This window comes from Oncorhynchus nerka, linkage group LG27, assembly GCF_034236695.1.
Source record: "Oncorhynchus nerka isolate Pitt River linkage group LG27, Oner_Uvic_2.0, whole genome shotgun sequence".
In the NCBI taxonomy this organism is placed as follows: domain Eukaryota; kingdom Metazoa; phylum Chordata; class Actinopteri; order Salmoniformes; family Salmonidae; genus Oncorhynchus; species Oncorhynchus nerka.
Genome location: NC_088422.1, coordinates 23,339,611 through 23,483,789, shown reverse-complemented (window position 1 = coordinate 23,483,789; position 144,179 = coordinate 23,339,611). Strand labels below are relative to the sequence as shown.

General features: G+C 43.3%; 2 protein-coding genes across 2 annotated transcripts; one reads left to right on the top strand and one right to left on the bottom strand.

The window, feature by feature from the left end:
- Nucleotides 1-59,507: 59,507 nt before the first annotated feature.
- Nucleotides 59,508-108,785, top strand: LOC115111384 (3',5'-cyclic-AMP phosphodiesterase 4D-like). The gene is made up of 14 exons (XM_029637382.2): nucleotides 59,508-60,330; nucleotides 81,486-81,677; nucleotides 84,851-84,887; nucleotides 85,076-85,152; nucleotides 85,713-85,762; nucleotides 91,893-92,005; nucleotides 101,040-101,133; nucleotides 101,266-101,444; nucleotides 101,655-101,753; nucleotides 101,866-102,030; nucleotides 102,215-102,314; nucleotides 102,724-102,878; nucleotides 103,103-103,408; nucleotides 103,582-108,785. The coding sequence occupies exons 1-14, from the start codon at nucleotides 60,266-60,268 to the stop codon at nucleotides 104,059-104,061; spliced, it is 2,112 nt and encodes a 703-aa protein (XP_029493242.2). The 5' UTR covers nucleotides 59,508-60,265; the 3' UTR covers nucleotides 104,062-108,785.
- A 7,975-nt stretch (nucleotides 108,786-116,760) lies between these two features.
- LOC115110995 (leucine zipper putative tumor suppressor 1-like) lies at nucleotides 116,761-139,174 on the bottom strand. Its single transcript, XM_029636878.2, has 5 exons — nucleotides 138,702-139,174; nucleotides 126,858-127,330; nucleotides 121,073-121,909; nucleotides 120,648-120,842; nucleotides 116,761-120,428 (listed from the first exon to the last, which is right to left on the bottom strand). The coding sequence occupies exons 2-5, from the start codon at nucleotides 127,206-127,208 to the stop codon at nucleotides 119,931-119,933; spliced, it is 1,881 nt and encodes a 626-aa protein (XP_029492738.2). The 5' UTR covers nucleotides 127,209-127,330; nucleotides 138,702-139,174; the 3' UTR covers nucleotides 116,761-119,930.
- Between the last annotated feature and the right edge of the window lie 5,005 nt (nucleotides 139,175-144,179).

Here is a 144,179-nt window from a genome sequence, read left to right as displayed (position 1 = left end):
TGTGAGTGCATCTGCACGCAGTGAGGCGAATACTTTTTGAGGATGGCCTGGTGTCAAGAAGGGCAGCAAAGAAGCCACTTCTCTCCAGGAAAAACATCAGGGACAGACTGATATTCTGCAAAAGGTTTAAAAGAAACTTGTCCAGAGAAGACAAGGTGAGCGCTACCATCAGTCCTGTGTCATGCCAACAGTAAAGCATCCTGAGACCATTCATGTGTGGGGTTGCTTCTCAGCCAAGGGAGTGGGCTCACTCACAATTTTGCCTAAGAACACAGCCATGAATTAAGAATGGTACCAACACATCCTCCGAGAGCAACTTCTCCCAGCCATCCAGGAACAGTTTGGTGATGAACAATGCCTTTTTCAGCATGATGGAGCACCTTACCATAAGGCAAAAGTGATAACTAAGTGGCTCGGGGAACAAAACATCGATATTTTGGGTCTATGGGCAGGAAACTCCCCAGACCTTAATCCCATTGAGAACTTGTAGTCAGTCCTCAAGAGGCGAATGGACAAACAAAAACCCACAAATTCTGACAAACTCCAAGCATTGATTATGCAAGAATGGGCTGCCATCAGTCAGGATGTGGATCAGAAGTTAATTGACAGCATGGCAGGGCGGATTGCAGAGGTCTTGAAAGAGAAGGGTCAACACTGCAAATATTGACTCTTTGCATCAACTTCATGTAATTGTCAATAAAAGCCTGATAGTTATGAAATGCTTGTAGTTATACTTCAGTATTCCATAGTAACATCTGATCAAAATATCTAAAGACACTGAAGCAGCAAACTTTGTGAAAATTAATATTTGTGTCTTTCTCAACTTTTGGCCACGATTGTATATAACATTAGGAACACCTTCCTAATATTGAGTTGCACCCCCTCTTCCCCATCTCGCTATGATTTTTAGTGCAGCTATGTTTACCCACGGTGACCTTTCCCGTCTCTCCAATCTCCTTTCTCTTTTCTACCCCCTTCCCCCTGGGGTGGCAGGGTAGCCTAGTGGGGCGGCAGGGTAGCCTAGGGAAGCCTAGTGGTTGGAGCGTTGGACTAGTAACTGGAAGGTTGCAAGTTCAAATCCCAGAGCTGACAAGGTACAAATCTGTCGTTCTGTCCCTGAACAGGCAGTTAACCCACTGTTCCTAGGCCGTCATTGAAAATAAGAATTTGTTCTTAACTGACTTGCTTAGTTAAATAAAGGTAAAAAATAAATAAATAAATACACACACCGCCATCCTTCTCTCTGTCTCTCTCTGCCTCTCTCGGTCTCTCTCCCCCTCCCTCTCTCTCTCTCTTTGTCTTGGTACCCACCACTGTGGCCTTTCCCTATCTCCCCTGTCTGTCTGTAGTGTGGCAGGCTGCAGGATTGCTTGTGACAGCTTACCAGTGTTCAGGAGGATCAGCCCGAACACTGGGACCATCGTTATGAAACAAAACCACAGACAGACAGAGACACAGAGATGCTAGATGAGATAGGGTCTCTTTGGATGATGGCATGTGTGTGTGTGTTAGTAATGTACAGGTCAGCTGCTTGTTCACCCGCACCCGCACACAACTGCTAATAACCCATCCGTAACCATCCGACTATATGTGATAAAGTGAAAATCTGAGGTCCGCACCCAACCCTAACCTGCAAATATAGAAAAAAAGGCTGTACAGTCAGAGATGGCAGAATGATTTTGAAGGTAGGCTTGTGTTGATTTGATTTGATTTGATGTTTCTGCCTATAATTTCCAACATTTTGTTAGGCTATTTGTTGGTCAACTTGTCAAATCAAATCGTATTTGTCACATACACATGGTTAGCAGATGTTTAATGGGAGTGTAGCGATATGCTTGTGCTTCTAGATCCGACCATGCGGTAATATCTAACAAATAATTGAACCTAACAATTTCACAACAACTACCTTATACACACAAGTGTAAAGGAATGAATAAGAATTTTTACATAAAATATATGAATGAGTGATGGCCGAACGGCATAGGCAAGATGCAGTAGATGGTATAGAGTACAGTATATACATATGAGATGAGTAATGTAGGGTGTGTAAACATTATATTAAGTGGCATTGTTTAAAGTGGCTAGTGATACATTTTTACACCAATTTCCATCAATTTCCATGATTAAAGTGGCTGGAGTTGATTGAGTCAGTATGTTGTCAGCAGCCACTCAATGTTAGTGGTGGCTGTTTAACAGTCTGATGGCCTTGAGATAGAAGCTGTTTTGCAGTCTCTCGTCCCTGGTTTGATGCACATGTGCTGACCTCGCCTTCTGGATGATAGCGGGGTGAACAGGCAGTGGCTCGGGTGGTTGTTGTCCTTGATGATCCTTTTGGCCTTCCTGTGACACCGGGTGGTGTAGGTGTCCTGGAGGGCAGGTAGTTTAGATACATGCATTCTTCTTCATTACTTGTTGCACTAGAATTAAAATAAGGCCTGAGGAGGTGTGGTATATGGCCAATATACCATGGCTAAGGGCTGTTCTTACGCACGATGCAACGCGGAGTGCCTCACAATCATCATACACACTATAACACATCCGCTATCATCCTGCTATCACTGCTATCATCCTCTTTTGTCACTTCACCAAATCTTTCCTAAACATCAGGTTACTGTTCTGACCCTCCTATTTTTTTCTGCCCTCCATTTCGCAGCTTTTCTCTTATTGAATTAAACTATGACGTGGCTTTTTGCCTCAATGGATCGACGTTAACATATTCTGCTCAAGTTCCCAAAAGCATTTGGCAATTGGCGTGTATTTGGTGAGTGTACAGTTAGACCCTAAAACATGGGCCAGATAAAAAACAATGAAAGAAAAACCTCAATGTAGCCTATAGATATGAATTGCACAAGAATTATACATGTATGTATTTTTTACGTATTTAAATGTTTTATCCCGCCCGCCATTCATCCACAAAATATTTCATGACCCTAAACCTACCCGCCCTGCAGATATAACCGCTGGGATTGCGGGTTATGAGTCAACCTGCCCATCACTAGCGTGCGTTGATAAAAAGAAGATTACAGTATACACAGTAAACTATGTATTATTTCACCCTAGTCAAAGGAAAGGAATTCCTCTACTTGGTTACCACCCAAATGAACCCCATACCTTCTCCTCTCCACCCTTCCACTCCTTCCTCTCTCACTGACGGGTGGTTGATAGAGAGGGTTTGTGGAGGGCAAGCGGCGTTTTGACTCCTGGCAGGAGTTGAGAGACTGCTGACGTGTGTGTTGGGCAGGATGTGTGTAAGAGGCAGGACTGAATCCTGTTTTTCAGACCGCAGCAATTGGCTCAGAGCCAGGATGATAGTTTTAATGCTCACACACACACACCCACTCACATACTCAGAATGGGCTAACGCTGACCTCAACCCAGCATCACACACACACACACACACACACACACACACACACACACACACACACACACACACACACACACACACACACAATGCAAGCGCACACTTGCAAACACATTTTCACACACACACACACATCTGCATTGTACAACATACACTGAGTATACCAAACATTAGGAAAACCTTCCTAATATTGAGTTGCACCCTTTTTACCCTCAGAACAGTCTCAATTCGTCAGGGCATGGACTCAAGTTGTCGAAAATGTCCCACAGCGATGCTGGCCCATGTTGACTCCAATGCTTCACACAGTTGTGTCAAGTTGGCTGGATGTCCTTTGGATGGTGGACAGTTCTTGATATACACGGGAAACTGTTGAGCGTGGAAAACCCAGCAACATTGCAGTTCTTGACACACAGTTCTTGACTGTACCTGGCACCTACTACCATACCTCGTTCAAAGGCACTTAAATATTTTGTCTTGCCCATTCACCCTCTGAATGGAACACACACACAATCCACGTCTCAATTGTCTCAAGGCTTAAAAATGATTCTTCAACCTGTCTCCTCCCCTTTCATTTACACTGATTTAAGTGACATCAATAAGGGATCGTAGCTTTCACCTGGATTCACCTGGTCAGTCTGTCATGGAAAAAGCAGGTGTTCCTAGTGTTTTGTACACTCAGTGTATGTTACATGTTCATTGATGAACACACTGTCTTGTTTCACTATTATTGTGTCCTGTTTTGACTTCAGATAATTGTAATACCTAAACTATGTAAGAACATTTTCATCAGCGTTTGAGATTAGTGGTGGTATTGTAATGAGTATAGATACAGAGTTGGATAACTGTCAGGAGAGCTCTACATTTCAGAGGGTAAATGTTCATCTCTGCCCCATGGCAGAATGAGTAGAGTTGCATGAAATGTATTATAAAACAGCAAAATCTTCTCTCTGCCCCATGGCAGAATGAGTAGAGTTGTATGAAATGTATTATAAAACAGCAGAATCTTCTCTTTGCCCCATGGCAAAATGTATTGAATTTTTCCAAACTTGTTCTAAAACTGCAACAATAAAACGCCAACAAAATGTTAGAGACGACTCTGATTGCATGTGTCGGTATGGATGTGGATACGCAGACCCACGCATCACTGCGGCACTTCATGATGAGTTCTTTGAGTTTTTTGTGGCCCCCACTCCCATCAAAGTTGCCCATCCCCAACCTAGACACATACAGACACAGAAACATGCGCCAGCATTAGTTCTGCAGTCGGAAAGGTCATGGTTCAATGATGTGTTGGCACAGTGAGAGAAAGAGAGAGTGTAGGGAAGAGGAAGGAGAGAAAGAGAGAGATAAGGGAAGAGGAGGGAGAGAAAGTGGGGGAGGGACAGAGAGAGTGGGAAACCATAGTGAGAGAGAGAAAATAAATGATAGAAAAGAACCAACACAGAGAAGCCCCAGACTGGATAGAGATGGAGAAGGAAGGAGCTAGAGAAAGATAGTGGTGTTGATTGAGGGACAGAGAAAGAGGGAGAAGAGGGAGGCAGAATGAGAGAGTTTTTGTTTTAGCGTTAATGGTAATATGTACATTTGGGAAATGACAGATGTCACCACCACACTAGCCTATCTCTGAGAAGAAATCTGTGTGTGTGTTTATGTGCGTGCATGCGGTATGCATGTGTGTTTGGTTTTTACCTCACTGCAGTGCCACAAGTTGACAAGCTTCACACTCACACACACACACACTCACACACATGCACACGCACACTTGCACACACATTTTCCTACACACTCACAAACACAGATGTCTGCAGTCTGCATTGTACAGACATCTGTGAATGCAGGTCAGCAAAACCAAGCCTTAGAGGACTGGGAAGCTTCTCTCCTCCCTCCCTCCCTCCTCTCCTCCCCTCCCCTCCTCTCCTCTCATCTCCTCCTCTCCTCCTCTTCCCACTGAATGAAGGCTGAGCTGTGTGCACTAAGAGGATCAATAGGTTTAGCTCACTGTACACAGAAGGAGCAGTCACACACCTAACAGGGTCAGGACATCCCTCAGACTGACTAGGAAGGAAGGAAGGAAGGAAGGAAGGGAGGGAGGGAGGGAGGGAGCTTGAGAGGGAGGGAGAGCAGGGATGAGAGGGAGAGCAGGGATGAGAGCGCGGCGCTTCACACATTTTTTTACCCCTTATTCCTTCTTCCCCGGGAGCTAATGGGGACAGGCAGAATCTAGAGAGGAAGAGATAGACATGGAGAGAGGAAGATAGAGATAGGAGAGAGGAAGAGAGAGATAGGAGAGAGGAAGAGAGAGATAGGAGAGAGGAAGAGAGAGATAGAAATAGGAGAGAGGAAGATAGACATAGAGATATAGGGAGAGACAGAGAGAGAGTAACATGCTCTGTCACGCCAGTGTTGACTGCTCCTGCTCCAACCGTCTTCCCTGGCTTTCAGGAAAAGGAATGGTTTCCGGATAGATGAATTCCTGAGCCCGTTCACCATGAGGATGTGGGACAGCGATTTCCAGGTCCTCGCTGGAAGAATCCCTCGGAGAAAAGAGCAGCCGCCTGAGAAACTAGTAGCTGATCCTGTGTGGACTCCTGGGTCACAGCTCTGAGGACTCTCATTTACACCGCTGAAGGCTTGCATGCACCAAACTGCATTTGTTTATCCAAGCTTGGGTGGCCTTGCAGTATGTAGCCTTTTCATATCCCATCTACTGACTACATGATGACTTGTTCACGTGGTGGCACATCACTGGAATGAGTATTATTAATATGGTGTAGAGCACTGTAAGGGGCATGCAGACATGATGTTGTTTTGGAAGTGGTTGCAGCACGTGGAGGGCAGTGTGTGTAGATCGTGTTAAAGGTTAGAGGAAAGATTCAGTACACAGTTTCCAAGAAGCCTGGACTCTGCCACAGGGTGCGGGAAAGGACTATGATGCACTTCAGCAATTTCCCTTTCAGGAGACACTCATGGATATGGTGAGTGTGTGTGTATGTGTGTTTCTGTTTGTGTGCTTGTGTGTGTTCATGATGGCAGCAACAGTAGTGGATGTGAGTTCAGCAGCTCTCTTCCATCTAAACTTAAGCCCCCGTCAACATTTGTTTTTGTGCATGTTCTCCTGTGTCCTGTGTTTTCCTACTGTTCTGTACTGTATTTATGTTCCAGGGCAGTTAGTACTCCCGACAGGCAGCCCAGTTCAGCCCAAACCCTTCTCTGGGAGATTTATTGTTCATTGGGCCACATATTTCCTGCCGTTTTCTCCCACAATAAATGCTTGAGTTGATCCATAAATAAGTCTAAATCAGACATAAACTGCAGCAGCAGCCAGCCGTAAAGCTTTCAGAGCTTGTATTTATCCCAGAACAGAAGACAGGACAGTGGAGGCTCATAGAGCCTGCTAGCCGTGGCTCCATGCTTTAGATTCCTCCTCTGCACTTTTCATCAGCCATTTAAATAGACACTCCTTTTGGGGATGTGGCTTTCTCAAAGCCATGAAATGATGTACTGCTGTGCACTGTTTCCTTGCTGCTTCCCATCTTCAAATGGTCTGTTATTAGAGTCATATAACAGTGACTCAATATTTGGACCATAATAGTCTCTGTCAGGTTATTGACCCATACCTCAACCCATACCTCCTGCTTCCTGCTTCCTTCCTGACCAGCATTAACATGCAGCAGGTACAGTACAGTATAAGACAGACAGACAGACTTTTGCCTATGGTTGCTTGCGGTACTTGAAGTGAGCAATGACAGAAGTGTCTGGAGCGTGAGCTCAAATGTCACGCTGTCTATAGAACATACTGTGCAGATTCATCTAAATGATTTTGGTGCTCTACATGTGTTCAGCCAAACATTGTCTCAGGTCAGGAACTCCATATAAGACAATATAATAACTATGTAACACATTTTCTGTTTCAGAGGTTTTAGCATTGGCTATTGAGTTTCTCTTGGTCAGGTCACATGGTCGGGAGCTCTTGTCCCAACCCATTGTTTACTCTAATCAGTATTAGATTAAAGGCGTTGGAGGGATGCCAGACCAGAGGCTGTGGCTGAATAGGGGAACAGCAGACAGACAGACAGACAGACAGACAGACAGACAGACAGACAGACAGACAGACAGACAGACAGACAGACAGACAGACAGACAGACAGACAGACAGACAGACAGACAGACAGACAGACAGACAGACAGACAGACAGACAGACAGACAGACAGACAGACAGACAGACAGACAGACAGACAGACAGACAGACAGACAGACAGACAGACAGACAGACAGACAGACAGACAGACAGACAGAGGAATGTTCCTAGCTAATCCAATGGCAGCTACGTAAACAGAAAACACGAGATATCCTCTCTCTCACCCACCCTCCTCAATCGCTCTCTCTTTGTTTCTCCCCCCCCCCCCCCCCCTCTCTCTCTAACACACACACACACACACGCTTAGAATTGCTGCTGGTTATTTAAGTGATGATGCTCTCGAAGCCAGTGTTTGGAGTATATATTGGCACGGGTGTTGTTATGCCCTCCACACACCGGCTTTGAGGGCATTATAATTTTTATTCAACAGGTTACCAACATATTCAAGTAATGATTGATACATTTTCATTAAAAACGTTCTTTTGATTAATTTATTCATACTATTTCATCCTTCCACGAAATATAGTCCCGACACAAATCTAGGGTTGCTACCCAAGCTGGGGGTTGTTCTTTCTATTGGTTTGGTTGCCAGAGACGCAACCTAGTCGTTAAGTCTTTTTGTTCTGTATCTATAGACACGACCCAGTCGTTTGTTCTAGATGTCCCATTGCCAATACTGGCTGGCAATGTTCTTATCGCTTGCTTGCTAGCTAGCCAACTATGGCTAACTTGCAGTCACGTCAAACGTCAAAAATTATAACAACAGTAGCTGCATTTGCATTTGTTTAAGCTATTTTCTAGAGACATTTATTTGGATACATCCATTACAATGCGCTAATGAGGTGCGATTTCGCCTGGCTCAGAAAATGTGCTCTCTTATCAGGACACTGTTCAGAGGAGCTAGCCAACAACACAGCTAACACAATCACTTCAAACACTGAAGCTGTAAAGACGGCAAACTCAATGTTTTGTTCGTTTCGTTTGACCTTTTTTCAATTGAAATTTCTTTGTATATATCCATAAAAATGATGCCAACTGAATAACGCTGCCTGCCTGTCTGTCTGTCTGTCTGTCTCGTCCCGACTACCGACCCCGACACATTCATTACTATGGGACAGCTGGAGATCTAATTTTAATATTGAAACAATGCTGCGCATGTCTGAGAGACAGACTGCAAGGTTTATACAAATATCTGCTGTTGAAAACGAAATGTTAGTCTAAAATAAATGTGAGATAATGTCTAGATGCTTTTTATAGTGGAGATCAAGTTTATAAATTGTTTGGCTGGGCTGATGAGACGGTGGATTGTGCTGTCAGATGGAACAGAGTACGTAGGCATTTTAACATCATAGATTTAGTGGAATAGACACTGGCTGGAATGTGCTTTTAACCAATCAGCATTCAGGATTAGACCCACCTGTTGTTTACTCTTTGTTATTGCTAGATAAAGTCACATTTATTCAAACTTGACATGGATTACATCTGTCATACTGAAACGTGACATCACAGTGCTACTAAGATGGTGCGGAGGGGTTGGCTGCAGTTTTATGGGTTCTTAAAGTGCTACTAAGATGGTGAGGAGGGGTTGGCTGCAGTTTTATGGGTTCTTAACCAACAGTGCTATTTTGTATGCTTTTTTGCCATTTTTGTAACTTATTTTGTACATAATGTTGCTGCTACCATCTCTTATGACCGAAAAGAGCTTCTGGAAATCAGAACAGTGATTACTGACCTTGAACTGGACGAAGAATTTCTCTTTAATGAGTCGGAGAAAAAGATGGAAGAGGTATTGTGGAAAGAGATCGGGGTGCCTTGTGAGGATCCGACAACGAGTGGCTAATCTGCCTTTGCCATCCGTACTATTGGCCTATGTACAATCGCTGGATAATCAATTGGAAAAACTAAAAGCACGTATATCCTGCCAACGGGACATTAAAACTGTAATATCTTATGTTTCCCCGAGTCGTGGCTGAACGACAACATGAATAACATACAGCTGGCGTTTTATACACTGTTTTGGCAGGATAGAACAGCGGCATTTGGTAAGACAAAGGGTGGCGGTCCATGTTAATTTGTACACAACAGCTGGTGCACGATATCTAAGGAAGTCTCGAGGTTTTGCTCGCCTGAGGTAGAGTATCTCATGATAAGCTGTAGACCACATTATCTAACTAGAGAGTTTTCATTTGTATTTTTCGTTGCTGTCTACATACCACCACAGCTCTATGCTGGCACTAAAACCTCACTCAATGAGCTGTATAACGTGATAAGCAAACAGGAAAACGCTCATCCAGAGGTGGCGCCCCCATTCTCATCGACGGGGCTGTCGTGGAGCAGGTTGAGAGCTTCAAGTTCCTTGGTGTCCACATCACCAACAAACTAACATGGTCCAAGCACACCAAGATAGTTGTGAAGAGGGCACGACAAAACCTATTCCCCCTCAGGAGTCTGAAAAGATTTGGCATGGGTCCTCAGGTCCTCAAAAGGTTTTACAGCTGCACCATCGAGAGCATCCTGACTGGTTGCATCACTGCCTGGTATGGCAACTGCTTATCCTCCGACCGCAAGGCACTACAGAGGGTAGTGCGTACGGCCCAGTACATCACTGGGGCCAAGCTTCCTGCCATCCAGGACCTCTATACCAGGCAGTGCCAGAGGAAGGCCCTAAAAATTGTCAAAGACTCCAGCCACCCTAGTCATAGACTGTTCTCTCTGCTACCGCACAGGAAGAGGTACCGGTCTAGGTCCAAGAGGCTTCTACCCCCAAGCCATAAAACCACTGAACATCTAATCAAATGGCTACCCAGACTATTTGCATTGCCCCCCCATCTTTTATGCTGCTGCTACTTTTCTGTTTATTATCTATACATAGCCACTTTAATAACTCTGCCTACATGTACATATTACCTCAAATACCGACTAACTCTGTATCGGTATCCCTTGTATATAGCCTCGCTAGTGTTATTTTACTGCTGCTCTTACATTTTTTGTTACTTTTATTTCTTGTTTTTTTAGGTATTTTTCTTAAAACTGCATGGTAGGTTAAGGGCTTGTAAGTAAACATTTCACTGTAAGGTGTACACTTGTTGTATTCGTTGCATGTGACAAATACAATTTGATTTGATTTTGATTTACTGAGACAGTCTTGCAGCTCATCTGGTATTTACCATGAAATGCTCTATTTTGTGCGGGTAACTTTGTAGGAGTTTTACATTGTGTTGATTGCTGTGTTGCGGATGCTTAAAGGCCCAGTGCGCTATGTAGGGAATAGGTAACCATTTGGGACATAGACTATGTAGGGGAGTTATGTAAGGATGCTTAAAGGCCCAGTGCGCTATGTAGGGAATAGGTAACCATTTGGGACATAGACTATGTAGGGGAGTTATGTAAGGATGCTTAAGCCTTTAACTGAGGAAGTAAGTGATGCTCAGTAGTTATTATAGATTGAATGGCTTAGCTTCAGCAGGCTGCTATTAATGTATGGTAATAATGTATTATATTAATGGTCATAATTGATTAGATAATCTGGATGGGTAATCATTCCTTAGAATTCCAGGATAAAAGTATATGTTAAGTATAGTATAAATATGTATAGTACAGACTTCCAGTTTAGTATACTTGTGTTTTTGTTTTTCAATCATGTGTTTTCCCTTTTATGGGTAGTCTCAGTGGTTTGGTGGGATATAGCAGTCAGATGAAGTGACAATGTTCATAAAACAACATGTCCACGTTGTCAAGGTTGTCTGAACACAGGCTTTCTCTTGTTTCCGTTAAAGATGAGCTGTCTGAACCCATTTTGGCAGTGTGTCTGTTTGCTGCAGAGGGACCTAGCCCTGTTTCAGTCCCCATAAACAGGAATGCGCCATCCATCCCCTACAGTGTGTGTGTGTGTGTGTGTGTGTGTGTGTGTGTGTGTGTGTGTGCGTGCGTGCGTGCGTGCGTGCGTGCGTGCGTGCGTGCGTGTGTGTGTGTGCGTGTACAGAGGAGCTTTTAGATGGATGTACATTATTTATCACTATAGTCTTAATAATGGACAAGCCTTTACTCTGTCGGACTGCCAGATGGTGTGATTCATCACTCTGGAGAACGCATTTCCACTGCTCCAGAGTCCAATGGTGGTGAGCTTTACACCACTCCAGCCGGTGCTTGGCATTGCGCATGGTGATCTTAGGCTTGTGTGTGGCTGCTCGGCCATGGAAACCCATTTCATGAAGCTTCCTACTAAGTTCTTGTGCTGACGTTGCTTCCAGAGGCAGTTTGGAACTCGGTATTGACTGTTGCAACCGAGGACAGACCATTTTTACACTCTACGTGCTTCAGCACTCGGCTGTCCTGTTCTGTGAGCTTGTGTGGCCTACCACTTCGCGTTTCCTAGACATTTCCACTTCACAATAACAGCACTTACAGTTGACCGGGGAAGCTCTAGCTGAGCAGAAATTTGACGAACTGACTTGTTGGAAAGGTGGCATCCTATGAAGGTGCCACATTGAAAGTCACTAAGCTGTTCAGTAAGGCCATTCTACTGCCAATGTTTGTCTATGGAGATTGCATGGCTGTGTGCTCAATTTTATACACCAGTCAGCAACAGGTGTGGCTGAAATAACTGAATCCACTACTTTGAAGGGGTGTCCACATACTTTTATATATAGTTTATCATTTCAAATATCTTATTCAGAGTACATGTTGAGCTCTGAACTCAAGCCTTTATTGTTTGCAGAGTGTGTTGGGCTGGGAAATTGTGCTGAGCGTTACAATAGAGTATGTATCTATTTGGTAGCCCCATGTCCTCATTGATATAGTAGGACATTAGGAACCCTAGCAGATGCCGGACTAAATTTACCACTTACCTCCATGACAACAAAGCCTCACCTGGGGAGAGAGAGGCTGAGTGGCTGTTACACAAACCCATTTTGACTTGGATTTAGCACTCAGCAAGCATGCATGCACACACAAACACACACATACGTAGGAGCGCAGGAGAGTGAACCATGTCCTCTGATTCTTCCTCTACTCCTCAGACCTGTAGACAGGAAGTGATGTCTTTGTCAACAAAGGAAGCTGGGTTTAGAGCGATAGTTTGGCAGTTAGATAGTCGAGACTTTACAGCTTTTATTGAAGGGATTAATGAGTGTCTTAGTTTAGTGTTAGGTTGGCAGACTCACTTTTAGTTGGTCACAAACACATTGGTCACCACAGTGATTTGCAGGGTTGGATCTCAGAGTGCTAGTGACTGTTCTTGTCTGCCTCTTGTCGGTTTTCAATATTATTACATGAATACTTACAGAAACAGCAGTCGTTTCAGGAACAGAGTTCATGTGGGAGGAATAACATACTGTAGCTGGCACTGACAATTTGACTTAATCTATAGGCCTATACATTTTGTGTTGCCTGACGCTATGAATCCGCTATTTGTCTGTCATTTTGTCAGTCCTTACCTTATCTTTCCAGTGGATTTCATATTTTCACTTGGCTGCATTATAAAAATATTTGACCCCCTAACTCAAAATAACGTTTTCATCCTGCATCAATATTTTTCATTTAATGTTATATTACCATGTTTGTGTGGTTGGTACTGAGCACTTTAATAATGACAGTAAAATAAACACCTGATGTCAATTTCTATTTTCAGAAATAAGGCTAAATGTAACAACAACTGCAGAGCGTCTAAAGTAATCATATACAGTGAACCCAATGACCTGTGGTGTGCTGAGGGAGGAGAGAAGAGAATAATTGTGAGGTCTATATTTAGATAGTATGGTAGCAGTTGAGAAGGAGCTCTTTGCTCAAGAGCTGTTGGTGCTATGCCTCAATAATCAAGTCATGTGGTGAAACTGGGAAAATTAGATGCTCTCTTTCTCTCCTAGACCTCCCTTTCTCTCCTAGACCTCTCTTTCTCTCCTAGACCTTTCTTTCTCTCCTAGACCTCTCTTTCTCTCCTAGGCCTATATTTCTCTCCTAGACCTCTCTTTCTCTCCTAGACCTCTCTTTCTCTCCTAAGCCTATCTTTCTCTCCTAGACCTCTCTTTCTCTCCTAGACCTATCTTTCTATCCTAGACCTCTCTTTCTCTCCTAGACCTCTCTTTCTCCTCTAGACCTCTCTTTCTCTCATAGACCTCTCTTTCTCTCATAGACCTCTCTTTCTCCTCTAGAACTATCTTTCTCTCCTAAATCTCTCTTTCTCCTCTAGACCTCTCTTTCTCTCCTAGACCTCTCTTTCTCTCCTAGACCTCTCTTTCTCCTCTAGAGCTCTCTTTCTATCCTAGACCTCTCTTTCTCCTCTAGAGCTCTCTTTCTCTCCTAGACCTATTTCTCCTCTAGAGCTCTCTTTCTCTCCTAGACCTCTCTTTCTCCTCTAGACCTCTCTTTCTCTCCAAGACCTCTCTTTCTCTCCTAGACCTATCTTTCTCCTCTAGAGCTCTCTTTCTCCCCTAGACCTCTCTTTCTCCTCTAGAGCTCTCTTTCTCTTCTAGGCCTATCTTTCTCTCCTAGGCCTATCTTTCTCTCCTAGGCCTATCTTTCTCTCCTAGACCTCTCTTTCTCTCCTAGACCTCTCTTTCTCTCCTAGGCCTATATTTCTCTCCTAGACCTCTCTTTCTCTCCTAGACCTCTCTTTCTCTCCTAGACCTCTCTTTCTCCTCTAGAGCTCTCTTTCTATCCTAGACCTCTCTTTCTCCTCTAGAGCTCTCTTTCTCTCCTAGACCTATTTCTCCTCTAGAGCTCTCTTTCTCTCCTAGACCTATTTCTCCTCTAGAGCTCTCTTTCTCTCCTAGACCTCTCTTTCTCCTCTATATCTCTCTTTCTCTCATAGACCTCTCTTTCTCCTCTAGACCTCTCTTTCTCTCCAAGACCTCTCTTTCTCTCCTAGACCTCTCTTTCTCCTCTAGAGCTCTCTTTCTCCCCTAGACCTCTCTTTCTCCTCTAGAGCTCTCTTTCTCTTCTAGGCCTATCTTTCTCTCCTAGGCCTATCTTTCTCTCCTAGGCCTATCTTTCTCTCCTAGACCTCTCTTTCTCTCCTAGACCTCTCTTTCTCTCCTAGGCCTATATTTCTCTCCTAGACCTCTCTTTCTCTCCTAGACCTCTCTTTCTCTCCTAGACCTCTCTTTCTCCTCTAGAGCTCTCTTTCTATCCTAGACCTCTCTTTCTCCTCTAGAGCTCTCTTTCTCTCCTAGACCTATTTCTCCTCTAGAGCTCTCTTTCTCTCCTAGACCTATTTCTCCTCTAGAGCTCTCTTTCTCTCCTAGACCTCTCTTTCTCCTCTATATCTCTCTTTCTCTCATAGACCTCTCTTTCTCCTCTAGACCTCTCTTTCTCTCCAAGACCTCTCTTTCTCTCCTAGACCTCTCTTTCTCCTCTAGAGCTCTCTTTCTCCCCTAGACCTCTCTTTCTCCTCTAGAGCTCTCTTTCTCTTCTAGGCCTATCTTTCTCTCCTAGGCCTATCTTTCTCTCCTATACCTATCTTTCTCTCCTAGACCTATCTTTCTTTCCTAGAGCTCTTTTTTTCCTCATTTAAGTTTTGTACAGGATCAAATAGTGTAAACTCAAACTTAGATTACTTTGCCTGACTCAGTTACTTTACGCACGACCGAGGTGGAGGTTTAGAAAATTGGCTTTTGGGGAACTCTGAGCGCTGCCAGAATCACAGCCTTTTGGAGGCAAAGCCATTTCTCAGTGAAACCATAGGACCAGCAGAGATGAGAGAAACAGAGAAGAGAGCGAGACAAATTTGTGTGTGTGTGTGTGTTAGTGTGTGTGTTAAATGCTGCATCTTCGCTCTCCCGCAGCATCAATCTTTGTCTTCCTGTCGTGCTACTTGTGACGCACAGATCTTTATTAAGGTGGGCTCTATACTGGGGGGTCAGTCTGCTGCAGAGCTCTGTGGGGGGTGTATAGACACAGCTTGTTGGAGAAATGTGTGTGTGTGTGTGTGTGTGTGTGTGTGTGTGTGTGTGTGTGTGTGTGTGTGTGTGTGTGTGTGTGTGTGTGTGTGTGTGTGTGTGTGTGTGTGTGTGTGTGTGTGTGTGTGTGTGGTGTGTGTGTGTGTGTGTGCGTGCACCTGCCTGCCTGCATGCGTGTAGTTATGTTCCATGGAAAATGACAGCTGTTGACTTCGTCTGGATAGGAAGAGCCTACAGACTGTATATTTATTTTTAATTTTTCTATTATATTGGTCACTTTTGGCAATTTCTACACAATAAAGGAATTTCTTTGTTACTTCTATTTAGTTGGTATTTCCTAATTCACAGCTTGGTTTGGCTCTTTTGGTAGAGCAGTGTTTCTCAATGGGGATTGAGTGAGTCAGTCAGTCAAAACTGGCCTTAGTCTTCTTACCAGGTGTGAGGCTCCCCTCTCTCTCTCCCACACACACACACACACACACACACACACACACACACACACACACACACACCCACACACACCTTTTTCTTTCACCCTTATATCACTAAGTCTCACACTCAGATACTCACATGCACACATGCATGCACACACCCAGGCATTCAGCTCAGGTCAAGCAAGGTGCAGTGAGTCATGGCTGGAGATAATGTTCCCGTTATTCACGATAAGCAGCACAACCAAGATCCAATTACACATCCAGCACCACAGGTGTGTGTGTGTGTGTGTGTGTGTGTGTGTGTGTGTGTGTGTGTGTGTGTGTGTGTATGTGTGTGTGTGTGTATACGTGTGTGTGTGTGTGTGTGTGTGTATACGTGTGTGTGTGTATACGTGTGTGTGTGTGTGTGTGTATACGTGTGTGTGTATATGTGTGTGTATATGTCTGTGTATACGTGTGTGTGTGTGTATACGTGTGTGTGTGTGTGTGTATACGTGTGTGTATACATATGTGTGTGTGTATACGTGTGTGTATACGTGTGTGTATACGTGTGTGTGTGTGTATACGTGTGTGTGTGTGTGTGTGTGTGTGTGTATACGTCTGTGTATACGTCTGTGTATACGTGTGTGTGTGTGTGTGTGTGTGTGTGTGTGTGTGTGTGTGTGTGTGTGTGTGTGTGTGTGTGTATGTGTACGTGTGTCTGTGTATACGTGTGTGTTTACGTGTGTGTGAGACAGTGAGCGTTAATGAACCATTGTTCTGGACAGAATGTGTGCTTGGCAGGACCAGTTTCTTCAACTAACCATGCATCACTTTGTCTGGGATCTGTTGTCAGTTTCAATGCTCAGTATATTGTCCATACAGGGGACATCTTTACAAAGACACCATAGACCCCATGCCGTGTTTGACTGTCATTTTCAGAACAATTGTTTTGTGTACCTTCTAAATAGCTGTGAAAGACCAGTTGAAAAACAAGATTGAAAGGTGTTTTTATTTGAATCATTTTTTCAAAGCAAGTCTCTGTGCTTACTACTAAGATGTGCAGCGCCAAACTTACACAGAGAGCCTCTGCATTGTCCCAAAACTCACATTCATTTAATTCCATCTGCTCTGGTTCCCCTGCATCCCCAATTTAAGCTGTAAGATAGAACATTTAATCTTCTGTATCGCTTTGGAACATTCAGAACACGACAGTCAGATCAATTAAAATGCGACCCCGGCATCAAACCTGTCAGAGGGGAGAAAGGATGGCCGCAGGTGGTTCATGACTAATCTCACCATAAATCAGATCTATCTTCTATCTCTGTTTCTGAACGATTGAACCTCTCAGAGCAGGGGCACAGCAGGCTGGCAGCATGTCATCTAACAGCATGGAGGGACTAGAGATGCACAACTCCAAATGCAAATATGACCACAAATAGCGATGAAGCAGGCCTAGTTCTTCCTTTAGCCAGCCTTACAGTAGAGCTGCAACGGCCTAGTTGTTAGGGAAATGTTAATATCATTAGTGAGTTTGAGGTCAGAGAGCTGGTGCTGTGTCCATGCCTACATCACCATGTCTACATCACCATGCCTACGTCACCATGCCTACGTCACCATGCCTACGTCACCATGCCTACGTCACCATGCCTACATCATATGCCTATGTCACCATGCCTATGTCACCATGCCTATGTCAACATTTCTACATCACCATGCCTACATTACATGCCTACATCACATGCCTACATCAACATTTCTACATCACCATGCCTACGTCACCATGCCTACATCACATGCCTACGTCACCATGACTACGTCATCATGCCTACATCACCATGCCTACATCACATGCCTACGTCAACATGCCTACATCACATGCCTACGTCAACATTTCTATATCACCATGCCTACGTCCCCATGCCTACATCACCATGCCTACGTCAACATGCCTACATCACCATGTCTACATCACCATGCCTACGTCAACATGCCTACGTCACCATGCCTACATCACATGCCTACGTCAACATGCCTACGTCACCATGCCTACATCACATGCCTACGTCACCATGCCTAAATCACATGCCTACGTCACATGCCTACGTCACCATGCCTACATCACATGCCTACGTCACCATGCCTACATCACATGCCTACGTCAACATGCCTACGTCACCATGCCTACATCACATGCCTACGTCACCATGCCTACGTCAACATGCCTACATCACGTGCCTACGTCACCATGCCTACGTCACCATGCCTACATCACATGCCTACGTCACCATGCCTACATCACATGCCTACGTCACCATGCCTACGTCACCATGCCTACGTCACCATGCCTACATCACATGCCTACGTCACATGCCTACGTAACCATGGCTACATCACATGCCTACTTCACCAGGTTTTAGTCCCTGTCCTTCAGGGGTAGGATGCTTATTTATTTGTCATTTAGGTCATTTGGGAACAGAAGTGAACTTTCAGCTGATCTGTTAATTACTGACGTCTGTATTGTCATATTGTTTCTATCCATTGCCCTGAGCGTGACATCACTGTGCTAATCACATAAGGCTACACTTGCAGAAACTCTGGAGGATGAAAATATTTATGAAAACAGCAACATTAAAGGCCTTATTGCTTATGACAACAAAAAGGTGATTCTGGTCAGTATGATGACAACAATGGACAGAGTAGCTTACTTTGCATGTGGGGATTTCCCCTCATGCACACAATATAGTCTAGACCAGACATTCCCATATTACAGCACCAGAGGGCTAATACCATATTGATAATCCAGGAGGGGGAACCAACAAGGGCAATATAAGGAACTTGTTGGAATCCAAATGAAGGAGCCTAGTGCTTACATTTGTGTGTACCAAATAATTTCAGGGGTGAAGATAGGATCCTGCTGGAAAATGAGAGGAACTTACAGACCCCAATACCTGGTGGTCAAACTCAGAAAATAGACTCAAAGTTATTTTGCCATTACAGCAGCCTAATAGTCTTCTGCTATGTGCTATGTTTTGGTGGTGGTCCCAGTGTAAAAAGTGGAGGAACTAAGTTGACATATAGAGTGTACTACTTTTGACCAGGGCCCATGGTCAAATATTGTGCACTATATAGGGAATACGGTGCCATTTGGGACACAGGCATGTTTTGTTGGACCTGTGCCTTCTGGCCAATCCATAAGCATATGGGTGTGTGACACAGAATTAGGAATTAGAACATGGGTGTGACATCACAACGTCTATTATAAGGTGCTCAACTACTGATGAAAATAGGAGCTCTGAGGATGATGACGATGTTGGTGTGTTTATGACAACGACAGAGTTAATGACGGACTATGGGTAGGCCGTCATTATAAATAAGAATTTGTTCTTAACTGACTTGTCTAGTTAAAAAAAAGGTTCAATAAAAAAACATTTCAAAAAATAAAATGATCATTACCATGGTGTCGTTGTATTATTATGGTCGTCATGGTGACCCATGTTCTGTTTGGAGAACAGCTTAACCTGGCTTATCTCCAGATTCCTTCGGGATCTCCGGGAATCCTTGATTGGTGGCACACCTTCACACACGCATGCATGCGCACACACACGCACGAGTGCACACACACACACATACTTTTTTTGCGCCTATATGTCCTCACTCACTCACTCTCCTACCTCCCAAACACACACACTGACACCACGTCATAATGATGTCATCAAGGTTTTAACGAGGGATTACTCTGACATCACTGGGATGGGTGCCAGACTAAACCTATTAGCATAAGCGTGTGTGTGTATGCGTGTGTGTTTGTGGGTGTTTTCCCAGAGATGAGAAAAAAAGAGCATGTCAGTTTGATTGAATGATTGATGATTTGATTATTCATGATATTTAGCAGGTCTGTCATTAGTCTGTCATTACTGTTGTGTCATCCATCTTGAGACTTTCCATGCCATTAGCTGTGATATGTCAGAATGGTGTTGAGTTGATATTGGAGTTGACCTGTAAACAGCTTAATGATGGTCCATGTGCTTCAGCCAGAGACACAAAGACCAGAGAGACAATGATATAGTGATGCTGTTAGCCTCCATACCATGTACTGTTTAGTGGAGCTGTTAGCCTCCATACCATGTACTGTTTAGTGAAGCTGTTAGCCTCCATACCATGTACTGTTTAATGGAGCTGTTAGCCTCCATACCATGTACTGTTTAGTGAAGCTGTTAGCCTCCATACCATGTACTGTTTAGTGAAGTTGTTAGCCTCCATACCATATACTGTTTAGTGAAGCTGTTAGCCTCCATATCATGCACTGATTAATGAAGCTGTTAGTCTTCATATAATGCACTGATTAATGAAGCTGTTAGCCTCCATATCATGCACTGATTAATGAAGCTATTAGCCTCCATACCATGCACTGATTAATGAAGCTGTTAGCCTTCATATCATGCACTGATTAATGAAGCGGTTAGCCTCCATATCATGCACTGATTAATGAAGCTATTAGCCTCCATACCATGTACTGTTTAGTGAAGCTGTTAACCTCCATACCATGTACTGTTAAGTGAACCTGTTAGCCTCCATACCATGCACTGATTAATGAAGCTATTAGCCTCCATATCATGCACTGTTTAGTGAAGCTGTTAGCCTCCATACCATGTACTGTTTAGTGAAACTGTTAGTCTCCATACCATGCACTGTTTAGTGAAGCTGTTAGCCTCCATATCATGTACTGATTAATGAAGCTGTTAGCCTCCATACCATGTACTGTTTAGTGAAGCTGTTAGCCTCCATACCATGTACTGTTTAGTGAAGCTGTTAGCCTCCATACCATGTACTGTTTAGTGAAGCTGTTAGCCTCCATACCATGTACTGATTAATGAAGCTGTTAGCCTCCATACCATGTACTGATTAATGAAGCTGTTAGCCTCCATATCATGTTCTGATTAAGGAAGCTGTTAGCCTCCATATCATGTACTGATTAATGAAGCTGTTAGCCTCCATACCATGTACTGTTTAGTGAAGCTGTTAGCTTCCATACCATGTACTGTTTAGTGAAGCTGTTAGCCTCCATACCATGTACTGATTAATGAAGCTATTAGCCTCCATACCATGTACTGATTAATGAAGCTGTTAGCCTCCATATCATGTACTGATTAAGGAAGCTGTTAGCCTCCATATCATGTACTGATTAATGAAGCTGTTAGCCTCCATACCATGCACTGTTTAATGAAGCTGTTAGCCTCCATACCATGCACTGTTTAGTGAAGCTGTTAGCCTCCAAACAATGCACTGATTAATGAAGCTGTTAGCCTCCATACCATGCACTGTTTAATGAAGCTGTTAGCCTCCATATCATGTACTGTTTATTGAAGCTATTAGCCTCCATATCATGCACTGATTAATGAAGCTGTTAGCCTCCATACCATGCACTGATTAATGAAGCTATTAGCCTCCATACCATGTACTGTTTAAGGAAGCTGTTAGCCTCCATACCATGTACTGTTTAGTGAAGCTGTTAGCCTCCATACAATGCACTGATTAATGAAGCTGTTAGCCTCCATACCATACACTGTTTAATGAAGCTGTTAGCCTCCATACCATGCACTGTTTAATGAAGCTGTTAGCCTTCATATCATGTACTGTTAAGTGAAGCTGTTATCCTCCATACCATGCACTGATTAATGAAGCTATTAGCCTCCATATCATGCACTGATTAATGAAGCTGTTTAGTGAAGCTGTTAGCCTCCATACCATGTACTGTTTAGTGAAACTGTTAACCGCCATACCATGCACTGTTTAGTGAAGCTGTTAGCCTCCATACCATGTACTGATTAGTGAAGCTGTTAGCCTCCATACCATGTACTGTTTAGTGAAGCTGTTAGCCTCCATACCATGTACTGTTTAGTGAAGCTGTTAGCCTCCATACCATGTACTGTTTAATGGAGCTGTTAGCCTCCATACCATGTACTGTTTAGTGAAGCTGTTAGCCTCCATACCATGTACTGTTTAGTGAAGTTGTTAGCCTCCATACCATATACTGTTTAGTGAAGCTGTTAGCCTCCATATCATGCACTGATTAATGAAGCTGTTAGTCTTCATATAATGCACTGATTAGTGAAGCTGTTAGCCTCCATATCATGCACTGTTTAGTTAAGCTGTTGGCCTCCATAACATGTACTGTTTAGTGAAGCTGTTAGCCTCCATACCATGTACTGTTTAGTGAAGGTGTTAGCCTCCATACCATGCACTGTTTAGTGAAACTGTTAACCGCCATACCATGCACTGTTTAGTGAAGCTGTTAGCCTCCATACCATGTACTGTTTAGTGAAGCTGTTAACCGCCATACCATGCACTGTTTAGTGAAGCTGTTAGCCTCCATATCATGCACTGTTTAGTGAAGATGTTAGCCTCCATACCATGTACTGTTTAGTGAAGCTGTTAGCCTCCATACCATGTACTGATTAATGAAGCTGTTAGCCTCCATACCATGCACTGTTTAATGAAGCTGTTAGCCTCCATACCATTCACTGATTAAAGAAGCTGTTAGCCTCCATACCATGTACTGTTTAGTGAAGCTGTTAGCCTCCACACCATGCACTGATTAGTGAAGCTGTTAGCCTCCATACCATGCACTGTTTAGTGAAGCTGTTAGCCTCCATACCATGCACTGATTAGTTAAGCTGTTAGCCTCCATACCATGCACTGTTTAGTGAAACTGTTAACCGCCATACCATGCACTGTTTAGTGAAGCTGTTAGCCTCCATACCATGTACTGTTTAGTGAAGCTGTTAGCCTCCATACCATGCACTGTTTAGTGAAACTGTTAACCACCATACCATGCACTGTTTAGTGAAGCTGTTAGCCTCCATACCATGTACTGTTTAGTGAAGCTGTTAACCGCCATACCATGCACTGTTTAGTGAAGCTGTTAGCCTCCATATCATGCACTGTTTAGTGAAGCTGTTAGCCTCCATACCATGTACTGATTAATGAAGCTGTTAGCCTCCATATCATGTACTGATTAAGGAAGCTGTTAGCCTCCATATTATGTACTGATTAATGAAGCTGTTAGCCTCCATACCATGCACTGTTTAAGGAAGCTGTTAGCCTCCATACCATTCACTGATTAAAGAAGCTGTTAGCCTCCATACCATGTACTGTTTAGTGAAGCTGTTAGCCTCCACACCATGCACTGATTAGTGAAGCTGTTAGCCTCCATACCATGCACTGTTTAGTGAAGCTGTTAGCCTCCATACCATGCACTGATTAGTGAAGCTGTTAGCCTCCATACCATGCACTGATTAGTGAAGCTGTTAGCCTCCATATCATGCACTGTTTAGTTAAGCTGTTGGCCTCCATAACATGTACTGTTTAGTTAAGCTGTTGGCCTCCATAACATGTACTGTTTAGTGAAGCTGTTAGCCTCCATATCATGCACTGATTAGTGAAGCTGTTAGCCTCCATACCATGTACTGTTTAGTGAAGCTGTTAGCCTCCATACCATGTACTGTTTAGTGAAGTTGTTAGCCTCCATACCATATACTGTTTAGTGAAGCTGTGTGCCTCCATATCATGCACTGATTAATGAAGCTGTTAGTCTTCATATAATGCACTGATTAGTGAAGCTGTTAGCCTCCATATCATGCACTGTTTAGTTAAGCTGTTGGCCTCCATAACATGTACCTGTTAGCCTCCATACCATGTACTGTTTAGTGAAGGTGTTAGCCTCCATACCATGCACTGTTTAGTGAAACTGTTAACCTCCATACCATGCACTGTTTAGTGAAGCTGTTAGCCTCCATACCATGTACTGTTTAGTGAAGCTGTTAACCGCCATACCATGCACTGTTTAGTGAAGCTGTTAGCCTCCATATCATGCACTGTTTAGTGAAGCTGTTAGCCTCCATACCATGTACTGATTAATGAAGCTGTTAGCCTCCATATCATGTACTGATTAAGATTAATGAAGCTGTTAGCCTCCATATTATGTACTGATTAATGAAGCTGTTAGCCTCCATACCATGCACTGTTTAAGGAAGCTGTTAGCCTCCATACCATTCACTGATTAAAGAAGCTGTTAGCCTCCATACCATGTACTGTTTAGTGAAGCTGTTAGCCTCCACACCATGCACTGATTAGTGAAGCTGTTAGCCTCCATACCATGCACTGTTTAGTGAAGCTGTTAGCCTCCATACCATGCACTGATTAGTGAAGCTGTTAGCCTCCATACCATGCACTGATTAGTGAAGCTGTTAGCCTCCATATCATGCACTGTTTAGTTAAGCTGTTGGCCTCCATAACATGTACTGTTTAGTTAAGCTGTTGGCCTCCATAACATGTACTGTTTAGTGAAGCTGTTAGCCTCCATATCATGCACTGATTAGTGAAGCTGTTAGCCTCCATACCATGTACTGTTTAGTGAAGTTGTTAGCCTCCATACAATGCACTGATTAATGAAGCTGTTAGCCTCCATACCATGCACTGTTTAATGAAGCTGTTAGCCTCCATACCATGCACTGTTTAGTGAAGCTGTTAGCCTCCATACCATGTACTGTTTAATGAAGCTGTTAGCCTCCATACCATGCACTGATTAGTGAAGCTGTTAGCCTCCATACCATGTACTGTTTAGTGAAGCTGTTAGCCTCCATACAATGCACTGATTAATGAAGCTGTTTGCCTCCATACCATGTACTGATTAGTGAAGCTGTTAGCCTCCATATCATGCACTGTTTAGTTAAGCTGTTGGCCTCCATAACATGTACTGTTTAGTTAAGCTGTTGGCCTCCATAACATGTACTGATTAGTGAAGCTGTTAGCCTCCATACCATGCACTGATTAGTGAAGCTGTTAGCCTCCATATCATGCACTGTTTAGTTAAGCTGTTGGCCTCCATAACATGTACTGTTTAGTGAAGCTGTTAGCCTCCATATCATGCACTGATTAGTGAAGCTGTTAGCCTCCATACCATGTACTGTTTAGTGAAGTTGTTAGCCTCCATACAATGCACTGATTAATGAAGCTGTTAGCCTCCATACCATGCACTGTTTAATGAAGCTGTTAGCCTCCATACCATGCACTGTTTAGTGAAGCTGTTAGCCTCCATACCATGTACTGTTTAATGAAGCTGTTAGCCTCCATACCATGCACTGATTAGTGAAGCTGTTAGCCTCCATACCATGTACTGTTTAGTGAAGCTGTTAGCCTCCATACAATGCACTGATTAATGAAGCTGTTTGCCTCCATACCATGTACTGTTTAGTGAAGCTGTTAGCCTCCATACCATGCACTGATTAATGAAGCTGTTAGCCTCCATACCATGTACGGTTTAGTGAAGATGTTAGCCTCCATACCATGTACTGTTTAGTGAAGCTGTTAGCCTCCATACCATGTACTGTTTAGTGAAGCTGTTAGCCTCCATACCATGTACTGATTAATGAAGCTGTTAGCCTCCATACCATGTACTGATTAATGAAGCTGTTAGCCTCCATACCATGTAGTGATTAGTGAAGCTGTTAGCCTCCATACCATGTACTGTTTAATGAAGCTATTAGCCTCCATACCATGCACTGGTTAATGAAGCTGTTAGCCTCCATACCATGCACTGTTTAGTGAAGCTGTTAGCCTCCATATCATGTACTGATTAATGAACCTGTTAGCCTCCATATCATGTACTGATTAATGAAGCTGTTAGCCTCCATACCATGTACTGATTAATGAAGCTGTTAGCCTCCATACCATGTACTGATTAATGAAGCTGTTAGCCTCCATACCATGTAGTGATTAGTGAAGCTGTTAGCCTCCATACCATGTACTGATTAATGAAGCTATTAGCCTCCATACCATGCACTGTTTAATGAAGCTGTTAGCCTCCATACCATGTACTGTTTAGTGAAGCTGTTAGCCTCCATATCATGTACTGATTAATGAACCTGTTAGCCTCCATATCATGTACTGTTTAGTGAAGCTGTTAGCCTCCATACCATGTAGTGATTAATGAAGCTGTTAGCCTCCATACCATGTACTGATTAATGAAGCTGTTAGCCTCCACACCATGCACTGATTAGTGAAGCTGTTAGCCTCCATACCATGCACTGTTTCGTGAAGCTGTTAGCCTCCATACCATGCACTGTTTAGTGAAGCTGTTAGCCTCCATACCATGTACTGTTTAGTGAAACTGTTAACCGCCATACCATGCACTGTTTAGTGAAGCTGTTAGCCTCCATACCATGTACTGATTAGTGAAGCTGTTAGCCTCCATACCATGTACTGTTTAGTGAAGCTGTTAGCCTCCATACCATGCAATGTTTAGTGAAACTGTTAACCGCCATACCATGCACTGTTTAGTGAAGCTGTTAGCCTCCATACCATGTACTGATTAGTGAAGCTGTTAGCCTCCATACCATGTACTGTTTAGTGAAGTTGTTAGCCTCCATACAATGCACTGATTAATGAAGCTGTTAGCCTCCATACCATGCACTGTTTAGTTAAGCTGTTGGCCTCCATAACATGTACTGTTTAGTGAAGCTGTTAGCCTCCATATCATGCACTGATTAGTGAAGCTGTTAGCCTCCATACCATGTACTGTTTAGTGAAGTTGTTAGCCTCCATACAATGCACTGATTAATGAAGCTGTTAGCCTCCATACCATGCACTGTTTAATGAAGCTGTTAGCCTCCATACCATGCACTGTTTAGTGAAGCTGTTAGCCTCCATACCATGTACTGATTAGTGAAGCTGTTAGCCTCCATACCATGTACTGTTTAGTGAAGCTGTTAGCCTCCATACCATGCACTGTTTAGTGAAACTGTTAACCGCCATACCATGCACTGTTTAGTGAAGCTGTTAGCCTCCATACCATGTACTGATTAGTGAAGCTGTTAGCCTCCATACCATGTACTGTTTAGTGAAGCTGTTAGCCTCCATACCATGCACTGTTTAGTGAAACTGTTAACCGCCATACCATGCACTGTTTAGTGAAGCTGTTAGCCTCCATACCATGTACTGTTTAGTGAAGCTGTTAGCCTCCATACCATGCACTGATTAGTGAAGCTGTTAGCCTCCATACCATGCACTGATTAGTGAAGCTGTTAGCCTCCATATCATGCACTGTTTAGTTAAGCTGTTGGCCTCCATAACATGTACTGTTTAGTGAAGCTGTTAGCCTCCATATCATGCACTGATTAGTGAAGCTGTTAGCCTCCATACCATGTACTGTTTAGTGAAGTTGTTAGCCTCCATACAATGCACTGATTAATGAAGCTGTTAGCCTCCATACCATGCACTGTTTAATGAAGCTGTTAGCCTCCATACCATGCACTGTTTAGTGAAGCTGTTAGCCTCCATACCATGTACTGTTTAATGAAGCTGTTAGCCTCCATACCATGCACTGATTAGTGAAGCTGTTAGCCTCCATACCATGTACTGTTTAGTGAAGCTGTTAGCCTCCATACAATGCACTGATTAATGAAGCTGTTTGCCTCCATACCATGTACTGTTTCGTGAGGCTGTTAGCCTCCATACCATGCACTGATTAATGAAGCTGTTAGCCTCCATACCATGTACGGTTTAGTGAAGATGTTAGCCTCCATACCATGTACTGTTTAGTGAAGCTGTTAGCCTCCATACCATGTACTGTTTAGTGAAGCTGTTAGCCTCCATACCATGTACTGATTAATGAAGCTGTTAGCCTCCATACCATGTACTGATTAATGAAACTGTTAGCCTCCATACCATGTAGTGATTAGTGAAGCTGTTAGCCTCCATACCATGTACTGTTTAATGAAGCTATTAGCCTCCATACCATGCACTGGTTAATGAAGCTGTTAGCCTCCATACCATGCACTGTTTAGTGAAGCTGTTAGCCTCCATATCATGTACTGATTAATGAACCTGTTAGCCTCCATACCATGTAGTGATTAATGAAGCTGTTAGCCTCCATACCATGTACTGATTAATGAAGCTGTTAGCCTCCATACCATGTACTGATTAATGAAGCTGTTAGCCTCCATACCATGTACTGATTAATGAAGTTGTTAGCCTCCATATCATGTACTGATTAATGAACCTGTTAGCCTCCATATCATGTACTGTTTAGTGAAGATGTTAGCCTCCATACCATGTAGTGATTAATGAAGCTGTTAGCCTCCATACCATGTACTGATTAATGAAGCTGTTAGCCTCCACACCATGCACTGATTAGTGAAGCTGTTAGCCTCCATACCATGCACTGTTTCGTGAAGCTGTTAGCCTCCATACCATGCAGTGTTTAGTGAAGCTGTTAGCCTCCATACCATGCACTGTTTAGTGAAGCTGTTAGCCTCCATACCATGTACTGTTTAGTGAAACTGTTAACCGCCATACCATGCACTGTTTAGTGAAGCTGTTAGCCTCCATACCATGTACTGTTTAGTGAAGCTGTTAGCCTCCATACCATGCACTGTTTAGTGAAGCTGTTAGCCTCCATACCATGTACTGTTTAGTGAAGCTGTTAGCCTCCATACCATATACTGTTTAGTGAAGCTGTTAGCCTCCATACCATGTACTGTTTAGTGAAGCTGTTAGCCTCCATACCATGTACTGTTTAGTGAAGCTGTTAGCCTCCATACCATGTACTGATTAGTGAAGCTATTAGCCTCCATACCATGTACTGTTTAGTGAAGCTGTTAGCCTCCATACCATGTACTGTTTAGTGAAGCTATTAGCCTCCATACCATGTACTGTTTAGTGAAGCTGTTAGCCTCCATACCATGTACTGATTAGTGAAGCTGTTAGCCTCCATACCATGCACTGTTTAGTGAAGCTGTTAGCCTCCATACCATGCACTGATTAGTTAAGCTGTTAGCCTCCATACCTTGCACTGATTAATGAAGCTGTTAGCCTCCATACCATGTACTGTTTAGTGAAGCTGTTAGCCTCCATACCATGTATTGTTTAGTGAAGCTATTAGCCTCCATACCATGTACTGTTTAGTGAAGCTGTTAGCCTCCATACCATGTACTGTTTAGTGAAGCTATTAGCCTCCATACCATGTACTGTTTAGTGAAACTGTTAACCGCCATACCATGCACTGTTTAGTGAAGCTGTTAGCCTCCATACCATGTACTGTTTAGTGAAGCTGTTAGCCTCCATACCATGTACTGATTAGTGAAGCTATTAGCCTCCATACCATGTACTGTTTAGTGAAGCTGTTAGCCTCCATACCATGTACTGTTTAGTGAAGCTATTAGCCTCCATACCATGTACTGTTTAGTGAAGCTGTTAGCCTCCATACCATGTACTGATTAGTGAAGCTGTTAGCCTCCATACCATGTACTGTTTAATGAAGCTGTTAGCCTCCATACCATGCACTGTTTAGTGAAGCTGTTAGCCTCCATACCATGCACTGATTAGTTAAGCTGTTAGCCTCCATACCTTGCACTGATTAATGAAGCTGTTAGCCTCCATACCATGTACTGTTTAGTGAAGCTGTTAGCCTCCATACCATGTATTGTTTAGTGAAGCTATTAGCCTCCATACCATGTACTGTTTAGTGAAGCTGTTAGCCTCCATACCATGCACTGTTTAGTGAAGCTGTTAGCCTCCATACCATGTACTGTTTAGTGAAGCTGTTAGCCTCCACACCATGCACTGATTAGTGAAGCTGTTAGCCTCCATACCATGCACTGTTTAGTGAAGCTGTTAGCCTCCATACCATGCACTGATTAGTGAAGCTGTTAGCCTCCATATCATGCACTGTTTAGTTAAGCTGTTGGCCTCCATAACATGTACTGTTTAGTGAAGCTGTTAGCGTCCATATCATGCACTGATTAGTGAAGCTGTTAGCCTCCATACCATGTACTGTTTAGTGAAGATGTTAGCCTCCATACAATGCACTGATTAATGAAGCTGTTAGCCTCCATACCATGCACTGTTTAATGAAGCTGTTAGCCTCCATACCATGCACTGTTTAGTGAAGCTGTTAGCCTCCATACCATGTACTGTTTAATGAAGCTGTTAGCCTCCATACCATGCACTGATTAGTGAAGCTGTTAGCCTCCATACCATGTACTGTTTAGTGAAGCTGTTAGCCTCCATACAATGCACTGATTAATGAAGCTGTTTGCCTCCATACCATGTACTGTTTAGTGAGGCTGTTAGCCTCCATACCATGCACTGATTAATGAAGCTGTTAGCCTCCATACCATGTACGGTTTAGTGAAGATGTTAGCCTCCATACCATGTACTGTTTAGTGAAGCTGTTAGCCTCCATACCATGTACTGTTTAGTGAAGCTGTTAGCCTCCATACCATGTACTGATTAATGAAGCTGTTAGCCTCCATACCATGTACTGATTAATGAAACTGTTAGCCTCCATACCATGTAGTGATTAGTGAAGCTGTTAGCTTCCATACCATGTACTGTTTAATGAAGCTATTAGCCTCCATACCATGCACTGGTTAATGAAGCTGTTAGCCTCCATACCATGCACTGTTTAGTGAAGCTGTTAGCCTCCATATCATGTACTGATTAATGAACCTGTTAGCCTCCATATCATGTACTGATTATTGAAGCTGTTAGCCTCCATACCATGTACTGATTAATGAAGCTGTTAGCCTCCATACCATGTACTGATTAATGAAGCTGTTAGCCTCCATATCATGTACTGATTAATGAACCTGTTAGCCTCCATATCATGTACTGTTTAGTGAAGCTGTTAGCCTCCATACCATGTAGTGATTAATGAAGCTGTTAGCCTCCATACCATGTACTGATTAATGAAGCTGTTAGCCTCCACACCATGCACTGATTAGTGAAGCTGTTAGCCTCCATACCATGCACTGTTTCGTGAAGCTGTTAGCCTCCATACCATGCACTGTTTAGTGAAGCTGTTAGCCTCCATACCATGCACTGTTTAGTGAAGCTGTTAGCCTCCATACCATGTACTGTTTAGTGAAACTGTTAACCGCCATACCATGCACTGTTTAGTGAAGCTGTTAGCCTCCATACCATGTACTGTTTAGTGAAGCTGTTAGCCTCCATACCATGCACTGTTTAGTGAAGCTGTTAGCCTCCATACCATGTACTGTTTAGTGAAGCTGTTAGCCTCCATACCATATACTGTTTAGTGAAGCTGTTAGCCTCCATACCATGTACTGTTTAATGAAGCTCTTAGCCTCCATACCATGTACTGTTTAGTGAAGCTGTTAGCCTCCATACCATGTACTGATTAGTGAAGCTATTAGCCTCCATACCATGTACTGTTTAGTGAAGCTGTTAGCCTCCATACCATGTACTGTTTAGTGAAGCTATTAGCCTCCATACCATGTACTGTTTAGTGAAACTGTTAACCGCCATACCATGCACTGTTTAGTGAAGCTGTTAGCCTCCATACCATGTACTGTTTAGTGAAGCTGTTAGCCTCCATACCATGCACTGTTTAGTGAAGCTGTTAGCCTCCATACCATGTACTGTTTAGTGAAGCTGTTAGCCTCCATACCATATACTGTTTAGTGAAGCTGTTAGCCTCCATACCATGTACTGTTTAGTGAAGCTGTTAGCCTCCATACCATGTACTGTTTAGTGAAGCTGTTAGCCTCCATACCATGTACTGATTAGTGAAGCTATTAGCCTCCATACCATGTACTGTTTAGTGAAGCTGTTAGCCTCCATACCATGTACTGTTTAGTGAAGCTATTAGCCTCCATACCATGTACTGTTTAGTGAAGCTGTTAGCCTCCATACCATGTACTGATTAGTGAAGCTGTTAGCCTCCATACCATGTACTGTTTAATGAAGCTGTTAGCCTCCATACCATGCACTGTTTAGTGAAGCTGTTAGCCTCCATACCATGCACTGTTTAGTGAAGCTGTTAGCCTCCATACCATGCACTGTTTAGTGAAGCTGTTAGCCTCCATACCATGTACTGTTTAATGAAGCTGTTAGCCTCCATACCATGTACGGTTTAGTGAAGATGTTAGCCTCCATACCATGTACTGTTTAGTGAAGCTGTTAGCCTCCATACCATGTACTGTTTAGTGAAGCTGTTAGCCTCCATACCATGTACTGATTAATGAAGCTGTTAGCCTCCATACCATGTACTGATTAATGAAGCTGTTAGCCTCCATACCATGTATTGATTAGTGAAGCTGTTAGCCTCCATACCATGTACTGTTTAATGAAGCTATTAGCCTCCATACCATGCACTGGTTAATGAAGCTGTTAGCCTCCATACCATGTAGTGATTAAGTGAAGCTGTTAGCCTCCATATCATGTACTGATTAATGAACCTGTTAGCCTCCATATCATGTACTGTTTAGTTAAGCTGTTAGCCTCCATACCATGTAGTGATTAATGAAGCTGTTAGCCTCCATACCATGTACTGATTAATGAAGCTGTTAGCCTCCACACCATGCACTGATTAGTGAAGCTGTTAGCCTCCATACCATGCACTGTTTCGTGAAGCTGTTAGCCTCCATACCATGCACTGTTTAGTGAAGCTGTTAGCCTCCATACCATGCTCTGTTTAGTGAAGCTGTTAGCCTCCATACCATGTACTGTTTAGTGAAACTGTTAACCGCCATACCATGCACTGTTTAGTGAAGCTGTTAGCCTCCATACCATGTACTGTTTAGTGAAGCTGTTAGCCTCCATACCATGCACTGTTTAGTGAAGCTGTTAGCCTCCATACCATGTACTGTTTAGTGAAGCTGTTAGCCTCCATACCATGTACTGTTTAGGGAAGCTGTTACCCTCCATACCATGTACTGTTTAGTGAAGCTGTTAGCCTCCATACCATGCACTGATTAATGAAGCTGTTAGCCTCCATACCATGTACTGTTTAGTGAAGCTGTTAGCCTCCATACCATGTACTGTTTAGTGAAGCTGTTAGCCTCCATACCATGTACTGTTTAGTGAAGCTGTTAGCCTCCATACCATATACTGTTTAGTGAGGCTGTTATCCTCCATACCATGTACTGGTTAATTTGATTTTTTAACCTTAATTTAACCAGGCAATTCAGTTAATAACAAATTCTTATTTACAGTGACAGCCTAGTAACAGTGGGTTAACTGCCTTGTTCAGGGGCAGAACGACACATGTTTACCTTGTCAGCTCGGGGATTCGATCTTGCAACCTTTCGGTTACTGGCCCAGGGCTCTAACCACTAGGTTACCTGCATGGTATGGAGCTGTTAGCCTCCATACCTTGTAAGTTGAGGTAAAGCTAGTTTAAATACTGTCCTTAAAATAATTTAGAAAACAACAAGGTGTGTTCAGTGAGCAGCCTACACTCTCTGAGGTAGAGCAAGGTGTGTTCAGTGGGCAGCCTACACTCTGAGGTACAGCAAGGTGTGTTCAGTGGGCAGCCTACACTCTCTGAGGTACAGCAAGGTGTGTTCAGTGGGCAGCTTACACTCTTAGGTACAGCAAGGTGTGTTCAGTGGGCAGCCTACACTCTCTGAGGTAGAGCAAGGTGTGTTCAGTGGGCAGCTTACACTCTGAGGTACAGCAAGGTGTGTTCAGTGGGCAGCCTACACTCTCTGAGGTACAACAAGGTGTGTTCAGTGGGCAGCCTACACTCTCTGGGGTACAACACGGTGTGTTCAGTGGGCAGCCTACACTCTCTGAGGTACAACACGGTGTGTTCAGTGGGCAGCCTACACTCTCTGAGGTACAGCAAGGTGTGTTCAGTGGGCAGCCTACACTCTCTGAGGTACAACACGGTGTGTTCAGTGGGCAGCCTACACTCTCTGATGTACAACACGGTGTGTTCAGTGGGCAGCCTACACTCTCTGGGGTACAACACGGTGTGTTCAGTGGGCAGCCTACACTCTGAGGTACAGCAAGGTGTGTTCAGTGGGCAGCCTACACTCTCTGAGGTACAGCAAGGTGTGTTCAGTGGGCAGCTTACACTCTGAGGTACAGCAAGGTGTGTTCAGTGGGCAGCCTACACTCTCTGAGGTAGAGCAAGGTGTGTTCAGTGGGCAGCTTACACTCTGAGGTACAGCAAGGTGTGTTCAGTGGGCAGCCTACACTCTCTGAGGTACAACAAGGTGTGTTCAGTGGGCAGCCTACACTCTCTGAGGTACAACAAGGTGTGTTCAGTGGGCAGCCTACACTCTCTGTGGTACAACAAGGTGTGTTCAGTGGGCAGCCTACACTCTGAGAAATCAGTGACATTAAGGGATCAGTAAGGTACCAGCGGGAGAAGAGAAAAGCAGCAGTGGCATTGGTAGCCTACCGATTACCAAATCCCAGTGCCACAGAAAATAAAGCTTTTTAAAGTGATGTAACATGGAGAAAAGGTCAGTTTTCTACACACAACATCCCTGTTGGGATCTTCAGGCCTGTGTGAACACAGAGCATAGAGAACACCTGGGCTCAAATCAGTCCAATAGTTTCCCCTATGCAAAGGCATGCATTCAGGCATGATCAATGACACACACACACACACACACACACACACACACACACACACACACACACACACACACACACACACACACACACACACACACACACACACACACACACACACACACACACAAGGAGCCGTATCCCCTGGTGTGTTACGCTTGTCCCGTTATCTGAAGTGTGGGGAAACTTTTTGACTTGTGAGCCTCTCTGCTTTGTGAACCAGCTCCTCACTGAGACCTCCAACTTAATGGCAGGTAGAATAGTCATGAACAGTCCACGGCTGTTGTGACCCTTCAAGTGATGGTGCTTTTCACACATTGTTCTCTTCATGAGACTTGTTTAACTTAAGGTACAGCTTCAGAAAATAGTGATTTTGTCCATTTATATCAGATTATATCAATAGATTTATATCAATCATCATGTCTTGTAGATATAGACTTATTGAATGTTATGAATTGTTCCATGAGGCCTACATGAATAGCTATGTTCCATTCTCATTCATTCTGATCTTGTACATTCCTTATATGGCATGTCATCTTCTGTAGCTCTCCACAATAATGCTCTTTGGGTAAGCTCGGTGGTTGTACCCATTCATTTTCCCATTAAATTAGTGATTATTAAACCTGCGGCTGTCTCCTAGCAACTGAGGCCTGATTGGTTATCAGGACCTACATGCCCTTCTGAATTCTGTCGTTCTGCAACCATGGAAACCAGTTTACAAACATGAATCTGGGAGGAGAACTTAAAGATAAAGAGGACCTGAAAGAACCTGATCACCGCCACAATGCAAAGGGTACACCGACACAGACAATGGCCCACCGCACTAGAGTGGATTTGTAGTCCAGTACTTTAGGTTCTCTCAAAAATGTTTTGACCTATGGGAGTTTTTAGTCACTTGGAAAACATACCAAAAGGTTTCCATTTGAGATATGTAAGGATTTCTTTGAATGTCTTCCTCTCTTTATCTCTCGTTTTCTAGAGATGGTATTTTGGAGACTCTAGAAAGTGAGCTATGTTATACAGCACTTAAGTAGGTTGTGAACTGATTATACATGTGAAGCAGGCATCCAATCAAAGCAATATTTTTAACCCAGCAGCCATCTCTAGGGTGGAGGGGCAAAGGGGGTGATCTCTCTCCCTCTCCCTCTCCACACCACTTATGAGACAGTATGAGAAGTGAATGTATCCCCAAGGCTCACCCCTCTTCACCCCTCACCCAGGACAGGTAACCCACTCTATGATAGCCCTCAGAATAAACACCCATGCTTGAACTGCTGCTTCTCATTTCACATCCACCCTTTACACCTGAGCTGAAATCTCAGTTGAATGGTTTTAAAATGCAAAATAAGATACACACTTCAGTTTTGAAGATAACAACTTGAGTCCTGTGAGTCTGCTACCAGCAATATGCTACATTGGTCGGTAATAAGGGAACATCAACAACAGTCGCTGTGGTCTCACTCACCAATGGCTTTTGCTTGAGACCACAGTTGGGATAGATGGTAAGTTATTAGATTTCCTTTCAGTAGAAGCTGGTCTTTATTTGAGCCTGCTTTGTCGGTATAGGTTGGACAGTAACATTACAGTAAAGCCCTGTTGGTTGGGTTCCTGGTGGGGCCTAGCGAGGGGTGTAGGGACACAGGAAGTGTGAATGAGTCATTGAGGAGCAGAGATGGAGAGAGGCCCCTGTGACATAAAGTACCGTTCACCCCCTAATGAGGGGAACTTTACATTTACATTTAAGTCATTTAGCAGACGCTCTTATCCAGAGCGACTTACAAATTGGTGCGTTCACCTTAAGATATCCAGTGGAACAGCCACTTTACAATAGTGCATCTAAATCTTTCAAGGGGGGTGAGAAGGATTACTTTATCCTATCCTAGGTATTCCTGAAAGAGGTGGGGTTTCAGGTGTCTCCGGAAGGTGGTGATTGACTCCGCTGTCCTGGCGTCGTGAGGGAGTTTGTTCCACCATTGGGGGGCCAGAGCAGCGAACAGTTTTGACTGGGCTGCGCGGGAACTGTACTTCCTCAGTGGTAGGGAGGCGAGCAGGCCAGAGGTGGATGAACGCAGTGCCCTTGTTTGGGTGTAGGGCCTGATCAGAACCTGGAGGTACTGAGGTGCCGTTCCCCTCACAGCTCCGTAGGCAAGCACCATGGTCTTGTAGCGGATGCGAGCTTCAACTGGAAGCCAGTGGAGAGAGCGGAGGAGTGGGGTGACGTGAGAGAACATGGGAAGGTTGAACACCAGACGGGCTGCGGCGTTCTGGATGAGTTGTAGGGGTTTAATGGCACAGGCAGGGAGCCCAGCCAACAGCGAGTTGCAGTAATCCAGACGGGAGATGACAAGTGCCTGGATTAGGACCTGCGCTGCTTCCTGTGTGAGGCAGGGTCGTACTCTGCGGATGTTGTAGAGCATGAACCTACAAGAACGGGCCACCGCCTTGATGTTAGTTGAGAACGACAGGGTGTTGTCCAGGATCACGCCAAGGTTCTTAGCACCCTCCCTCCTCTTTTCTCACACTCTTGGTCTCCCTCTTCCATTTTAACTCACTCACTCCCCTTCACTCTCTCTCTCCCTGTTGCTCCTTCACAGGTGATAGTGGGTTGTTTTTAAGCTCCTAACGAAGTCTGTGACCCTACACTGTCGAGTAGATCTGTAGCACTCTGTGCCTCATAAGCCAATCACAATGACGGCATGTCCAATTAGCTGTCCACTGTCTCTCTAATATTAGCAGACACTTTTATCCAAAGAGACTTACAGTAAGGCACGCATACATTTCCGCATTGGGTGGGCCTATCAGGAGTCAAACCCACAATATTGGTGTTGCAAGTGCCATGCTCTACCAACTGTGCCACACAGGACCATTTCTCTGATAGCAGGTTCAGTTGGCCGTGTGCTTCAGGGAGACCTTGTGACAACAGCCTAACGCCATTCCTGGGTGCTCATTTCACAATGCTGCAGTCAGTGATCGTGTGTGGCCGATTTGGCAGCCAGGTGTGTGTGCTGTGTCCATGTCTGGGTGTGTCTGGATGTGTTTACACATGTACAGTTTTGCATCTGTCTTTGTATCTGTGCCTTTAAAATCACCAAGGAGCAGTTGTCACCTGCTAGCTCTGTGAAGCCATGGCAGACAAACACAGGTGTGTGTCTGAGAACGTGTGGTGTTCAGCCTTGACTGTCATACTTCTTAGAAGAGACTGCCCACTGTTGGCCATAGAAGGCATGCTCATTACAAACCCAAATTAGCCTGGCAACAATTCACCTACTTATGGTCAAATATTGGTTGAAGCATCATGCCATTGCTTGCAGCCATAACAAACAACAAGTTATCCTAGCTATTGATTGAGATTATGGGAAGGATTTGGAGTGGAAAGGTAGTCTAACTGAAAAAGGATGTTTAGTCAACTTGTCAAACATTTTAGCAATTAGCTAAAATGATAGGTGGTGTTATGTTTCTTGTGGTGATGCTGGTGATTTACATTTACATTTAAGTAATTTAGCAGACGCTCTTATCCAGAGCGACTTACAAATTGGTGTGTTCACCTTAAGACATCCAGTGGAACAGCCACTTTACAATAGTGCATCTAAATCTTTTAAGGGGGGGGGGGTGAGAATGATTACTTTATCCTATCCTAGGTATTCCTGAAAGAGGTGATGTTTTGATAAGACTATTGCAATAACAATATAATGGTGAATTACAGTAAGTGCAATCCAATTGAATTTAGCTTCATGCCCTCTCAACCAGTACATCAGCCTGAAATTCAAAGTCCCTGTATGGGGCACTGCTGCCCCCTAGCTTTGGAAGATGGGTATCACAGCTCTTATGGATAGGCTATCACAGCACTGAGTGAGTGGGTGAGTGAGTTCGATTAAGTGCACCGGGCTATGGCCCATGACGTGAACATGCAAAAGCTGTGAGGGAGGAGCGCCCTTCTTAAATGGAACAGTACTCAGTGACCCTCTGCAGTGTTGGGGAGTAGAGAATTTAATTGTAATTTAACCACATTTTGCAGTAGCTTGGTGGAAGTTGAACTAAAATCCCTATCTAGCCCTCGTACCATCACGGTCACCTAATCATCCCCAGCTTACAATTGGCTCATTCATCCCCCTCCTCTCCCTGTAACTATTCCCCAGGTCATTGCTGTAAATCAGAACGTGTTCTCAGTCAACTTACCTGGTAAAATGAGGGTTAAATCAAATAAAAAATTATTGGTAGTGTTTTCAGTAGTTACAGTTGAAGTCGGAAGTTTACACACACCTTAGTCAACTACATTTAAACTCAGTTTTTCAAAATTCCTGACATTTAATCTAGTAAAAATTCCCTGTCTTAGGTCAGTTAGGATCACCACTTTATTTTAAGAATGTGAAATGTCAGAATAATAGTAGAGAGAATGATTTATTTCAGCTTTTATTTCTTTCATCACATTCCCACTGGGTCAGAAATGTACATACTAATAGAGTGTATTTGGTAGCATTGCCTTTAAATTGTTTAACTTGGGTCAAATGTTTCGGGTAGCCTTCCAGAAGCTTCCCACAATAAATTGGGGGAATTTTGGCCCATTTCTCCTGACAGAGCTGGTGTAGTTTAGTCAGGTTTGTAGGCCTCCTTGCTCGCACACGATTTTTCAGTTCTGCCCACACATTTTCAATGGGATTAAGGTCAGGGCTTTGTGATGGCCACTCCAATACCTTGAATTTGTTTTCCTTAAGCCATTTTGCCACAACTTTGGAAGTATGCTTGGGGTCATTGTCCATTTGGAAGACCCATTTTTTGGGTTTTTAACCTCCTGACTGATGTCTTGAGATGTTGCTTCAATATATCCACATAATTTTCCTACCTCATGATGCCATCTATTTTGTAAAGTGCACCAGTCTCTCCTGCAGCACCCCCACGACATGATGCTGCCACCCCGTGCTTCACGTTTGGGATGGTGTTCTTCGGCTGGCAAGCCTCCCCTTTTCCTCCAAACATAACGATGGTCATTATGGCCAAACAGTTCCATTTTTGTTTCATCAGACCAGAGGACATTTCTCCAGAAAGTACGATCTTTGTCCCCATGTGCAGTTGCAAACCGTAGTCTGTTTTTTTAATGGTGGTTTTTGAGCAGTGGCTTCTTCCTTGCTGAGTGGCCTTTCAGGTTATGTCGATATAGGACTCGTTTTTACTGTGGATATAGTTACTTTTGTACCTATTTCCTCCAGCATCTTCACAAGGTCCTTTGCTGTTGTTCTGGAATTGTTATGCACTTTTCGCACCTACGTACGTTCATCTCTAGGAGACAGAACGCGTCTCCTTCCTGAGCGGTATGACGGCTGCGTGGTCCCATGGTGTTTATACTTGCGTGCTATTGTTTGTACAGATGAATGTGGTACCTTCAGTGCTTGGAAATTGCTCCCAAGGATGAATTTGGGTGCAATTATTTTTCCCCAAAAAAAATCTGAGGTCTTGACTGATTTCTTTTGATTTTCCCATGGTGTCAAGCAAAGAGGCACTGAGTTTGAAGGTAGGCCTTGAAATACATCCACGGGTACACCTCCAATTGACTCAAATGATGTCAATTAGCCTATCAGAAGATTCTAAAGCCTTGACACCATTTTCTGGATTTTTTTTAAAGGCACAGTCAACTTAGTGTATGTAAACTTCTGACCCACTGGAATTGTGATACAGTGAATTATAAGTCTGTAAACAATTGTTGGAAAAATGACTTGTGTCATGCACAAAGTAGATGTCTTAACCCACTTGCCAAAACTATAGTTTGTTAACAAGAAAATTCTGGAGTTGTTGAAAAACAAGTTTTAATAAAACCTACCTAAGTGTGTGTAAACTTCCGACTTCAACTGCAATTACTTGTTTGCCATGTAGCGATGTAGCTAACTACTGGAACGACACACTACTTTTCTTTGCAAAAATAAAATATCAGTGAAGTAGGCAAGAATTTCCTTTAATTTTAGTCATCAGACCTGCCTCTACATAGTTTTTGTGTTTAATAGGCTAAATTAGACATTATGTTAACATCTGACTCCAGAGTGATCTGTTTTTGCAATTTGTAGTCTGACATTTCAGATTGAGATATGATAATTCTTCACAAAGTATTTTGGATGTAGTGAACTACTTTTTCAAAATAACTTTAGCAAACTATATTTTAGTGTAACTTACCGTAATTGCTGGACTATTAAGCGTACCTGAATATAAACCGCACCCACTGAATTATTAAAAAATATGTATTTTGTACATAAATAAGCCGCACATGTCTATAAGCCGCAGGTGCCTACCGGTACATTGAAACAAATTAACTTTACACAGCCTTTAAACGAAACACGGCTTGTAACAAAAATAAATAGGCTTTAACGAAACACGGCTTGTAACAAAAATTAAAACAGTAGCCTACCAAGAAAGTCATTGGTCACCATCTTCCTCCTCCTGTGCACTGAAACCACTGAAGTCATCTCCTTCGGTGTCGGAGATGAATAGCCTCAGAATTGCTTCATCCGATGTTGGATCGTTTTCATTGTCGCTCTCGTCACTTTCATCCGGAGGCAAATACCCCGCTGAGCTCATGCTGCCCCTTCAACACGCAGCAGTCCAGCCTTTCGAAACCCGTTGATGATAGTGGATTTTTTGACAATGCTCCACGATGTCAGGACTCACTGGCAGACTTGACAATAAGATGCTCTTCGCCTGCGGCCCGTTTTAGTGAAGGATTTCTCCCTACTTGTCCATAAATTAGCCGCGTCATTGTATAAACCGCGAGGTTCAAAGTGTGGGAATAAAGTAGCGGCTTATAGTCCGGAAATTACGGTAACTTCTTCCAGTGTGAAGTAATTGTTAGCTTGGTAAACTATATTTTCAGAGTAGCTTCCCCAACATTGCTGCTCAGTCATGTTGTCAACAAGGTTCCAAAACGAATGCAATCAATGCTAACCCGGTTCACCCGGTGCAGGCCCAGGGCATTTATCGAATCCCCTCAGTCAGTGAGTGAGTGAGTCAGTGAGTCAGTCAGTCATTCAGTCAGTGACTGAGTGAGTGAGTGAGTGAGTGAGTGAGTATTATCTTCTTAGCTGTTTCAGATGGACTTAGAGACAGACAGTAATAGTGTCTCTCTTAGAGACTTAGACTTAGAGACAGACCGTAATAGCACTGCTGTCTAAAGTAACTGACATATAAAGTATCAGCCAATAGCTGTGTACCCGCCCCTCTGCACAATCATTCAGTCTCTCCCTCTCTCACCTTATCTCATGCTTCTCCCTCCACCTCTCCTTCCTCTCTCTCATCTCGTAGAGGGTGATGTCCAGTGGAGCTCTCTAGAAGGAGTGTCCTCCCTGGCGCTTGTGTGAGTGTGTGTGAGTGTGTGTGTGTGTCTCTACCGTGTGTGTGTGTGTCTGCTGTAAGGGAGGGTTCCCTTGCACGTATGTGTGTGAGTGTTTGTCTCAGCTGTGAGTGTGGAGGTGCAGTAAGATGAGTCTGCCAGCGAACGCCGAGTCTCTTGAGAGGATAGCACGCTACCGCCATGCCTGCTCCAGTGGCTCTCCATACGCCACCAACAAGCCCATTGACATCAAAGCCAGGAGGAGAGGGTAACTGTGGGCACTGGGGATAGGGGAGGGAGGGTAGGCTATTGTGACTCTGTATTTATTATTAATCAACCAATATGTCCAAGGCTAGATGTCCAGTGGTGCTCTCTAGAAGGGGTGCAGTTTTGTCCCAGAGAAAACTGTCTTGAGATGGACTAGAATGTGATTGTTGCTGTGATTCTTGGACTGTCATAGTTATTTTTCAACTGCTCCCCCTCACAAAGCTTTCTGTTTTGTGAGAGATCGTCAGTGGAAGAGGAGCAGACAGGGGAAGTTGAACATGTCATAGAGCTCTATTAGCCAACTGGATTGATCAATAATAGTTCTTTAAAGCCCTTCCTCATTTTGTGTGTGTGAATGCTCTCGTGTGTGTGTGTGTTTATGTGGATGTGTGTATGCCCGTGTGTATGTTTGCTCACTCATCTAAGCCCTACCTGGCCTACCGGGGATAAATAGCTCCACCGGGGCAACCCTAACAAACAGATCAGCGTTCACATTGAAGTGCGCCACAGTGTTATGTAAAATGTCGTTGCTCCGTTTCTCAGCCGCTGGGCTATTTTGATCACTATTTTGTTGCTGAGAATTTCTCTGCACCGCAGAGCTTTGTGATTTACATACATTCACTGAAAACCCACACTAACACAGTTATATACATTTCTTGTACAGTGGCTTCAGAAAGTATTCACACCCCTTGACTTTACCAAAATGTTGTTGTGTTACAAAGTGGGATTTAAATGGATTTTTAAATGTTTTATTGTCAACGATCTACACAAAATACTCAAATGTCAAAGTAAAAAAACAACATATATGTATATACAGTACCAGTCAAAAGTTTGGACACACCTATTCATTCAAGGGTAATTCTTTATTTTTACTATTTTCTACATTGTAGAATAATAGTGAAGACATCAAAACTATGAAATAACACATATGGAATCATGTAGTAACCAAAAAAGTGTTAAACAAATCTAAATATATTTTAGATTCTTCAAAGTAGCCACCCTTTGCCTTGTTGACAGCTTTGCACACTCTTGGCATTCTCTCAACCAGCTTCATGAGGTAGTCACCTGGAATGATTTTTCAATTAACAAGTGTGCCTTCTTAAAAGTTAATTTGTGGAATTGCTTTCCTTAATGCGTTTGAGCCAATCAGTTGTGTTGTGACAAAGTAGGGGTGGTATACAGAAGATAGCCCTATTTGGTAAAAGACGAAGTTCATATTATGGCAAGAACAGCTCAAATAAGCAAAGAGAAATGACAGTCCATTATTACTTTAAGACATGAAGGTCAGTCAATCTGCAAAATGTCAAGAACTTTGAAAGTTTCTTCAAGTGCAGTTGCCAAAACCATCAAGTGCTATGATGAAACTGATTCTCATGAGGACCGCCACAGGAAAGGAAGACACAGAGTTACCTCTAGTTACCTCTAGTGCAGAAGATAAGTTTGGGATGCTTCACAGAGTTCAAGGAACAGGGGCGGCAGATAGACTAGTGTTTAGAGCATTGGGCCAGTAACCGAAAGGTTGATAAATCGAATCCCTGAGCTGACAAGGTAAAAATCTGCTGTTCTGCCCCTGAACAAGGCAGTTAATCGACTGTTCCTAGGCCATCATTGTAAATAATAATTTGTTCTTAACTGACTTGCCTAGTTAAATTGGGGTTAAAATAAAAAACAGACACATCTCAACAAACTGTTCAGAGGAACTGCATGAATCAGGCCTTCATGGTTGATTTGCTGAAAATAAGACACTACTAAAGGACACCAATAAGAAGAGGCTTGGGCCAAGAAGCATGGTAATTAGACGGGTGGAAATCTGTCCTTTGGTGATTCCAAATTTGAGATGTTTGGTTTTGGCTTTGTGAGATGCAGAGTAGGTGAACGGAGGATTTCTGCATGTGTGGTTCCAACCATGAAGCATGGAGGAGGAAGTGTGATGGTGTGGGGGTGCATTGCTGGTGACACTGTCTGTGATTTATTTAGAATTCAAGGCACATTTAACCAGCATGGCTACCACAGCATTCTGAAATGATACATCATCCCTTCTGGTTTGCACTTAGTGGGACTATAATTTGTTTTTCAACAGGACAATGACCCAAAACACACCTCCAGGCTGTGTAAAGGCTATTTGACCAAGAAGGAGAGTGATGGTGCTGCATCAGATGACCTGGCCTCCACAATCACCCGACCTCAACCCAATTGAGATGGTTTGGGATAAGTTGGACCACAACTCAGAAGAAAAAGTAGCCAACAAGTTCTCAACCTATGTTGGAAAAGCATTCCTCATGAAGCAGATTAAGAGAATGCCAAGAGTGTGCAAAGCTGTCATCAAGGCAAAGGGTGGCTACTTTGAAGAATCTAAAATCTAAAATATATTTTGATTCATTTAACACTTTTTTGGTTACTACATGATTCCATATGTGTTATTTCATAGTTGTGACGTCTTCACTATTATTCTACAATGTAGAAAATAATTAAAATAAATAAAAAGCCTTGAATTAGTAGGTATCCTAACTTTTGCCTGGTACTATATATATATAAATGGAAAATAAATCATTCATATATCTTGATAAGATAAGTATTCAACCCCATGAGTCAATAAATGTTAGAATCACCTTTGGTGTCTTTCTGGGTAAGTCTCTAAGAGCTTTCCACACCTGGATTGTGCAAAATTGGCCCATTGTTCTTAAAAAGTGATTGTTGATCATTACTAGACAGACATTTTCAAGTCTTGCCATAAATTTTCAAGGCGATTTAAGTCAAAACTGTAACTTTGCCAGCAACATTCAACGTCATCTTGGTAAGCAACTTTGGCATTCTGTTTTAGGTTATTGTCCTGCTGAAAGGTGCATTTTTCTCTCAGTGTCTGTTGGATAGCAGACTGAACTAAGTTTTATTTAGAATTTGCCTGTAGTTAGCTCTATTCCCTTCATTTTTATCCTTAAAAACTCCCTAGACCTTACCGATGACAAGCATACACACAACAGCCACCACCATGCTTGAAAATACGAATGGTGGTGCTTACTGACGCGTTATGTTGGATTTGCCCCAAACATAACACTTTGTATTCAGGACAAAAAGTTAATTTCTTTGCCACATTTTTTGCATTACTACTTTAGTGCCTTATTGCAAACAGGATGCATGTTTTGGAATATTTTTATTCTGTACATTGTTTCTTTATTTCACTCTGTCATTTATGTTAGTATTGTGAAGCAACTACAATGTTGTTGATCCATCCTCAGTTATCTCCCATCACAGCCACTCATCTGCAACTGTTTTAAAGTCACCATTGGGTTCATGGTGAAATCCCTGAGTGGTTTCCTTCCTCGCCGGCATCTGTGTTAGGAAGTATCTTTGTAGGGACTGGGTGTATTGATACACCATCCAAAGTGTAATTAATAACTGCACCAGGCTCAGAGGGATATTCAATGTCTGCTTTCTTTTTTTATTGTATCTTTTGTTCCCCTTTGAGAATCATTGGAAAACCTCTCTTGTCTTTTTGGTTGAATCTGTGCTTGAAATGTACTGCTCGACTGAGGGACTGTACAGGTAATTGTATATGTGGGGTACAGAGATGGGGTAGTAATTCAAAAAGCATGTTGAACACTATTATTGCACACAGAGTGAGTCCATGCAATAAATTATGTGACTTATTTAGCACAATTATATTCCTGAACTTATGTAGGCTTACCATAAGAAAAGGGTTGCATACTTACTGACTCAAGACATTTCAGCTTTTCATTTTTACTTAATTTGCAAACATTCCCAATAACATAATTCCACTTTGACATTATGAGGTATTTTATATGCAACAAAATTTTGAAAACGTCAAGGGGTGTAGCCTACTTTTGGCCAGTTAATAGCCTAACCACTGATCAAACAACATTATGGACTAAACTTTCAAATCCTGTTGCCATAGGATTATTTTGTTGTGACAATATACTGTAGGTCAAATTAAGATCCTGCATCTGTGGCTTTGGTTTTTATAAGGGATTAGTTCTGGTGTTTGGTCTGTATAAATCCAATGTTGCGCAGGTGTTGGTCAATATCTGCAGTAGACTTTGAAGTGTGTGTGCGTGTGCGTGTGCGTGTGTGTGTGTGGATGCAGCAACATGTTTACTGTTAGATAGAGAGATTGGTGCTATTAGAAGTATGAAAGGTGACAAATAAGGGAATGGGAGAGCTCCATCAAATCCTGCACTTTACTCCATGTTCTGGGAGACGGCTCCATTCAGTTGATTATTCAGCTTATTGGTTGTTCTAACGCTCATAGCCAAGGCACTTTCCTCCCATTAGTGCTAATTCTGCAGGGTCTGTCTGTCTCTCCAAGTAATCATACTAATCAGATGTGTGCTTTATGATTATCAAAGCAGGTTATTTCTGTATTTGTGTGTGTGTGTCTGCTCGTACGTAAGCATGTGTTGTGCGTGTGTGAATGACGTGCGTGCATGTGTGTCTGTGTGTGTAAGTGGTGTGTGAGTCTTGGCGCCATAACCAAGTCATGAGGTAAAGGTCAGAATGTTATTCTAGACATATAGATATGGGTGGAACTTGACCTGTGGATTGAGTGGGCTGACCGTCTGTCCTCTGCAGCCTCACTTCAACCTATTGATAACAAGTTCAAATCAAATGGTATTCGTCACATGCGCCAAATACAACAGGTGTAGACCTTACCGTGAAATGCTTACTTACAAACCCCTAACCAACAATGCTGTTTAAAAAATACGAATAGGAAGAAGAAATAAAAGGAAGAAGTAATTCCAGAGCAGCAGTAAAATAACAATAGCCAGACTATTTACAGAGGGTACCGGTACAGAGTGGGGGCACCAGTTGGTCGAGGTAGTTGAGGTAATATGTACATGTAGGTAGAGTTATTAAAGTGACTATGCATAGATGATAACAGAGAGTAGCAATGTTGCACTGATAGTAGAGTGAATAAGGTCATATGCATCATGAACTCATTTTACAAAGGCCTATTTAACATAACCAATTCAACCAGGTAACTTTGGAATATTCCTATTCTTAGCTTGGTCTATTCTTGCCTCATTGCTTGGCCAACTTCAGGTTAACGTTCATAACCACTAGGGGGACATAATGCTTGAGAATTGTCCACTGGCACTGCCCTAGCATATACAGTATGCCTATTTCAGCACTAGATGGCAATAATGATTCAAATGACCTGTGTGCTGAACTTGTATTATACCTTTACATGTAACTGAATGTAACTGCTGTACTTCTTAGTTTGAAGCGCTTTGTTATCATTGTATGCAACAACATATCATATTGTATGCAACAACATATCATATTGTATGCAACAACATATCATATTGTATGCAACAACATATCATATTGTATGCAACAACATATCATATTGTATGCAACAACATATCATATTGTATGCAACAATGACAGTATGTCACTGTGGACCTGTGAAATTCCCACAGTTTAAAATACAAATGATATTGCCTTTAGCCTGTAACTATGGCCCTGGGTAAGAAAAAACTCAGGGTGTGACTGATGCTTTAACATGAACCAGTGGGTTGTGCCTATTCATGTCCACTTCATTCACTGCCAATGACTGACAACGAGTCACGTGATGTGAAAACCATGGACAGCCTCAGGATGCAGCCAGTCAGCCAGCATGAAATCAGTCACATTACTGTACCTCTGCTGTTAGAGAAGCTCATTGGTTTGCCAGCCTCACACAGAGGTTCATCATCTGACTGACTGAGTTGCTGGAGAAACATGGGATGCGTCCCAAATATCACCCTACGGTATTCCCTATGTAGTGCACTACAGGTCCCACAGGGGAAAAGTAGTGCATTATATTGGGAATATGTTGCTATTTGGGACACACATATGATACTTTCAACAGAGGATAGATGGTGGAATGTATGTGTATACTACACCATGACAGGATGTATATATACGACACCATGACAGGATGTATATATACTACACCATGACAGGATGTATATATACTACACCATGACAGGATGTATATATACTACACCATGACAGGATGTTTATGTACTACACCATGACAGGATGTATATATACTACACCATGACAGGATGTTTATATACTACACCATGACAGGATGTTTATGTACTACACCATGACAGGATGTATATATACTACACCATGACAGGATGTATATATACTACACCATGACAGGATGTATATATACTACACCATGACAGGATGTATATATACTACACAATGACAGGATGTATATATACTACACCATGACAGGATGTATATATACTACACCATGGCAGGATGTTTATATACTACACCATGACAGGATGTATATATACTACACCATGACAGGATGTATATATACCACACCATGACAGGATGTTTATGTACTACACCATGACAGGATGTTTATATACTACACCATGACAGGATGTTTATGTACTACACCATGACAGGATGTTTATATACTACACCATGACAGGATGTATATATACTACACCATGACAGGATGTTTATATACTACACCATGACAGGATGTTTATGTACTACACCATGACAGGATGTTTATATACTACACCATGACAGGATGTATATATACTACACCATGACAGGATGTATATATACTACACCATGAATATATACTACACCATGACAGGATGTATATATACTACACCATGACAGGATGTATATATACTACACCATGACAGGATGTTTATATACTACACCATGACAGGATGTTTATATACTACACCATGACAGGATGTTTATATACTACACCATGACAGGATGTATATATACTACACCATGATAGGATGTTTATATACTACACCATGACAGGATGTATATATACTACACCATGACAGGATGTTTATATACTACACCATGAATATATACTACACCATGACAGGATGTATATATACTACACCATGACAGGATGTAGATATACTACACCATGACAGGATGTTTATATACTACACCATGACAGGATGTTTATATACTACACCATGACAGGATGTTTATATACTACACCATGACAGGATGTATATATACTACACCATGATAGGATGTTTATATACTACACCATGACAGGATGTATATATACTACACCATGACAGGATGTTTATGTACTACACCATGACAGGATGTTTATATACTACACCATGACACGATGCATATATACTACACCATGACAGGATGTTTATATACTACACCATGACAGGATGTATATATACTACACCATGACAGGATGTTTATGTACTACACCATGACAGGATGTTTATATACTACACCATGACAGGATGTTTATATACTACACCATGACAGGATGTTTATATACTACACCATGACAGGATGTATATATACTACACCATGAATATATACTACACCATGACAGGATGTATATATACTACACCATGACAGGATGTATATATACTACACCATGACAGGATGTTTATATACTACACCATGATAGGATGTATATATACGACACCATGACAGGATGTATATATACTACACCATGACAGGATGTATATATACTACACCATGACAGGATGTTTATATACTACACCATGATAGGATGTTTATATACTACACCATGACAGGATGTATATATACTACACCATGACAGGATGTATATATACTACACCATGACAGGATGTTTATATACTACACCATGACAGGATGTGTATATACTACACCATGATAGGATGTATATATACGACACCATGACAGGATGTATATATACTACACCATGACAGGATGTATATATGCTACACCATGACAGGATGTTTATATACTACACCATGATAGGATGTTTATATACTACACCATGACAGGATGTATATATACTACACCATGACAGGATGTATATATACTACACCATGACAGGATGTTTATGTACTACACCATGACAGGATGTTTATATACTACACCATGACACGATGGATATATACTACACCATGACAGGATGTATATATACTACACCATGACAGGATGTATATATACTACACCATGACAGGATGTATATATACTACACCATGACATGATGTTTATATACTACACCATGGCAGGATGTTTATATACTACACCATGGCAGGATGTATATATACTACACCATGACAGGATGTATATATACTACACCATGACAGGATGTTTATATACTACACCATGACAGGATGTATATATACTACACCATGACACGATGTATATATAATACACCATGACAGGATGTTTATATACTACACCATGACAGGATGTATATATACTACACCATGCCAGGATGTATATATACTACACCATGGCAGGATGTTTATATACTACACCATGGCAGGATGTTTATATACTACACCATGACAGGATGTATATATACTACACCATGACAGGATGTATATATACTACACCATGACAGGATGTATATATACTACACCATGACAGGATGTGTATATACTACACCATGACAGGATGTATATATACTACACCATGACAGGATGTATATATACTACACCATGACAGGATGTATATATACTACACCATGACAGGATGTTTATATACTACACCATGACAGGATGTATATATACTACACCATGACAGGATGTTTATGTACTACACCATGACAGGATGTATATATACTACACCATGACAGGATGTATATATACTACACCATGAATATATACTACACCATGACAGGATGTATATATACTACACCATGACAGGATGTATATATACTACACCATGACAGGATGTTTATATACTACACCATGACAGGATGTTTATATACTACACCATGACAGGATGTTTATATACTACACCATGACAGGATGTATATATACTACACCATGATAGGATGTTTATATACTACACCATGACAGGATGTATATATACTACACCATGACAGGATGTTTATATACTACACCATGAATATATACTACACCATGACAGGATGTATATATACTACACCATGACAGGATGTAGATATACTACACCATGACAGGATGTTTATATACTACACCATGACAGGATGTTTATATACTACACCATGACAGGATGTTTATATACTACACCATGACAGGATGTTTATGTACTACACCATGACAGGATGTATATATACTACACCATGATAGGATGTTTATATACTACACCATGACAGGATGTATATATACTACACCATGACAGGATGTTTATGTACTACACCATGACAGGATGTTTATATACTACACCATGACACGATGCATATATACTACACCATGACAGGATGTTTATATACTACACCATGACAGGATGTATATATACTACACCATGACAGGATGTTTATGTACTACACCATGACAGGATGTTTATATACTACACCATGACAGGATGTTTATATACTACACCATGACAGGATGTTTATATACTACACCATGACAGGATGTATATATACTACACCATGAATATATACTACACCATGACAGGATGTATATATACTACACCATGACAGGATGTATATATACTACACCATGACAGGATGTTTATATACTACACCATGATAGGATGTATATATACGACACCATGACAGGATGTATATATACTACACCATGACAGGATGTATATATACTACACCATGACAGGATGTTTATATACTACACCATGATAGGATGTTTATATACTACACCATGACAGGATGTATATATACTACACCATGACAGGATGTATATATACTACACCATGACAGGATGTTTATATACTACACCATGACAGGATGTGTATATACTACACCATGATAGGATGTATATATACGACACCATGACAGGATGTATATATACTACACCATGACAGGATGTATATATGCTACACCATGACAGGATGTTTATATACTACACCATGATAGGATGTTTATATACTACACCATGACAGGATGTATATATACTACACCATGACAGGATGTATATATACTACACCATGACAGGATGTTTATGTACTACACCATGACAGGATGTTTATATACTACACCATGACACGATGGATATATACTACACCATGACAGGATGTATATATACTACACCATGACAGGATGTATATATACTACACCATGACAGGATGTATATATACTACACCATGACATGATGTTTATATACTACACCATGGCAGGATGTTTATATACTACACCATGGCAGGATGTATATATACTACACCATGACAGGATGTATATATACTACACCATGACAGGATGTTTATATACTACACCATGACAGGATGTATATATACTACACCATGACACGATGTATATATAATACACCATGACAGGATGTTTATATACTACACCATGACAGGATGTATATATACTACACCATGCCAGGATGTATATATACTACACCATGGCAGGATGTTTATATACTACACCATGGCAGGATGTTTATATACTACACCATGACAGGATGTATATATACTACACCATGACAGGATGTATATATACTACACCATGACAGGATGTATATATACTACACCATGACAGGATGTGTATATACTACACCATGACAGGATGTATATATACTACACCATGACAGGATGTATATATACTACACCATGACAGGATGTATATATACTACACCATGACAGGATGTTTATATACTACACCATGACAGGATGTATATATACTACACCATGACAGGATGTTTATGTACTACACCATGACAGGATGTATATATACTACACCATGACAGGATGTATATATACTACACCATGACAGGATGTTTATGTACTACACCATGACAGGATGTTTATATACTACACCATGACAGGATGTATATATACTACACCATGACAGGATGTATATATACTACACCATGACAGGATGTATATATACTACACCATGACAGGATGTTTATGTACTACACCATGACAGGATGTTTATGTACTACACCATGACAGGATGTATATATACTACACCATGACAGGATGTATATATACTACACCATGACAGGATGTATATATACTACACCATGACAGGATGTTTATGTACTACACCATGACAGGATGTATATATACTACACCATGACAGGATGTTTATATACTACACCATGACAGGATGTTTATGTACTACACCATGACAGGATGTATATATACTACACCATGACAGGATGTATATATACTACACCATGACAGGATGTATATATACTACACCATGACAGGATGTATATATACTACACAATGACAGGATGTATATATACTACACCATGACAGGATGTATATATACTACACCATGGCAGGATGTTTATATACTACACCATGACAGGATGTTTATATACTACACCATGACAGGATGTTTATGTACTACACCATGACAGGATGTTTATATACTACACCATGACAGGATGTATATATACTACACCATGACAGGATGTTTATATACTACACCATGACAGGATGTTTATGTACTACACCATGACAGGATGTTTATATACTACACCATGACAGGATGTATATATACTACACCATGACAGGATGTATATATACTACACCATGAATATATACTACACCATGACAGGATGTATATATACTACACCATGACAGGATGTATATATACTACACCATGACAGGATGTTTATATACTACACCATGACAGGATGTTTATATACTACACCATGACAGGATGTTTATATACTACACCATGACAGGATGTATATATACTACACCATGATAGGATGTTTATATACTACACCATGACAGGATGTATATATACTACACCATGACAGGATGTATATATACTACACCATGAATATATACTACACCATGACAGGATGTATATATACTACACCATGACAGGATGTAGATATACTACACCATGACAGGATGTTTATATACTACACCATGACAGGATGTTTATATACTACACCATGACAGGATGTTTATGTACTACACCATGACAGGATGTATATATACTACACCATGATAGGATGTTTATATACTACACCATGACAGGATGTATATATACTACACCATGACAGGATGTTTATGTACTACACCATGACAGGATGTTTATATACTACACCATGACACGATGCATATATACTACACCATGACAGGATGTTTATATACTACACCATGACAGGATGTATATATACTACACCATGACAGGATGTTTATGTACTACACCATGACAGGATGTTTATATACTACACCATGACAGGATGTTTATATACTACACCATGACAGGATGTTTATATACTACACCATGACAGGATGTATATATACTACACCATGAATATATACTACACCATGACAGGATGTATATATACTACACCATGACAGGATGTATATATACTACACCATGACAGGATGTTTATATACTACACCATGATAGGATGTATATATACGACACCATGACAGGATGTATATATACTACACCATGACAGGATGTATATATACTACACCATGACAGGATGTTTATATACTACACCATGATAGGATGTTTATATACTACACCATGACAGGATGTATATATACTACACCATGACAGGATGTATATATACTACACCATGACAGGATGTTTATATACTACACCATGACAGGATGTGTATATACTACACCATGATAGGATGTATATATACTACACCATGACAGGATGTATATATACTACACCATGACAGGATGTTTATATACTACACCATGATAGGATGTTTATATACTACACCATGACAGGATGTATATATACTACACCATGACAGGATGTATATATACTACACCATGACAGGATGTTTATGTACTACACCATGACAGGATGTTTATATACTACACCATGACACGATGGATATATACTACACCATGACAGGATGTATATATACTACACCATGACAGGATGTATATATACTACACCATGACAGGATGTATATATAATACACCATGATAGGATGTATATATAATACACCATGATAGGATGTATATATACTACACCATGACAGGATGTTTATATACTACACCATAACAGGATGTTTATATACTACACCATGACAGGATGTGTATGTACTACACCATGACAGGATGTTTATATACTACACCATGACAGGATGTTTATACACTACACCATGACAGGATGTATATATACTACACCATGACAGGATGTTTATATACTACACCATGACAGGATGTATATATACTACACCATGACATGATGTTTATATACTACACCATGGCAGGATGTTTATATACTACACCATGGCAGGATGTATATATACTACACCATGACAGGATGTATATATACTACACCATGACAGGATGTTTATATACTACACCATGACAGGATGTATATATACTACACCATGACACGATGTATATATAATACACCATGACAGGATGTTTATATACTCCACCATGACAGGATGTATATATACTACACCATGACAGGATGTATATATACTACACCATGGCAGGATGTTTATATACTACACCATGGCAGGATGTTTATATACTACACCATGACAGGATGTATATATACTACACCATGACAGGATGTATATATACTACACCATGACAGGATGTATATATACTACACCATGACAGGATGTGTATATACTACACCATGACAGGATGTATATATACTACACCATGACAGGATGTATATATACTACACCATGACAGGATGTATATATACTACACCATGACAGGATGTTTATATACTACACCATGACAGGATGTATATATACTACACCATGACAGGATGTTTATGTACTACACCATGACAGGATGTATATATACTACACCATGACAGGATGTATATATACTACACCATGACAGGATGTTTATGTACTACACCATGACAGGATGTTTATATACTACACCATGACAGGATGTATATATACTACACCATGACAGGATGTATATATACTACACCATGACAGGATGTATATATACTACACCATGACAGGATGTTTATGTACTACACCATGACAGGATGTTTATGTACTACACCATGACAGGATGTATATATACTACACCATGACAGGATGTATATATACTACACCATGACAGGATGTATATATACTACACCATGACAGGATGTTTATGTACTACACCATGACAGGATGTATATATACTACACCATGACAGGATGTTTATATACTACACCATGACAGGATGTATATATACTACACAATGACAGGATGTATATATACTACACCATGACAGGATGTATATATACTACACCATGGCAGGATGTTTATATACTACACCATGACAGGATGTATATATACTACACCATGACAGGATGTATATATACCACACCATGACAGGATGTTTATGTACTACACCATGACAGGATGTTTATATACTACACCATGACAGGATGTTTATGTACTACACCATGACAGGATGTTTATATACTACACCATGACAGGATGTTAATGTACTACACCATGACAGGATGTTTATATACTACACCATGACAGGATGTATATATACTACACCATGACAGGATGTATATATACTACACCATGAATATATACTACACCATGACAGGATGTATATATACTACACCATGACAGGATGTATATATACTACACCATGACAGGATGTTTATATACTACACCATGACAGGATGTTTATATACTACACCATGACAGGATGTTTATATACTACACCATGACAGGATGTTTATATACTACACCATGACAGGATGTATATATACTACACCATGACAGGATGTTTATGTTCTACACCATGACAGGATGTTTATGTACTACACCATGACAGGATGTTTATATACTACACCATGACAGGATGTTTATGTACTACACCATGACAGGATGTAGATATACTACACCATGACAGGATGTTTATATACTACACCATGACAGGATGTTTATATACTACACCATGACAGGATGTATATATACTACACCATGATAGGATGTTTATATACTACACCATGACAGGATGTATATATACTACACCATGACAGGATGTTTATGTACTACACCATGACAGGATGTTTATATACTACACCATGACACGATGCATATATACTACACCATGACAGGATGTTTATATACTACACCATGACAGGATGTATATATACTACACCATGACAGGATGTTTATGTACTACACCATGACAGGATGTTTATATACTACACCATGACAGGATGTTTATGTACTACACCATGACAGGATGTTTATATACTACACCATGACAGGATGTATATATACTACACCATGACAGGATGTTTATATACTACACCATGACAGGATGTTTATGTACTACACCATGACAGGATGTTTATATACTACACCATGACAGGATGTATATATACTACACCATGACAGGATGTTTATATACTACACCATGACAGGATGTTTATGTACTACACCATGACAGGATGTTTATATACTACACCATGACAGGATGTATATATACTACACCATGACAGGATGTTTATGTTCTACACCATGACAGGATGTTTATGTACTACACCATGACAGGATGTTTATATACTACACCATGACAGGATGTTTATGTACTACACCATGACAGGATGTTTATGTACTACACCATGACAGGATGTTTATATAATACACCATGACAGGATGTTTATGTACTACACCATGACAGGATGTATATATACTACACCATGACAGGATGTTTATATACTACACCATGACAGGATGTTTATATACTACACCATGACAGGATGTTTATATACTACACCATGACAGGATGTTTATATAATACACCATGACAGGATGTTTATGTACTACACCATGACAGGATGTTTATGTACTACACCATGACAGGATGTTTATGTACTACACCATGACAGAATGTTTATATACTACACCATGACAGGATGAAATGACAGGGGATGTTCTGTTTTGTTCTGCCAGGGAAGAGGGAGAGGGAAAGAACGATGGAGGGAGGTGAGAGAGAGAAAGAAAGAATGAGTGAGAGAAGGAGAAGCCAGGCCACTCAAGCCTCTCTATGAGGGATACTATGACTGTCATTGGCTTTATGTGCTGCTTGGGAACAAATTAAAAATCAACAAATTGATTTGATATATGTAGAATAGCTGTTTCATGCTGTTTCTTCATGTCTGACCTAAAACAAATGCTGTATGTTAGACTTTATGTGGAGTCAGAAGGTCAGGGAGTAACTCGGCTCAGGGTCCACAAAAATGACCGGAAGAAGGAATAAGGCAAGATTGCCCCCAATCATATGACATCCTGTTTCATCCTGTTGTTTGGTGAATAGGCCTATTCGTTAGCTGATTTTTTTATTTTTATTTCACCTTTATTTAACCAGGTAGGCTAGTTGAGAACAAGTTCTCATTTGCAACTGCGTATGTGGGTACGCTACATACATTATTACCTCATTATCTGAAGTCAGCATTGATTATGTGGAATTACAGCTCATTGTGTGAGTGTGTGTGTTTGAGAGTGTGAGAGAGTGTGACGTGCGGCCGATGGTGCCCCAGTCCTGTCTCTTTTCTCTCACACAACATAAAAGAAAAGAAGCAGCACATGAAGCAAATGACCAACGTATTATCCCTCATAGAAAGCCTTGAGTGGGCCAGTTTCTCTCACTGTCTCTCTCTTTCACTCTCTTTCTTTCTCTCTCTCTCCCTCTCTCTTTCTTTCCCTCTCCCTCTTCTCTGGCAAAACAAAAGACGACATCCTCTAGTTGACGTCACTCTGTTGTCACGGCACACAATTATGCCAAGGTATATGGGATGCGGGTGTGTGTGTGTTTGTACGTGTGTGTTGCTGTTACTTATTACATTATTACTACCGGGTCTTATTACGAGCTGTTGTTGTGTCTAAGACGTGCTTCATAAGAGAATCACTTACCTGTCCCAGTCAGACCCTAATGAGGAGCTCTCTCTCTCTCTCTCTCTCTCTCTCTCTCTCTCTCTCTCTCTCTCTCTCTCTCTCTCAGTGACCAGGTTATGAGGTAATTGGGTTTGTGTAGTAGCCCTGACAGAAACTTTGGCCAAGTTCTGCCATGTGGTGGAAGCCTCCATGTTTGTTGACAAAACTTCCTCAAGAGCCGAAGCATACCCTGATTCCACATTCACCATGTTCTTTCTCTGTTTGATAAGAAAAATGTTGATTGTAGACGTTGGCTACAGTTGAAACAGTACTTACTATTACCACACCGAATAGAAGATGATCAAGTTAGACTTATAAGTAACATTTGATGGTCAAGTTACACTTGATATTTAGTTGGAGGGATTAGACTTCCTAGAATGTATGACAATACCTTGAATTTACGTTGTTGGTATGATTTCACGTAACAGAATCTTTTCACGTTGGAGAATGGTCTGGGGCTAGTCCTCAAACTCTCCTGGTTGGTCACTCATTGTCCCTCCCTCGCTCCACTATTATGCAAACGGTTTTCAGTCATTGAAGTTGCCTAATATGTAAGATTTTACTTAATTTACATTGCTCATATTATGACTTTTATTCAGCTACTTTCTGTCCTTACTACACCTGTATTAGTCACTGTGGATAACTTCAATTGTAATTCATTGGAAGTCACAGTGGATTTGTGCCACATGCCACTATGCTACTTCTCTAGCACATTGTGGATAACACAACACGGGTGTTGGTGTTTGGTTACCTTGGCAGCAGTGTGATTGATGTTTGAGACAGCGGCTGTACTATGGGATAGAGCCCCGCCCCTGAAGGAGTTACTGCAACCTCAACAACCCCACCCCTGCCAACACAACCCCCCCCCCCCCCCCCCCTCAAGCTGCAGGAAGGAGAGAGAGAGAAAGAGAGAGAGCTTACACATGTGGCCAGGGAAGGAGGGAAGAGTCAGAAGACAGAGAGAAAAAAAGAGGGAGAAGAAAGAGAGGAGGAGGGCTTATACTCGCTGGCCAGGAAAAGACTGTCGAGAGAGAGAGGAAGGAGAGGTAAGGAAAAAAGTGGAAGAGAATTGACACACGTTGGTAACAACTACAGAGCAAGAGAGAGAGAGCAAACAGGAGTCCGAGGAAGGGAAAGAGAAAAGAAGGGGGTGAGAGAGAGCGATTAATAGAGGAGGCGGATCCGACTCACACTGTGGTCTGAGAGAGGGGATTCCTGTGTGGTGAATAGTTTTAGTTGGGACTCCAGTCCTGTGTTCTCTGACTTATCTACCAGTCTCTGTTTCTGTCTGGACCATAAGCTCCCATGCTGGGTCACAGAAGCCCTAAACACAACACGACCACAACAGGAACATTACAGGACCACTCTGTTGGACCCATGCACAGGATTATTGCAGTTCGAAGGAGAGGTCGAAACACGGTCTGAAAAGAATCTTATCAGAGCAGGACCGCTTTTTGAGATAACTGTAGAAGTGAAGAGTGACCACTGTGGTTTGACCACAATCTGAACACAATAGGACCGTTTGACCAGGAGGGGAAAACGTGGGAACTGTGGGAACCGTGGTTTGAACAGGAACACTTTCCTTTCTAGGGAGTTGTGGGGTCTGTGGTTTGACCTGAACAGGACCGTGGGGGCTGTGGCCTGGACAGGACAGTAACGTGTGGGAGAGAAGGTGACATCATGAGTATTGTTATGAAGCCACGATCTCGCTCCATCAGCTCTCTTCGGAACATGGAAGGAATCTGGTAAACAGACACACAATGTCTTCCAACCACACACTGTCCTGTTTCTCCCTGTTTCTGTGTTCTCTTTCCCCTCTCTCTCAAACCTTTATCTCTCTCACCCTTTTCCCTCTCTCCTTTGTCCTGCTCCTTTCCTCTCTCACTCGCCCCATTTCCAGTCCCCTAGTAGTAACTTTAGCGGTCAATTGCACATAAGGTCCAACCACTTTTAATCCAACCCCTCCAAAAGACACAAATATGCCTCTCTCTCTCTCTCTCTCTCTCTCTCTCTCTCTCTCTCTCTCTCTCGCCTTCATCATCCTGTGTAAGGCTCTGTCGTTTATCTCCACATCATCTTCCTCTCCCTGCCTCTGTCTCCTGCCTGTCATCTCAATCCTCTCCGCCCTCTCTCCTGCACCCTTATCATACTTCCCACTGTTCTCTGGTTCCTTTCCTTCTTCAGGCTGTCAAGCTCTGGCCTGTCCGTTCATATTTGTTGTTTTGACTGTGGAACATGAGAAGTTCTTGGTTAACTACAGTAACTGTATGTGAGAGATGTCTTTTTCTAGTCTTCCTCTCTGTTGTACTCTGTTAACTATACAACACAGTGAAAAGAAGAGAAGTCATCCAGCATGGTTGTTTGCCTCTGTGCTGTCTCTAGTTACTATGTTTCCATCAGAACTCACTATGTCAACACCATACAACAGCCGTTACATACTCTCTCATAAGGTGGTAAAGGCTGTATGTTAATCATCATGTACTCTGGAATGTGTCAGTCACTGGCTGACGTCTCCCTAGCAGCGCCCCCAGGGTTCTCCTCTTCCATAGAATGCACCTCCAGGTGGCTGCTCTCCCTGCCCTCTTCTCTCCCTCCTGTCTCCACTTGTCTATGGCTTCTTTTTCTCCCTCATCACTTCTGCACTCACATGTTCTCTGCAAGGGTAGATCCCTGTCGAAGACTAGTTTATTTTCACAGGGTTTCTCCGACGTACTTCAGGCTGAGCAGTACAGTCCAGTCCTGAACAAACACACAGCATGCTGGTTCCCTCCTCGACCCTGGCCTTAGGGTCGCTCTGTTCTCACACAGCCTGCTAATTATCCACATAAGCCTCTCAGACTGGGAGAAGGCCTGTGTGAACTAAGCCCCATCATCATTAAAGCCATTGCGGAGTTATCCATCTGAATGAGGATGCCTTTCAAGGACAGGTATTATGATCAGTTTAACATGGAGAAGGATATCTCTAATAGTCTGCCCTGAGGGTTCAACCTCATCTTTCTCTTCTACTCAGATTTCAGCTGATGTGAGATCGTATCTGCCTATATCTGTAATCTTTTGTAACAGTGTGCCATTTCAGTCATTTAAGACAACAGAGCATTGGGTTGATATGAATGGATGGTGACCACAGATACTATCGTTTAAATGATTTATTTTTTATATCTCCATCGGTCTACTTCTCAGTTTGTCATAACTCTTCTTCTCTTATGGACTTAGAGTTGAAGTCGGAAGTTTACATACACCTTAGCCAAATACATTTAAACTCAGTTTTTCACAATTCCTGACATATAATCAGAGTAAAAATTCCCTGTCTTAGGTCAGTTAGGATCACCACTTTATTTTAAGAATGTGAAATGTCAGAATAATAGTAGAGAGAATGATTTATTTCAGCTTTTATTTCTTTCATCACATTCCCAGTGGGTCAGAAGTTTACATACACTCAATTAGTATTTGGTAGCATTGCCTTTAAATTGTTTAACTTGGGTCAAATATTTCGGGTAGCCTTCCACAAGCTTCCCACAATAAGTTGGGTGAATTTTGGCTCATTCCTCCTGACAGAGCTGGTGTAGCTGAGTCAGGTTTGTAGGCCTCCTTGGTCGCACAAGCTTTTTCAGTTCTGACCACACATTTTCTATGGGATTGAGGTAAGGGCTTTGTGATGGCCACTCCAATACCTTGACTTTGATGTCCTTAAGCCATTTTGCCCCAACTTTGGAAGTATGCTTGGGGTCATTGTCCATTTGGAAGACCCATTTGCGACCAAGCTTTAACTTGGTCGCAAGTTAAATGTCTTGAGATGTTGCTTCAATAAATTCACAGAATTGTCCCTCCTCATGAGACCATCTATTTTGTGAAGTGCACCAGTCCCTTCTGCAGCAAAGCACCCCGGACAACATGATGATGCCACCCCCGTGCTTCATGGTTGGGATGGTGTTCTTCGGCTTGAAGCCTCCCCCTTTTTCCTCCAAACATAACGATGGTCATTATGGCCAAACAGTTCTATTTTTGTTTCATCAGACAAGAGGACATTTCTCCAAAAAGTACGATCTTTGTCCCCATGTACAGTTGCAAACTGTAGTCTGGCTTTTTTTGTGGCGGTTTTGGAGCAGTGGCTTCTTCCTTGCTGAGTGGCCTTTCAGGTTATGTCAATATAGGAGTTGTTTTACTGTGGATATAGATCCTGTTGTACCTGTTTCCTCCAATATCTTCACAAGGTCCTTTGATGTTGTTCTGGGATTGATTTGCACTTTTCACACCAAAGTACGTTCATCTCTAGGAGACAGAACGCGTCTCCTTCCTGAGCGGTATGACGGCTGGGTGGTCCCATGGTGTTTATGCTTGCGTACTATTGTTTGTACAGATGAACATGGTACCTTCAGGCGTTTGGAAATTGAATTGCTCCCAAGGATGAACCACACTTGTGGGGGTCTACAATTGTTTTTCTGTGGTCTTGGCTGATTTCTTTTGATTTTCCCATGATGTCAAGCTAAGAGGCATTGAGTTTGAAGGTAGGCCTTGAAATACATCCACAAATACACCTCCAATTGACAAATGATGTCAATTAGCCTATCAGAAGCTCCTAAAGCCTTGACACCATTTTCCGGAATTTTCCAAGCTGTTTAAAGGCACAGTCAACTTAGTGTATGTAATCTTCTGACCCACTGGAATTGTGATACAGTGAATTATAAGTGAAATAATATGTCTGTAAACAATTGTTGGAAAAATGACTTGTGTCATGCACAAAGTAGATGTCCTAACCGACTTGCCAAAACTATAGTTTGTTAACAAGAAATTTGTGGAGTGGTTGAAAAACGTGTTTTAATGACTCCAACCTAAGTGTATGTAAACTTCCGACTTCTACTGTGTGTGTGTCTGTGTGTGTGTGTGTGTGTGTGTGTGTGTGTGTGTGTGTGTGTGTGTGTGTGTGTGTGTGTGTGTGTGTGTGTGTGTGTGTGTTTGCATGCGGGCACACATTCGTGTCTCTGTTTGTGGAATCTGGACATCTTTCCCTTTCGCCTTTCAAACCAAGTCAGTAGGGTTATTAACTCACATGGACTGGGACTGGGAAAGGTGGAGTCTACTGTGGACTATATTGCATGCCTGAACAGGACAGAACCAAGTGTCTAGGCCTGCTCTATGTCAACTCACTATCAGAGCTCTCAGGCTGCTTTGATACTCATAAAGGTTCCATGCTTTCTAACATACAGAAACCCTTGGGGGGGGGGTCTGCCTGGAATAGTATAGGTGTCATTGATTGAGTGGGTGTGTGACAGAGAGAGAGGCAGAGAGAGCGAGACAGAGCGAGAGAGAGACAGACCGAGAGAGAGAGTGAGAGCAACAGAGAGAGAGACAGACAGAGAGAGAGAGACAGAGCGAGCGAGAGAGAGTGAGAGAGACAGACAGAGAGACAGAGCGAGAGAGAGACAGACAGACAGAGAGACAGAGAGAGACAGAGACAGACAGAGACAGAGAGAGAGAGTTTATTATCTATTTCACTTGCTTTGTCAATGTTAACATTTTTCCCATACCAATCTTCAGCCAATGAGAGAGAGATATTAATGTTTCGTTTTTTTCCCTTCTGTACTTGAACTATTTGCACATCATTACAACACTGTATACATATACAACACTGTATACAGACATAGTATGACATTTGAAATGTCTCTATTCCTTTGGAACTTTTGTGAGTGTAATGTTTACTGTTCATTTTATTGTTTATTCCACTTTTATTTATTATCTATTTCACTTGCTTTGGCAATGTAAACAAATGTTTCTCATGCCAATAAAGTCCCTTAAATTGAAATTGAGAGAGAGAGAGAGAGAGAGAGAGAGAGAGATGAGCAATTCTTCATGGCTGACAGATTGAACAGCAGGTTCTACCACAAGGGAACTCTCCATTATGTCTCCTCCTGTTATGTCACAGTAGCTGCAGTACAGTATAGGTCTCCGTGACATCACAATACCTCTCCCCCTCCAACCATGCCATGTCTCTGTGACATCCATCACATCTCACCTTCCATTCTGTACAGAATATCACCCTATGTGAAATCACAATACCTAACAGACATGCCATGTGTCTCAAAGAAGCAATACCCCACCCCCCTCCTTCTTTTCTGTGTCACAAACCCCACCTCACATTTTCCATGTCACATGCCACGTCTGTATGACATCATAATACTCCCTCCCCATACTCCACTGTCTCTGTATTTTCTGGCTGATATGTTTAGTTGTTTATCTGACATGTTTAGTTGTGGCCAAGGGCAAGACACACACTGTCAGCACCACAGTGTCTCTCCTTACCGTCTCCTCTCCTTTCTACACATTGATTATTTACCAAAGACACTCATCTCTGGCCTCCCTAATAGCCATCTAGACCAAGCCCCTCTGCTGTGTCTAAAGGGATACAGTGTATGTCAAATGAATGTCAAAAGTTGACATTTTGGCATTTAAGCTAATCCTTATCCTAACCCTTTTCCTAACCTTAAACTATTTCTCCTGGCCTGCTATGTTAATTCTCCTAACCTGATTCTGACATAAGCTGTATACCATCTAGTCAATACCCCGTTCTGTTGTGGTTACTGTTCTGATGACCCTGCCATGGAGATGTGTATTAATAACCGTCACCTGTGACTCAGAGATGCCCTATGGCAAGTCAGTTGACTGGGTTTATAGCCTAACTACAGCAGGGGTTCTCAACCCTTTTGGGACTGGGGACCCCTTTTGTGATAGCATATTCATCAGGGACTCCCTCATAATCAGAACACAACTTGTGTGTGTGAAGGAAATTGCCTAAAAGTAGTTTTACTATAACACCTGCAGTTGATGGCTGGACAAACCAAGTCTCTGGCCTGAGAAAATAACATTTAAAAGTCCTCCCTCTTGGCATGAGAGAGAAAGTTTTCAAGCAGATTTCCTGCAGTTCTACACATTTTGTTATAGGGCAGAGATGGTTTTTATTGTTGCAGCTTTAAAGCTAATATTTTGCCATGACACAGATAGAGAACTTTGCAGTTTTAAAGCTTAAATTACAATGCATTTATGTAAAAAATAAATAAAAAACACACACATTTTGGGGCAATAGTATGGAGTTGACAAATTGATTATTTGTAGAGTACTGTGGATACCAATATCCCTGTGAGCCTCCCAGGCCCATGTTGCCCAGGGTTAAGAACATCAATTGTAGATGAATAACATCACACTGTATTACACACTTTAAACTTATTCCACAGATCCTTTGGCCAAAAGCAATTTAATACGTTGTTTAATCAGCGCATTTTTCCCTCGTCCTCTTTGTTCGCATAGTTTGCATTCAGTGTTCTCCCATTCATTTATATATAGCACACATGTACACACTGTATCCTGGTTGTCACGTGTATTATTATCAGTTATGCTTGGTGGTGCAGTGTGTGACATCAGGATAATAACTGACTCATGAGACACACATACAATACAGAGACTAACTCTTAATGAGAACAGTGTGTGTTGTGTATCTGAGTCCAGGTTTATAATTGGAAAGAGAAGGGAAAGGAGGATACCTAGCCAGTTGCACAACTGAATGCATTCAACAGAAATGTATCTTCCGCATTTAACCCAACCCCTCTGAATCAGAGAGGTGCGGGGAGCTGGCTTAATCGGTGTCCTCGGCGCCCTGGCAGCAGCTGTTATGGGGGTTAACTGCCTTGCTCAAGGGTAGAACACATTTTTCCACCTTGCCGGCTCAGAGATTCGAACAAGCAACATTTTGGTTACTGTCCCAATGCTCTAACCGCTAGGCTACCTGCCACCCTTGTTCAACGTGCTGCTAGGGTGTTAGTGTGGGGAACACGTCATTTATAGTGTGATATCAACTGGGGAGGGTTCAGCGCTGCTTTAACAACTATAACATAGAGACAGAAGGGGAGAGAGAGGGAGAGGGTGCAGAGAGCGGCCAGAAAGAGACAAACAGGACCGAAAGAGAAAAAGAAGACAGGAAGCTGGGTACAGCGTAATGAGGACAATATGTGTTCCCTTCACTCACTAATTAGGCACCAGTCCAAACTGGCACATTTTCCACCCTACGTGGCTGTCTGCCTCCCAGACCCTGCCTTTCAGCCTCCCAGACCCTGCCTTTCAGCCTCCCAGACCCTGCCTTTCAGCCTCCCAGACCCTGCCTTTCAGCCTCGCAGGCCCTGCCTTTCAGCCTCGCAGGCCCTGCCTTTCAGCCTCCCAGACCCTGCCTTTCAGCCTCGTAGGCCCTGCCTTTCAGCCTCCCAGACCCTGCCTTTCAGCCTCCCAGACCCTGCCTTTCAGCCTCCCAGACCCTGCCTTTCAGCCTCGCAGGCCCTGCCTTTCAGCCTCGCAGGCCCTGCCTTTCAGCCTCGCAGGCCCTGCCTTTCAGCCTCCCAGACCCTGCCTTTCAGCCTCGTAGGCCCTGCCTTTCAGCCTCCCAGACCCTGCCTTTCAGCCTCCCAGACCCTGCCTTTCAGCCTCCCAGACCCTGCCTTTCAGCCTCGCAGACCCTGCCTTTCAGCCTCGCAGGCCCTGCCTTTCAGCCTCCCAGACCCTGCCTTTCAGCCTCGCAGACCCTGCCTTTCAGCCTCGCAGGCCCTGCCTTTCAGCCTCCCAGACCCTGCCTTTCAGCCTCCCAGACCCTGCCTTTCAGCCTCCCAGACCCTGCCTTTCAGCCTCCCAGACCCTGCCTTTCAGCCTCCCAGACCCTGCCTTTCAGCCTCCCAGACCCTGCCTTTCAGCCTCCCAGACCCTGCCTTTCAGCCTCCCAGACCCTGCCTTTCAGCCTCCCAGACCCTGGCTTTCAGCCTCCCAGACCCTGGCTTTCAGCCTCCCAGACCCTGCCTTTCAGCCTCGCAGGCCCTGCCTCTTAAGGTATCGCTGTCTCATTACCTCTAAGGCCTCTCTGCCTCTCTGTCTCCTAGGCCCTGCCTCTCTGTCTCCTAGACCTGCCTCTCTGCTTCTCTGCCTCTCTGTCTCCTAGGCCCTGCCTCTCCGCCTCTCTGTCTCCTAGACCTGCCTCTCTGTCTTCTAGGACCTGCCTCTCTGCTTCTCTTCCTCTCTGTCTCCTAGGCCCTGCCTCTCTGTCTCCTAGACCTGCCTCTCTGCTTCTCTGCCTCTCTGTCTCCTAGGACCTGCTTCTCTGTCTCTGAGGCCCTACCTCTCTCTCTCTCTCTCTCTCTCTCTCTCTCTCTGTCTCCCAGGCCCTGCCTCTCTCTCTCTGTCTCCTAGACCTGCCTATCTGCTTATCTGCCTCTCTGCTTCTCTGCCTCTCTGTCTCCGATGCCCTACCTCTCTCTCTCTCTCTCTCTCTCTCTCTCTCTCTCTCTCTCTCTGTCTCCCAGGCCCTGCCTCTCTCTCTCTCTCTGTCTCTCTGTCTCTCTCTCTCTATCTCTCTCTGTCTCCCAGGCCCTGCCTCTCGCTCTCTCTCTCTCTCTCTCTCTCTCTCTCTCTCTCTCTCTCTCTCTCTCTCTGTCTCCCAGGCCCTGCCTCTCTCTCTCTCTCTCTCTCTGTCTCCCAGGCCCTGCCTCTCTCTCTCTGGCTCCCAATCCCTGCCTCTCTGTTTCTTGGGCTTTCTCCCAGGCCCTGCCTCTCTATCTGTCTATCTCTCTGGCTCCCAGGCCATGCCTAAGGCATGATTGTCAAGCAAATAACTGTCGGTCTCACGGTAATTGAGTGTTAATGAACATAAACACATTTAGCATCTCCTGGCTTCCGGATGCATATCATCCTTTATCGGTGTAATGCGGTCTGTGTGTAGCTTGTGTAGAGGAGTCAGGTGCAGGACAGCAGATATGAGTAAATAAATGTAATTTACTCAAAAATAGACAAATACTATACTAAATACTACTGTCCAGTGAGGGAGGAAGACCCGTCAGGAAGTACACCGACAGGTGCGACCACGGCCGTTGTGGAATGGGTAGGGGTTGTAACTTCCCTCTGGGTAGGTGCCTGGGCAGGTGCCTGGGAGCCTTGCACTGGGTGCACACAGAGCAGGAGGAAACATAAACCCTCACGTCCTTGGCCAAGGTGGACCACCAGTACTTCCCACTGAGGCAACGCACCGTCTGACCGATGCCAGGATGACCAGAGGAGGGTGACGTGTGGGCCCAATAGATCAAACGGTCGCGAAAAGCAGACGGAACGTACAGGCGCCCAGCTGGACACTGGGGGGGAGTGGGCTTTGTGCGTAACTCCCGCTCAATGTCCGCGTCCAGCTCCCACACCACAGGGGCCACCAGGCAGGAGGCCGGAGGCCGGAAGTATGGGATTGTGATCCATGGACCGCTCCTCTGTGTCATACATCCGGGACAGCGTGTCTGCCTTAGCGTTCCTGGAACCTGGTCTGTAGGACAGAGTGAAAACAAAACGGGTAAAAACATGGCCCACCTTGCCTTGAACCCTCGCCGCCCGGATGTACTCCAGATTGTGGTGGTCAGTCCAGATGAGAAAGGGGTGTTTAGCCCCCTCAAGCCAATGTCTTCACGCCTTCAGAGCCTTGACATCAGCCAACAGCTCCCGGTCCCCCACATCATAATTTCTCTCCGCCGGGATGAGCTTCTTCGAAAAGAAGGCACGGGGGCGTAGCTTTGGTGGCGTGCCTGAGCGCTGAGGGCGCAAGGCTCCTATCCCAGCCTCGGACGCGTCGACCTCCACTATGAATGCCAAAGAGGGATCCGGATGAGCCAGCACGGGAGCCGAGGTAAACAGAGCCTTCAGGTGACCAAATGCCCTGTCCGCCTCAGCTGACCACTGCAGCTGCACCGTTCCCCCTTTAGCAGTGAGGTAATGGGAGCAGCTACCTGACCAAAATCCCGGATAAACCTCCGGTAGTAGTTGGAAAACCCTAGAAACTGCTGCACTTCCTTTACCGTGGTGGGAGTCGACCAATTACGCACGGCTGAAATGCGGTCACTCTCCATCTCCACCCCTGAAGTGGAAATGCGGTACCCTAAGAAGGAGACGGACTGTTGGAAGAACAGACATTTCTCAGCCTTAACGTACAGGTCAAATCAAACCAAATCAAATTTTATTTGTCACACACATGGTTAGCAGATGTTAATGCGAGTGTAGCGAAATGCTTGTGCTTCTAGTTCCGACAATGCAGTAATAACCAACAAGTAATCTAGCTAACAATTCCAAAACTACTACCTTATAGACACAAGTGTAAGGGGATAAAGAATATGTACATAAAGATATATGAATGAGTGATGGTACAGAGCGGCATAGGCAAGATACAGTAGATGGTATTGAGTGCAGTATGTACATATGAGATGATTATGTAAACAAAGTGGCATAGTTAAAGTGGCTAGTGATACATGTATTACATAAAGATGCAGTAGATGATATAGAGTACAGTATATACATATACATATGAGATGAATAATGTAGGGTATGTAAACATTATATTAGGTAGCATTGTTTAAAGTGGCTAGTGATATATTTTACATCATTTCCCATCAATTCTCATTATTAAAGTGGCTGGAGTTGAGTTAGTGTGTTGGCAGCAGCCACTCAATGTTAGTGGTGGCTGTTTAACAGTCTGATGGCCTTGAGATAGAAGCTGTTTTTCAGTCTCTCGGTCCCAGCTTTGATGCACCTGTACTGACCTCGCCTTCTGGATGATAGCGGGGTGAACAGGCAGTGGCGCGGGTGGTTGTTGTCCTTGATGATCTTTATGGCCTTCGTGTGACATCGGGTGGTGTAGGTGTCCTGGAGGGCAGGTAGTTTGCCCCCGGTGATGCGTTGTGCAGACCTCACTACCCTCTGGAGAGCCTTACGGTTGTGGGCGGAGCAGTTGCCGTACCAGGCGGTGATACAGCCCGACAGGATGCTCTCGATTGTGCATCTGTAGAAGTTTGTGAGTGCTTTTGGTGACAAGCCGAATTTCTTCAGCCTCCTGAGGTTGAAGAGGCGCTGCTGCGCCTTCTTCACGATGCTGTCTGTGTGGGTGGACCAATTCAGTTTGTCTGTGATGTGTACGCCGAGGAACTTAAAACTTACCACCTTCTCCACTACTGTTCCATCGATGTGGATAGGGGGGTGTTCCCTCTACTGTTTCCTGAAGTCCACAATCATCTCCTTAGTTTTGTTGACGTTGAGTGTGAGGTTATTTTCCTGACACCACACTCCGAGGGCCCTCACCTCCTCCCTGTAGGCCGTCTCGTCGTTGTTGGTAATCAAGCCTACCACTGTTGTGTCGTCCGCAAACTTGATGATTGAGTTGGAGGCGTGCGTGGCCACGCAGTCGTGGGTGAACAGGGAGTACAGGAGAGGGCTCAGAACGCACCCTTGTGGGGCCCCAGTGTTGAGGATCAGCGGGGTGGAAATGTTGTTGCCTACCCTCACCACCTGGGGGCGGCCCGTCAGGAAGTCCAGTACCCAGTTGCACAGGGCGGGGTCGAGACCCAGGGTCTCGAGCTTGATGACGAGCTTGGAGGGCACTATGGTGTTAAATGCCGAGCTGTAGTCGATGAACAGCATTCTCACATAGGTATTCCTCTTGTCCAGATGGGTTAGGGCAGTGTGCAGTGTGGTTGAGATTGCATCGTCTGTGGACCTATTTGGGCGGTAAGCAAATTGGAGTGGGTCTAGGGTGTCAGGTAGGGTGGAGGTGATATGGTCCTTGACTAGTCTTTTTTATTTTATTTTTTTATTTCACCTTTATTTAACCAGGTAGGCTAGTTGACAACAGGTTCTCATTTGCAACTGTGACCTGGCCAAGACAAAGCATAGCAGTGTGAACAGACAACACAGAGTTACACATGGAGTAAACAATTAACAAGTCAATAACACAGTAGAAAAAAAGGGGAGTCTATATACATTGTGTGCAAAAGGCATGAGGAGGTAGGCGAATAATTACAATTTTGCAGATTAACACTGGAGTGATAAATGATCAGATGGTCATGTACAGGTAGAGATATTGGTGTGCAAAAGAGCAGAAAAGTAAATAAATAAAAACAGTATGGGGATGAGGTAGGTAAAAATGGGTGGGCTATTTACCGATAGACTATGTACAGCTGCAGCGATCGGTTAGCTGCTCAGATAGCAGATGTTTGAAGTTGGTGAGGGAGATAAAGGTCTCCAACTTCAGCGATTTTTGCAATTCGTTCCAGTCACAGGCAGCAGAGAACTGGAACGAAAGGCGGCCAAATGAGGTGTTGGCTTTAGGGATGATCAGTGAGATACACCTGCTGGAGCGCGTGCTACGGATGGGTGTTGCCATCGTGACCAGTGAACTGAGATAAGGCGGAGCTTTACCTAGCATGGACTTGTAGATGACCTGGAGCCAGTGGGTCTGGCGACGAATATGTAGCGAGGGCCAGCCGACTAGAGCATACAAGTCGCAGTGGTAGGTGGTATAAGGTGCTTTAGTGACTAAATGGATGGCACTGTGATAAACTGCATCCAGTTTGCTGAGTAGAGTGTTGGAAGCAATTTTGTAGATGACATCGCCGAAGTCGAGGATCGGTAGGATAGTCAGTTTTACTAGGGTAAGTTTGGCGGCGTGAGTGAAGGAGGCTTTGTTGCGGAATAGAAAGCCGACTCTTGACTTGATTTTCGATTGGAGATGTTTGAAATTAGTCTGGAAGGAGAGTTTACAGTCTAGCCAGACACCTAGGTACTTATAGATGTCCACATATTCAAGGTCGGAACCATCCAGGGTGGTGATGCTGGTCAGGCGTGCGGGTGCAGGCAGCGAACGGTTGAAAAGCATGCATTTGGTTTTACTAGCGTTTAAGAGCAGTTGGAGGCCACGGAAGGAGTGTTGTATGGCATTGAAGCTCGTTTGTAGGTTAGATAGCACAGTGTCCAAGGACGGGCCGGAAGTATATAGAATGGTGTCGTCTGCGTAGAGGTGGATCAAGGAATCGCCCGCAGCAAGAGCAACATCATTGATATATACAGAGAAAAGAGTCGGCCCGAGGATTGAACCCTGTGGCACCCCCATAGAGACTGCCAGAGGACCGGACAGCATGCCCTCCGATTTGACACACTGAACTCTGTCTGCAAAGTAATTGGTGAACCAGCCAAGGCAGTCATCCGAAAAACCGAGGCTACTGAGTCTGCCGATAAGAATATGGTGATTGACAGAGTCGAAAGCCTTGGCAAGGTCGATGAAGATGGCTGCACAGTACTGTCTTTTATCGATGGCGGTTATGATATCGTTTAGTACCTTGAGCGTCTCTCAAAGCACTTCATAATGACGGAAGTGATTGCTACGGAGCGGTAGTCGTTTAGCTCAGTTACCTTAGCTTTCTTGGGAACAGGAACAATGGTGGCCCTCTTGAAGCATGTGGGAACAACAGACTGGGATAGGGATTGATTGAATATGTCCGTAAACACACCAGCCAGCTGGTCTGCGCATGCTCTGAGGGCGCGGCTGGGGATGCCGTCTGGGCCTGCAGCCTTGCGAGGGTTGACACGTTTAAATGTTTTCCTCACGTCGGCTGCAGTGAAGGAGAGTCCGCATGTTTTAGTTGCGGGCCGTGTCAGTGGCACTGTATTGTCCTCAAAGCGGGCAAAAAAGTTATTTAGTCTGCCTGGGAGCAAGACTTCCTGGTCCGTGACGGGGCTGGTTTTCTTTTTGTAATCCGTGATTGACTGTAGACGATGCCACATACCTCTTGTGTCTGAGCCGTTGAATTGAGATTCTACTTTGTCTTAGCTTGTTTGATTGCCTTGCGGAGGGAATAGTTACACTGTTTGTATTCGGTCATGTTTCCGGTCACCTTGCCCTGATTAAAAGCAGTGGTTCGGGCTTTCAGTTTCACGCGAATGCTGCCATCAATCCACGGTTTCTGGTTTGGGAATGTTTTAATCGTTGCTATGGGAACGACATCTTCAACGCACGTTCTAATGAACTCGCTCACCGAATCAGCGTATTCGTCAATGTTGTTGTCTGACGCAATACGAAACATATCCCAGTCCACGTGATGGAAGCAGTCTTGGAGTGTGGAATCAGATTGGTCGGACCAGCGTTGAACAGACCTCAGCGCGGGAGCTTCTTGTTTTAGTTTCTGTCTGTAGGCAGGGAGGCAGGGATCAACAAAATTGAGTCGTGGTCAGCTTTTCCGAAAGGAGGTCATGCTCCAACAGTCGACCAAGCACCCTGCGCCCTGCGGGGACACATGCTCGACGCATGTAGCAGAGTGTACCACTCGTCCCCCTCCCGGATATGCACCAGGTTGTAAGCGCTCCTGAGATCCAATTTTGTGAAGAAGCACGCCCCGTACATTGACTCGATCGCACTGGCGATGAGAGGCAGCGGGTAGCTGTACCTCACAGTGATCTGATTGATACCCCGATAGTCAATAAACGGGCCCAGACCTCCATCCTTCTTCTTCACATAAAAGAAACTCGAGGAGGCAGGTGAAGTGGAGGGCCGAATGTATCCCTGCCCCAGGGATTCGGAGACATATGTTTCCATAGCCGCCGTCTCCTCCTGTGACAGAGGATACACGTGACTCCTGGGAAGTGCTGCGTCTACCAGGAGATTTATCGCACAATACCCCCCGTCGATGGGGTGGTTATTGAGTCGCCTTCTTCTTATGGAAGGCGAGAGCCAAACCGGCATATTCTAAGTGGATGAGCACGTTGGAGACCTGGTCTGGACTTTCCACCGTAGTCGCACCGATGGAAACCCCCACACACCTCCCTGAGCTCTTTCGTGACCACCCCTTGAGAGCCCTCTGTTGCCACGAAATAGTGGGGTCATGACAGGCCAACCAGGGTAAGCCCAGCACCACAGGAAACACAGGAGAATGAATAAGGAAGAGACTGATTCTCTCCTTGTGACCCCCCTGCGTAACCATGCTTAGTGGTGCGGTGGCCTCTCTAATCAGCCCTGACCCTAATGGTCGACTATCTAGGGCGTGCACAGGGAAAGGCATATCCACAGGAACAAGGGGAATCCCTAAACTACGGGCAAATGCACGGTCAATAAAATTCCCAGCTGCGCCTGAATCTACGAGCGCCTTATGCTGGGAATACGGGGAAAACTCAGGAAATTTAATAAACACATGTGAGCAACAGGGGGCTCTGGGTGAGCCTGATGACGACTCACCTGGGGTGGCACAATAGTGCCCTGCCTGCTGCCTCGACTCCCTGAGGAACCCCCCCAGCACCGACCAGTTGTGTGCCCTCTGCAGCCACAGATGGTGCAGGGAATGGCTCCTCCTCCGGTCGCCCTAAGTGCAGCATCTCCCAGCTCCCTGGCATCCGGCAGCCGTCCCATCATACTCTCTCGGGTGAAGGAGGGGTGGACAGTGGGTCCTGCTGTAGTGGGGCTGGTGGAGACGCTGGACGACCTCATTACAGAATTACTCACCAAGAATGGAGTTAGCAGGAGCAAACGCCCTCCCTATGGCGATAGAGCAGCACACGACCATATTGCAACGTCTGGGCACCGCCATGGATCCCCACCATGGATCGCCTCCTCCTCTCTCATTGGGAGAGAGAATGAGGTGATCCATGGCGGTGATCCAGGGCCGTGATTCATGGCGGTGCCCAGACATTGCAATATGGTCGCGTGCTGCTGGACGCGCTCCTCTATCGCCATAGGGAAGGCGTCTGCTCCTGCTGACTCCATTCTTGGTGAGTAATTCTGTAATGAGGTCTGTGTGTAGCTTGTGTAGAGGAGTCAGGCGCAGGAAACATACTCACATAAACATAATTTACTCAAAAATAGACAAATACAATACAATAAAGCGAGCCCACATAACGGACCGTATTACATAAAAACAATTACTCACAAACAAACATGGGGGAACAGAGGGTTAAATAATGAACAAGTAATTGGATAATTGAAATCAGGTGTGTAAGACAAAGACAAAACAAATGGAAAATGAAAAGTGGATCGGCGATGGCTAGAAGGCCGGTGACGTTGACCGCCGAACGCCGCCCGAACAAGGAGAGGGACCGACTTTGGCGGGAAGTCGTGACAATCGGTGCTGTGGTATTGCATAGTAACAAACATATTCATCTACGACTTAGGAAACATGTTGTTATAAAAAAAATGTACATTAAACGAAACTACAATTTGAAATAATTACAACTTCTTTTGAATGTAAACATGTAACAGAAGCGGTTGCCTTATTATCTATGCAAAAAGTGCACTGTGAACCATTGTACATGGTCCTTGAATGATTATTTTTTTATAAAATAGGGTGTATGTTTTCTGGAGAACAAAAGAGTTTAACCAAAATATTAATCTGAATGCACAGAACGTCACTGTGGGCCATGCAATATTCATGGTGAGTCACTGTAGGCCATGCTATATTTATGTTGAGTCACTGTAGGCCATGCAATATTTATGTTGAGTCACTGTGGGCCATGCAATATTTATGTTGAGTCACTGTGGGCCATGCAATATTTATGTTGAGTCACTGTAGGCCATGCGATATTTATGTTGAGTCACTGTAGGCCATACAATATTTATGTTGAGTCACTGTAGGCCATGCAATATTCATGTTGAGTCACTGTGGGCCATGCAACATTCATGTATAAGTCACTGTGGGCCATGCAATATTCATGTATAAGTCACTGTGGGTCTTGCTCTGCATTAATGAGAGAAATTACACTTTCTGTATCCTGCCAATGCTTTGAACTTTGGCACAAGTGGTGTGAGAGCCACTCGGAAACACTGGTGCAGTAGTTCATTGGTGAGCCTGTTGCGGTGTTTGTTTGTAATAAAGTTCATAGTGGAGAAGGCTGATTCACAGCTGTATGTGGAGCCAAACATGGCCAGGATGTATGGTGCCAAAAGGGACATCAGCTGCAGGCACCATCATTCCCCAGAAAGTTACAGGGTCACAATCACCAGCCTGCTCCTTCAAAGACACATTTTCTTGCAGCTTAATCAACTCCATTTGCTGTGATGTAACATCTACCCATCTGAAGATCAGTTTTGCTTCTTCTGACAACCTTGTCACATTTGTGACCAAGAAGGGGTTCTGGATGATCAGCAACAGTTCTCTTCCAACAAAAGTGAGCCTTGAAGTTCTCCATAAGCTTCTGGATGAAATCAACATGGTTGGGAACATCTTTGTCTCCCTGCGTTTGCACCAGAAGATTGGAGAAGAGGGCAATTTCTCCCTGGGGATCATTCTTTGACTGCTGTTATCATATCACTGTGTTGTCCCATCACTGCAGCTTAACATTCAGTTTATTAAGGTGTGATGTAATGTCTGTCAAAAATGCAATTGTTTCCATCTTCTCCTCATCTTCCAAAAACTCAGAAAACCAAGTTGCCTTTTCACCCTTTTGCTCTGATAAGAAAGCTTTGATGACCTCCTGAATGGCCCAAAAGCGTTCCAAAACCCTGCCTTTGCTGAGCCATCTGACATTGTTGTGCTGTAGTAAGTCATCAAAACTGGCATTGACCTCTATCAGAATGCCTCGTAGCAGGCGGTGTTGTAGGGATGATGTTGCTCTTAAAACGTTGATGAGTTTCATCATCATTGTTATGACCTCAGAATACTATTTTCCCAAACTGGCACACAGGACAGATTGATGGATGATGCAGAGATATGATGTCAGGTCAGGGTGGTCCTCTTTTAAATGTGCAACCAGTCCCCTCCCTCTTCCTGTCATGGCTGGAGCTCCATCTGTGGTGATGGAGACCTCTGACTTCAGATCTATCCCCTGTCTGTCAGCATCCCTTTTATGGCCTCATGGATATCCTCTCCCCATGTGTGTGCTTCTAGATTTGCAAAAACTAACAGCTTCTCACTGAATCCTTTCTTTGTTTTGTTATAAAATCTGACAACCACCAGAAGCTGGGTGTTATCCGTGTTTTCTGTTGATTCATCCACAACTAATGAAATGCACGGTGCATTCTGAAGGTCCTCATCAAGTTGTGAAGTTAAATCTTCAGCTAATATTTTAGTTCTCCTCATTGCCGTGGAACCTGACAGTGGGATCTGTTTGATCTTTTCCATGAGCTCATGTTTTTGGGTGTTTTCCCAAAACCCAAGCTATCCTCATTGGACACTCCATTGCACGTGGTTGGGGTGTCAGTGAATTGACAAGGACTTTGGTTGAACTATCATATTGGGATTTGAGTTGGTAATCTTGTTTGTTCTCACCTCTGTGTTCAGGGGATACTTTCTTTTTTTCTTAAAAAAAGAATGTTGCCCCCTTTTCACCCCAATTTCATGGTATCCAATTGTTAGTAGTTACTATCTAGTCTCATCGCTACAACTCCCGTACGTGCTCGGGAGAGATGAAGGTCGAAAGCCATGCGTAAGCCATGCCACGTAAGCCACACAACCCAACACAGTGCACATCCAACCCAGAAACCAGACGCACCGGGCGTCGGAGGAAACACCGTGCACCTGGCGACCTGGTTAGCGTGCACTGCGCCCAGCCCGCACTGCGCCCAGCCCGCCACAGGAGCTAGTGCGTGATGAGACAAGGATATCCCTACCGGCCAAGCCCTCCCTAACCCGCTGGGCCAATTGTGCGCCGCCCCATGGACCTCTCGGTCGCTGCCGGCTGCGACAGAGCCAGGACTCAAACCCAGAGTCTCTGGTTGCACAGCTAGCACTGCAATGTAGAGCCCTAGACCACTGCACCACCCAGGAGGCCCTGTTCAGGTACACATTGGTTTTGTGCTAGTTGCGGGGAGAATGAATAAATACTGTTCCGTCCACTCGTCTTTGAATGAATATATGGTTTTCAGAGTCAACTTTTCTTTTTTTAGAACAATCCATATTAACAAAGATACTGGTAACTAAGCTGCTTCTATCTGTAATATTTGCATAGATGTCAGCGTGATTCGAGGGACAATAGAGTGATGAGTACCAGGCAGTTAGCAAGTTTGGTAGGCTATTAATGACCATCAGCAGCATCAGAGATTGGAGAAGCTTAATTTCCATGACTAAACGGTCACATGGAATTTGACTGCCTTCGTAACTAGTGACTGCCGGTGTGGCAGTAATATGGTCACCACAACAGCCCTAGCTATGCCTCTCAGCCGCTCTGCCTCTCAGGCTCTGCCTCCCAGGCCCTGCCTTTCAGCCTCTCTCTCTCCCAGGCCCCGCCTCTCAGCCTCTCAGGTTCTGCCTCCCAAACCTTGCCTCTCTGTCTCTCTGTCTCGTAGGTCCTGCCTCTCAGCCTCTCTGTCACCCAGGCCCTGCCTCTCAGCCTCTCTGTCTCCCAGGTCCTGCCTCTCAGGCTCTGCCTCCCGGGCCCCTCATCCCCTCTGCCTCCCAGGCCCTGTCTCTCAGCCTCTCTGATCAATTAGGGTCACTAACTAGTTTGGAACTCCTCTCACCTCATTGTCTAGGTCTTAATTGGATACAAATTGAAAGGAGAAACCAAAAACACTCTGTCCTCCTTGGAAGGAGTTTGACACCCCTGCTCTAAGGCCTACAGTATCTGCCTCTCTATCCTTTGCTTCCTAGGCCCTGTCTCTCTGCCTCCAAAGCCCTTTGCAGACACCAACTGGAATATCGCAGAGTACCCTGCCGAATACACCACTTGTCCCTTTAGTCAAAGCAGCTAGTGCCTTCATAACAACAAAATAAACAAACATTATCAACATGCAAAAAGCAAACCTCTATAACACCATAAGCATGCATAAAAACTTATTTACATGCAACATAAATGATTATTCCATTAGATTACAGTTAACGAAACGCTTAATCCAGTATAAATTAACGTATCGAATTTATTATACAAGATTTTAACATTCTATAGCTCAACGGCAGAGTCATGTCTGAAGTGTAAAACTACTAATGGCCCAATAATTTATGCCTTCTGGGAATGTTATAAAATCCAAAGTTATGGATGTCAGAAGTATTGCAATGTAAATTTACTTTCAATTCGTCTGTCTGTATATTTCAAGACATGTCATATGAGGGTGTAGTGAGATCCCCGATGATGGGTTGGACAATACTCTTCTCATCAATTATCTTTCAAAAAAAGCTTATACTCAAAAACTGGAAATCAGCTCCATCGTTCACGCAATGGAACATGCTTTATTATCTAAAAATGTAAAGAGTGTGGGCGACGGAGAGAAACAAAATAGTACAGTTTGAGAACATGTGACAGAAAGTGATGCGGGCGCCGGAGATAAGAGTGGGGGAGTAGTGGGTCTGGGTAGGGCTGATGTTTGTATTTGTATGAAAATGAAATAATAATAATAATGATGAATACAAAAATAGATTAGAAAACAATGATTTTTATTGAATAAACGTGACTCTGTAAACATAGTGTCGGCTAACTAGCTAGAGTGGGAAAGTTAGCTGATCCGGCTGTTGGACGTACTGCTGGCGTTTCACCACACAGACTACGTTCATGCAATGTTACTGTTTACTGCATTGTTGAGTTTAGAGCAAGAAAGGCATTTCACTCTATTTGTGCACGTGACAAAACTTGAAACTTGAATTTTTTTGATGGTTTATATTTGGGATCGTGTTTTACAGCTCTGTCATTATTAGCACTTTATTAGATTAAAAATATATATTTGACATGTGTAAAGTCTACACAGAGGGCCAGAGATAATTACAGAAACCTGTGATAATCTGAAGTACCCAAAAAGGCCACTAGAACATGTCACCTGATAACATTTGATTTATTCCTTGAAAGTGACCAAAATGCAGGTAGTTTACTGGTAAACTTCAAAAGTTTTCAGTGATATACCCTCTCTGTGCAACCCTACCCAGGGGGAACATAGTGTAGGCAGCAGGCCCTGATACACAGAAGGTTGGTGGCACCTTCATTTGGGGGGACGGGCTCGTGGTAATGGCTGGAGAGGAATGAGTGGAATGGTATCTAATACATCAAGCGCATGGTTACCATGTATTTGACCCCAGTCCATTTACACAGCTCCAGACATTATTATGAGCTGTCCTCCCCTCAGCAGCCTCCACTCTACTATACTTTGCAATTGTGAATGCCTGTGTGTCTGAATGACCCTGGTATTATGAAAGGAGCAGGAAGATGGGAGAAAATACTTAAATGATACACCACAGTGGAATCGCTATATATGAATGTGTGACTTGATTGCAGTCCTTTTTCGTTAGTGGCATTTTAATAAGCTTGCTGAATCTCATGACATGTTAAATATTTGTGCAACCACATGGTTCTATTAGGGAATCCTACAGTTAGACACAGATTGAATCAGTGGCCATTTTTGATGTAATGTATTTCAATCAATAGGAATGTTCAATCAAAGTCCAGAATCTGCCATTGGATTTCATTCTAAAGTTCCAGGGAGACGCTCTTCATCCGGGTGGTAGAGGGAATATGATGTTCAGGGCAGACAGAGTGCATAATGTGCTGTACCCATCCATAGCCACAACAACATGTCATCAATATACACAGTGATGAGCACAGAATCAGCTGACCCAGTCCACTCAGCTCACACTGTTCCCTTCACCACACACACAAGCACGCATGCACGGAAGCACACACGTTATCACCACAGCTTTTCTCACCACATAGCTGACAGTGGTGATTACGATGATGATGATGTGTCTGGTGCTACACGGAGGGGGATCACTTCAACTGGAGGATTAGGTTTAGTTACCCAGGTAACAGGTCAGGTAACCCTGGGTGACAGGTGTAATCCCTGGAGTGAGGACATCTGGGGGGACACTAAGGAGCGGTGACATCACAGTGGGATTACGTCATTGTCCCAGGTGGTGGCGGTGACCCAATGAGTCAATGTCTTTATCAGAGCTGTGTGACTCACCAATACAGCTGCAGTACTGGCCTGAGATACAGTTGCCACATAAAGGCTTTTGGATATTTGAGAGAATGATTAGAATCCTAAATAACCTGCCCAGTGTTCTTTAAAGTAGAAATGAACAAAAAGTCAATCAGACATCCAGTGTTTCAAACAGCCACACTGGTTAATGATTATGTCTAATGTTTCTTCTCTCTCCCTCTGGTTGTTGTGTGACAGTTTCGATGTGGACAACGGCACATCGTCGGGGCGCAGCCCACTGGACCCCATGGCCAGCCCGGGGTCTGGGCTCATACTGCAGGGCAACTTTGTCCACAGTCAGCGGAGAGAGTCCTTCCTCTACCGCTCCGACTCGGACTATGACCTGTCACCCAAGTCCATGTCCAGAAACTCCTCCATCGCCAGTGACATGTGAGTGTTTCTTTCTCCAGCTGCCTCTCTGTTCACGCTCAGTCTCACACTCTCTCTCTTGTTCTATTTCAGTCAATCATAGCTCACCTAATGCCGCCCCTCATCCACATACACACATTATCTTTCTACACATGCATTACTATTTATCTCACTGAAGAGATGGAGTGTTTTCATAGGGGTTATTTAACTTGATAGCTGTCTGTCAGTGTGCTTGTTGTCCCTCCCCAGGCCACTGTTTGTTTGAGGTGTCATGTTTCTATTGTAAGCCTGTTTCCCTCAGCAGTAGGGGAAAGCAAATCGTATACTTGTAGGACAGCTAGCTGTAGTACCCTGAGTGTGAACCTTGAGAATGTAAAGGCCTTGCATTCTTCAGTTAGTTTGGTGATCACATTAGAAGGCTCTATTTTTAGCTATGTATTGTCCTAAATTGCTTCACTTACTACAACAACTATAGATTGCCTTTGGGTCACCAACTTACTCATTATCCCCAAGGTGACCAAATCAATACACACACATCTAAGGTTTCCAATGTGCTTCAGTTTAATTTCTGCCTCTCTTCTAGCTTTAGTAACGGACACACATGTAACTTGAACAGTGAACACAGAGACAGAGACAGAGAGAGACACAGAGAGAGACACAGACAGAGACACAGAGATTAGTTACCATTAAAGTATATTAGTATAGAGCTGTGTAACCATCAACCATCTGCCCCTTACCAAGATGACTATCCAGTTACGCTCAAACAGGAAATGATGTATTGACTGGAGACAGTGTATCTCCATTCAGTCTGTAGTAAGGCAGTAACCATATCCCTCCTGTTTCTCCCTGTCACTAGGTATGAGTCCCAAATGGTACCCTATTCCCCATGTAGTGCACTACTATTGTTTACCCACATAGGGCTCTTGTCAAAAGTAGTGCAGTGTATGGAGAATAGGCTGCCATTCTGGACGCACCCTAAGATTGTGGCTGAATGACCCTGCCTTAGCCTAACCCACCTATCAGAATACCACACTAAAATCACCCTGCCTCTCTAAATGGTATTGATCACAAGCCAGCTCCTCGCCAGGCTCTATGTTACATGATGTTCATAGTCCCTTTACTTTTCCCAGTTGACACATCCAGACCGACTTACAGGAGCAATTAGGGTTAAGTGCCTTGCTCAAGGGCACATGGACATATTTTTCACCTAGTTCACGCAGGGATTCAAACCAGCAACCTTTCGGTTAGTGGCCCAACACTCTTAACCACAAGGCTACCAGCTAACCCATTTGCCATGCAGTGTTAGATGTTTGTTTAGTATTTTTTTATTGGTATTTAGTTTTTTTCCTTGTCACATACAGTACACCGGATAGGTGCAGTGAAGTGTGTTGTTTTACAGGATCAACCATAGTAGTTACTCTGGGGGCCAACTGTTACTCTGGAGGCCAACTGTTACTCTGGGGGCCAACTGTTACTCTGGAGGCCAACTGTTACTCTGGGGGCCAACTGTTACTCTGGGGGCCAACTGTTACTCTGGGGGCCAACTGTTACCCTGTGGGCCAACTGTTACTCTGGGGGCCAACTGTTACTCTGGAGGCGAACTGTTACTCTGGGGGCCAACTGTTACTCTGGGGGCCAACTGTTACTCTGGGGGCCAACTTTTACTCTTGGGGCCAACTGTTACTCTGGAGGCCAACTGTTACTCTGGGGGCCAACTGTTACTCTGGGGGCCAACTGTTACTCTTGGGGCCAACTGTTACTCTGGAGGCCAACTGTTACTCTGGGGGCCAACTGTTACTCTGGGGGCCAACTGTTACTCTGGGGGCCAACTGTCACTCTGGAGGCCAACTGTTACTCTGAGGGCCAACTGTTACTCTGGAGGCCAACTGTTACTCTGAGGGCCAACTGTTACTCTGGGGATTATCATTGATGTACAGTAAAATTAGAAACCGATGTCTTTGCTATCTAACACTGACATGAATCCCATACACAGTATATTGGACTAAATGACTTGGTTTTCTAGGGAAACAAACATAGGGAACATAGATGTCTCTAAGGAAATAATTTGCTGACAGAATCTTATTGAAATTTCTTTGGTGCCTCTATGTAAACAGTTCTGTCTGCAGATAAAAAATAAATAAATCCTGCCGGGTACTAGCTAACACAAACCAGTGTTAGGGGCTGGAGACAGGAGGAGAGGGAAGCTGGAATGCAACCTCTAACCTAATCTCTCTCTCTCTCTCTCTCCCTCCCTCCCCACTCGTTCTCTCTCTCTCACGCTCTCTCTCAATTCAATTTAAGGGGCTTTATTGGCATGTGAAACATCTCTCTATCTCTCTCCCTCTCCCTCTCTCTCTTTCGCTTGTCCTCTTTTTCAAGCTCTGTAAAAGTATTTTCCCCTTTACTGAAAAGGTACGATATAGAAGAATGTTATGGAGAAATAGAGGATTGAGACGCCTCTGTAATAGTTTACTAGTTTACTTCTATGACCATAACTACTACTGCTGCTAATGAAATGCCAGTGATACAATAGTGTACACAACCTTGGAACAGGTGATTTTTCTTCATGTCTATTTCTTCCTCCCATTCCCGCCCTCCCTCTTTCTCTAAGTTCAGAGGGCAGTGTTAGTGGCACATTCCACTCTAGTCTCCTAGGATGACAGGGCATGATGCCACCCCCTTACTTTGTGCCCTCAGACTTGTGGCAGCACAGGAAGTAGGTGGGGATTGGGGGAGAAAGTGAGGAGGGGTTGGGGGGATTGCACACTGTTTTACACCCACAGGAATCTAGGGAGACAGTAACTTAGAAGGAGAGGAGGAAATAGTTTTCTTGCGGTCATTGTGACCAGTGTCAGAATTTAGGAGCTGCCATGCGAGTCATAGGCAGGTTTTTCAGAGAACCGGGGGGTCCACTCTATTGGCATGTTCCTGGCTCGTGGTAAAAAGTGAAAGTGCATAGAGTCCATGAAGAAGCAGATATGTTTATAGATATATCCATAATATAGCCTAGTAGACTTGCCATATATCCATGCTACACGTACTGCCATAACATGGCTGGAGTCATTTCCTCTTTGTCACCGAGCGGGCGGAAATGTGGAAATTTGAAGGTCATGTTTAGATCTGTGTATAAAAGTGTGTCCAGGTGTGTCAAAAAATTAAATGGAACCTCTCTTTATCTTGTTCTCTTTTTGCAGTCATGGCGACGATATGATTGTAACACCATTTGCACAGGTGAGCAATGGCACACATGCTAAACAAGTTGTATCGGGTTGTTTTGCTGGCTAATTCCTTGGGGAAACCACAGTAGAGTATGTTATCATGATATTGTGCAATAGACACAGGCCCATTGTTCAATCACTGTTCAAATGTGTGAGATTATTTTGAGGGTTTTAATGTTAATCTGTCCTGATCTCCTTCAGGTTCTGGCCAGTCTAAGAACTGTACGAAATCATTTTGCTGCATTAAGCAATTGTTCACAAGACAGAGCGTCCAACAAGTAAGTCCTCGGAAGCATACAGTGTATTTACTGCTGTGTAGTAGTTGAAAGCAAGGCACCCAAATAACCCATTTATTGCCAAATATTACTGTTGTTTTAATTTTTTGGGACTATATATGTATTTATATGATGATATCGCAAAATGAAGTCTCCTGCTATGGTGTTTTGTTAAAAATGGCTTCAGTATTCCCCATACCATCTCCCTTTGGTCTGCGCGCTATACCGCCAGGCACTTGCTGCATTTACACAATGTGGTGGAGAAGACGTGAATGTCACTGCTTTGCTGTAGTTCTCCCCCTACTGTTCTTGACTGGGACTACAACAACACTCAGTAAAGGTGCCCCCCTACCATATTGCTCCAGTTCAACGTGAGATCTGTGATGAATGAGGACTGATTCAGCTGAACAGGGAACGTTGCAGTATATTGACCTCTGTTAGTGAGACAAAGAGGGGGGAAAAGAGAGGGGGAAGATAGATAGGAGGAGAGATAGGAGGATAGGGCAGTAGTATTGTTTTGGGAGGAGATGTATCAATGTGTGTTTTGTTTCTCCCCACACCAGGAGATCACCCATGTGTAATCCACCACCCATCACCAAGACCACCTTCACAGGTACGCTGATAGTCTTTAAGTGTGGTCTTTGTGTATGTCAGTGTGTGTGTGTGTGTGTGTGTGTGTGTGTGTGTGTGTGTGTGTGTGTGTGTGTGTACTGTATGAATATGTTGATACAATTGAAAGGAGGGAGAGAAAATGCTCTACCATTCTACAGCAATATTGTCCATTCTATTAGCTGTGGAAAAGGCAAGAGGCCTTGATGATGGTGTCATCGCATTCTGATATGACAGATGGGGGATGGGAACTGTCAGACCAGAGACGGAGGATGATGACACAGACATCTTTTAGGGGGAGCCAAACAATAGGACACTGGATAAAAGCCATCCATGTTTAGAATAGATACGCCTCTAGCTACAGTATAGCACAATGGGAACCAAAAACCATATAGGCTGCAGGACAGTGGTTAGCAACCCTGGTACAGTACGACCAGCAGGACTGTTTGACTTGTGGTTCATCTGTCTGTCTGTCTGTCTGCCTGTCTGTCTGTCTGTCTGTCTGTCTGTCTGTCTGTCTGTCTGTCTGTCTGTCTGTCTGTCTGCCTGCCTGTCTGCCTGTCTGTCTGTCTGTCTGTCTGTCTGTCTGTCTGTCTGTCTGTCTGTCTGTCTGTCTGTCTGTCTGCCTGTCTGCCTGCCTGCCTGTCTCTCTGTCTGTCTGTCTGTCTGTCTGTCTGTCTGTCTGTCTGTCTGTCTGTCTGTCTGTCTGTCTGTCTGTCTGTCTGTCTGTCTGTCTGTCTGTCTGCCTGTCTGTCTGTCTGTCTGTCTGCCTGTTTGTCTGTCTGTCTGTCTGTCTGTCTGTCTGTCTGTCTGTCACTCAGCCTTTTGTGTAAAGGCTTCTGTGCCCAAGTGCTGTCAGGCGCCATGCTCCATCCCCTGACTGATAGCTCATAGCCAGTCCCTACATTCCACACAGCCCTGTGGGATCCTGCTAGCATCATGTCGCTACATTCCACACAGCCCTATGGGATCCTGCTAGCATCAGGTCGCTGCTGTACGTCTGTGGCTGTGCTTAGCAGGACAGTGTGGCCCCTCACCTTTAACTACCCACTGTAGCAGTGACCTGGGTATACAGTGATAGGAGGTCAGTAGAATGACATCTAAATCAGTGTGTTTAACTAACACACCATGAAAGGGACTGGGAATTCACAAGCAATGTACTTAATTACCCTTAATTACCCAGCGCCAACCAACAGAACAGTGAAATGACAATATCAAATTAGCTTTCATATTGTACTGTAATCTATAAGATACAGATTGTGGGTAGCCTTTGTCAAAGAGGAGAGGAGAGTCGTCCACTTTTTCTTCAGCATAGGGCTTCTCTCTCAGGTGTTTTTAGGGAGAGGCGACAGGGAGAGGCGACAGGGATAGAAGCCCAGTGGACCAGAAGAGATCTGTTCTTGAAGGGCTCCTCTCCTTGCCCTCTAGCACTATGTACGGCTGGCAGTTTGGCAGGGTGAGCAGCCAACCGTGGTAGTAGGTCCCATGTTCTGTTAGTTGGTCCTGTAGTAGGGCCTATACTCTGTTAGTTATTCCCATACTCTGTTAGTAGGTCCCATTCTCTGGTAGTAGATCTTGTAGTAGGTCCCATACTCTGTTAGTAGGTATTGTAGTAGGTCCCATACTCTGTTAATAGGTCATGTTGTAGGTCCCATACTCTGTCAATAGATCCCATACTCTGATAGTATGTCCCATTGTCTCACACAACACTCTCCTATCTACCCTGGAACATGCGTAGAACACCGTGTATGATGAATTGATGACATTGCACTATATTTAGATCTGATCAGAGTGCATCCATTATGGGCTATAAAAGAGACCTTGAGTCATCAGCTTGATTGTTTGAGTGTATTGACTACTTGTAATTCATGCAGAGGTCTGTGCTGGCCAGGCAGTGCCATCCTGTTGAGACAGACAATAAGGAGGTGATTTATAACAGTCTAAATGGGACATAGAGAGGCCAGTGGGGCATTAGACGAGCCCTGCCATGAGTCCCACATGACATTTAGGCTGGTCTCTTCCACATTTGTCCCCATCCCTTCCATCTCTATCTCTTAGTTTATCAGACATCCATCGATTGGTTGGTGTTTGAAGATGGCTAATTTTAGAGCGGGCTAAGAATAGACTGATGAGCAGAATAGACCAATGAGGAGTGATGTAGGTTTATGAACTCTGAGCTCTGAGAGACAATAGTGCTGGTCTAGTAGTAAGCCACCTGCTGTGATCCAGACTAGGTGGTGAGGGAGTAAAAACAGTTGACACTTTATTCATTGTGATCTGATGTGCTTCACTTAATAGGGACAGACTGCATCCTGGATAATTGCATTGTTGTTATCATAGTAGTTATAGAAGAACAACATAGTATAAGGGACAAAGTATTGCCATGTAATAATAATATAATTTTTTAGCATATCCCAACTCTCCCTGAGACACCCTCGGCGAGTGGGGTCACAGCCTTAGTCTGCCATTATCAATGGCAACACTGGGAGGGTTAAGTGCCTTGCTCAAGGGCACATAAACAGATGTTTCACCTTGTCGACTCTGGGATTCCAACTGATGACCTTTCAGTTACTAGGCCCGTCGCTAACCACTAGGCTACCTGCCGCCAGGTGTATCTCTCGAAGAGTTTCCTTCTAGTTTTATATCTTGAAGATTGGACATCAAATATAATGGAATCAAACCAAACACAATGATGATGATGGTTATGATAATTATGATTTCCAAAGCAATGACAACATACATTAGTTTAGAACAGCAACATGTCCCTGATGGCGGTATGTACAGCATTACCCTTCTCCCACTTCCAGTCCCAGTCCAGCTCCAGTGTTCCTATCTGCTCCAGTCCAGGGTTTGGCAGCAGCCTGCCATCTGTGCAGCAGAGTAGTCTCTCGTGCACTGGTGTCTGATGTCGCACTAGGCATGAGAAGAATGTCATTGACGTCAGTGCAGTCCCTGTCAGAGAGAGTGGCACCCCACCCACTGATACCAAATCAGAAAGGGAGAGAGATAATGAGAGAGGGATATCGAGAGAGGAAGAGAGATAACGAGAGAGGGAGAGGAAGAATGATACACAGAGGGAGAGGGGGGGAAAGGAAAAGGAGGAGGGGGATGAGTGGCAGAGAAATGTTAAAGAGAGGGTGAGGGAGGGGGCAAAGAGGAAAAAGTAATGCAATGCCGATGTTTGTGAGGGTTGTGAGTTATGTTGGGAATATTACTGTACATGTGGCACACACATACGCACACACACTCCATTGCCCTCCACACTGCCCTTTCCCACCTTGACAAAATTAATACCTACATGAAAATGCTGATCATTGACTACAGCTCAGCGTGCAACACCATAGTGCCCTATGGTGAGGGTTAAGTGCCGGGCCTACTCCAGGTGGTGAGGGTAAGCAACAACACATGCGCCACACTGACCCTCAACACAGGGCCCCTCAGGCCCTGTTCACCCACAAAGTCTGCCGACGACACAACGGTGGTAGGCCTGGTGGTGGTAGGTCTGATCACCGACGGCAATGAGACAGCCTGCAGGGGGAGGTCAGAGACTTAGCAGTGTGTTGCCAGGACAACAACCTCTCTCTCAGTATCAGTAAGACCAAGGAGCTGATCGTGGACTACAGGAAACAGAGGGCTGAGCACGCCCCAATTTACATCGACGGGGCTGTAGTGGAGCAGGTCGAGTGCTTCAAGTTCCTCGGTATCCACATCACTAAGGATCTATCATGGTCCAAACACACCAGCACAGTCGTAAAGACGGCACGACAAGGCCTCTTCCGCCTCTGGAGGCTGAAAAGATTTGGCATGGACCCTCATCCTCAAAAAGTTATACAGCTGCACCATCGAGAGCATCTTGACTGGCTGCATCCCCGCTGGTATTGCAACTTCTCGGCATCCGACTGCAAGGCACTACAGAGGGTAGGTGTGTATGACCCAGTACATCACTGAGGCCGAACTCCCTGCCATCCAGGACCTCTATACCAGGCGGTGTCATAGGAAGGCCCAAAAAAACTGTCAAAGACTCCAGCCACCCAAGCTACGGGCTGTTCTCTCTGCTACCGTACGTCAATACTTCCTGTATATAGCCATGCTATTTTTACTTGTTATTTGTATTTATTATTCACTGTGTCATTGTTTCATTTTTTAAAATGTTATTTTACCTTAACTTTATCTTATCTTTAACTCTGCATTGTTGGACCCTTTGTTGGACCCGTAAGTAAGCATTTCACACCTGTTGCCTACGAAGCATGTGACAAATAAAATGTGATTTGATTTGAATGTTCTTTACTTTGCGCCAGCTGTATTACTGTACATTAGTTCCTAATCAGACACACTCCAGTGCCTACAGTATGTGTGTTTCTTAATCCACAGCTGATTGCTCTCTCGGTATGCTTTAGTTTCCACATGGTGTAAAGCAACAGATCTAGGGTTGCAAAGCTACTGGTCATTTACCAAAGTTACCGGAGTCTTCAGTCATTTTGGTGATTAACAGAAAATAGGAATGAAAATGATTTGATACACTGTTATTTCAGGTTTGAAAGGGGTTAGAATAGACTTCTGACACCTCAACCATGACATTGTTTGAAACTGTCTGTCTTCACCCGTATGATTTTGACGGTTCCTTTTGAAAAAGCTTCTAGTTCACTGTCAGACATCTGACTCAGGCACATACTGCATGGTACATCTCTTCTTCTCTGTACATCACCCCTCCCTCTCTGTAGAATGGATACACACATTGAGCTCCAGTTCTACTGCCCCATACTCCAGGCCAGGCTTTCAGTGCGGCCCTCCCCTATCCACAGTGCAGTCCTCTCAGGCTTTAGGTACAAGCTCTGAGGAAGAGCATCGATCTGCCGTCTGGATACCAGGGAGGCTACACACACAGCATCTATAGGACGGAGCCCAGACACAACACACACCCATGGGATTATAAGCACTTTTGTCTCTGGATAACGTTGACGTGTAGCTTTTATGCTCCAGGGAGGCTGAGAAGGCAGAGTGATGTGTTACGTTTAGCTCTCTATCTGGCGCGTGTGTGTGTGTGTGTGGTGTGTGCGGTAAGCGCGCACCCCCCAGCAAGCCGGCCAGGCATGCTACAGTGTGCTCCCCATTGTTCCTGCCTGGAGATGAAAACCTGCTGGATGTGAGATTGTGCTTTGGACAGCGTCTGGACCTACTGCCCTTCCTCCTCCATCCCTCATCCCTTCATCCCTCCTCTGTGCAGACATGGGCCTGCTAATTAAACTGCTCTTCATCCTGCTCCATGACTGGAATTATATATCCTCTATGGACTGTATACTGAATCTCAGACACACACATCATTGAGAGACTGGGGTTCTGTGTTGTTTTGCATTTGTGTGTATGTATGCGAGTGTATGTCTCTGTTTTATTGTTTAGTGTATCAGATCTGAACCTAAAGGCCACCCTCCATATTCCCTGTCTCAGCTGTGATTTTAACTGAGGCACACTCAACAGCCTTCCTGCTCTGTAACGCTGGATGCTCATGTAAAGGACGTCACGCTGCTTGCTTAGTGAGTACCACCTTCCTCCTGATTCAGCCCATATCTGGCGTGAACTCAGGACCTGTGCCTTGCTAGCACACGTGGCCGCCCTCCTGAAACGTCTTACCAGTCAGCACCACATGAAAAGCTAGCTATTCACTGGCGCAAGTGGGGACACTTCAGGCTGAGGAGTATGTTTCACACATCCCCATGTGCTACACTCCGCTCTGGTTGACCATGTTCGTTCCCCGTCTCTCACGGTTCCAGGACTATACGCCCCTGTCATTCCTCCAAAGATTTGGAGAGTAGGACCTTTGGACACAGGGGGGGGGGGGGGGTCTCTGGCTTTGAACAACCTGGTTCAGGGTGTTGGTCTCTGGGATAGGAGTACTCTAGGCCCCTCTGGTCTCTCCCTATCAGAGTGTCTGTCTTGGGGTGGAAATCAGACTTGTGACTTGGCCTCTCTCACTCTCCTACTGGCCCCTCTGCACCAGTATGAAGAGTCACCCATGCGTCCACTCGGGGCATCTCAGCATCGCTGTGTGTGGGGAGGCAGACCCTGGGCCAGCAGCCTGCGCTAGGCCCCTGAAGCGCCCCTGTACTGACCCCCTGCCCCCCTGTCTCGTCCCCCAGAGGAGGCCTACCAGAAACTGGCCACCGAGACGTTGGAGGAGCTGGACTGGTGCCTGGACCAGCTGGAGACCCTGCAGACCAGACACTCAGTTGGCGAGATGGCCTCCAACAAGGTAACGACAAGAACCTTTCACTTATGTGTCATATTTAGTTTTATTTTATTTAGTTTTTGTTTAAAACAGGTGAGTAATTGGATGACCAATTGTCATTTGCAATTGAGATTGTTGGCTTCCCACATGGTTGGAACAACAACAACAATAACTATTTTCTCTCTCTCTCTGGCCTCTTCGTGCCTCTTCTCCAACAGTTGTATCTGTACTAATATTGGTATTAATTCATACATCTCTTTTGTATCAGTATCTGTAGCTGTATCTAGCATTGTCATGCAGGGAGGGAGGTGTGCAGGGAGTATGCTCAGCTCAGCTCTCCAGCAAGGCCTTGACGTGCTGCATGCTGATCAGCTCTGGGCTCTGCTGAGAGACTGCCTGCCTGCCTGCTGATGTCACACTCTGTGATGTCACAATAGGGGGATGGGCATGAGATACAGGAGGGGCAGGCAGACAGACAAATGGATGGGACACAGCCAGACACAGATCTGGTAACACTACCAGATGGCAGTACAGCCACAGACAGACAGACAGACAGACAGACAGACAGACAGACAGACAGACAGACAGACAGACAGACAGACAGACAGACAGACAGACAGACAGACAGACAGACAGACAGACAGACAGACAGACAGACAGACAGACAGACGCACGCACAGGCTCTACTCTGTAGCATTGTCACTCTGTAGCATTGTCGCACACACAGCTATCCCTGGTTTCCATAGCAACACACACAGGCCTGGTTGGCTTGCCGTCTCACTCCAGCACACAGTAATGGTGCTCCAATACACACACACAACCATCAACCTTCAACATGGCATTTCATGACTATAACATCAAAATGAAGTATTTAATTCCGTAAATACAGAACAGTAGTATTGGATACCAGAATAGCAGTATCATTCATATATATTTGTGTTATTTTGTGCTATTCGTATATTGTGCTATACCCTGCACAGGAAGGCTTATAATAATGGCTGGAATGGAGTGAATATAATGGTATCAAACACATGGAAACCAGGTGTTTGATGTGTTTTCATACCATTCCATGAATTCTGTTCCAGTCATTACTATGAGCCCATCCTCCCCAATTAAGGTGCCCCCACCCTCCGGTGATACACAGAGTGTACAAAACATTAAGAACAATCTTTCCGTGACATAGACTGACCAGGTGAATCCAGGTGAAAGCTATGATCCCTTATTGATGTCACCTGTTAAATCCACTTCAATCAGTGCAGATGAAGGGGAGGAGACAGGTTAAAGAAGTATTTTTAAGCCTTGCGACAGTTGAGGCATGGATTGTGTGTGTGTTCCATTCAGAGGGTGAATGGGCAAGGCAAAAGATTTAAGTGCCTTTGAACAGAGTATGGTAGTAGGTGCCAGGTGCACTGGTTTAAATGTGTCAAGAACATCAATGCTGCTTAGTTTTTCACGCTCAACAGTTCCCCGTGGTGTGTATCAAGAATGGTCCACCACCCAATGGACATCCAGCCAACTTGACACTGTGGGAAGCATTGGAGTCAACAAGCATGCCTGTGAAACGCTTTTGACACCTTGTAGAGTCCAGGTCCTGACGAATTGAAGCTGTTCTGAAGACAAAAAGAGATGATGCTCAATTTTAGGAAGATGTTCCTAATGTTTTGTACACTCAGTATGGCTATTGAGGGTTAGCAGGTTGCATCGTGTGCATTATAAAGGACTTAAGTAGAACTTGGAGTACAGGCTGGGGGTTCATAAGAGCTAGCTGGTGTAATTGCATGTACTGTATGCAATGGTGACATCACAGTTATTTTTACACAGGAGTGATGTCATTCCATAGAGAATGTTTGTTTTGGACTGATGCCCAACTGAGCATTCTACTCGATGCATCGTCATGACGATTTAATCAAAAGTGTATTACAACGGCTTGGAAATACAGTGCCGTTCTGTAGGAGGAAAATCATTAGTAGGAGAACCTTTAGACGCAGTATAACCTTCGCTAGTTAGCTAAGATTGAGCGGAGGACACCAGATTCTATATAGCTAATGTTAGCATTTCTAGCTATTTTTGACTAACTTTCCTAGCTAAAGACAACATTGCTATCTGTCTAAAGTAAATTTGACGACATGATAATGCAGGCAAAGTTGTGTCCTACTAAATATCTGACCAGTTTAGCAATGTCATCGTATTTCCAGGCACCATAGTATAATTTAGAACAACAGTTGTTAGCCTCCTTCCAGAATGAATGGGCTTTTCACGACTTTAGGGCATCACTATTGCACAGCCGGTAGAGGGCGGCTTGAGAAGGTTCACGAGGTGACGGATGTGCAACTTATTAATGAAATTACTAGAGAGGCTATGTCATAAACGCTCAGAGTTATAAAATGGGATCAAAATGGTGGGCATATTGGTCAGGGGGAAATCCAAACTATTCTAATTGGAATGAATGGCAGTAGAAGCATAATCCAGATTTGATTTATGAAGGAAAATAAAAGTAAGGCATGTAATATGTAAGAAATTGTATAACAGAATTATTACCAACCCCAAATCTTGTCATATAATTAGAAATACATGGGTTTTATACACATTTTCTGTATATATAGCCTCTAAAATATATGTAACTTTCCAAGGATACAAAATGGTTGTATCCTTGGAAAGCTGTGAGTACTATTATATGATACGATATCAGTACCTGTTGCATTTCCAACTTGTCTATCATCAACTGATCTGAGCCAGTGTATGTCTGTGGATTGACTGCATTGTTTGAATGGAATGTTGGCATATTGGCAGTTAATTAGAAAAATGTATAGAATATTCCTTTAAAACTGGTTAGCTAGCTAACAAACATACACCACCGTTCAAAATTTGGGGTCACTTAGAAATGTCCTTGTTTTGGAAAGAAAAGCACATTTTTTGTCCATTAAAATAACATAAAATTGATCAGAAATACAGTGTAGATATTGTTAATGTTGTAAATAACTTTTGTTGCTGGAAACGGCAGATTTTTTATGGAATATCTACATAGGCGTACAGAGGCCCATTATCAGCAACCATTACTCCTGTGTTTCAATGGCACGTTGTGTTAGCTAATCCAAGTTTATCATTTTAAAAGGCTAATTGATCATTAGAAAACCCTTTTGCAATTATGTTAGCACAGCTGAAAACTGTTGTTCTGATTAAAGAAGCAATAAAACGGGCCTTCTTTGGACTAGTTGTGTATCTGGAGCATCAGCATTTGTGGGTTTGATTACAGGCTCAAAATGGCCAGAAACAAAGACTTTTCTTCTGAAACTCATCAGTCTATTCTTGTTCTGAGAAATTAAGGCTATTCCATGCGAGAAATTGCCAAGAAACTGAAGATCTAGTACAACGCTGTGTACTACTCCATTCACAAAACAGAGAAAACCGTCTATAACCAGAATAGAAATAGGAGTGGGAGGCCCCGGTGCACAACTGAGTGTCTAGTTTGAGAAACAGACTCCTCACAAGTCCTTAACTGGCAGCTTCATTAAAAAGTACCCACAAAACACCAGTCTCAACATCAACAGTGAAGAGGCGAGTCTGGGATGCTGGCCTTCAAGGCAGAGTTCCTCTGTTCAGTGTTCTTTTGCCCATCTTAATATTTTATTTTTATTGGCCAGTCTGAGATATGGCTTTTTCTTTGCAACTCTGCCGCCTCTTCACTGTTGACGTTGAGAGTGGTGTCGTTGAGACTGGTGATGTTGAGACTGATCAATTAGCCTTTTAAAATGATAAACTTTGATTAGCTAACACAATGTGCCATTGGAAAGCAGGAGAGATGGTTGCTGATAATGGGCCTCTGTACGCCTATGTAGATATTCCATTAAAAAATCTGCCGTTTACAGCTACAATACTCATTTACAACATTAACAATGTCTACACTGTATTTCTGATCAATTTTATGTTATTTTAATGGACAAAAAATGTGCTTTTCTTTCAAAACAAGGACATTTCTAAGTGACCCCGAACTTTTGAACGGTAGTGTATTATTTTACACAATATCTTATCACAGCACTGGCAAACCATGGTTGACCAACTCCCTGACCAAAATGGCTGACATTTGTCCCATTAAAAGAAGGTTAAAGTCCATTCTAGTATTCTAATTCCTAATTCTATGTATCATTCACTGGCAGTGTTGGGGAGAAGTGAACTACATGTAGTTGAACTAGTTGTTACAAGGTTAAAACAGATACAACTCAAAGCTTAACATTTTAGGCATTCATTCTGAGGGGTTAAGGTTAGGGCTTTTTTATTTATTTATTTAATTTAACCTCTATTTAAATAGGCAAGTCAATTAAGAACAAATTGTTATTTACAATGACAGCCTACCCCGAGCTATTTTGGGAAGACTTAAAACAAAATGTTCATGGTATTCTCACGGCTTGCTAGAGCATTGTGAACTGCCATGGCGCAGTGGTTTAAGGAGTGCACTCTGACTCCAAGCCCCATGGATTGGCGCCCTGTTCTGGGCCATCGTTTTTATTTTTTGATGAGCGCCGAAAAAGGCATATACTGTATCAATGTTCTCATCACCTTTTGAAACGTCTGAAATCGCTGTCTATTTCTAGTGAGCACCTTGTATTTTTCAGCCACCTATTTGATTATGTCAGACTCACATGTCATTATTGTCCCTGATCTACCCTGAGATTGTAGAAAGACATATTGGTTATTGATAGCAAAGGGCATGTTGTATTAATAATGGACATATGTCATTATGTGGAATCATGTGTAAACTGTGTGTGTGTTTGTTGTACATGTTGTTAGCTTTTACATTCACACAAAAAAGTGAGAAAACAAACAATAGCTCTAGATATGAGATCCATTTGATTGGGTCTATATTCCATAGGGAATTCCTATTTTGGGTCCCACTTCAAATTACATACAAGTCTCAGCTAAACATGGTGTGATTTCTACCCAAAGGTGTGTGTTCACACCTCTTCGCTGAGCTATCAATAGCATACCGGCTAGCTAGCTGACCGTGTGTGTGTGTGTGTGCGCATGTGTGTGCACACGCATTTGTACGTGCGTGGGTGTTTTGTGGGCCTGTGACGGCCTGTTCTTAGTCTCTTGGACCCAGGCAGAGGCGCTATATCTCTCTCAACGGGTGACCAGCAGTCTCATCTGTTCCAGCAGCTGAAACTACCCACATTCCATTCTGGGCACCTTTGGGGACACAAGGTGTAAAGTAATCTGAGACACGACAGTACCCTCACACTGATATAGTGGCTCTGTCTGTCTACCATCCACTGAGGCTATTTTGGTTGTTCCAAATTCCCTATATAGTGCACTTCTTTTGACCAAAGGACAAAGCCATGGTCTCATAGTCAAACAAATGGAATCCAGCTTCATGTATGACCCTTAGTGAAGTGGCATACACTATTCTCTATGCTGTACTAACTGTTCCAGACAGTCCAGTGATGCTCATGACTTGTGAAAGTTTAATGGGATTTAAACGTGTAGTTTTCTCCCAGGAAATTTGCCTGAATTATTTTCAGTGTGAATATTGCATGACCAAGATGAGACAATCTCCGCTTCCAGCAAATGTCTCACAGATTACCTCAGCTAGATGACACACACACAGCACAAGCAAACAGTATGTTCCCATCCCGCTGTACTGCACAATTTCTTTTTAAATATGGGAAAAAAAACTCCTCAGAGGACTAACTTCCAACCTCGACCTCAACCAATTACACAGAAGGATGAGCTCACTCTGCTCCTGTCCAGCCAATTAGCTGTGGTGATGAGCTCACTGTTTTCCCTTTCCTCTCCCTGATAGGCTGTGTGTGTGGATGAGGGCAGCAGCCGTGTGTGTGATAGACAGGCAGAAGCAGCCTTATTTACAAACCATTGACAGGAGACCTTCTCGCTCCATGAGCACCAGCAGCATCCAAGCATCCTCCTCTCACTTCATCTATTATTCACACACCCCAGCTGTGTGTGTGTGTGTGTGTGTGTTTGTGTGTGTGTGTGTGTGTGTGTGTGTGTGTGTGTGTGTGTGTGTGTGTGTGTGTGTGTGTGTGTGTGTGTGTGTGTGTGTGTGTGTGTGTGTGTGTGTGTGTGTGTGTGTGTGTGTGTGTGAGTGCGTGCGTGCGTGCGTGCGTGCGTGAGGATGCTCTCACCAGAGCCCCGGGCACCTACACTCTGTCCCCTGCTACCCCAGAGTGCAGTGCCCCAGTCAGGATCCTGGACTATTGCTTTCCCAATAGGGAGGAACGGAGCAGATATGACGGACTGTGTTCAGTGGATGGACCTGCTGTACACCTCAAAGCTCCTCTTATTCATGGACTCTGTGCTCTTGCTGTATTGAGCTGCTTTTGCTGGTGGTCTCTCTCGCCTGTTTTTCTGTGCTGTAGCTGGCTCTAGTCTGCCTGTTCTCTTTATATTTGGACCACATATTTTGTTTTTTCAAAATGCCTGAGGCCAACTACCTGCTCTCTGTGTCCTGGGGATATATCAAGGTAAGATGTGAGGTGGATTTTATTATTCTAATACTATTAATATATTGTTTTCTGAAAAAACAGCCATCATTCCTCTGATGAGGTGAGAATGATGTCATTACCAGACAAAGGAAAAGCAGGCTTGTCCCTGACATCCACTTGAACTTTGTTTATTTGAGCTGTAAATATAGAGACAAAGGTGTTATGTGACATAATCCATGTGTACTTCTGGCATTATAAATAAATGTTAGTGTGGCTGGGTGTGTCGTCTGCAGCTCCCCCCAGTTGGTGTGATAATGGTGTTGCTCTCAGTGCCGGCTACAGATGTCTCTATGGAACAGTATGTCCACATGACTTATAGCTTATAGCTTACAGGGACTAGTTTTGGTATGACATGCAGGAAAAGGGACTTGCTGTGTGGGAAAGGGTGGCATTGAGTGCATTGGTGAATATCAAAGGCATGTATCAACGGCAGTCACTTTCTAGAACAAAGATTCTTTTGCTTTGGGTACCAAAATAATTGCAGCGACTCAATTGTAAGGAAGGGAAGATTCAAGCTTCACCAACATGATACAGAGATGTTCAGCACTTTGTTGCACACTCATATACACAGTGTATGTCTGTTTGATCATTGGATAAGGTCGCTTGAAGGTGTTGAGTTCAAATCCCTTAGTTTGGCCAGGCTAACGCGGGGTCAACAATTGCCAGGTTTAGGATGAAATGTAAATGTTGTCAGCACTACAGTTGAGGACAGCAGATGCTAGGGCTGGAAAATTGCCAGGGACCTCACGATACGATATTCTCATGATTCTCACGATTTTACTATGATTTTGACGTTCAAAACAAATTGCTGTCAATACCTGCTGCAGAGAGACAATAGAGAGCATGAGAAAACAAGTTCTGATCAGTCAGGGAAGTAATAGTGCTAAAAACATGTTGGCTCACTATTTTAAAAGAATATGGAGAACCAGCTATAGGATGAAAGATATCGGAGTTTTGGTGCAGGTACAGCCGACTAGCGCTAGCTAGCGCTACCTACAGTAGCCCAAATAAATGTGATTTTATTAATCAATACTTGGAGACAAATATCGATAAAATATTGTCCCAAAATAATATTGTAGTATCATATTGTAATAGTAGACACTCTTAGAAATATCACTATAGGTTATTGGGCTTTATCTACTTGCGATGGGATATTGTAGCTAAATCTAGTTTACAAATTATAGCCTATATATGTGTGAAACTAGATACATATAACTAAATACAGCCTTCATATAGCCTTCTGTGTGCTTAACCAAATACATTTGTGGGTTGGGACCGCTGATGTAGCTGTGGTGAGAGAGCGCTGCGGGAAGGTGTGATAAAATGTATCATTTTACGGAACTGCTTCGCAGCGCTTGCTGAAGCCTTCAGCCTGGTTTCGCAATCACTGTTTTTTAAGAGTTCAGCTACAGATTCCTCCGAATGTCCTCCAAATCGAAGGCCAAAGCTAAATTTGGGTCTGCCATTCCAGAGGGCGAGACTGAGGGAGAGTGGGAGCAAAGGATAGGGAGAATGAAAATGGGTGACGGAGAATTGGGTTACTGATTACATCAGAACTGTTGCTAGCAGGGGGGTGCAGCAGGTATCTCACCTGATCTGTACTCCCTTCAACCTCTCAACTGTGTGTGTGTGTGTGTGTGTGTGTGTGTGTGTGTGTGTGTGTGTGTGTGTGTGTGTGTGTGTGTGTGTGTGTGTGTGTGTGTGTGTGTGTGTGTGTGTGTGTGTGTGGAGCATGCTGTAATACATTTACATTTACATTTAAGTCATTTAGCAGACGTAATAGTACTGATTAAAGTGTGGTGTCTCACAGTGTCTGCTGTTTCCATTCTAAAAGACTCTCCTATCTTTAGAATTTACTTTAGCCGGGGCCTCCCGAGTGGCGCAGTGGTCTAAGGCACTGCATCACAGTGCTAGAGGCATTACTACAGACCTGGGTTTATTCCCAGGCTGTACCACTTTGGGAGTCCCAAAGGACAGTGCACAATTGGCCCAGTGTCGTCTGGGTTAGGGGAGGGTTTGGCAGGTGGGTATTTAACTTGGCTCATCACACTCTAGCGACTCCATGTGGTGGGCCGGGTGCCTGCAGGCTGACCCCGGTCGCCAGTTGAACAGTGTTTCCTCTGACACGTTGGTGCTTCTCAGTTAAGCTGGCGGGTCATTTTTCGAAGGACTGATGACTCCACTTTTACCTCTCCCGAGCCTGTTGGGGAGTTGCAGCGATGAGACAAGAACGGGGTGTAAAATAATAATAAAAAAAGATATATAAAATATGACTTTGGCCCTCAATGGCAGATATGGCCATATAGAATCCTCCAATTTGTGCTTCAGGATTCCACCAAGTTAACTTAAATCATACAAAATCATATGATTGACACATCCAGTGCAGAATGTAACTCCATATTTTTTCCCTGGTACACTGCACACTGTAACCCCTTCTCTCTGTGTGTGTGTGTGTGTGTGTGTGTGTGTGTGTGTGTGTGTGTGTGTGTGTGTGTGTGTGTGTGTGTGTGTGTGTGTGTGTGTGTGTGTGTGTGTGTGTGTGTGTGTGTGTTTTGCAGTTCAAGAGAATGTTGAACAGGGAGCTCAGCCACCTGTCTGAGATGAGTCGCTCAGGGAACCAGGTGTCAGAGTTCATCTCCAGCACCTTCCTGGGTGAGTGACCACAGTTACCACTGGGCTCCTCCCTGCTCATTCTGGACCCTGTAGATAGACCAGAGCTGTGTCCCAAATGGCACCCTATTGGATATCTCACTCACTGTCTCTTATTCTATGTGTTTGACACAGACAAGCAGCACGAGGTGGAGATGCCGACTCCCCAGACGCAGAAGGAGAAGGAAGACAAGAAGAATAGACCCATGTCTGAGATCAGTGGAGTGAAGAAACTGCAGCACAGCTCCAGCCTCACCAACTCTAACATACCCCGCTTCGGAGTCAAGAGCGAGACAGAGGATGAACTGGCTAAGGTGGGCAGCTGTGGGAGAGAGGGTTAGGAAAGGGAGGGCGAGGAGACATGAAGAGACAGGGTGAGGGAGAAAAAGGGATAGAGGGTCATATAGGGGAGAGGGTTGTAGGGAAAGATCTAGAGAGGAGGGATAGAGAAAGAGGAGAAGACCAAGAGAGTGAGGCTCTAAAACGACTGTATCAGTGTAAGAATGGTTGTTTTCCCTTTGCAGGAGATGGAGGATGTAAATAAATGGGGCCTTAACGTTTTCAAAGTCACTCAGTTCTCTGGGAACAGGCCCCTGACCGTCATGATGCACACTATATTCCAGGTATAGATAAGTTAAATTTGATCTGCTTTATTTTTGTTGATTGTACTAACATGACTTGTATCCACAGTCTATTACAATACAATATTATGTTTTTGTTTTGTTTTTCTTATAGGAAAGAGACTTGTTAAAAACTTTTAAAATTCCACTCGACACTTTTATAACCTACCTGATGACCTTAGAAGACCATTACCATGGCGATGTGGCCTACCACAACAACATCCATGCTGCTGATGTCACCCAGTCCACTCACGTGCTGCTATCCACCCCCGCTCTAGAGGTTGGACCCCTCAATCAATCAGTCAATTCATCAATAATACTGCATTTGTATTTGTACAAAACCTAGACCCACAAAAATATACTTCAGCTTTAATTTGTCAGGATTGTAACTGACAGATTTCTGATTGCTGTTATTTGGTTGAATGGTGGGTGTGACCCTGTACTGTCCTCTCTGCTGTTCCCAGGCTGTGTTCACAGACCTGGAGATCCTAGCTGCCATATTTGCCAGTGCTATTCATGACGTGGACCACCCTGGAGTCTCCAACCAGTTCCTCATCAACACCAGTGAGTCTAAATACAGACCTGACTTAACAGTTACGTCACTGACTTACACAAGGCATGATGGATGCCCTCTGTCTCTCCCCCGCATTTGGGATTAACACTCAATTTCAAGCACACAGGTTACTAAACAACCCTACCGAGAGATTCAAACCACCCATGTGCACACACACACACAAACACACACCTCCTCCTCCGTTGTGCCATGTGGTGTCTCCCTGAAGTCCAGAGGGGGATGCCCTGCAGTGAAGGCAGTAGGGGTCATCAGTCAGGAAACACTAGAATGAGCCTCGGTCAGCCAGAACACCAGATCTGTTTAAGTGAATATTTATGTTAAAGCTATAAGGACCTCAACAACACCTCTTCATTGAACATGTCAAACATCTGAGTCAGTGTATGTGTGTTTGTCCCCCAGATTCGGAGCTGGCCCTCATGTACAATGACTCGTCAGTCCTGGAGAACCACCACCTGGCTGTGGGCTTCAAGCTGCTTCAGGAAGAGAACTGTGACATCTTCCAGAACCTGACCAAAAAACAACGACAATCACTGCGCAAGATGGTCATCGACATTGTTAGTGACTGGATAGTAATCAGTAACCAATAGCAATAGGAACATCTCTGAAATAGTGTTCACATCAGCTTAAAAAATGTCCATGGTTATACTTGAGTGCTACTGTTTACTTCTTCTATGTTATCAGATGTTACCAAACTCTCCATTAATATAGAAGATGTGTTATATTGGTTTGTCCCTGGCAGTATTGTGACAGCCTGTGTTGTGTCTCTGGTGGTTCCCAGGTCCTAGCGACTGATATGTCCAAGCACATGAACCTCCTGGCTGACCTGAAGACCATGGTGGAGACCAAGAAGGTGACCAGCTCTGGAGTTCTACTCCTGGACAACTACTCTGACAGGATCCAAGTTTTGCAGAACATGGTGCACTGTGCAGACCTGAGTAACCCCACCAAGCCCCTGCAGCTGTACCGCCAGTGGACCGACCGCATCATGGAAGAGTTCTTCACCCAGGGGGACAGGGAGAGGGAGAGAGGCATGGAGATCAGCCCTATGTGTGACAAACACAACGCCTCTGTCCAGAAGAGCCAGGTACCCCCAACAAACCAGACGCACAAGGACTGAAACACTCACTCTGCTTTGAAACAAACCACACCAAAACACTCATACAACCCCAAACAACACGCACACACCAAACACACGCACACACACAAATCCTTTCTATTGTTTTTCACTAACCCTAACCCTCTCTGTCCTCTCTCCAGGTGGGCTTTATTGACTACATCGTCCACCCTCTATGGGAGACATGGGCAGACCTGGTCCACCCTGACGCTCAGGACATCCTGGACACTCTGGAGGACAACAGGGAGTGGTACCAGAGCACCATCCCCCAGAGCCCTTCACCCACCCTGGACGAGCCTGAGGACGGCAGCCGTCCCCCTGGAGGGGACAAGTTTCAGTTTGAACTCACCCTGGAGGAGGACGGGGAATCAGACACGGAGAAGGACAGTGGCAGTCAACCCGAGGAAGAGGATGAAGAAGAGGAGAACAGTTGTAGTGACTCAAAAACACTCTGTACGCAGGACTCAGAGTCAACAGAGATACTACTGGACGAACAGGTGGGGGAGGAGGAGGAAGAGGAAGTGGAGGGAGAGTCCTCTTCATCACAACCTTGTGTAGTGGAGGAGGAAGAGGAGGGGGAGGAAGGGGAAGAGAAGGGCGAGGAGAAACCAGCCGATACATAGCAGTGTATGCACTGCAACTAAACTTTTCTTCTTAGTAACCAGAGATGATTATTTCTAGAGTATTTTGGGGGATTTATGGACTATGTCTGTTATTTTTTTTATATATTTATGTTTAGGGTTCCAAAGCGCACGCTGTTCACCCCTTGGCCACTCCTCCCTCCTCATCCTTGGTCAGCTTCTCAGACACACCCATTGGTACTTCTACAACTTTTTTGCACTCAGGAAAACTCTTTTCCATTCCCGTTTGTACCGGAGTAGTCTGTGTGTTATTTCACTTCAAAACCTAGTCCTAGTGTGTTGAAGTTACATTAAGGATTATGATTAGAGATTAGAGTGTGTTTCATGCTGTTCATATACAGTATATCTCTACTCCTTTCAGCCTTGGCTGACCAATGGCGGTGTTTCTGTGTGTTATTAAGTGCCCATTCTTCAGAAGTCACTATAGTGTCTGTTTTTCTTAGTTGTTTGTATTTATCAGCAAAGCAACACGCTACGTTGTTGTGTGGTCTGGATGAATGAAATCCCAACAGGACACGTCACGATGGAGAGAGGCGCTGCAGCACATTGAGAGAAAAATGCATTGTGGGAATTTATCAAGACACTTTTCTGAAGTTGAAGTCTTCCTTGAAAACCTGACTAAAAAGGCTAAGATCTTACAGCTCTAATGCTCGGTTTAACCTCGATAGAGTTTTTGTATCGTACCATACATAACATGGAGATCTATTGTAGATTCTACTTTTGTTAACCAAGAAAAAAAAAGTGACTTTTGAAAACATTTGAAAGGCACTTGAAAACTGTTGATGAGAAATGCCTCATCTGCCACTGCTTTTCTGTGTGTAAAAGGGTAACTTTTTATTGTTTTGGGGGAGTATTGGGGAGTATTCTCAGACTTACAAATCAAGCCCTTGCCCCTACCCTCTACGCAGTAGATCTGAGAGGATTGGATAGATATTAGCAAATCCAATCCTCTCAGATCTACAGGAGTGCCTAAAGGGTAGGTGCTAGGGCTTGATTTGGGATTGCACGTTTATCAAAAAGCATTTACACTATTACTCCCATAACACTGTCCCCATGTTCGGTTGTCATAATCGTGCAACAATCATTTCAAGGATCGTTTTCCCTGAAGAAAAACATGACACATGTTGACACATACTTGACTTTACGTTGAATGAAATCCTTTTGTCTGACTGACCAGAAAGAATCCTTGAAGTTCTACTTATTGTTGCCTGCAGTAAATATGAGCGCATGTCATCTTACAATGCAATGCTTGTTAGAAGCATTGGAGTGCTGCATTGGAGTGCTGCAAGTGTACAGAGGTGATGTCACCACACTCTGCTGTACTGTGGAAGTCTATGGGGGGTTTGATACCTATAGCAATGTTATAATAGAATTTTGGTAATTTGGTGGGTTGCGACACTTTTTGTGCTACGCACATGGTGAACTTATTTCCTATTACTTGTCAATCATGTCTCCATTTCCTGATTGTGGTGTAGGGAGGTGGTCAATTCGATTTCATATTCGGGACGCAATTTATTGAATAATAGTTCAATAATAATAAACACAGAGATTAATCTTTCAAATCCCTCAGATAAAGTAATAGCTTTGTGAGATGTCTGAAATATGTACAGTGACAGTCATTATTACAGCAACATTTGTGAGTGCTAATAAGAAACAAATCAATTCCGGTTCAATAATTGAAAGTTCCTCATTGAAAATAAATAGCTCTTTTCAAGTCTTGAATAGGAATTTCAATTCATATCCTGAATTTACTTCAAATGGAATTGTCCACAGCCCTTACTGCAGGTCAGTAATATTTTCCAATGCACTTCATGGTTGATGTTTTCATACATTAGCATTCACAGCCATTCTGATTCCCATGTAAAATAGCCTTTTGAGTGACTAAGATATCACTCATAATATTTGGGGGGATAGAAATGTTCAACAACAAACAAATAACTACCAGGAAGTTTTAAGGTGAGGAGCTAATATTCATGAGTTTGCCTTGATTGACAGCTCTTAGAAAGGCCTCTGTCATGAAACTTGAATGCAGTGAGCAGTGTTGCAGTAAAATCATCTCAAGCAGATTTGGTGAAACACAAGCAACTCAAACAACATTGAAATTGCATCAATGATGTACATATTTTAATCTCCCATTCGGCATGTCTCTTGTGATGCGGTTCACAGCAGCACTGACAGATGTGTTGACATGACAACTGACTCATAGTTTTGTTTCGACCCTCCCCCCTTTTGTTCCATGCTGTCTGAAGACCTAGCTAGCCACTAGCTAACACCAGACACAGATGAAGACCTAGCTAGCCACTAGCTAACACCAGACACAGATGAAGACCTAGCTATCCACTAGCTAACACCAGACACAGATGAAGACCTAGCTAGCCACTAGCTAACACCAGACACAGATGAAGACCTAGCTAGCCACTAGCTAACACCAGACACAGATGAAGACCTAGCTAGCCACTAGCTAACACCAGACACAGATGAAATGGGAGACATATAAGTATCTTTGCCATAGATTAATAGTGTAGACTTTTAATTATATTTGCTGACACCCTACAGTCTAAATTTGGCAACAGTAGAGTAGCTATATAAACCAAACCCCTCCGCAAACACTCTTTCTAAAATGTTGGTAACAAGGCGGTACTTATTTAAATTAGGCAAGAGAATATCATGTTACCGTTGGTGTGTTAAAATTAGAGTTAGGGTGATGTCACCCTATCCCTTTAATAATCATGAATCCAAGTGTTTGACATGGGGGAGGGGACCCAAACTTTTTCAATGTAGAAGCAACAGTCATTTTTCATACTTCTGATCATTGTATTTTGATTTGGTTTCATCCAAATATCATCCAGTTTGATTTAAAACATAATTTTGACTGTTCATGACCCTCTGTCATTGTCCTCACACTATCCTTGGATTTGTTTGTTTTGACCAAGAACACAAGACAATCAGCTCCATGGTACAGTGGTCTCATAAGAAGACAAGTCGGCTATAGATAATGCCTTGATGTTTTCATATCTCACTACTTCACTTTTTTTTAAATTTAAACTCGCCAAAACTCACGTGCTCATTGGGCTTGAACAAGACTCTTTACACTTCAGCCAAGAGACTTTCTTTTACACATTTCTATTGTTGTTGGTATTACAATTGATGCTATTATTTATTGATATATTTTTGTATTAGTTGTGTCTTTCTTGCCATATAAAGGCGGTACAGTCAAGCTCTCGCTGTAGCATAGACCGCTGTACAGGCTTTCCAGTTACTATACCCAAATAGGCTTTTTTTCTCTAAATATGTACATACAGTATAAAAAATTCAAGAATTGTTAGAGTGCTTATTTGAAAAGAAGTGTGTAATTTGAAATGTTTTATTTCATTCTTATGTTCTTGTGCCAAGTTGTTTTTCTCCATCCTCACCCGATGACCTTACCATAATACCGCTTATCTGGTTGTATCTCTGTTTACAAACATATATTTATTGTGTTGTATATACTATAATTATTATTATTCTCATCATGATGCTGTTTGTTGTAAATGATTTACTCTTATCATCCCTTATGGTGATGGTGTGGCTGTATTGCGTACCTCTTGTTGAGAGAATGTTTATTACACATACTTATTCAGTGTAAAATGATCCATTGGTTTTGGTTAACTGAGAAGCTTGCTCAGAGCGAAGGAGGACAGGGGAAAGCCAAATAGTTTTTTAGAGGAAGCTGTTCCTTGGCCCATGGGCTGTGCCTTAAATTCAACATGCCATGTTTTAGTGTCTCTGTTATTTTTCTTCTCCTCGTTTGCTGCATTAGGTAGTCTTGTGGTTTGAGCTGACCTGACCCAGACAATGGCCTCGAGTTGTGAAAGGAATTCATGAAATAATGTTGCCTTTTTCCTTCACAGCCAAATCAGAAATATTATGTGAACATGGAAAAAAAAAGGCAGCACATGCTACACATTCTGTTGTCAAGTTTGAAAATGGAGGTCATGGCTGTGGAGTTCCAGGTCGACTCGGGCCAGGCTGGATCTGTGGGGACAGTGGATCCTATAGGGTTGTGAAGCACCAAGACGTAGAGACACATCCACGTGTTCAGTCACTGCTGCATTTATTTAGGCTGAAACACTCACGATGTGCTACTCAGCCATGCTTGGCAAGCACGTTCACTCATACCACATGCAATATCCAAAACCACTGTCATCTTTCTGCTTAAAGAGGAGAAGGCTAGTAATTATGGAGTGAGGTGGGGTGGGGGTAAGGGGGGGTGTCATCTTTCTGCTTAAAGAGGAGAAGGCTAGTACTTATGGAGTGAGGTGGGGTGGGTGTAAGGGGGGGTGTCATCCTAAAAACACATCCTTCGATGGGGACTCTTATTTTGACACGCATACTGTAGATTCTAAACAGCCCTGGACCAATGGAAGCGGTGGGTTCTTTTCTCATTTTGTGTTCTTATGGGATGAAAGAAATACACAAACTGTAACACACAAACTGTAACTTCAAAAAGGTCTTCAGGACAATTATTTTTGGGTTATGTCTTTAGAATGCCAACTTGTCTGGAAGTTTCACAAGACAATATAAAGTTATTTTAATGGATTCCTTGTTAATTGCAGTCTATTGGATAGCACTGTAGATCATAAACTTTCAGTAAAAAAAAAGAAAACTGAAGAAAAAATGTTTTTATATGCAACAGATGAAATAAAAGCATGGGTTGATTCTGCCTACCCGTTGGTCTGTGTCATTATATAGGAACTTGTACAGTTTATTTAGTAAAGATAAGCCTGTCTGTGATGATGATGATGATTCTAACAATCTTTAAGTGAAGTTGGCTTGGAGCAGGGATGATGACTGGTTAGTCATTATGACAGATTCAGAAATACACTGAACAAAAATATAAAGGCAACATGTAAAGTGGTGGTGCCATGTTTTATGAGCTGAAATAAAATATCCCAGAAATGTTCCATACGCACAAAAAGCTTATTTCTCTCAAATTTTGTGCACAAATTTGTTTACATCCCTGTTCGTGAGTATTTCTCCTTTGCCAAGATAATCCATCCACCTGACAAGTGTGGCATATCAAGAAGCTGATTCAACACCATTATCATTACACAGGTGCACCTTGTGCTGGGGGTAATAAAAGACCACTCTAAAATGTGCAGTTTTGTCACAGAACACAATGCCACAGTTGTCTCAAGTTTTGTGTGAGCTTGCAATTGGCATGCTGACTGCAGAAATGTTCACCAGAGTTGTTGCCAGAGAATTGAAAGTGAATTTCTCTACCATAAGCTGCCTCCAACGTCGTTTTAGATCATTTGGTAGTACGTCCAAACGGCCTTACAACCGCAGACCACGTGAATGGTTTAGTGTGGGTGAGCGGTTTGCCCCATGGTGGTGGTGGGGTTATGGTATGGGCAGGCATAAGCTACAGACAATGAACACAATTTCATTTTATTGATTGCAATTTGAATGCACAAAGATCCTGAGGCCCATTGTCGTGCCATTCACCCGCCGCCATCACCTCATGTTTCAGCATGATAATGCACAGCCTCTTGACGCAAGGATCTGTACACAATTCCTTGAAGCTGAAAATGTCCCAGTTCTTCCGTGGCCTGCATTATCACCAGACATGTCACCCATTGACCATGTTTGGGATGCTTGACGTGAACAACAGTGTGTTCCAGTTCCTGCCAAAATCCAGCAACTTCGCAAAACCTTTGAAGAGGAGTGGGACAACATTCCACAGGCCACAATCAACAGCTTGATCAACTCTATGCAAAGGAAATGCCGCGCTACATGAGGCAAATGGTGGTCACACCAGATACAGACAGTTAAAAAAAAAAAAAGACAGATTCCATTCATATGAGCAGTGACATTTTCTGTTTGCTCAGGGTATAAGTCACAGGCTGCAAGTGGCACCTTATTTGGAGAGGACGGGCTCATAGTAATCATTGGAACGGAATAAATAGAATTGTATCAAACATGATTTCCATGTGTTTGATACCATTCCATTCACTCAATTCCAGCCGTTCCCCTCAGAAGCTTCCTGTGGTATATATAGGGTAAGCAGGGGTCTGGAGAGTGCTACTGTATAATCAAAATACATGTCCATATGAACTTTTCAGACAAGCAGACCTTTGTTGGCTTAGTAGTGCCATCTTCTGTTTGCTCAGGGTATATATTGTAGTCGGCAGTGCAGCTGTAGAATGAATGCTTATTAAATGTTTACTATACTTTTTAAAATGTTTTATCTACCTACCCAGGGACTACAACTACCTAGCTGGTTAAATCTGGCATATTTACAGAAATGTTGATCAATGTGCATTGAAAATAAAGGAGAGCGTCACACTCTTAAGAACTCAGATGCAAAGATGTAACGTTTTTGCATCTGAGCTCTTAAAGTGTGCGGCTCTCCTTTATTTTCTAGTTTTCCACTTCGCTAGCCAGCACCTTGCCTAATTAGGTGTGCGTTTCTTTTTCCTCTAGATCAATGTGCATTGTCCATGTCAAGTAATATGTCAAATTGATCCCCATCAAAAATGACCTTTTCAGAGAAGAGGATCTTTGTTGCAGGAATATTGTAGGCTACATAAAACTATTTTGTTGATACAGCCTCTAACATAATATCAAATTAAACATTTTATATGAACTGCAATACCAGACTGGGATGTCCACTGTGCACATGTCCACATCTCCAGGATTGTTTAATTAGAAAAGCTGACCAGCTTAAACAACTGAACCATAGGGAAAGCTTTTTTTATTTTTTATTAAATAGTTGAGAACATGTTCTCATTTACAACTGCGACCTGGCCAAGATAAAGCAAAGTAGTGTGACAAAAACAACAACACAGAGTTACACATGGAATAAACAAACGTACAGTCAATAACACAATAGAACAAAAATATATATATACAGTGTGTGCAAATGTAGTAAGATTAGGGAGGTAAGGCAATGAAAAGGCCGTAGTGGCGAAATAATTACAATTTAGCACTGGAGTGATAGATGTCCAGATGATGATGTGCAAGTATTGATTCTGGGGTGCAAAAGAGAAAAAACATAACTATATGGGGATGAGGTAGTTGGGTGGACTATTTACAGATGGGCTGTGTACAGGTGCAGTGATTGGTAAGCTGCTCTGACAGCTGATGCTTATAGTTAATGAGGGAGATATGAGTCTCCAGCCTCAGTGACTTTTTTCAATTCATTCCAGTCATTGGCAGCAGAGAACTAGAAGGAAAGGTGGCCAAATGAGGTGTTAGCTTTGGGGGTGACCAGTGAAATATACCTGCTGGAGTGTGTGCTACAGGTGGGTGTTGCTATGGTGACCAGTGAGCTGAGATAAGGCAGGGCTTTACCTAGCAAAGACTTATAGATGACCTGGAGCCAGTGGGTCTGGCGACGGATATGTAGCGAGGGCCAGCCAACGAGAGCATACAGGTCACAGTGGTGGGTAGTATATGGGGCTTTAGTGACAAAACGGATGGCACTGTGATAGACTACATCCAGTTTGCTGAGTAGAGTGTTGGGGGCTATTTTGTCAATTACATCGCCGATGTCGAGGATCGGTAGGATAGTCAGTTTTACGAGGGTATGTTTGGCAGCATGAGTGAAGGAGGCTTTGTTGCGAAATAGGAAGCCAATTCTAGATTTAATCTTGGATTGGAGATGCTTAATGTGAGTCTGGAAAGAGAGTTTACAGTCTCTCCAGACACCTAGGCATTTGTAGTTGTCCACATATTCAGGGTGCGGGCAGCAATCGATTGAAGAGCATGCATTTAGTTTTACTAGCATTTAAGAGCAGTTGGAGGCCATGGAAGGAGTGTTGTATGGCACTGAAGCTCGTTTGGAGGTTTGTTAACACAGTGTCCAAAGAAGGGCCAGATGTATACAGAATGGTGTCGTCTGTGTAGAGGTGGATCAGAGAATCACCAGCAGCAAGAGCGACATCATTGATATATACAGAGAAAAGAGTCGGCCCGAGAATTGAACATTGTGGCACCCCCATAGAGACTGCCAGAGGTCAGGACAACAGGCCCTCCATTTTGACACACTGAACTCTATCTGAGAAGTATTTGGTGACCCAAATGAGCTAGTCATTGGGGGGAGGGGGGGGGGGGGCTTGAGCAAGTTGCTGCGGGGGGTGCAGAGCTGTTGGCCGGGGTAGGGGTAGCCCTACCAGGTGAAAAGCATGGCCAGCCGTAGAAAAATGCTTATTGAATTTCTAGATTGTCGTAGATTTATTGGTGGTGACAGTGTTTCCTTGCCTTTCCTAGTGCAGTGGGCATCTGGGAGGAGGTGCTCTTATTCTCCATGGACTATACAGTGTCCCAAAACATTTTGGAATTAGAGCTACAGGATGCAAATTTCTGTTTGAAAAGCTAGCCTTTCCTAACTGACTATGTATATTGGCTCCTGACTTCCCTGAAAAGTTGCATATCGGGTGGGCTATTTGATGCTAATGCAGTATGCCACAGGATGTTTTTGTGCTGGTCAAGGGCAGCCAAGTCAGGAGTGAACCAAGGGCTATATCTGTTCTTAGTTCTACATTTTTTGAATGGGGCATGCTTATTTAAGATGGCGAGGAAAGCACTTTTAAACAACATCCAAGCATCCTCTACTAATGGCCTGAAGTCAATATCCTTCCAGGATACCCGGGCCAGGTCGATTAAAAAGGCCTGCTCGCTGAAGTGTTTTAGGGAGCATTTGCCAGTGATGAGGGTTGGTCGGTTGATCGTGGACCCATTACGGACACAGGCAATGAGGCAGTGATTGCTGAGATCGTGGTTGAAGACAGCAGAGGTGTATTTGGAGGGCAAGTTGGTCAGGATGATATCTTTGAGGGTGCCCATGTTTACGGATTTAGGATTGTACCTGGTAGGTTCCTTGATAATTTGTGTGAGATCGAGGCTAACTGGTGCTTGCTTCGGGACAGAGGCATTATCCAACAGTAGCCACTCGGTTTCAGCTAGAAGCTGCGATGAGCCGGTGTGATGGTCCGGCGCTAGCGGCAGGAATCCGGTGATGTGGTAGAGAAAAGCAGTCCGATATCCTCTGGGTTGATATCGCGCTGTGCAGACTGGCAGGTAATTGTCCGAGCTAAAGCTGGCTGGTGTCCGAGCTAAAGGTGAGGACTGCAAGCAGTGGCTAACAATGACTATTAGTTATTTTGCTGGCTAGCTTCTGATGGAGGTTCCAGTTATAAGGTATAAAAAAAATAGCAGATCCGTACCACATTGGGCGAGGCAGGTTGCAGGAAAGTATATTTCGTTTGTAGGTGGAAAGTGAGATTAAAATATGATTGAAAACAAAACGGGGAAAAAAATATATATTTACAGACTATTAACATGGGACAAGACAAACACACGTCCAACTGCTACGCCATCTTGGAATCTGGATTTACAAACTACACTAAGTACACAGGGTTTAAAATCCCTAAAGGCGATGTCCACACCACCGCAGAAACCGAATTAGTATAATAAAAAAATCCATCAAAATCTGTCAATTTAAACTAAAGATATGTTTTTTTTTGTTGCATTGATGCGTCTCAATTCACCGTATCTGCCAATGACGGCCTTCCGCAACTACAGTGAAAGGTGTCTGAGCTAGAGCGGTGTTTGTCAGACCATGAGACATCCTGAAAATCGGTCTTATCACGGAAACTATAAGGGCACAATGTGCAACCCAAATGCAGACACAGGAGGCAGATGGTTGAGCTCTGATATTAGCAAAAGGGGGAGGCAAAAGGCAGGTTGAGGACAAGCGAGCATTCATAAACCAGGTCAGATTCCAAACAGTACCAGGCGATAGGCAGGCTCAATGTCAGGACAGACGGGTCAAAAGCAGGAGGGCTAGGGAAAAACAGAGACTGGGAAAGATGGGAGCTAGGAAAAATGAAGGTTGACATGGCAAAACAAGACAAACTGGCACAGAGAGACATGAAACACAGGGATAACATAACAATATCAATATTGTTGTAAGAATGATACTGTAATTCAGATTTTACGATGTCAGTGGAAAACAACTATATAGTTAGTTTCAAAATATATTTAGTAAATACAGAATATAAAATTGACAACATACAGTATCAACAATTCCCACTGTAGAATTATGGAAAATATACAGTACCAGCCAAAGGTTTGGACACACCTACTCATTCCAGGGTCTTTCTTTATTTCTACTATTTTCTACATTGTAGAATAATAGTGAAGACATCAAAACAATGAAATAACACATATGGAATCATGTAGTAACACAAGAAGTGTTAAACAAATTCTTCCAAGTAGACACCCTTTGCCTTGATGACAGTTTTGCACACTCCTGGTATTTTCACAACCAGTTTCACCTCGAATGCTTTTCCAGCAGTCTTGAAGGAGTTCCCATATATGCTGAGCACTTGTTGGCTGCTTCTCCTTCACTCTACGGTCCAATTCATCCCAAACCATCTCAATTGGGTTGATGTCGGGTGATTGTGGAGGCCAGGTCATCTGATGCAGCACTCCATCACTCGCCTTCTTGGTCAAATAGCCCTTACACAGCCTGGAGGTGTGTTGGGTTATTGCCCTGTTGAAAAACCAATGATAGTCCCACTAAGCGCAAACCAGGTGGGACAGCGTATCGCTGCAGAATGCTGTTGCCCTTGAATTGTAAATAAATCCCTGACAGTGTCACCAGCAAAGCACCCCCACACCATCACACCTCCTCCTCCATGCTGCACGGTGGGAACCACACATGCGGAGATCATCCATTCACCTATTCTGCGTCTAAAAAAGACAGTGGTTAGAACCAAACATCTCAAATTTGGACAGAATCCACTGGTCTAATGTCCATTGCTCATGTTTCATGGCCCAAGCAAGTCTCTTCTTATTGGTGTCCTTTTAGTAGTGGTTTCTTTGCAGCAATTCAACCATGAAGGCCTGATTCATGCAGTCTCCTCTGAACAGTTGATGTTGAGATGTGTCTGCTAATTGAACTCTGTGAAACAGTTATTTGGGCTGCAGTTTCTGAGGCTGGTAACTCTAATGAACTTATCCTCAGCAGCAGAGGTAACTCTGGGTCGTCCTTTCCTGTGGCGGTACTCATGAGAGCCTTTATAATCATAGCGCTTGATGGTTCAAGATCAAGTTCTTGAAATGTTTTGTCTTCAATTATTGATAGATGGTCATTTCTCTTTGCTCATTTGAGCTGTTCTTGCCATGATATGGACTTGATCTTTTACCAAATAGGGTTATCTTCTGTATACCACCCCTACCTTGTCACAACACAAGTGACTGGCTCAAACGCTGTAACGTGTATGCTGGGAGTCGGGAAGAAAGTTCAGGTAGTGACATTAATAATAAATAACACAAGGAACCAAACAAGAAACACAAGTAGAGAAACAACGGAACAGAAACAATAACCCCTAGGAAAAATAACCAAAAGGAGTGACATATATAGGGAAGTTAATCAGGTAGGTGATTGAGTCCAGGTGAGTCTGATGAGGCGCTGAAGCGCGTAACGATGGTGACAGTTGTGTGTAATAATGAGCAGCCTGACGACCTCAAGCACCGGAGAGTGCATGTGATAAACACATCAAGAAGGAAAGAAATTCCACAAACTAATTTTTAACAAGGCACTCCTGTTAATTGAAATGAATTCCAGGTGACTACCTCATGAAGCTGGTTGAGAGAATGCCAAGAGTGTGCTAAGCTGTCATCAAGGCAAAGGGTGGCTATTTGTTTAACACTTTTTTGGGTACTCCCTGATTCCATTATTTCATAGTTTTGATGTCTTCACTATTATTCTACAACGTACTGTAGAAGATAGTAAAAATTAAGAAAAACCCTAGAATGAGTAGGTGTGTCCAAACTTTTGACGGGTACTGTATATTTTTAAAATAAAACATGTTTTACTAGCACTGACTTTTCTGATAACTACTTTGTTGAAGGAAAATGTACTTGTTACAATTGTGGTATGTTGTTGTCTCACCTAACTATCTTAAAATGAATGCACTAATGTAAGTCACTCTGGATAAGAGTGTTTGCTAAATTACTCAAATGTAAATATGTAAATGTACAACATTTGGTGAATCCAGATTGTTATGATATTCAGTCCATTTTCCACTTCCACACCCCACCCCTAGATGTCATCAGCAACCAGGTCACATGCTGAGTTCTGCCAGCAAGTTAAGGCGATAAATGAGATGATTGCTCACACACAACATTGACTTGAAATTTAAATCACACTGTAACACTAAACTTCCATGATACGGATTAAATAGAGCCCACAAACGTCAATGAACAAACGGTTTGGTCTGGACGACTAGAATCAAGACTGAGCTAGCCGTGGACCTGTCCAATTTCACTTGGTTATAATACATCTACAAAACAGCTAGTTGTTCTATGACCAGTGCCTTTCTTTTGTATGTTGCACATGTGCCTCTGCCTGCTAATTTATTCAAACCTCTTTGTGCTTGAATGTTAGCCAGCCATCAGAATCACAGCTGGGTAAGGCCCCATTATCATACTATCTCCTGTACTTAACTGCTGTCCAATTACTGACACAGGCTGGAATGCCTCTATAGGTCTGAGAAAAGCTACGTTCCCATTTTCTAACCTTCATGGTGTCATGTTGGAAAAATGGATTGAAAACCTCCATGTGATAGCAGAAGATGCCAGAAGGGCAATGCAAACACAAACGGCTGGGATTAAACAATACGAGGAAGAGAAAATGTTTAATATATCAAGTAGCCAAATCATTTTACAGTGATAGAGATGTTATGAAAAGCCACACTGTTGATTTTGTAGTGTACATCTATTTATATACATATATCTATCTATACATCTACATTTATTGTCAGATTTGAAAAACATGTCTCTGTGTATATATCATAAATATACCAATAGATACAGTACATGTTAGATATTCTCAGACGGAATTTGTTTTCAAGTGATCAGCTCCAAAGCTAAGTTTTTACCACTTTGAGATATCATTACCAGTGAAACATTCTCAGTGTACAGTCGTGGACAAAAGTTGAGAATGACACAAATATACATTTTCACAAAGTCTGCTGCCTCAGTTTGTATGATGGCAATTTGCATATACTCCAGAATGTTATGAAGAGTGATCAGATGAATTGCAATTAATTGCAAAGTCCCTCTTTGCCATGCAAAGTAACCGAATCCCCAAAAAGCATTTCCACTACATTTCAGCCCTGCCACAAAAGGACCAGCTGACATCATGTCATTGATTCTCTCTTTAACACAGGTGTGAGTGTTGACGAGGACACGGCTGGAGATCACTTCTGTCATGATGATTGAGTTCGAATAACAGACTGGAAGCTTCAAAAGGAGGGTGGTGCTTGGAATCATTGTTCTTCCTCTGTCAGCCATGGTTACCTGCAAGGAAACACGTGCCGTCATCATCGCTTCGCACAAAAAGGGCTTCACAGGCAAGGATATTGCTGCCAGTAAGATTGCACCTAAATCAACCATTTATCGGATCATCAAGAACTTGAACGAGAGCGGTTCAATTGTTGTGAAGAAGGCTTCAGGGCACCCAAGAAAGTCCAGCAAGCACCAGGACCGTCTCCTGAAGTTGATTCAGCTGCGGGATCGGGGCACCACCAGTACAGAGCTTGCTCAGGAATGGCAGCAGGCAGGTGTGAGTGCATCTGCACGCACAGTGAGGCGAAGACTTTTGGAGGATGGCCTGGTGTCAAGAAGGGCAGCTGAGAAGCCACTCCTCTCCAGGAAAAACATCAGGGACAGACTGATATTCTGCAAAAGGTACAGGGATTGGACTGCTGAGGACTGGGGTAAAGTCATTTTCTCTGATGAATCCCCTTTCCGATAGTTTGGAGCATCCAGAAAAAATCTTGTCCGGAGAAGACAATGTGAGCGCTACCATCAGTCCTGTGTCATGCCAACAGTAAAGCATCCCGAGACCATTCATGTGTGGGGTTGCTTCTCAGCCAAGGGAGTGGGCTCACTCACAATTTTGCCTAAGAAAACAGCCATGAATAAAGAATGGTACCAACACGTCCTCCAAGAGCAACTTCTCCCAGCCATCCAGGAACAGTTTGGTGATGAACAATGCCTTTTCCAGCATGATGGAGCACCTTGCCATAAGGCAAAAGTGATAACTAAGTGGCTCGGGGAACAAAACATTGATATTTTGGGTCCATGGCCAGGAAACTCCCCAGACCTTAATCCCATTGAGAACTTGTGGTCAATCCTGAAGAGGCGTGTGAACAAATAAAACCCCACAAATTCTGACAAACTCCAAGCATTTATTATGCAAGAATGGTCTGCCATCCTTCAGGATGTGGCCCAGAAGTTAACTGACAGCATGCCAGGACGGATTGCAGAGGGCTTGAAAAAGAAGGGTCAACACTACAAATATTGACTCGTTGCATCAACTTCATGCAATTGTCAATAAAAGCCTTTGACACTTATGAAATGTTTGTAATTATACTTCAGTATTCCATAGTAACATTTGACAAAAATATCTAAAGACACTGAAGCAGCAAACTTTGTGAAAATTAATATTTGTGTCATTCTCAAAACTTTTGGCCACGACTGTAGTGTGAGATGCACTTTGACAATCATGTTCTAACCCCTCTTAAAATGGAAGTGCATGGTTCCTTTCAACACTAATCACTACCACTTTTGTATCCTTTATATCAATAAATAATATGAATGATTATTCACAAAATATACAGTACATCCAGTGCTTTGACACTTAAAGGTAGAGGCTACAGTATATGGTTACCACAAAGAGCAAGCGACTTCCAACAAAAACATAGACTGTGTGAAGCGAGAGGCTGCACGCCTCCGCATTTGTTGCCATGCAGCTACTGTATTATGTTACAGGAGAGATATGTGAACTCCCATACACATGTGCAGATGCCAGTATCTGTGTTGGTGCTGACGAGGGCAGCCTCTTGCCTCATTGTCTCTGCAATATCTCTGGCCACAGTGGTGATCGTGATCAAAAAGGTTCAATAAAAACACATCACATCATATTGCTGTGTCTCAGTGGTTGTTGTGGAGCTTACAACATCTTATGTAGGACTTGACACATACAGAAAGAATGCCCCAATTCACTACAATGCTAGGAAACTTCTCAAGAGGAATAATCATTTCGTAGGCTTTCTAGGCTACTGTCAATTGAACATTATAAGGTGGTTTCATTATGGGGTGGTTTCCTGGTAACAGATTAAGCCTAGTCCTGGAATAAAAAGCAGGCTCAATGGAGAATGTTCATCGAAAAATATTTTAAATCTGTTTCCACTTATGGATAACAAAAGCTTAAAGGACCATCCGGAGTTGCTACATCCATTTTTGGACTAAATTGATGATATAGCCATTGAATTTTAAATAATATAACTCATAAATGCTTAAAGAGCTTAGTTCAACTCTCTTACCTCAGTATAACCTATAATGTTTGTATACAAAGACAATGTAAACAAACACTGTATAGCTTCAAAACACAGTTAAATCTATAATTTTGATCTCATGGATGATCAGTCATTGCATCCATAGCTTTGTCTATGAATTTGAGTGTAGTTATAGTTCTCAAGCCCCATCCCATTAGCTGTTTTGTTATTTGTTATTGTTTGAACTCTGGATGTGCCCTTTATAGCCTGCTTTACACAGTCACAGAAAATGAAGGATTTTTATTAAAAAAGATCCAAACCTGACCGCAATTCTATCGTATCCTGCAGCAGTATGTTAGCCAACTTGATTATCACGAAAATGCTGTCCCTGCCAAGGCAGCAATAGCTAATCTGTGTTTTGGCCAGATATAACAAATTATGTGTTTCATATGACTGTTTAATAACCCTGTTAGAACATTTGAGCATCGTTATTACTATTCTCTGTGGGTTTCTCCCTCACATTTCTGTGGCGATAATATCCTCATAGTGTAACCCTGAGCTGTGGATGTCCACGTCAAACTCCGGTCGACTCTCCAACTCTGCTGTGAGCTCCTGCAGGATCCTCTTCAGGTCTTGGTTCTTCTTGTGCATCTGCAGATAGTTGAGCTGAAGCTGCTTCTGGTACTTGATGACTCTGTCCTTCTCCCTGTTCCACGTCTGTCTCTCATGCTCAAAGCTGTTCGACAGCCTCTCCTGAGTCTCTCTCTCTTCCCTGAGCTCCACTTTCAGTTTCTTCACCTCTCTCTGGAGGGAGTCAGTGCTCATGCTCCCTCCAGTGCCCCCACTCTGGTCTGACCTCTCCTGGGTCTCCAGTTTGGCCTTTTGCTGCTGCCTATGTTCTTTTGCCAGGGCCAGGTCCTTTTTCATTTCATTGATGTCTGTCTCCAGTATGTCCACCTTTGCTCTTAGTAGATCAGCCTCGTTCTTCTTGCGCTGGAGCTCATTTTGGCATACCTGGGGTGGAATATATGAATTGTGTCATTATCAAATGCATTTTTCTATTGAACATGGAGGTCAAGTAGATAATGGCCTAGGTTTAGCATTGTCACTCACTCTTAAATGCAATTTACATTGGCTCACCACTAGAGTAGCGGCTAAAAATCAGTAAAGAAATCTATTCTGTTTGCATATCATACTTCCTCTGATTTTCTTTTAAGAAAAATGACGTAGTACCTCCACATCCACACTGCGAGAGCGTATCTTTTCCTCTTGCAATTTGTTCTGCTTTTCCAGTGCCTCCATTTTGGACCGGGTCTCCTTCAGCGAGGCCTTGAGGCTGACGATGTCATTCAGCTTGTGAGTGACACAAGCCTGGGAGTCCCTGAGTTGCTGCTTCAGCAGTGAGATCTCCCCAGCCTTTTGGCATACCTAATAATAAATGGAAAGGGTACAAATTGTGTTGAACTAGTGGTTGCTTTTGTCCAATACATTTTTTTAAATTACATAGACCCGGGTGTTCAGTAGCTATAACTCATTTATCCTAGTGACCTGACCAGAAAATACATTGAGCCCTAGTCACAGTCTACAATTAGCCCTGGTAAGACCATATGGACCATATGGTCAAAACTCCTGGCTCATGACACCTGCTGGCCACTTACCTCCCACTGTGTCTCCTCTAAGGTGGGGTCTAGTTGGTTCTTCTCCATCTCAAACGACATCAGTTTGACCTCTATCAGGTCCTTCTCCTGGGTCATCTGGACCAGCTCATCCTGGAGCCTCTGGTTGTCCTGCTGCAGCTGGCTGACCTTCAGCTGCAAGGCCTGGTGGTTCTTCACGGCCCTCTGGGAGACCTGCCTGAGCTTGGTGGAGCACCTCTGCTTCAGGCCCTCCATCTCCTCAACACAATACCTCTGCTTCTCCTCAAACAGCTGGCACGTGTCCACCTCTTTCTCCTCAAAGCTCACCTGTAGCTCCTGCAGCTCTGTCTCACTCTCCAGCAGCCTCTGCTCCAGCAGCTCAATTAGGGACTCATCTGTGGAGATGGGTGAGCGATTACAGCCCCCCATCTCCTCCAAGAGAGGGCTGGGCTGCTGAGGTGAGGGGAGGGAGATGGTGTCCCTGTTAGCCTTCGCTGCCCCTCCATTGCTTAGAGCTGCGACCCTGGCACTTATGCCATTCCCGTTGGTCCATGTAGAGAGGGGGGGCTGCTGGGGATGGGTCATGCCATGGGCTGTGCCTCCTGCACACTGAGTCAATGGGCCTGTGGAAGCACTGTGGCTCCCACTGGTGCTGTGAGTTGGCAGGCTGGACATTGAATCCTGCCCAGAGTCTGAGAGGGTCCCTGAAAATGTGTCCTGTTGGGGCTCCTGGGAGTCTCTGGTTCTCTCTGGAGGACTAAGGAGGTGGGTGAGGTTGTTGTGAGTCTCTGTGGAAGAGGTGCTCCTGGGGATGACTGGCTTGAAGGCTGTGGGCCGGATCAAAGCCTTGTCCATATTCTAGAGGTAGAGGAAGGAGATGGAACAAATTAGATAACATGTTGGTCTGGAGAACCAATGGAGATGTTCATGTAAGCAAATAATACTGCCAATGACTAATCCATCATTTAGTGCTGGGGGGAACATATTATATACACCCAGAAATGTGAGATTTGTACATGTAAACATGCAATGTATAAATATACAGAATACATGAAACTGTCATGAAAGATATGTAACATAAGATATTTCTGTCTGTGCTGTCTGGAAACACCACTAGTTATACCCAACCTCCTCCTCCACCTTGTTGTACTGCCTGAGAAAATATGAAAAGCCCTACTCTGTGATAATAATCCCTTAGAGTCGATTGGTGATTCAATTTAAGTAACATAATTTTTAAAATCCCCATAACATAGAGATATCTGTTTTTTGGCTTTGGATGCATCTCAATCCACCGCATCCGCCTGTCGCACTTCCGCATCTGTGGTGAAAGTTGACAAAGCTAGAGCACTGTTTGGCAGAACAAAAGACATCTTCTCACAAAAACGTCTGTAGCGTAGGAACGGTTTGACCTACAAAACTATTATGACCCCTCCATGGAAAGGAGAGACTCTCACAAACATGAGTGTCACAGGACTCATTTGAAGGTAACCGGTACCGGGTTTAAAAATGAATCGAGGTATGAAGTTAGTTTTGTGCCAACCCCAAAAAAGGGTTAAATATATGTAAAAAAAAATACAAACAATATTATCTGATCTTTCTTCTATCTCCTAGATATAGGACAGACACATTTCAAAACCTGAAATGATTATGATTTATTTTCGGACGGTTTATGTGTTTATGACCATTTATGAATGTGTTATACAATGTGTTTCTCTGGGCCTGTAATAGTAAAGGCCAAATTCAATATTTAATCTTTTTTTTTATACTTAAAGGGGTCCTAAAATTCAAAATCATGTAGTTAAATTATCCATACTATGACCACCTTAAAACAATTCCATATGTCAGCTTAGAACGCTAAGATTTACAGGGGTTAATAATGTGTGGCACTTTTAAAGTGTGAGAGGTAGGCTTGTGGACTCCTGTCCAGCTTTGGGAGACTAGTCAAGTATCATATCACCTCCACCCTACCTGATACCCTAGACCCACTCCAAATTGGTCCACTGATGATGGATTCGCCATCACACTCCACACTGCCCTATCCCATCTGGACAAGAGGAATACCTATGTAAGAATGCTGTTCATTGACTACAGCTCAGGATTTAACACCATAGTACCCTCCAAACTCATTATTAAGCTCGTTACCCTGGGTCTCGACCCCGCCCTGTGCAACTGGGTCCTGGACTTTCTGACGGGCCGCCCCCCATCTCCACCCCGCTGATCCTCAACACTGGGGCCCCACAAGGGTGCGTTCTCAGCCCTCTCCTGTACTCCCTGTTCACCCATGACTGTGTGGCCATGCACGCATCCAACTCAATCATCAAGTTTGCAGACGACACTACAGCGGTAGGCTTGATTACCAACAACGACGAGACGGCCTACAGGGAGGAGGTGAGGGCCCTCGGAGTGTGGGGTCAGGAAAATAACCTCTCACTCAACATCAAAAAAACAAAGGAGATGATCGTGGACTTCAGGAAACAGCAGAGGGAGCACCACCCCATCCACATCGACGGGACAGTACTGCAGAAGGTGGAAAGTTTTAAGTTCCTCGGCGTACACTTCACGGACAAACTGAAATGGTCCACACACACAGACAGTGTGGTGAAAAAGGCGCAGCAGCGCCTCTTCAACCTCAGGTAGCTGAAGAAATTTGGCTTGTCACCTAAAACCCTCACAAACTTTTACAGATGCACAATCAAGAGCATCCTGTTGGGCTATATCACCGCCTGGTATGGCAACTGCACCGCCCTCAACCGCAAGGCTCTCCAGTGGGTAGTGCGGACTGCACAATGCTTCACCGGGGGCAAACTGCCTGCCCACCAGGACACTTACAGCACCGGATGTCACAGGAAGACCAAAAAGATCATCAAGCTCAACAACCACCCGAGCCACTGCCTGTTCACCCCGCTATCATCCAGAAGGCGAGGTCAGTACAGATGCATCAAGCTGGGACCGAGAGCCTGAAAAACCGCTTCTATCTCAAGGCCATCAGACTGTTAAACAGCCATCACTAACAATAACGCCACTTGAATAATTTTTACGTATCCTACATTACTCATCTCATATGTACAGTGGGGAGAACAAGTATTTGATACACTGCCAATTTTGCAGGTTTTTCTACTTGCAAAGCATGTAGAGGTCTGTAATTTTTTTAATCATAGGTACACTTCAACTGTGAGAGACGGAATCTAAAACAAAAATGTGGAAAATCACATTGTATGATTTTTAAGTAATTAATTTGCATTTTATTGCATGACATAAGTATTTGATACAGAAAAGCAGAACTTAATATTTGGTACAGAAACCTTTGTTTGCAATTACAGAGATCATACGTTTCCTGTAGTTCTTGACCAGGCTTGCACACACTGCAGCAGGGATTTTGGCCCACTTCTCCATACAGACCTTCTCCAGATCCTTCAGCTTTCGGGGCTGTCGCTGGGCAATACGGACTTTCAGCGCCCTCCAAAGATGTTCTATTGGGTTCAGGCCTGGAGACTGGCTAGGCCACTCCAGGACCTTGAGATGCTTCTAACGGAGCCACTCCCTAGTTGCCCTGGCTGTGTGTTTCAGGTCGTTGTCATGCTGGAAGACCCAGCCACGACACATCTTCAGTGCTCTTACTGAGGGAAGGAGGTTGTTTGCCAAGATCTCGCGATACATGGCCCCATCCATCCTCCCCTCATTACGGTGCAGTCGTCCTGTCCCCTTTGCAGAAAAGCATCCCCACCTCCATACTTGACGGTTGGGATAGTGTTCTTGGGGTTGTACGCATCCTTCTTCTTCCTCCAAACACGGCGAGTGGAGTTTAAACCAAAAAGCTCTATTTTTGTCTCATCAGACCACATGACCTTCTCCCATTCCTCCTCTGGATCATCCAGATGGTCATTGGCAAACTTCAGACGGGCCTGGACATGCGCTGGCTTGAGCAGGGGGACCTTGCGTGCGCTGCAGGATTTCAATCCATGACGGCGTAGTGTGTTACTAATGGCTTTCTTTGAGACTGTAGCCTCCCACGAGGTGAGATCTTGCATGGAGCCCCAGACCGAGGGTGATTGACCGTCATCTTGAGCTTCTTCCATTTTCTAATAATTGCGCCAAAAGTTGTTGCCTTCTCACCAAGCTGCTTGCCTATTGTACTGTAGCCCATCCCAGCCTTGTGCAGGTCTACAATTTTATCCCTGATGTCCTTACACAGCTCTCTGGTCTTGGCCATTGTGGAGAGGTTGGAGTCTGTTTGATTGAGTATGTGGACAGGTGTCTTTTATACAGGAAACGAGTTCAAACAGGTGCAGTTAATACAGGTAAAGAGTGGAGAACAGGAGGGTTTCTTAAAGAAAAACTAACAGGTCTGTGAGAGACGGACTTCGTATTGGTTGGTAGGTGACCAAATACTTATGTCATGCAATAAAATGCAAATTAATTACTTAAAAATCATAAGTGATTTTCTGGATTTTTTTTTAGATTCCGTCTCTCACAGTTGAAGTGTACCTATGATAAAAATTACAGACCTCTACATGCTTTGTAAGTAGGAAAATGTCACGCCTTGGTCATAGTGTTTTGTGTTTTCGTTATATATTTGGTCAGGCCAGGGTGTGACATGGGTTTATGTGTTGTGTTTCGTATTGGGGTTTTATAGGATTTGGGATTGCGTATGATTAGGGGTGTGTCTAGTTAGGCTTGGCTGCCTGAGGCGGTTCTCAATCAGAGTCAGGTGATTCTTGTTGTCTCTGAAGGGGAACCGTATTTAGGTAGCCTGGGATTCACTGTGTATTTCGTGGGTGATTGTTCCTGTCTCTGTGTAGTTTCACCAGATAGGCTGTAATTAGGTTTCACGTTCCGTTTGTTGTTTTGTTTATTCAGTTATTTCATGTATCGTCATTTCATTCATTAAAGACATGAGTAACCACCACGCTGCATTTCGGTCCTCTCTTTATACAAACGAAGAACGACGTTACAGAAAACCTGCAAAATCGGCAGTGTATCAAATACTTGTTCTCCCCACTGTATATACTGTATTCTATACCATCTACTGCATCTTGCCTATGGCGCACGGCCATCGCTGATCTATATATTTATATGTACAAATTCTTATTCATCCTTTTACAGTTGTGTGTGTAAGGTAGTTGTTGTGAATTTGTTAGATTACTTGTTAGATATTACTGCATTGTCGGAACTAGAAGCACAAGCATTTTGTAACACTCACATTAACATTTGGTACCCATGTGTATGTGACCAATAAAATGTGATTTGATTTATTCAGAGAGCAGGGTTTGCATAAGAACATCACTGATGACATCTTACAAAATATCAAGCCATTGCAATATTTACTGTGATTTTCATTAATAGAATATAGCCTACCCATTCATTCTTGAAGAATAGAACTTATAATGCCTTCTTGAGCGCACAATCATAAGGTTATATAAGGTTATTTTACTCAATTGCTTGTTTTTGCTGTCAGTTTAGTCTTTGTTAACAAATACGGTATAGTTTCAAAATGTTTACAATTGTTATTTCAATCTCTTGTACTGTCAGTCCTTTCACCTAGCTATGTCTATGGCTTTGAGTGTGGTTATGTGCTGCTGCAGTTAGGCTAAAAAAACTAACTCAGAATTGGGGCTTTAGTCATCAACCCTGGAGATGGTTCAAAACAGACTGGACAACACAAGGCTTGGTGCTTCAACAGAGGTAATGTGGTTGTTTGCAATAGTACCTACTGTGCTTGTCTGATCTTGTGTTTGACGTTGTCTTACTGGTTATTAATTATACAACACAGGCATATTCAAAATTATGTTGAGCAAGTCAGTCTCACCTTCTCCAGTTTCCCAGACATAGGCATCAGTTTAGGTGTCTCTCTACCGTCTGGTTCCATATCAGTAGAAAGTCCCTCTCCTACACGATCTTCTGTTGGGACGCCTCTGCGGTGAGTCATCCGCGACTTCTGGCTCACCTTTAAGTAAAATAAGTCCTCACTTCTGCCTGCCTGAGAGATGTCTTTAGTGGTGTGGTTGGAAGACCCCTGAGCAAAGCTGTACTTCAGTAGGCCATCCAGGCTCCGGCCCGTTTTCCGGGGATGGCCTGCCTTCTTTAGTTTGTACTCCGTGGCCTGACGGTGCTTGCTGTGGAGACTGGGACCTGAGATGAAGCTGCTGACACTTCCCATGGTCTCTGGGCATAGGTGAGGGCAGAAGAGATGTCCTGGCAGCTTTAACGTAAGCTGTTGAAGAGGTACTGGGAATGGGTGTTATACTCTTGACCCCAGGTCGGTATTGTCAATGTTTCCATCTGCAGGGAAGACATTTCGATTTCAGATGTTTTGTTATTGTTGTATTTTGTGAATGTAACTTTGTTCTATAAAGGGATGTATTTTCTGCAACAACCATACTGTAGACTGGCGATAGGCCACCCTGTTCATGGAGTGCCACTGGTACTGCAGAAATTTGTTCCAACAAGGCACCACACCTAACCAATTGAGCTAATTGATCAGTTCAATGATTGCCTAAATTCAACACACCTGGTCTTCCAGGTCGGTTAAATCAAAAACATAAAGTACCTGCTGCCCTCCAGGACCAGGGTGGCCTACCCCTGCTGTAGACGTACCCTCTCTTCCTCACCCCTGCCCTGGGAGATACAAGGTCCCAGATGTTGCCAACCATGGCCTCTAATCCTCTATGGAACAGACCTATAGTGTATTTTCAGTTCACACTAGTTACTAATAAGCAGAGGTCTCCGAAGTGAATGATATTGCCTTTGGGCTCCCCAACCACCTGGTGTCCTTTCTTTAAGCATAATGTCCACAGGAACAAAATCATGGTTTCAAAGGGCCAACTATAATAGTCCCATTAAGTAGTACGTAGCTGACGGCTAATCTGTTGCAAATCATTATTTCCACAGTGTGGCTGGCCTGAAAGACATGCATAGCTGTCACTGTTAATGCTCTTCATGATTAGAGTATTGTGCAAGTGCAGTTGTTTTGATTGAATAAGGAGCGTTAGTTTTGCACTGTTTGTCTCTCAGGAGAAGATGAAAAGATTGACAAAACATGCGCCTCTTTTGCTCATCTTATGTTTTCATAGAAAATGCAATAACAGCTATTGGACCAGGACTAGAATCACAATGGACAGAGAATACAGCCACTTGGCCACTATCCAGTACAGCATGTAAGAAAGAAAAATATATTTAGCTTCATTCAGGATGAGGATACATTCTACATGATAGTACTGTTTGGCATTGTTCCCTTACAATGCACAAATAATAGCTAATAATAATCTAGATGTATACCTGTTCAAGTACAGAACAAATGCCAGAAGCCACATGTAAACAATCTTTGACATCGTTCTTCTCCCCTCCCCCCTGCTGTCTGTCTGGTTGATGTATCTCAACTAATTCTCTCACAATCCCTTTCAAATTCTACAATTCGCCACCAGAATTCATCACAAGACTAGAAAATACTCACATTGACTTACTGCCACGGAAAAGCATCCATCTAGCAGACTAACGCGCTGCAATCGGTCCAGTCCTGGAAATACCACGTAGCTGTGTTTGTGTGTCTGAGTGTGTGTGTCTGAATGAACCAATCATGCAGTGAACACATCACCACGCCAAGAGGGTACCATTCTGAGGGGGTGGGTCTTCCTTTACTGACATGTAAATTCAGCAAGGCAGGAGATGGGACCATGGAAGCCCCCCCAGGGGATGGGGTGTACAACATGTGCTCCTTTTACACCGGCACACGCCGCTCAAGTGATTAACTCCTTTCCTCACAATGGATTTTTTACACTCCCAAACTCCCTCTGCCCCTTTTCTCCACCAACTGACTGTGTAATAACCTCCCCTCCCCTCTCTGTTCCTCCCCTCCCTTCTCTGTTCCTCCCACACTGCCCTGCACCCACTCTGAACAAACACCTCTCTGGCTGAAGAGAAAGATCCCCTCTCTTTCTTTGTCTCCTGAAGTGTGCCAGTCTTTGTGTGGACTCTTGTCTGGTAGTTGATGTACTCCTATTAAACAGACAACACCATATTTGAGTGTAAAATATATGACTACACTTTAGAATAAATGGCAAATGGTGCAGTGGGAAAAAGTGGGAAAAGTACCCAATTGTCATACTTGAGTAAAATTAAAGATACCTTAATAGAAAATGACTCAAGTAAAAGTCACCCAGAAAAATACTACTTGAGTAAAAGTCAAATAAAAGTATTTGGTTTTAAGTATAGTTAAGTATCAAACGTAAATGTAATTGTTAAAATATACTTACGTTCTAAAAGTAAAAGTATAAGTAATTTTTAATTCCTTATATTAAGCAAACCAGACGGCACGGTTTTCATGTTTTTTTAAATGTAAGAATAGCCAGGGGCTATCTTCAACACTCAGACATCCTTTACAAATGAAACATGTGTGTTTAGTGAGTCCACCAGATCAGAGGCAGTAGGGATGACCAGGGATGTTCTCTTGATAAGTGCGGGAATTTGAGTATTTGCCTGTCCTGCTAAGTACTTTTGGATGTCAGGGAAAATGTCTGAAGTAAAAAGTACATTATTTTCAATACTTTACACCACTAGTGCTGCTGCTGAGGGCTTTAAGCGGCTTTGAGTCGCATTCAGTGCTGCTATATCAGTTTAAGCTCGCCCACATTCTCAGCCTCTGTAGAAGTAAGCCCTTGTTTTAGACAAGCAGTCTAAATGGTTTCCACCTTTTAACATAAAACCTTAATTGATCAACTTTTCCATGATAGGATGTTGATCAGAGGAATATTTTGCACAATGTTCACAGATGGACCCTTATTGATTTAAGGATATCCATTCCAAGTGCTCTGCATTAGCAGTAGGGCAATTTTCCTTAAATCTGTGGTTAATTGCACTCATTTTACATTGACTATCATAGATATTTAAGATAATGTATGTGAACTGTCTCCACTAAACCTATCAGAGGGTCCTCTTGTATTTAGGAAAATGTTGTAATTTCATCAAGATTAAGCCTACATCATCGAAATGTATATAGATTATAAACATCCATCTGACCTTCAGGCCTTCTAGGATCACCATGATTAAGGTTTTCAGTCACTGGAGAATGATTGGGGTGGGTGGGGGTTTTGTGGCGACACTGAGAGCGGGATTTGAAGGGAGTGATCTCTTTGAGTGAGTGTGTGTAGTGGGAAGAAGGGTTGCTGCTGGTTCCCCCAATCCCCAGCTGACCTGCCTGACACAAAGCCCTGCCACACAGAGGACCAGCTGGCACTCAGACACCCACAGTGACACACGTAGCCAATCCATTACCTCATAGAGGCTAGAGCAGGGTCATAAAGGACAGGATTTATACCTAAAATCAAATCAAATGTTATGTGTCACATGCGCCGAATACAACAGGTGAAATGCTTACTGACAAGCACTTAACCAACAATGCAGTTCAAGAAACAGAGTCAAGAAAATATTTGCTAAATAAAGTAAAGTAAAAAATAGAAAGCAACCCAATAAAATAACAATAACGAGGCTATATACAGGGGTACAGGTTAGTCGAGGTCATTTGTACATGTAGGTAAAGTGACCATGCATAGATAATAAACAGCGAGTAGCATCAATGCAAAAACAAAAGTGTGTGTGGGGGGGGTTTCCTGAGGGGGAAAAGGCGTTGTCGTGCCCTCTTCACGACTGTCTTGATATATTTTGACCTTGATAGTTTTCCAATACAGCCCCGTTGATGTGAATGGGGGTGTGTTTGGCCCTCCTTTTCCTGTGGTCCACAATCAGCTCCTTTGTCTTGCTCATGTTGAGGGAGAGGTTGTTGTCCTGGCACCACACCACCAGGTCTCTGACCTCCAACTCTCATCGTTGTTGCTGATCAGGTCTACCAACGTTGTGTCGTCAGCAAACTTAATGGTGTTGAAGTGTATGCTTGGTCACGCAGTCGTGGGTGAAAAGGGAATAGAGGAGGGGACTAAGCGCACACCCCTGAGGGGATCAGCGTGGCATATGTGTTGTTGCCTACCCTTACCACCTAGGGACAGCCCGTTAGGAAGTCCAGGATCCAGTTGCAGAGGGAGGTGTTTAGTCCCAGGGTCCTTAGCTTAGTGATAAACTGAGCTAAGCACCACCGTGCTTTGTGGACACTATGATGTTGAACGCTGAGCTGTAGTTAATGAACAGCATTCTCACATAGGTGTTCCTTTTGTCCAGGTGGGAAAGGACAGTGTGGAGTGCAATGGAGATTCCGTCATCTGTAGATCTGTTGGGGCGGTATGCGAATTGGAGTGGGTCTTGGGTTTCCGGGATGACGGTGTTGATATGAGCCATGACCAGGCTATTGACATGAATGCTATGGGGAGGTCTCACGAGGAACGTGCTGCTGGGCTCTACTGTACCTCAATAGCCACAGGGCCAGATGGCACTTCTTAGAAGTACCGTCTCGATATGGTCAATATTTAAAGAGTTACATGTGTTTTCTATTGGGGTCGCAATGTGCACATGCACATGTCTAGATACAACTAGGTAAAAATGTCTATTTCATGATAACATCAAGAAGTTTTGTCAAGTTTCATCATACAGTTGAAGTCGGAAGTTTACATACACCTTAACCAAATACATTTAAACTCAGATTTTCACAGTTCCTGACATTTAATCAGAGTAAAAGTTCCCTGTCTTAGGCCAGTTAGAATCAAAACTTTATTTTAAGAATGTGAAATGTCAGAATAATAGTAGAGAGAATTATTTATTTCAGCTTTATTTCTTTCATCACATTCCCAGTGGGTCAGAAGTTTACATACACTCAATTCGTATTTGGTAGCATTGCCTTTAAATTGTTTAACTTGGGTCAAACATTTCGGGTAGCCTTCCACAAGCTTCCCACAATAAGTTGGGTGAATTTTGGCCCATTCCTCCTGACAGAGCTGGTGTAACTGAGTCAGGTTTGTAGGCCTCCATGCTCGCACACACTTTTTCAGGTCTGCCCACAAATTTTCCATAGGATTGAGGTCAGGGCTTTGTGATGGCCACTCCAATACCTTGACTTTGTTGTCCTTAAGCCATTTTGCCACAACTTTGGAAGTATGCTTGGGGTCATTGTCCATTTGGAAGACCAATTTGCTTTAACTTCCTGACTGACGTCTTGAGATGTTGCCTTAATATATCCACATAATTTTCCTACCTCATGATGCCATCTATTTTGTGAAGTGCACCAGTCCCTCCTGCAGCAAAGCACCCCCACAACATGATGCTGCCACCCCCGTGCTTCACGGTTGGGTATGGCGTTCTTTGGCTTGCAAGCCTCCCCCTTTTTCCTCCAAACATAACGATGGTCATTATGACCAAACAGTTCTATTTTTGTTTCATCAGACCAGAGGACATTTCTCCAAAAAGTACAATCTTTGTCCCCATTTGCAGTTGCAAACCGTAGTCTGGCTTTTTATATGGAGGTTTTGGAGCAGTGGCTTCTTCCTTGCTGGTTATGTCGATACTGTGGATATAGATCCTGTTGTACCTGTTTCCTCCAGCATCTTCACAAGGTCCTTTGCTGTTGTTCTGGGATTGATTTGCACCTTTCGCACCAAAGTATGTTAATCTCCAGGAGACAGAACGTGTCTCCTTCCTAAGTGGTATGACGGCGTGGTCCCATGGTGTTTATACTTGCGTACTATTGTTTGTACAGATGAATGTGGTACCTTCAGGTGTTTGGAAATTGCTCCCAAGTATGAGCCAGACTTGTAGAGGTCTACAATTCTTTTTCTGAGGTCTTGGCTGATTTCTTTTGATTTTCCCATGATGTCAAGCAAAGAGGCACCAAGTTTAAAGGTAGACCTTGGAATAAATCCACAGGTACACCTACAATTCACTCAAATGATGTCAATTAGCCTATCAGATGCTTCTAAAGCCATGACATCATTTTCTGGACATTTCCAAGCTGTTTAAAGGCACAGTCAACTTAGTGCATGTAAACTTCTGACCCACTGGAATTGTGATGCAGTGAATTGTAAGTGAAATCATCTGTCTGTAAACAATTATTGGAAAAATTACTTGTGTCATGCACAAAGTAACAAGAAATTTGTGGAGTGGTTGAAAAATGAACTTTAAACCTGTTTGGGATAGAGGGCAGCATTTTCATGTTTGGATGTAAAGCATGTCCAGAGTAAACTGCCTGCTACTCAGGTCCAGTTGCTAATATATGCATATTATTAGTAGATTTTGATGTCAAACACTCTGAAGTTTCTAAAACTGTTTGAATGATGTCTGTGAGTATAACTAAACTCATATGGCAGGCAAAAACCTGAGAAAAATCCAACCAGGAAATGGGAAATCTGAGGTTTGTAGTTTTTCAACTCATTGCCCATCGAATATACAGTGTCTATCGGGTCAAATTGCACTTCCCAATGCTTCCACTAGATGTCAACAGTCTTTAGAACCTTGTTTGATGCTTTTACTGTGAAGGAGGGGGAAATGGGAGCTGAATGAGTCAGTGGTCTGTCAGAGTGGCATGAGCTGGTCACGCGCATTCACATGAGAGTTAGCTTGCGTTCCATTGCATTTCTGAAGACAAAGGAATTCTCCGGATGGAACATTATTGAAGATTTATGATAAAAACATCCTAAAGATTGTTTCTATTCATCGTTTGACAGTTTCTACGAACTGTAATATGACTTTTCTTCTGAACTTTCGCCTGGACCTGCCCGCGTGTCGTGAGTTTGGATTTGTGAACTGAACGCGCTAACAAAAGGAGGTATTTGGACATAAATGATGGACTTTATCGAACAAATCAAACATTTATTGTTGAACTTGGATTCCTGGGAGTGCATTCTGATGAAGATCATCAAAGGTATGTGAATATTTATAACGCTATTTATGACTTCTGTTGACTCCAACATGGCGGATATCTGTGTGGCTTGATTTGTCTGAGCGCCGTACTCAGATTATTGCATGGTTTGCTTTTTCCGTAAAGTTTTTTTGAAATCGGACACAGCGGTTGCATTAAGGAGAAGTATACCTCTAATTCTTTGCAAAGCACTTGTATCTTAAATTATAGTTTTTGATGACTATTTCTGTAAATTGATGTGGCTCTCTGCAAAATCACCGGATGTTTTGGAAGCAAAACATTACTGAACATAACGCGCCAATGTAAACTGAGATTTTTTGATATAAATATGCACTTTATCAAACAAAACATACATGTATTGTGTTACATGAAGTCCTACGAGTGTCATCTGATGAAGATCATCAAAGGTTAGTGATTAATTTTATCTCTATTTCTGCTTTTTGTGACTCCTCTCTTTGGCTGGAAAATGGCTGTGTGTGTTTTTGTGACATGGCTCTGACCTAACATAATCATATGTTGTGCTTTCGCTGTAAAGCCTTTTTGAAATCAGACACGATGAGTAGATTAACAAGAAGTTAAGCTTTAATTTGGTGTATTGCACTTGTGAATGTATAAAAGTTGCATTTCGCGCGCTGCCTTTTCAGCGGAATGTTGTCGAGACCATAAGAAGTTTTAATGACTTCAACCTAAGTGTATGTAAACTTCCGACTTCAACTGTATTTTTGTTATTAATAACTAATATCATGTATTGAAAACACCAGTCTGACTTGCTGTCCCCTCGTGGCATGTAGACTGCGAATAGGGAGAGGAGACAAGATGATCAACATTTTTAGCCTAAGGTCCTCCCAGTCATGACAAAGCCATTATGCTTAGCTCACATAAAGGGTGAGTGTGAGTGTGTGTGTGTGTGTGTGTGAGCCACCGAAAAGGGTAGTACATGACAGAAAAAGCATTTCCAGTGTGTGATGAGGTGAATAATTGAACACGAAGGACCCGTCTCTCTCGCTGTGTAGCCTGTCAAGGATCCCCTGACATCGCTTGACATCGTCAGGGGTGGCAGGTAGCCTAGTGGTTGGAGCATTTGGCCAGTAACCAAAATGTTGCTGGATTAAATCCCTGAGCTGACAAGGTGAAAATCTGTTGTTCTACCCCTGAACAAGGCAATTAACCCACTGTTTCCCGGTAGACTGTCAATGTAAATATGAATTTGTTCTTAACTGACTTGCCTAGATAAACAAAATAAACTGTTATTCATCGTGTAGAAAGTATGAGTAATCTTCTTTAAAATGAGACTGTACTTAGAATGATGTGGGAGGCAAGCATCTATCTTTCACTGTCCCTCGTTTTCCCCTGCTATCCGTCCATCCAGGTTCTGCATGCACTAGTGTGATGTCTCCTCCTTAGAGCATACAATGGGATCTAATTGGATGATCCACTTAGTATATTACTGAGGAGGCTGTGAGTAAATGACCCCTTAGCACTGAAGAGTGAATCACACATACTTACTGCCACTGAGGGAAGAGTGAGTGTATGTGTGTGTGTGACATCAATCAAAATGTCAACTTTATGCTTGAATATGTGTTTGCATGATTTAGCTGCTGGTGGGTATTTTGTAGGCTACCCTAACTGTCTTTCAATCAATCATTTTGAGTGGTTGACGAAAGGGCTTTGTGTGGATGGGGGGCAAGGTTAAATGAGTGTTGTGATGAAGTGAGCACACACTATACTCATTAATTCAGCACTATTGTTTTTCATTGAGACAAGAACAGCCAGGCCCATTTTAATGGAGACCTATCTCTGAAATTAGAATGCTTGCCTGAAGCGATTTCGACACTCTGAAATTAGACATTAGACTGACAAACAATCAACTTTTAGAGAGGGGGATGTCCATTCTATTCATTGTATTTCTGGGCTGCCTGCTATTTACATTGTGAAAGGCATTTGCCTAGCAGCTGGGCTCCAAGCAAGGATAAACATGTCTTTAATTGAGTCCAAATGGTACCCTTTTCCCTTTAATGACCATGCCGCAAAACGACAAGTGCTAAAGGCTTTATGTTTTTTTATATACATTTCCTTATAGAGCCACGTCATCCATATTCTACATCGATGATTGTTCTCTGATGGCTGAACACTTAATGTTACTGGAAGTGCATGGAATCTATCCAAAAGTCGTTTTAGAGAGTTGTGTGTGTCGTCCGTTAGATGCTACAGATCAGTAGTCTCTCCGTAATCATGAAATATTTACTTCTTAGGCTTTTATCTCTGAGTTGGACTAAAAATGAAACGACAGTGAAAATGTATGGCAGCAAATATTATTATTTTTAGAATTTGCATCATGCCCATGGGCCATGGCCAATTTGAGCTTCAATCTTTTTTTGATTCGTTTTTTTTCCGACTAACCTGCATCTAAAACTGAAACTGCAGTGACCCGTTCCACTTGCGACAGAAAACAAAAAAGGAAGTAGGATTTTAAAGTAAGTAAAAGTATCTCTAGGTATCGCTCTCTTTCAATAATGTAGAACCACAGACTGAAAGCTTGTGGACCCAAAACAAGCTGAGGACAAGAAGTGACAGGAGTGTCTACTGAGATGCATTAGAGGAGGAGTACATTTAGCTCCAAACTTTAAAGAGCATTGGCCATGCTAGGTAGAAAGTTCTATATTGTTGGGGATGGTGTTACACTGGCTTATACTCACAGCCTTGAATCAGGGGGCAGAATACCCTGTGACAGAGCTGTTAGGTTTGAAGTAGAGCCAGGCCTCTTATCTGGACCAGCCATTAGTTACACAGAAGCCGTGGTTGCACCTTGCGTTAACAGGTGGTTGTCCTCATCTGATTAAGATGATCCGATCATTATCTGATCGGGATTTGTTGCATCTACACATGACTTAAAATGTGTTTCTTATCTGCTCACTGCGTCCGCATTGTGACCAAATTCCCTGGTCCCTCCCTGCATGCAAATGATTCCAACCTGTCTTAGACCTCTTGGTATGACACAAGCTGTTTAAATCAACAGAAAATAGCACACTTGTATAGTCAATAGTTTTATACTCTCATCATTACAGCCTACTTTTGTTATCAAACTATTTAAGACTGGGTGTACATAGTCCCGATAACCTTGACCGTGACCTAATTCGCTATGATAATTCAATAATTCGGAACCTCAAAATGATAAACACTGGTGTAACATGAAGCCCAGAGCTTTGGGAGCCAACTCTCCCCCCAGATGTTGGACTCCCCAGACAGCATATTAAGAAGTTAACATTTTTTCTGGACACTTCTATAATATACCATCTACATCTGAAATACAATAAGTTGTCCTTTAAAAAGGTCCAATCCAGCCATTTGTATACCAATATCAAATAATTTCTGGGTAACAATTAAGTACCCTACTGTGATTTTTAAAATTAAAATGGCTTCTTTCAACAAAAATAGTTTCTTACCAAATAGCAATTTCTCAAGCAATAATTTTGTTAGGACTGTGGGGAGGGGGAAAGCTGTGGTTTGATATTCTTATTGACCAAAACTCCATCCCACAAAACATGTTGACATTTCAGGAGGACTTTTCAAACAGCTCTTACACTAAAATGGAATTATCACTATTTTCACAATTTCACAGTATGGAATTATATTTAAAATACAGGTAAATCACAGTTTTACTGCACTGGCCCTTCAACTAGTGTTCAAGGTTAACATTGGCTGTTGCTTGTGCAGCCGACATTTGAGGACTTAATGTACTTTATGTTCTGATTTTTAAAGAAATAAATATATGCATATTTGGGGGTGGGGCATCAATGTTGTGTTTTCATTCGCTGTGCTAAAACTATAGCAATAGCATCCCTACATTAGCATTGCTGAATCACGCCTTATATACACATGCTGTATTTGGGTATCTGGGTCAGTTATTTTGAGAGCTTCATTAGCAGGTTTTAATGGTTAGTCTGAAGACACTGCAGATGGAATATAAGAAAAGACTGTGCTGCTTTCCAAAGCCTGTCATCTCCAGTTTCTCTACACCCACACATCTTACTGTATCCATTTTTATTCCCAGCATAAAGCTGCACGATAATGCATGGCTGAACATGTCTGTGCAGGTGCCCTGTTTATCCAATATCTAATCTTGTCACCAGACCCTGTATTTAAACCTGGCTGCAGGTTTCAACAAGTAATGTTCCCAGATGTCACAATGGTTTGACGTTATGGCAGTGTACACTAATCTCCTTGTTTGATGTACACTGGGGTGGTAGGTTGTCGGTTAAGAGAATAAGGATCTATTTCTGTGTCATGAATTGTGTCTAATGAATAAGTGATTTGATTTATTGTTATTTTATTGTCTTGCATTTTCCAGATAGAAATAGAGTTTATAGATTTAGTACAGCAACACAGATGCCCCCTGCTGTAAACTGTGTCATTTGCTGTTTCTTCTATTCACTATCAAAAGCTGTAGTATGTAACATTTTATTGCTACATATTATATTGATAGTTGTAGTTTCAACAACAGGACTTGATAGTGTTTAGAGGCAGTAGAAAGCTGACACCTCAGTCAGGACCAAGGTGCATGTACTCCAGAGAGTTGTTCTTTAGAAAACAAGCTAAACACCTGCACTAAAAGGACCAACTTTTCAACTCTTTATTGTTAAAATACATGTTCTTCTTCAATCATGGACTGCAAAACATCTCCTCTGCTTACAGTAAAGAATTGCCGAATCAGAACACATCCAAATGCTCGACTTCTTTCCAATGTCTTTCCATGACTTCCTAGCATGTTTTCCCTGGGCTAGTCAATATGATCTACTTGTAGCCCATCACATCCAGTTTAGCAGCCATAACATGTTGAGCCTGAGCCCTAAGGGGACCTACCTCCATTACTGAGTGCTGTGCTGCTTTCCTGGGTCTGACTCTTCCCTGTAGAGGATGGCTAGCGCTGGTGTGGTGGGAAACACAGGCGCAATGTTTCCTTTGGTGTTTATGTTTCTTTGTCCTCTCAGCCCGTATTCGTCTCTCCGTACTGTGTGTTCACTTCATCCCATCGACCAGGAAGTGAACACTGTCATCCTCCTACAGAAACACACTATTTTGCTTTCTCCCTTTTTTCCTTCTCGTTTACCTTGTTTTCTCCCACTCTCTCACTACCACTCACTCTACCTCTTTCTTGCTCCCTCCTCCTTTCTTTTCCTCTCACTCTCCTTTCATCCTATCTCTGGAGCGATATGTCTCCCACTCTGCTTTCTTTACCTACCTACCTCTCTCTCTCTCTCTCCTTCTCTCTCTCTCTCTCTCTCTCCTTCTCTCTCTCGCTCTCTCTCTCTCCTTCGCTCTCTCTCTCTCCTTCGCTCTCTCTCTCTCTCTCTCTCCTTCTCTCTCTCTCCTTCTCTCTCTCTTACTCTCTCTCTCCTTCTTTCTCTCTCTGTCTCTCCTCTCTAATTGGCACTTAGACCGACTCAGCCTAGAGGTTCTGTTATTCTATACAAACATATCATCAGCCCACTGTTCTTATTGGATGAGCCCACTGTTCTTATTGGATGAGCCCACTGTTCTTATTGGATGAGCCCACTGTTCTTATTGGATGAGCCCACTGCTCTTATTGAATGAGCCCACTGCTCTTATTGGATGAGCCCACTGCTCTTATCGGATGAGCCCACTGTTCTTTTTGGATGAGTCCACTGCTCTTATTGGATGAGCCCACTGCTCTTATTGGATGAGCCCAATGTTCTTATTGGATGAGCCCACTGTTCTTTTTGGATGAGCCCACAGTTCTTTTTGGATGAGCCCACTGTTCTTTTTGGATGAGCCCACTGTTCTTTTTGGATGAGCCCATTGTTCTTATTAGATGAGCCCACTGTTCTTGTTGAATGCCTCTACACTCTTCTAAAGCTATTCATAGGCACGGTGTGCATGTAATTCTACCCACAGTGGCTTCAAAATGTCCAATCTCTGTTGTATTACTTTATGTTTATAATAGGAGCAGGCAAATCAATCATGAGTTAATAACAACGTATTATGTAACAGCCTACACAATGTCTCTACTCATTGTACAGTTTGTGAGTATTAGGTAGACTTGTGTGATGAAAACGGGGTTGGTTATATATGAAAGATAAATTCTGACAATGCTCTGGAGCTGATGCTATGACTCATCCTCTGTGTCTCCTGGTCTTAGCACTCAGTGTTCAACTCCTGAGGATTAAACCTGCTTCACTGTGTCTCCCTGGTCTTAATGCTCAGTGTTCAACTCCTGAGGATTAAACCTGCTTCACTGTGTCTCCCTGGTTTTAATGCTCAGTGTTCAGCTCCTGAGGATTAAACCTGCTTCACTGTGTCTCCCTGGTCTTAACACTCAGTGTTCAGCTCCTGAGGATTAAACCTGCTTCACTGTGTCTTCCTGGTCTTAACGCTCAGTGTTCAGCTCCTGAGGATTAAACCTGCTTCACTGTGTCTCCCTGGTCTTAACGCTCAGTGTTCAGCTCCTGAGGATTAAACCTGCTTCACTGTGTCTCCCTGGTCTTAACGCTCAGTGTTCAGCTCCTGAGGATTAAACCTGCTTCACTGTGTCTCCCTGGTGTTAACGCTCAGTGTTCAGCTCCTGAGGATTAAACCTGCTTCACTGGTTTCTCCAGCCCTTTTCAATAATTCACACAGAGAAATTGTGAGAGAGCTGGCAGATGCTCTAACACTTAAAAGGCTTCATAAACAGACTGCAAAATTAACTGTTTAAAACAAGTAAAAAGTTACAAAACTGATGGCTAAACTGTGGCTCACCTTACACACACAAGGATCTCTCAAATTATGACACACCTGCTGTTCAACTAACCAAACGGATACAGAACCAATTAGGGAAGAGGTGCAATTGACATTGCATCTATCGTATTGCATGGAATAGAGAATGGTTAAAATGAAAAGGAATCTGAATATATCATGTTTAATCCAATTAAAAAGCAATAAACGCATTCCTTATTCCTTCCACTTTCCTCCCTATACAGATAAACTCAGTTTATTAGGTACAAGTGCTAGGTATCAACAGCAAATCCAGTAGGGGAAGGAAACTATAGTGAGCTTCGATTGGTCAATAGCAACGCGTTGTCGCAAGAGTATTTGCATAAAGTTAAGTTTTACCCAATTTTGGTCCCGCCCTGTTCAGCTCCCTCGCCCATTCTCGCATCGCCCAACGGTCCCCCGCCCACTTTGCTTCTTTCATTGAAAATGAATGACCTTCCGTTGTTTCAACGCCCCCAATGTGCTATGTGGATCTCTTATGTGAGCTTACACGATTCTTGCCATTCTTCTTCTACCTCTCTCATCAACGAGCTGTTTTCGCCCACAGGACTGCCGCTGACCGGACGTTTTTGTTTGTTTGTCACAGCGTTCTCGGTAAACCCTAGACACTGTTGCACGTGAAAATCCCAGGAGGCCGTTTCTGAGATACGGGATCTGGCGCACCGATGATCATACCGCGCTCAAAATCGCTTAGGTCACTGGTTTTGCCCATTCTTACATTCAACCCAACAGTAACTGAATGCTTCAATGCCTGTTTGCCTGCTTTATGTAGCAAGCCACTCCCATGTGACTCACTGTAAGAGCGATCCCGTTTTGTACCTAATAAACTGTCTGGTGAGTGCATATTCTTGTTCATAACAATTATGTAAAAGGTGAATTAATGATCCGCGGGATGCAGGTTAGAACTCCCACTGTGGTGTTGGTTGGTTGCTGGAAGACACATTCCAAACCTCTTATAATAACTCTGACAAGATGTGCTGCAATAAAAGTGACTACTTTGTAACAATTGATGTTCCAGTATAGTTTGCAAGTGCTTTCTCAGTTAAAAAAAGAACACACAAAAAAAACATTTTGTTTGTCTGAGCACGTTTGAAAATGACTGTTCCAGACTCCAATACCACTAGTGTGCCAAATTGTATTCAATGAATTCTGACTTTTCTTCTTTCTCATAATTATCTGTAATTAAAATCCAGCAAAAAAGCCAATAACACTATTTCATGCTCAATGGTGTAAAAGTACATCTATGTCCTGTCTACGCCAGATGTGGGGCAGCTCTCCAATCTCTCTGCCGAGACCAACGTGAGGTGATGATTTCATTATGTGGTTCGCTGTGGAGGGTGAGGGATAATGATTGGGGGACTAGCTTCTTGTTTACTCAATGTCATTGTAGTTAGTAATGTCATCTTACGCACGGTGCCCACTGGCTCTGCGGTCTCTAGAGGCTTTACAGGTGTGTGTGTGTGTGTGTGTGTGTGTGACTTCTATGTCAGACAATGTCAGGGTTTTATATTCCCACACCTGTTTTATTATTCAGCTCTCTGTGGGTGTGAACGTCTGTTCAGGAGTTGTCTCTGCCGAGTCCCTAAAACAACCAGATGTTCCGGTTTTCAGGGGAAATGGAAAGAGAGCCTTTGACATGACTTCTGCTTTTGGACCTAAACAAGGCGACACTCCATCTTACCTCCTCTCCACATTTACTGGGTTGGTTGAATAGTGCAGAATACTTTTTGTTGTTGTTGTTCTAGTCAAGACCAGTACGTAGGGGATCTAGTTTCAGGTGTTTCTATTACACCTGCTATGTTACGTTCGTTTAGGAGTAGCTGTTTGTGCACTTTAGCTCAAAGACGTCCTTTGAGGGGCTCTGGGTGTTAAAGTAATGGAAGAGTTACTCCTGACATGTTCTAGCTTGCTCCTGTAGTAGGATGTATGTTGAGGAGGTGCTTAGTAATATATGTGTAACAGTATAACTTTAGACCGTCCCCTCGCTCATACCCGGGTGCGAACCAGGGACCCTCTGCACACATAAACAACAGTCACCCGCGAAGCATCGTTACCCATCGCAAGTGACGTCACCGATTGAAACACTATTTAGCGCGCTCCACTGCTAACTAAGCTAGCGTTTCACATCCGTTACATATGCCATTTAGCAGATGCTTTTATTCAAAGAAACTTACATGCATACATTTTACACATGGGTGGCCCCAGGAGTCAAACCAACAATCGTGGTATTGAAAGCACCATGCTCTATCAACTGAGCCATTAAATGAGATCATTTTTTTATTAGCATGATTTTGATCATTGTCCTGCAAGAGCACGTTGCTGATAAGATGAGTGTTATGTTGTCCTGTCCGTATTGAAAGGTGGCATACTAGGCAGCATAGAATGGGTAAAAGTCACTGACATACCAGCACATCAGTTGTAGCCTTGTGTATCTATTGTGGCCTTATGGTTCAATAGTATTTTCCCCGGATGTTTATGACCACATTAAACACACACGCACGCGCAAACACACACACACACACCAATAATCTTTGTGATGTGCAGAGAAAGCCCCAGCATAATGTGCTTAACCCTGCTGGCAGAGGAGCCCTCTGGTGGGGTTTTTGTGGGGCTTGTAGTCCAGGTCTGGCCAGTCAAAGCTGACCAGTCAACCAGAGAAGCCAGACCTCAGATCTTACATCTGGATGCCTCCAATCCAAAATCTACGGTCACATACAGGGCTGTTATCTGTTTGGACATATGCCTTTTGGCAGCCTGGAGGCAAGCAGCTGCAGAAGCTTCCATCCACAAACCCAAGACAAAGTAGTAACAGATAGTGATATCACATCAGTTCACTCCATCAGTATAGAATGATGTGTTTGCTCATAACAATTCCCCTAATCAAATAGAGATTATAAACTGGGTCGTTCGAGCCCTGAATGCTGATTTGCTGACAGCCGTGGTATATCAAACCGTATACCTCGGGTACGACAAAACATTTATTTTAACTCTTCTAGTTATGTTGGTAACTAGTTTATAATAGCAATAAGGCACCTCAGGGGTTTGTGATATATGGTCAATACACCACGGCTAAGGGCTGTATCCAGGCACTCTGTGTTGCGCAAAAAAACAGCCCTTAGCCATTGTATATTAGCCATATACCACACCCCCTCGGGCCTTATTTTTGTTCAATGTAACCGTTCTTTAACTAGACAAGTCAGTTAAGAACAAATTGTTATTTACAATGATGGCCAACTGCCGCCAAACCTGGACAATGATTGGACAATTGTGTGCCGCCCTATGGGACTCCCAATCATGGCCAGATGTGCTACACCCTAGATTCAAACCAGAGACTGTAGTGATGCCTTTTGCACTGAGATGCAATGCCTAAAACAACTGCGCCACTCAGAAGCTCTTATATCTTAATTGAACAAGTGTTTCCATAACATAAACACGTTATGGGATAACTTCATATTGATATATTCTTGATTTAATGTGCAATTACATTATTGTAATGAATGCAGGAATATTCTGTGCTTCACATGAAATGGCTTCCGTGTTGGGCGGTAGACAGCTATAATGACAATG

Coding starts and splice junctions, on each gene's coding strand:
- LOC115111384 (XM_029637382.2), top strand. CDS start 60,266: ATGAGTATTGTTATGAAGCCACGATCTCGCTCCATCAGCTCTCTTCGG. Junction 102,031..102,214: donor TATCCACCCCCGCTCTAGAG/GTTGGACCCCTC, acceptor TGCTGTTCCCAG/GCTGTGTTCACAGACCTGGA. Junction 102,879..103,102: donor GCAAGATGGTCATCGACATT/GTTAGTGACTGG, acceptor GGTGGTTCCCAG/GTCCTAGCGACTGATATGTC.
- LOC115110995 (XM_029636878.2), bottom strand. CDS start 127,208: ATGGGAAGTGTCAGCAGCTTCATCTCAGGTCCCAGTCTCCACAGCAAG. Junction 121,910..126,857: donor TGTCTGGGAAACTGGAGAAG/GTGAGACTGACT, acceptor CTCTACCTCTAG/AATATGGACAAGGCTTTGAT. Junction 120,843..121,072: donor TAGAGGAGACACAGTGGGAG/GTAAGTGGCCAG, acceptor ATTTATTATTAG/GTATGCCAAAAGGCTGGGGA.